The sequence below is a fragment of the Lepisma saccharinum genome, chromosome 21, assembly GCF_977018435.1.
Source record: "Lepisma saccharinum chromosome 21, izLepSacc3.1, whole genome shotgun sequence".
NCBI classification, from domain to species: domain Eukaryota; kingdom Metazoa; phylum Arthropoda; class Insecta; order Zygentoma; family Lepismatidae; genus Lepisma; species Lepisma saccharinum.
Genome location: NC_139249.1, coordinates 28,319,243 through 28,463,421, shown reverse-complemented (window position 1 = coordinate 28,463,421; position 144,179 = coordinate 28,319,243). Strand labels below are relative to the sequence as shown.

At 39.4% G+C, this 144,179-nt stretch overlaps 2 protein-coding genes and 1 long non-coding RNA gene across 4 annotated transcripts; 2 read left to right on the top strand and 1 right to left on the bottom strand.

The window, feature by feature from the left end:
- Positions 1-25,865: 25,865 nt before the first annotated feature.
- Positions 25,866-27,422, top strand: LOC146004294 (uncharacterized). Its single transcript, XR_014443909.1, has 2 exons — positions 25,866-26,002; positions 26,652-27,422. It is a non-coding gene; the product is annotated as an uncharacterized LOC146004294 (long non-coding RNA).
- A 6,714-nt stretch (positions 27,423-34,136) lies between these two features.
- On the top strand, positions 34,137-40,182 carry LOC146003988 (uncharacterized). Of its 2 annotated transcripts, none has more exons than XM_083142530.1 (2): positions 34,137-34,235; positions 39,332-40,182. In XM_083142530.1, exon 2 carries the CDS (start codon positions 39,356-39,358, stop codon positions 39,833-39,835), a length of 480 nt encoding a protein of 159 aa, XP_082998656.1. In that variant the 5' UTR covers positions 34,137-34,235; positions 39,332-39,355; the 3' UTR covers positions 39,836-40,182. The 2 variants fall into 2 exon arrangements, with proteins under 2 accessions (XP_082998656.1, XP_082998655.1); XM_083142529.1 differs by lacking the exon at positions 34,137-34,235 and adding an exon at positions 36,388-36,501.
- Positions 40,183-67,567: 27,385 nt separating this feature from the next.
- On the bottom strand, positions 67,568-105,388 carry LOC146004249 (uncharacterized). Its single transcript, XM_083142930.1, has 2 exons — positions 105,327-105,388; positions 67,568-71,345 (listed from the first exon to the last, which is right to left on the bottom strand). Exon 2 carries the CDS (start codon positions 71,343-71,345, stop codon positions 70,053-70,055), a length of 1,293 nt encoding a protein of 430 aa, XP_082999056.1. The 5' UTR covers positions 105,327-105,388; the 3' UTR covers positions 67,568-70,052.
- Positions 105,389-144,179: the final 38,791 nt, after the last annotated feature.

The window sequence follows — 144,179 nt, the reverse complement described above, 5'->3', positions numbered from 1 at the left end:
AATATTCGCACTGGCAGTTTCAGCCCACAATCATCTATTTCATATAAAACATCGAAGGAAATCTTTTTAAAGAACCTTTTTAAAATTACTAAGATCACGAGAAGTAATAAGTTGAAGAGAGGGTGAGAACCTATGTTGGTAGGCCATCTGCGATAAGGGTGTCAAATTTGTTCATGAAATATGCAAATTTCGAACACTTTTCTTATTCTGGAGACTTCAAACTCAAAACACGAAGATCTCAGCCAATGCTTTCTCCAGCAAATTACGATCAAAATCCAGCCACACAATTAGGAACATTTCTTCATACGTCGGATGGATGGTTGTAAGAACTAGTTATATACATCTTCACATCCAATCATTTTCGAACCTCTGATATTAACAGGAGATGACAAGGTAAGATTGAATACGTTAGATAAGGAGACCAGGGTAATCGCCCAGGGTGCCGGATGAGCACAAAGAGGAAAAGATAGAAAAGGGTAATTGTCGCGGCGTCCCATCGAAAAATTGGCGCTCTGTTTACTTATTTTCAGTTCGGAAAGAAATATATCTAGAATTTTTTCTATGGGGCACGAATCATGGGAGCAGAAATCTCTAGCTACGGCTCTGGATAAGAAACGCTTCACTTACCGGAAGTGGAAACGAGGACTGGTGCACCGAGCAGACCGGAAGCCACTGAAAAGAAACAGAAAAGAAAGGATTAATAACAATATACGTAAGAATTCATATCTGTGCTAGTTAGATGACTATTTATTTATTTATTTATTCCAAGTTTCAGATACAGCACTTTTAAGGCCATTTTACACTGAAAACTCTAACAAATAACAAGAACAAGTCAAGATGGTTTTAGGTAAAAACAAGAAAGGTTAAATATAGACATAAGACATAAACAAGGAAACAAACAAAGATTTACATATTCATTATTAGGGAAGATCGGAAAAATGCTTTCAGGGGCAAAAATGTCTATGTTTGTGGGTAGTTTATTGTAGAATTGGGGCAGCCTGTGGAATAGAGCACGCTGTATAAGGGAAAGCCTAGCGGGAGAGTTGTGGAACAATTCAGTGTTTCGGGTCGATCGAGAGGGAACTCTGAAGTTGAATTCTGTAAGTAGAAATTCAGATCTTAGTTTTCCATTGATGATTTTATAGAAATATATATAGAATTTCATATTGCGTCGGGTCTGCAGTAACTGGATGTTCAAAGTAGTCAGGATGTCAGGTTTCTGAAGATGCCGCAGAGAAGGAATTCTATGACGAACAATGGCGGTAAAGAAGCTGAGGACGGAATCCATGCTAGAAAGATTTGTATTGGAAGCCATGGCCCAGACTGGAGAACAGTATTCGAGAATCGGAGAAATGAATGACTTGAAAAACAGGCTAAGAGAAGTTGGAGTATCAATTTCAGTGAATCTGGAGAGGAGGCCTAAGAGGAGGCGCATTGCACTTTTAGTTGTAGTTGCGATGTGTTCCTTAAAGTTCAGTTTTTCATCTATGATAACATCTAGATCTTTTGGGGTTGCAAGTGCGGTAATATAATTGTTTTCAAGAACATAATGAGAATGTATTTTGTTCTTTTTTAAAGAGACTGTGAGGGATGAACATTTCTGCGGGTTAAGTTGTAGATTCCACTGCTTACACCATGTGACAAGTTCGGAAAGAGCATTCTGGGGCGGCGTCAAGGGTGTTCCACTCAATATCAGTCTCTCACTCGGCCAACATGTAATATGTAAAATTCGTGATAGAAACCGTAATGAACATATATGACTCAGGGGTGCCCAATTTTATTCACATTCAGAGCTAGTGAGCCAGATTGAAGTATTGGTCCTGGGCCTTATTATATTTTACTTACATTAAAGATAGCTCGCCGAAATATAATTTGAAGTTTTATAAATATGACGACGAGCCACATTAAAAAAAAAAAAAAAAAAAAAAAACTTGGCGGGACGTAGTCTGGGCGTACCTGATATAAATAATGATTAATAAGATTGGAAGCGTTTAAATATTCTAATCCAGTGTATCGGAAAGCACTCTACTAACCTTAGGGTTGCGGAAGTCTGTAGTATAATGGTATTTTTCCATTCTATTAATTAGTTCATAATTTTTATTATTACTATATCATGTTGTGAAATGTTTTCCGATTTAACACATTTTCAATGTAACATATGGTTTTGTATAATTTCTTATTACTTCAATATTTAAACTTTCTATTATTGGATAATAAATACTTGTTTGAATCATATCATATAGCAACATGAATATAGAAAAAAATAGAAAAGATGTTCCCCCTTCCCTCCAAAAAAACTTTGACAGACAGCCATTGATTGATTGATTTGCTTTATTTAACTTCGTTTTTTGTGCCACTTTTGGCTAATTTGCGAAGATGGGGATGAGTGATGACATGATGAAATTGATGAATGGACACTCACAAACATCCGTGCCCAGTTCGGGATTCAAACCCGGGACCCCTAGCGTCGTAGCGCGATGTGCTAACCATTCCGCCATTCAGCCAATGACCCATCCACACTTAAAAGTCTTTACCCGCCACTTGGCTAGCAGCAATGGTAATAAGCCAAGAAGTCAGTCAACCCCTGAGAAACTCCAAGGAATAGAAAGGTAATAATTCAGTAGATTGACGATCCTACGAAATACTACAGTAGCTGTTGACTGATCTGTCTTGTCCTCCAGTACAGTACAAGTCGCCAACCGATTATCGCGCATTCTGTCGATGTCCGACGTACGCAAACAACTGCAGAAATGCATGTTTGGATTTCAAAGATTTCTATAAGCAAAGCCACCACACGGATTACGCTAACAATATCTTAGAAACTGTGACGTTATTTGTATATAACAAGCACTTCACAATTCTATTAAATTATCTCGTTAATAACAGCAGTTAATGCAGTGGCAATTTTAGGACATGGACCGAGGACGAGCACACCAAAAATTCAGATAAAAATTATTATTTGCTCTCGCAATGTTAGCAGTCAGATTTATACTAATGCTTAATCTTATTATAAAGCAAATACCTATTATGTGGTAGTTTTCTATATATAGTTTAACATCTAGCTATTCTCAAGACACAAGACAGTTACATCGAGAATCATTTTGTCATTGATGAAGATTATATGAAACAATTGTCTTGTGGTATTATTGATTATTTTCTGGACATATGCGCACTTAACACTGTGTAAATCAAGTTCCGTTAGCCTATTTCGAAATGATTGATTGATTGATTTGGTTTTAAGTCCACTTTATGCACAGTTAGGCTAATTAGGACTGGAATCCACGGAGCATGCCGTAAAAGCAGTGTGCAAATTAACGGGAGAGGGGGTGCCGGGGATCCCCCCCCCCCCCTACACACACACACAAAATTGTTATCCAAGGCAAAGGAAATCTTTTTTATCCCTGCCTGGGATGTTTATATCCTCCTCAAAGAAAATAAGAGTAGAAAGCATACATGTAGCAAACACAATTGAAAAATCGTTCGTGTTCATTAATTGTCCACTCATCAAAGTTTTCCCTGCAGAAGAGTATGCAACCTTAGATTAAAGAATTGCCCCATTCTGCAACTGCCCAATCTCACCGACCCGAAACAATAACAGACTCTTTTCCACTTGAGTTTTCATGGCATAGTCAATAGATAATCCCTGGCATAGTGCTGATATTTTACATGTATTAAAATGTTCACAAGATACTTGTAGGCAAGGTAACTTAATATATGAGGTAGCGCCATTCGAAAATTGCCGATCATGCACGAGCGCGTGACGTCTTATGGGAGGATCGGTTATGCTCGGTGCCCCTTCGGTTATGTTCGTTCGGGGCTTGGCCGAAGCACGGCCACTATAATTTCTATGCGAGGTTCAGAGAGGGAAAGTGTTTTATTACTTTGCGTAAGGGGAATTATTAATTATCGAAACTTCGGGATGGTATTGAGGCATTCTTTTAATGATTATTAACATGACTGATTGATTGAGTTGGTGTTTCAACAAGTCCACTTTATGCACAGAAAGGCTAATCGGGACTGGATCTACAGTTTAAAGTGGGATCCGAACTACTATGTCCCTCCACCGGGTATGGAACCCGGGATTCCTTGATTACAAGGCAACGACGGTACCATTGGCCATCGGGGAGGCACTACTAGTAACATAATTGAAAACTCGCAAACGTATTGTGAAAATCTATACTTTTCAAACTTTCTGATCGATGTGTTACGAAGATAGTTGCGCATGTTCTCATTTACCTTGTCTTCATTCTATAATCATAGTATACTATAATTTTAACATGCTAAAGAAGAATTGCATGAATGAAAGAGTTAAAAAGGAAATGATCGTTTCATAGATTTATTTTGTTTATTTGTTTCACTCCGCATTTCTGCCACATTGGACTAATCGCGAAGACAATGTCACGTAATTGCCTTCTAACGACAGTAAAGGAAATTGCACTTCTTGAATAAAATGTATATTCCGGTTTTATAACATTATGTACACAATATTGAGCATTGTATGAAATGAATATAATGCCCATTAATGAAGTTTTACTACTTCGTTCAATTTAATATTTCACAAATATAATGTGGATGATTTTGTACCTTTCTACTCAGTGTAAACAATGGATGTCATACTCTCCTTTCGTGGAAAATTTTCTTTAAAACAGTAAGCTCTTTGTGGTGTAGTTGACGAACTATATACTTGTGCCACGAGCTCGGCATATAGAATAGTTTTTCCTGGTTATAGACGACTAAAATGTATTTGGAAATGTAATAGGAAAATCCAAGACAAAGTCCAAAAATGAAATTTTACTATTTAACAATTTATACCCTTGTACAGTCCTTCATTGTGATTTCTTGTAACTTATTTGCTATATTTTCATTTATGCTTCAGATATATTATCTTAACCTGTTCTAAATGTCACATGTACAAGGGAGAAATATAATTATCAACATTATTAACCTAATGTCAGTGAACATCAAGTTAAATCTAATTAATGATTATCAATTAAATGGACAGAGTTAATAGAAAAACTATTCTCTGAAGAATTAATTGCCCTTTGAATTCGTAATTTGGCCCAAGTTTAGATTGCAGGGTGATAATCTCTTCATTACACACAAAATCGCATGATAAGATTTCGGTACATGTGTACTATATGACAGTATGTATGCCAGAAGTAGATTGCCGTTGTCACGTTAGGGACTTCATGAAATTTCTACATCTCACGCCCTATCCTCAAAGGCATTATTACTGTTTGATTTTTACCATTACCTGGTTTGTTCACCGCAAAGGAATATAAATTATATGGAATTGAAAACAAAAAATGCAGTTATAGTGGCAACATTCTCCTGACTGTACGTGAGCTTACCGTGTTGTCTTTTGCATCTCGCTTTGGCTTTGCTTAATATTATCAATGAGGTAAATTTTCTGTGTGTTCGTAAATCCCTTCCTGTACGCTTGAATTAGTAGGTTAGGTGAATTAGGTTTGGTGTTCTTAGCATCCAGTTTAGAGTAGGTTCGGCTAGTTAAGGGTGTTGCATTCGTATTTGTACACTTTCGCTCTTCGCTTGCACGTACACGTATTATAGCTTTTAATACGCAAAACGATTTCACACAACTGTAACTTATCAGCACGGTAACTTGTACAACCTCACTTTGATATCGAAAATTAACATTTTATGGAAATTACAAACTGGACTTGCGTTTTCAAGGTTTGGGGTTTTATTTACAACAAAAATTTTGTAGCACGAAATGCCAATCTTATACTCTACTTCCTCATCCTCCTGTACGTAAAATTTCCGAAAATATGGAACTCAGAGACCCGAACATAATTAATACGAAATTAAATAAAACAAACTTTTAAACAAATTATTAGTGTAATGTGATTTACAATTAGAGAGAGTTCACACATATTTCATCAATTGCAAAACATAACCTAATATACCTGGCCGGCAACGAAATGAATTCGACACCCATCTTCTTAACGTAGAAAGTCCAGGTAAAGGTATACCAACTGTATTTCTCAAATAAACGTAACATTTTTTTGAAACGGCTCGAAGAGTCAACGCTTTGCTTATATCATCTTTAGTCCATAGGAATTTCGTTTTACCGTGTACTAAGTATTGTATTTGAGTGTCACTGAACACTTTCCCCAAGATATTCGTGAGTTTTCTTGTTACATTGTCGGTTAGGTTATGTTGAAGATTTTGAACTTGTTTAGTTTTTTTGGTTAAAGCAAGTTGCAAGAGCTTGTTCTTAATCTTTAACTTATTAATTTCTTTATGTAAACGTGTGTTGTTCTGTAAGCGATGAATAGTGTTTTCCAACAACGAAACATTGCTAGCTGTTTCTGTACCTACGTCTATTTTTCTTTTTTCGGCGACATAGTATTTAGCTTATTTAAGGAAAGTTTCCTTATTTCACACCTTTCGTAGCGTACATCTCCACAGTCTTTATCAGCACATCCTAAAAATGATTCATGTTTTGAAGAGGAAGGTTCAGGAGAATTTGCTACACCACATTCTCTTTGCACTGAAGTAATATTGGTAATATGGTGTAAAGTGTAAATCACCAACCCTGAGACCTTCTCTAAACAAACGGTCTCACCACAGGTCTCACCGATTCGATGTATCACTCCGGGTCAGCTGATTCATGACCGCAATCATCTGTTGTTACACTCATAGTTCGCCGCACCTATTCATTTTATATAAGAGCCTCTGAATGTGAGAACCCGCTCTCAAAACATCAGACGAATATGCAGCCGCATACATTGTTACTCTCCCGGTCATTCTCTCTTTCTTAACCCTTAAAACTGCAGACACTGACACACCACTGCACTGGGATACCAACTTAATCACTTCATTTACTGGTTTCTCAGGATACCACTGACAGAACGTTACATAAATATTGAGTAGAATCTGTTTCTCACCCCTTTTCAAAGGCTGTCCTTGCTGGTGTTTTGAAAACAAGGTCGGAGAACACGGAGACCTTCCCGAACGCATAGAACTCGGCATGTTATTTTTCTAAGGATAAGTCAGGCAATATTACTAAGTTGCACTACTTCCTTGCTGTTCACATGATTATTTTTAGAAAATAATCAATGTTATAAAATATCATTATATACACAAATCTCTAAGCTCATTGAAAGTTACAATGCATATTACTACAAAATGTTCACACTTATCTTGCCTTGCCATATCAACAAGTTATTTTACGAAGTGCACTATATTTGGCGGAACAAAAATCGTTATTAGGATGCTTGTCAAAGTTTCCAACCGCAATAAATTTACGAACTTTCTTTTTTTTTATATATAAATGTATATTTGGTTGTAGCTTTGCTGCTATGCACCAGTTACATTTGTTTTACATTTTATAATTTTACAATTTCATAATTTTACAATTTCATAATTTTACAATTTCATAATTTTACCATTTCATAATTTTATAATATAATATTTTCTCTTACAATATAGTTTTTAAGTACATATATTATTTTCTTCGTTGGGTTCCTCAAAAGTGCTGACAAGGCGTATGCGCCATTATATCCTGCTTCTTTTAGATCTCTTAAGAAATAATCACGCGTAGTTACATTAAGGCGACATTCAAATATAATGTGATCAGGTGTTCCTTCAGTTGCACCACACTGACAGATTGGGGATTGAACAATCTTCCTAGTATACAGGTCTTTAGGTGCTAGGGTGTAATTTAGCCGACATCTAAGAAGACTTGTTAAAGAGTTTCTTGAGAGGTTAATGTCTTGATACCAAGGTTCTTTAGGTATAAGTGGTTAAATTGAATAATATTTTTTTCCATTAGTCTTCCCTGTAATTGTCCATTGTTTCTGCCAACTTTTCAACAATTCTGTTTTAGCATGCGACTCGAGCGCTTTTGCAGAAAATTTGATCCGAAGCGATCGGTGACTTGATTCTTCAGCTGCGTACTTGGCTAATGTGTCTGCTATGTGGTTCCCTTCTATGGATGCATGCCCAGGAGTCCAGACAAAAGAAACTTTCTTTGTCTTGTTTTGATCATCATCATCAATATATTTAATGGACTTACAGCAATGCATATGGCTGTTTATGCCCATATATATTTTATTTACATAAGATACAATTTACATAAAATCTACAAACAAATTTCAAATACACTCCAATCTATATCAAACCTTAGAAATATACATTACCATGTTATATCATTTTGTCTAAAAAAAATGCAAGTAAAACATATTCAATTCACATGCAAGAATCTTCTTCTTCTTCTTTTTCTGACCCTATCAACTGGTAGTCGATTTTAGTCATCTTCCTGAGTTTTTTTTTTTTTTTTTTAAGTATTTAGTTCGCTATTCACTTATATTTCACAAGAATGAAAAAAAAACATCTATTGATATTTATTTATACTGTTTGTTAGATCGTCAAATTACATCTTCTTGCATATCCATAAAGAAGCCATATGGTGGGAGGAGTAGGGTCCGTGAGCAGGGCAGTAAGAGATGTAGGGAATGGAATTCTATTTCGACGCAAACCACTATATCATTTATCTCGTTCTCTGTCGAAATTGGGACATTGTAAAAAGAGATGTGTAGCATCTTGATTATCTTCTCCACATGCGCAGGCTTGTTTTGTTGTAATATGTAGTCGTGATAAATGATCATTAGTGCGAACATGACCTGTACGTAGACGTATTATAAAAGTAATAACTGATCTTGGAAAATTATATGGGTAGTACCAAGGTTTGTTTTGTGAATGTTCTGCAAACCATTTATATGTGTTGCCCGTGGATTGAAATTGTTCTATACACCACTGTTTCCATTTATCTTGAAGTTTATATTTAACTCTTGGAAGAAGGTCCGTGTATGGAAGTCTCGCAAGTGAGGTAGATTCCGATGATCGAGCGGCTTTGGCATATGTGTCCACACGTTCATTTCCCGTGTTCACTTGGTGAGCCTTTACGTAACTAAACTGGACGTTGATATTTCTTCCATTAGCATACTGAGTTTGTTGGATTATAAGTATGATGAATAAAGGATGTTTACAAATCTGAGGATATGAGGAACTCAGCGCCATTAATACGCTTAAAGCATCTGTTATGATGAGAATTTTTGTATAATTATTATGGATAGCGTATGTGAGAGCTTTATATATTGCATAACTTTCTGCAGTGAAAATAGAAGTGTCAGGTGGTAAACGGAATTGTTTGTTTATATTTTGATCTGGAATGAAATAAGCACAACCCACACCTAGGCGGTCTTTGGATCCATCAGTATATATGATTAGGTGTGTTGGCCATTTCTCTTTATACATGATATGTCTTCCTAAATCCCTGAAATGGATATTGCATTGGGTATATAAGGGTATGTCTAATTGATAAATTAAAGGATGTTGGAAGGTAAAAGACTTTGCACGTGATTCCAGGTCTATGTATTGGCAATATACAAAATAAACGAATGTGTGTTTAGGATCTATGGCTTTATTTTCTGTCCATTGTTTTTGTATTTCAAATAATTTATTGAATGGGTGCGTATGATTTTCCCAGGTTTTGAGCAGAAATTTTATTGTTAATTGGATCCGTCTATGTGTCAAACTAGTTTCTCTGCTTTCCATATATACACTGACATTAGGACAGGACTGCATGACACCTAAGCAGGTCCTCAAAGCTTTTCTCTGTAGTATGTCTATTTTGTCTAAGAGACTTAATTTTGCACCCCCATAACTAAAGGCTGCATACTCAAAGTTTGATCGAAAACAATTCCTATAAAATAGCAGTAAGATTTTGAGGTGGCCACCCCATTTAATTGTTGTGATACTACGGAGTATATTTATTATTTTACGGCCTTTATTGATTAAATGCGTGATGTGTGTATTCCATGTGAATCGCCTGTCAAAATGTATACCTAAATATTTATGTGTTTCTATTACTGGGATATTAGAAATGTGTGGTATATTGTTAGGATGAGTATCCAATCGTTTATTATTAAAACAAATAATTTTTGATTTTGTTTCGCTGATGGATAATCCTTCTTTGAAAAACCACGCTCTTATGATGGCGATTAAATTCTGCATTGCTATTATACCTTGAGTAGCATCATCTGTAATGTTATAGAAACAGAAATCATCTGCATACTGAAGGGGATGAAATGGTAGAATTGGTAATGCATGTATCTCATTCGTATAGATATTAAATAAGAGAGGGCTCAGAGGTGAGCCTTGAGGTATGCCGATTGAAGTGGAACGAGGATCGCTTAGTTTGTCGGCGAACCATCCGAATATAATCCTGTTGGAATATAGATTCCACACAATTGTTGAAAGTTTTGGGTGTATATGAAGATTCTCTAATTTATGACAAAGATTATTTAAATTTATAGAATCATAAGCTTTTTCAATATCTATAAACAAACTGAAACAGTAGGAACGTGTAATTTTACTATTTTGAATTGCTGCTGTTAGAGTGGCTATAGCATCTTGACTACTAAGATTAGTTCGAAATCCAAATTGTGTGGAATGAAAAAAATTTTCACGTTCTAATAACCAGGATAGTCTATTTTTCATTGTGCGCTCAAATATTTTTTCCAAAACTGAAATTAGTACTATTGGTCTGTATGAGGATGCATGGTCCGGAGATTTGTTTGCTTTTAAAATTGGAACAACTACATGATTTTTCCATTCTAACGGAACTATGCCGGTTTGATATATATTGTTGTAATGTGAAACAAGAATATCTGTTCCGGTATTCGGTAAATGTGTTATGGCCTGGTACGGAATACCATCAAGACCTGGTGCTGTGTTTCTCACAATTTTAAGAATTGTTGTTAATTCCTCTCGGGTTACAGGTGGAAAATCTTTTGTAAATTTTGAAGGGAGATTCTCGTTATTATCATAATGTAGGTGAACAGATGGTGGAGTTAATTGGGAGAGAAATTGATGTTGCCAACTGTCATCTATCGGTCTTTTTTGAGGAGAACGTGGTTTGCGTAAAGAATTGAATTTATGCCAAATATTTCGGGATGATTCCTGCATGTCTATCGAATTGCAGTAGTTAATCCATGCTTGTCGTTTGGTTTGTAAGTATATTTTTCGTGCATGAGCTACGGACTTTTTCCATGATATGAGGTTTTCAGGATTGGGACATGAGGCATATTGTTTTTCTCTGATTTTTCTATTTGATTTTGCCTCTTCACATTCTGTCGTCCACCAATGTATCTTTGGAAACATTGTTTCACAATGAGTATTTTTCCGCGAGGTTAGTATATCTAAAGCTTTAGTAATATATTGAAGTAGCAGTGAATAAGATATAGGCTGGGAGGAAGTAAGATGTTTTCTTAAAATAAAGGAATCTATTAATATTTTATATAATTCCCATTTTACATTGTTAGTTTTCCAGCGGAGAATTGGTAATTGGACGGGGGGAAAAAGTTGGCTTGGTAAAAATTGGGCACGAATATATATGGGAAAATGATCGCTACCATGGAGTTCATCCTCTATGAACCACTGAAATTGAGGGAATAATGAGTCCGATGTTATAGTTAGATCAATTGATGTTGGATTACTTCCATTTCGAGGTATATGTGTTGGTGATCCATCATTTAAAACGATGAAAGAGTTGTCGTCCATCCAATCCACTATACTAGTGCCAAGTCTATCTGCTGTATGCATACCTCAAGCATCGTGATGCCCATTAAAGTCCCCGACAATTAAATAAGGACTGGGTATGTTGAATGTTAAAGCTTGTAAATCAGTTTGTTTTATATTTTGAGAATTGTAATTGGAAGGAATGTACACATTGCTTATCGTAATTTTATATCCTGCTATGTAAATTTGGATTGCTCTTGCTTCTACTTTATAATTCTGGAATAGTTTTTTATGTTTATGTAAATGTATTTCCTGGTAGGCTACCTTTTCATGGACATATATACCAATTCCCCGTTCCGTATCTTTGTATGGAGGTCCTATACAATGATAATGGGAAATTCTATATATTTCTTGCTGACGACCCTTAGTTTCTTGTAAACATAGTATTAAAGGGTGTCTTTCCGTCACTAGTTTTAGTAGATCTGGTTTACGTGCAGAGAAACTATTGACATTCCATTGAAGTAATAATGTCATATTAGTCAACTTTTATATAATTGATTTATTATGAGGTGAGATTCTGTAAAACGGCCAGCAGGTTTGTAGATAGGGTATTAATATGTTGTAAAAGAAGTTTCTGTTGCTGTAATTCTTTTATTTGCACAAGAGTAGACCATAGAAGCGGTATTGTCTTTAATAATGAGGTGTAAACCTCTTGAATATTTTCAGATCGGAGATAAGAGGATGATTGTTCTAAGTTTTTATCTATTGAATTAGCATGCTGTACCCTTGAGGAGCTAGAATTAGAATAAGCATTTTGTGCTATATTTAAAGAGGTCTTGGGTTCTGACTCAGCAGAAGAAGTATCTGTAACTGATGGTGTGGAAGGGTTGGAATGAGTATGTATCCTTGGTTTCCTAGGATGTTTCCTTTTTTCTTTTGGTGTCACTCTGATATTTTTATGTACTTCTACCGTCTTCCCTGATGTATGTGGAATAGGATGATGAAACGTTAAAGCAACTGGAGTTAAATTTGTTCCAACAGAATGATTTTGCCATTTATTAATGTTGGGGCTGTGATTTGCAATTATGATAGGTTTAGATGTAAGGGTAGGTTGTGCATTATGATTTGGAATTTTTCAGCCTCTAGGTGAAGTATTTAGTCGGGCACGAAACTGAATAGGAGGAAAATCTGTTTTGTTTACAATGGGATTCAGAATTTCCTCTATAGATGGTGGTTGTATATATGTGCCTTCAATAATTTCTCTAACCTCACGGTAAGAGAGATTATCGTTCGCCATTCGCTCCTGTATTTGTTGTTCTCTTTGCCACATTGGACAATTTTTATCAAGAGCTGAATGAGCTCCTTGGCAATTAGAGCATTTTGCTGGTAGGTTACAGGAGGAACCATGCTTATTGTCTCCGCAGGTTGCGCATTTTGGTTGGGAACGGCACTGAGTTGCCGTGTGTGCATATCTGAAACATTGTCTGCACTGAAGAACAGCTTTTTGCCTTGGATTAACTTCATATATCATGCTATTTATGATTATTTTTTGGGGAATTATACGCCCCAAAAATGTCAGACATATAAGTTTTGTATCGCGTAGCAAAAATGTTCCATCATTTTTCCACAACTTCTTTTTCATGCGTTTGACTTCAATGACTGGGATAGGCGATTGAACGCCATCAAGTACATCCTGCTCGCTAACATCATATTCTATCCCGTAAACTAGTCCTTCTCGTTGAAGTAAAGATTGCGGTATACGAGATTTGATCGAGAGCTCAGCTTGAAATTTTGTATTTTTGACGAATTTGTTTGCCTCCAGAGCAGATTTAAACGTAATTCTAACTCTATTACGACCACATTGATCAATATGTTTCACTGGTATTTCTGCCTTCCTAAATTTATTTCCTAGGCTTCCCCAAGCTAGATTTCCAATATTTTTCCCTATACCCTCTATCAAGACAATGTATGGGCCAGAGCTGTTGAGTTCATATAAATTCTGATAGGAGATCCTTCTGTTCTGAGATTTGATACAATTTTCTGTGTTTTGAGACATTGATCCTTCTTGTGAATTATTACATTGATACTCCTCACTATTGATGTTATCCACTTCGATATATTGCGCCGGAGAAGGAGGAACATCGGGATCCACATAACTAACTTGAACACTAGCATTTTCATGCATTAATGCAGCATTGTGACAATCGTTTGAGTCTTCTTCCATTTGGACTCTGTTTGTAGACCTTAAACGGCCTTTTACTTTACTTCTTATTATATTCTTATATATCTCTCGAAGATCACACACGCTTAATTGACACAAATTAAACACACCTTCATCTACTTATGTCACCAACATTCATTTTTTATTATGCTGCCAATTATATACTCTTTATATTATATACTCTTTATTATACTCTTCTTCACATGCAAGAAAGAAGCCAAATTTATGGGAAATGATTACTGGTGCAAAGAGTTAACCATAAAGGTAAAGCAATAAGTAAAAAAAGAAAGAGCATTGGGTTTAAAGTGAGACGTCATTTGCGGCAGCGTATCCCATTCTTCTTCTTCTTCTTTTTCTGACCCTATCAACTGGTAGTCGATTTTAGTCATCTTCCTGAGTTGTTTGGAAGCCGACGACAAAGTTATGAATGTTGGTGACATAAGTAGATGAAGGTGTGTTTAATTTGTGTCAATTAAGCGTGTGTGATCTTCGAGAGATATATAAGAATATAATAAGAAGTAAAGTAAAAGGCCGTTTAAGGTCTACAAACAGAGTCCAAATGGAAGAAGACTCAAACGATTGTCACAATGCTGCATTAATGCATGAAAATGCTAGTGTTCAAGTTAGTTATGTGGATCCCGATGTTCCTCCTTCTCCGGCGCAATATATCGAAGTGGATAACATCAATAGTGAGGAGTATCAATGTAATAATTCACAAGAAGGATCAATGTCTCAAAACACAGAAAATTGTATCAAATCTCAGAACAGAAGGATCTCCTATCAGAATTTATATGAACTCAACAGCTCTGGCCCATACATTGTCTTGATAGAGGGTATAGGGAAAAATATTGGAAATCTAGCTTGGGGAAGCCTAGGAAATAAATTTAGGAAGGCAGAAATACCAGTGAAACATATTGATCAATGTGGTCGTAATAGAGTTAGAATTACGTTTAAATCTGCTCTGGAGGCAAACAAATTCGTCAAAAATACAAAATTTCAAGCTGAGCTCTCGATCAAATCTCGTATACCGCAATCTTTACTTCAACGAGAAGGACTAGTTTACGGGATAGAATATGATGTTAGCGAGCAGGATGTACTTGATGGCGTTCAATCGCCTATCCCAGTCATTGAAGTCAAACGCATGAAAAAGAAGTTGTGGAAAAATGATGGAACATTTTTGCTACGCGATACAAAACTTATATGTCTGACATTTTTGGGGCGTATAATTCCCCAAAAAATAATCATAAATAGCATGATATATGAAGTTAATCCAAGGCAAAAAGCTGTTCTTTAGTGCAGACAATGTTTCAGATATGCACACACGGCAACTCAGTGCCGTTCCCAACCAAAATGCGCAACCTGCGGAGACAATAAGCATGGTTCCTCCTGTAACCTACCAGCAAAATGCTCTAATTGCCAAGGAGCTCATTCAGCTCTTGATAAAAATTGTCCAATGTGGCAAAGAGAACAACAAATACAGGAGCGAATGGCGAACGATAATCTCTCTTACCGTGAGGTTAGAGAAATTATTGAAGGCACATATATACAACCACCATCTATAGAGGAAATTCTGAATCCCATTGTAAACAAAACAGATTTTCCTCCTATTCAGTTTCGTGCCCGACTAAATACTTCACCTAGAGGCTGAAAAATTCCAAATCATAATGCACAACCTACCCTTACATCTAAACCTATCATAATTGCAAATCACAGCCCCAACATTAATAAATGGCAAAATCATTCTGTTGGAACAAATTTAACTCCAGTTGCTTTAACGTTTCATCATCCTATTCCACATACATCAGGGAAGACGGTAGAAGTACATAAAAATATCAGAGTGACACCAAAAGAAAAAAGGAAACATCCTAGGAAACCAAGGATACATACTCATTCCAACCCTTCCACACCATCAGTTACAGATACTTCTTCTGCTGAGTCAGAACCCAAGACCTCTTTAAATATAGCACAAAATGCTTATTCTAATTCTAGCTCCTCAAGGGTACAGCATGCTAATTCAATAGATAAAAACTTAGAACAATCATCCTCTTATCTCCGATCTGAAAATATTCAAGAGGTTTACACCTCATTATTAAAGACAATACCGCTTCTATGGTCTACTCTTGTGCAAATAAAAGAATTACAGCAACAGAAACTTCTTTTACAACATATTAATACCCTATCTACAAACCTGCTGGCCGTTTTACAGAATCTCACCTCATAATAAATCAATTATATAAAAGTTGACTAATATGACATTATTACTTCAATGGAATGTCAATAGTTTCTCTGCACGTAAACCAGATCTACTAAAACTAGTGACGGAAAGACACCCTTTAATACTATGTTTACAAGAAACTAAGGGTCGTCAGCAAGAAATATATAGAATTTCCCATTATCATTGTATAGGACCTCCATACAAAGATACGGAACGGGGAATTGGTATATATGTCCATGAAAAGGTAGCCTACCAGGAAATACATTTACATAAACATAAAAAACTATTCCAGAATTATAAAGTAGAAGCAAGAGCAATCCAAATTTACATAGCAGGATATAAAATTACGATAAGCAATGTGTACATTCCTTCCAATTACAATTCTCAAAATATAAAACAAACTGATTTACAAGCTTTAACATTCAACATACCCAGTCCTTATTTAATTGTCGGGGACTTTAATGGGCATCACGATGCTTGAGGTATGCATACAGCAGATAGACTTGGCACTAGTATAGTGGATTGGATGGACGACAACTCTTTCATCGTTTTAAATGATGGATCACCAACACATATACCTCGAAATGGAAGTAATCCAACATCAATTGATCTAACTATAACATCGGACTCATTATTCCCTCAATTTCAGTGGTTCATAGAGGATGAACTCCATGGTAGCGATCATTTTCCCATATATATTCGTGCCCAATTTTTACCAAGCCAACTTTTTCCCCCCGTCCAATTACCAATTCTCCGCTGGAAAACTAACAATGTAAAATGGGAATTATATAAAATATTAATAGATTCCTTTATTTTAAGAAAACATCTTACTTCCTCCCAGCCTATATCTTATTCACTGCTACTTCAATATATTACTAAAGCTTTAGATATACTAACCTCGCGGAAAAATACTCATTGTGAAACAATGTTTCCAAAGATACATTGGTGGACGACAGAATGTGAAGAGGCAAAATCAAATAGAAAAATCAGAGAAAAACAATATGCCTCATGTCCCAATCCTGAAAACCTCATATCATGGAAAAAGTCCGTAGCTCATGCACGAAAAATATACTTACAAACCAAACGACAAGCATGGATTAACTACTGCAATTCGATAGACATGCAGGAATCATCCCGAAATATTTGGCATAAATTCAATTCTTTACGCAAACCACGTTCTCCTCAAAAAAGACCGATAGATGACAGTTGGCAACATCAATTTCTCTCCCAATTAACTCCACCATCTGTTCACCTACATTATGATAATAACGAGAATCTCCCTTCAAAATTTACAAAAGATTTTCCACCTGTAACCCGAGAGGAATTAACAACAATTCTTAAAATTGTGAGAAACACAGCACCAGGTCTTGATGGTATTCCGTACCAGGCCATAACACATTTACCGAATACCGGAACAGATATTTTTGTTTCACATTACAACAATATATATCAAACCGGCATAGTTCCGTTAGAATGGAAAAATCATGTAGTTGTTCCAATTTTAAAAGCAAACAAATCTCCGGACCATGCATCCTCATACAGACCAATAGTACTAATTTCAGTTTTGGAAAAAATATTTGAGCGCACAATGAAAAATAGACTATCCTGGTTATTAGAACGTGAAAATTTTTTTCATTCCACACAATTTGGATTTCGAACTAATCTTAGTAGTCAAGATGCTATAGCCACTCTAACAGCAGCAATTCAAAATAGTAAAATTACACGTTCCTACTGTTTCAGTTTGTTTATAGATATTGAAAAAGCTTATGATTCTATAAATTTAAATAATCTTTGTCATAAATTAGAGAATCTTCATATACACCCAAAACTTTCAACAATTGTGTGGAATCTATATTCCAACAGGATTATATTCGGATGGTTCGCCGACAAACTAAGCGATCCTCGTTCCACTTCAATCGGCATACCTCAAGGCTCACCTCTGAGCCCTCTCTTATTTAATATCTATACGAATGAGATACATGCATTACCAATTCTACCATTTCATCCCCTTCAGTATGCAGATGATTTCTGTTTCTATAACATTACAGATGATGCTACTCAAGGTATAATAGCAATGCAGAATTTAATCGCCATCATAAGAGCGTGGTTTTTCAAAGAAGGATTATCCATCAGCGAAACAAAATCAAAAATTATTTGTTTTAATAATAAACGATTGGATACTCATCCTAACAATATACCACACATTTCTAATATCCCAGTAATAGAAACACATAAATATTTAGGTATACATTTTGACAGGCGATTCACATGGAATACACACATCACGCATTTAATCAATAAAGGCCGTAAAATAATAAATATACTCCGTAGTATCACAACAATTAAATGGGGTGGCCACCTCAAAATCTTACTGCTATTTTATAGGAATTGTTTTCGATCAAACTTTGAGTATGCAGCCTTTAGTTATGGGGGTGCAAAATTAAGTCTCTTAGACAAAATAGACATACTACAGAGAAAAGCTTTGAGGACCTGCTTAGGTGTCATGCAGTCCTGTCCTAATGTCAGTGTATATATGGAAAGCAGAGAAACTAGTTTGACACATAGACGGATCCAATTAACAATAAAATTTCTGCTCAAAACCTGGGAAAATCATACGCACCCATTCAATAAATTATTTGAAATACAAAAACAATGGACAGAAAATAAAGCCATAGATCCTAAACACACATTCGTTTATTTTGTATATTGCCAATACATAGACCTGGAATCACGTGCAAAGTCTTTTACCTTCCAACATCCTTTAATTTATCAATTAGACATACCCTTATATACCCAATGCAATATCCATTTCAGGGATTTAGGAAGACATATCATGTATAAAGAGAAATGGCCAACACACCTAATCATATATACTGATGGATCCAAAGACCGCCTAGGTGTGGGTTGTGCTTATTTCATTCCAGATCAAAATATAAACAAACAATTCCGTTTACCACCTGACACTTCTATTTTCACTGCAGAAAGTTATGCAATATATAAAGCTCTCACATACGCTATCCATAATAATTATACAAAAATTCTCATCATAACAGATGCTTTAAGCGTATTAATGGCGCTGAGTTCCTCATATCCTCAGATTTGTAAACATCCTTTATTCATCATACTTATAATCCAACAAACTCAGTATGCTAATGGAAGAAATATCAACGTCCAGTTTAGTTACGTAAAGGCTCACCAAGTGAACACGGGAAATGAACGTGTGGACACATATGCCAAAGCCGCTCGATCATCGGAATCTACCTCACTTGCGAGACTTCCATACACGGACCTTCTTCCAAGAGTTAAATATAAACTTCAAGATAAATGGAAACAGTGGTGTATAGAACAATTTCAATCCACGGGCAACACATATAAATGGTTTGCAGAACATTCACAAAACAAACCTTGGTACTACCCATATAATTTTCCAAGATCAGTTATTACTTTTATAATACGTCTACGTACAGGTCATGTTCGCACTAATGATCATTTATCACGACTACATATTACAACAAAACAAGCCTGCGCATGTGGAGAAGATAATCAAGATGCTACACATCTCTTTTTACAATGTCCCAATTTCGACAGAGAACGAGATAAATGATATAGTGGTTTGCGTCGAAATAGAATTCCATTCCCTACATCTCTTACTGCCCTGCTCACGGACCCTACTCCTCCCACCATATGGCTTCTTTATGGATATGCAAGAAGATGTAATTTGACGATCTAACAAACAGTATAAATAAATATCAATAGATGTTTTTTTTTCATTCTTGTGAAATATAAGTGAATAGCGTATCCCATACTACAAATTGGTCATTGTTTTACCTTACGTAATGAATCCTGTAACAACGCTGGATTTTCGTGTGGATCATTTTACTTCTATGAGTTTGCAATGCTTTCTGCATGCAGGTGGTTTTGTTTACAGAAGGTCTCAGGGTTTGTGATTTGAACTTTAATTTTAGTGATGGCACTGCAGTTGGCTTCAGTACTTTCTTTGTTGGCAAACACAGAAGTTCTGCTCTTAGATCTCGCACATAGCCTTCTTTACAAAAATGGGCATTGCACACTCTCGCATTTTTAATATTAATATTATGTTCTCGATCACAAGCACGAATCCACTGTTTACTTACACGATTATCAGCTGGAAATCTATGATATTTTATATTACTTCCTTTAGTTTTTTGGTTATAATTCTCACAGCTTGTTACTGCACAATTAAGGCATGATTATAGGTGGAATGAACAAAACAATCTCATTTCAAGAGAAATAATACAATAAAAATATATCGAATGCGACAAAATCAATAACCTGCTTGTTCCGATTTTTGCGACGTGTTAGTAGCTAAATGTACCCTGCACCAAACTTACTGCACATAGCAACGAGCACCGTCAAACCCGATCCTCCCAGATGACGTAATGCATACGTACTTCACATAGAAACGAGCACCCCCTGACTTGTAGATAAGTTAGATGGAGATTAAGTTTAAACTTGGCAACAGAAATGTGGTCAAGTTTTCGGTGTTACTACAGTAGTTCGATAGCTCTTTTTGTGTATAAGTTTGGGTTTTCCTAGAATGTGAATATAAGTGTTTCTAAATTACATGTGAATTTTATCACAAGATTTAATGACCTAGGTTAGAACTAATGTACTCCTTAGAATCGCAAGGCAATAGTTTAGTTTACTGACTGGTAATTCATATACAAATTTGCATCCCCCCCAAAAAAAAAAACTACCACCCAAAATAAAATCACAAATGCGCCACTGAGTGAGCAAACTCAAAGCAAAAGCTTTAATCGCACAATGCGTAAAAGCACTGTATTGTTAGCGGGTTGCAATGTGTAGATTTCTGTAAAAGATATGCCACTAACCTCTGTGATGAGGAAGTGACACGGAATAATCACACAGAACTTAACATTCCTGAAAAACGTGCGCATTCCCTCGAACACACTTCCTCGTGATCTGAAATGAATCGTCCGTCTTTCCTTCCTGCCAGGAAGAACTCGAGAATTCCACGCATCCGATTTCTTTCGCATATCCATAAAACTCACATGAATAGTTTATCGTTCAAGATGGCGCTCCTGATGTGAAACCTGGCCTACATGTATATATAAGGACCCTTTCGAGTTCTTTAGGCATAAGTTTCATTCACATCATATTCCTGAGCATTCGTGAGTTTTCTTTTCGGAGCAGCGATGAAGTTGGTAAGTGCTGCCACTGTGATCCAACGGTGGTTACCTATACTACGAAACCCTTGCACAATTTGTATGTATGCAAGAGAAGTTTAAACCTCGGTTAGACATTGAGATTTTCCCAGCAATACGTATTATTATTTCTCATTAAAAGAACATAATCAGCAAAGCTCGAATAAAATAAAGCACAGGCCGTGTTCGTCCGTACGAAGTGTCTCAGAAACTAAGACACTGGAGTACCCAGAAGTTTTTTCGGGAGTGGATTGTACAGTGGGATCCATGAGTATTACTGTGCAAATTGTCCATGACTATTTTCATTAATTTTTCTCTTACATCCTATGTGTTTTAAGCTATGGATTTTTATGTATGCTGGTTCAGAAGTTGTCAATAGCTTGTTTCGAGTTTTCTTTTAATTCTTGAAGCTCTTATTGAGTCAAATAAAGTGCACGAACATGGTGATGGACAATTTGCACGATAATACTCATGGATCCCACTGCTTTTAGGGGGTGGCATACACAGTGATATTTCGTATTTTTAGAACTTCCCACTCTCAAAAATGTGAATCGTGGGTCATTTTAAGATAGGTATGCACTCTGGCTTTTCCTACTTCTTCGCTGCTTTTATTTGAAAATGTTGATTTTTCCAAATTTCGGAGGAGGCTGAAGCCCCATCAGCTCCACCCCCCTCTCTGCGTACGCCAGTGAACTAAGAAGCTGCAAAAAAATAATGTACTGTAAAAACAGTCAAAAGCTGCCTTTGAAGTTATTTCGGCTGTTCTTGGAAGCTACTAAAGTTTCATTTGCTGCATTAAAAGATATATATAAACCTCTAGGGGTCCCGGGTTCGATACCCGGTGGAGGCACATGGCACAGTGGTTCGGATCCCACTTTAAACTGTAGGTCCAGTCCCGATTAGCCTTACTGTGCTAAAGTGGACTTAAAACACCAAATCAATCACAATCTTTCTAAACCTCGATTAGTACAAATTCAATTATCTTGAGCACATGTCACAGTGGTTCGAATCCCACTTAAGCTGTAGGTCGAGTCCCGATTAGCCTTTCTGTGCATAAAGTGGACTTGAAACAATTCAATCAATCAATGATTGTGATTTGTTCAGTGATATTTTGTCCCAAATTTAGAATAAAACTGTTACCAAGCGTAACATTATCATATTAATGAGGAAACTATGATGTGTGGATTTCAGCCTTAAAAGGGATTTTTTCGTTACTTGGCGACGAAAAGTGAAAGATTTCATTTCCGGGAATGGACAGATAAACTGACAGCTTTGAATTGTACTTACCATAAACGTGATTCGGTATTTATTCCGTCCTTCCCTACGAACGAATAAGTTATTTACCTTTACTGGTTCCATAAAACATCAAACAGTCTCATTGACAAGCTGATAGTTTGATCCTTTATGGATACAAGAGATGTCACGATAAATGACCCCGATAGAGAGGTGTTCTAGTATTCTTGAAAGTGAGAAAAAGGGCCCGCAGCTCAGGATAAAGTAATAGTATTTGGTGCCGTAAGCGCAGCTCTAACGAAGCTTCGTGGGCGTCACGTTGACAGAATGTTGTCCTCGAAACCAAACGGCACAATATAAGATAAAGTAACCTTCACTTATTGCATCGAACTGTTCTCCTGCGTTCTGTAACTGTTCATCATGTCTCCATTGCATTGTAGCGGAAAATTCCTTCACATAATATTCGGTCATGCCTTTCTTACGCGGTGCAGGTTTTTCCGACCTTCGACCAAAGGCCAACAGGCGATTCGATGGCATTGGTAGTCGCTCGCCTACGGTCGGACACTTCCGAATGTCCTACGTGGTCTGCTGTCAATGGACATGTACGAAGGTGTGAATTCTTGGCATGGCTTGCAGACATCAGACAGTGGAGACAATTTACATGTAATTACCACAATCTGTCTGGCGAGAATGGAATGATACATTCTGAATAATCAAGTCATTAAAAAAATACACTGGTATCTCAAGAGCTGAAGTGTGATTTCTCAAGTTACAGCTACTAAGCCCAAAACTATTAGTACTCAGAAAGGAGTTTGAAATATTGACACGCGTTCATTATTGTTATTATGAATGAATATGTGGTTTCATCCATAGATTATTTCACCTATGGATAATATCAATACTATACAAGACTTTGCACATTCGGTCTCGTCACGATTTATAAACACCCGTCTCCTACTTCGCAAATATCGGTTTCGTCTGAAGTTTCGAACTATATAATATACACAGCATCGTGCAAAACTTTCATAGCGTATAAAGAATATTAAGGCAATCCACTTTTCTCAATAAACTTATTCTGCTTGACGTCTCGCTTCGACGCTACGAACATCAAGGCACGGACTTATAGGCTGAATATACGCAAAGTGTCGTAATCTGAAAGAAAAATCATATACAAGTGTTGCATCATTGAATGAATCATAATTAGATAGAACAGTCAAAAATGTACGTTTTATAATCAATACTTTTGTTTCTTTGAACATTAGTGTTTAATATAAAATGATTATGGTTACACGAAGAATCTGCAAAGAATCTATTCATATGATTAATGGCAGATAAATTCATTCCTACCACTACCTTTTGTCATATTCATTTACTTCATTTTACACAACACAATATCAAAGAATTGACACCTGTTTTTTAAAAAAGAAAACTGCATGTGCTAGCGTTACTAAAATTTCGGTGGGCGTGCACATAGCATGTTAAAGAACATTACTAGAAAAGTTTTGTAAATATCTTCATTGCTTGACTGTACTACACTCCACAACACTAGTGTTCCAGTTGAGTGCCCAGAAACTTCTTATCTTATTCCATCTTACTGGCCTGTCTGTGTATATCGTCTCCACGATATATATCGCCAAATGTCGTGACGATATATCACCGATACGATATATATCGCCAAATGTCGTGACGATATATCGCCGACACGATATATATCGTCAAAATATCGTGACGATATATCGCCGACACGATATATATCGCCAAATGTCGTGACGATATATCGCCGACACGATATATATCGTCAAAATATCGTGACGATATATCGCCGACACGATATATATCGCCAAATGTCGTGACGATATATCGCCGACACGATATATATCGTCAAAATATCGTGACGATATATCGCCGACACGATATACATCACCAAAATATCTTGACGATATGTTGTCTAGTTGATATCGCCTGGACAATATTTTTTCAATATTGCGATATATCGTCTGGACGATATGTCGCCCAACACTATTCCCAACCTTTGTGAGACCGCGGTCCGGTAAAACATTTTTTAAAAGTCCAGCTCTCAACAATTTTACTCATCAATACCTTTCCAATTTATTTAATTTGTACATTAATATGTACTGTTGAAATTAAATATTAATAAATAAATTATGGTATAGTCGTAAAGCGTAATAGGTCGATTATGTCCAGGCTTGTTCACAATTATTAAATTAGGTTTAAATTAGTTGACAAACAATGGATCCAATGATCTCACAGTATAATTAATGCCAGGGCCCGGTACTGGGGCGCGACACGGCGGTTCTATAACATTGATCTAGACCTCTAAAATAAAGTAATACATGGAAAGAAGAAAAATTATGCTTGGACAAGATTTGTTCTACATAATTATTTCAGTGTTCCTTACACACAATGTTTATCAACATCACAAGACTGGCGAAATATTGTTCTATGCTGTAATGTTTCAACCAAGAGAAATGCTTGGCACAAAATTTAAGGAGCCACTCCATCGTAAAAGGAGAATTAACTCAAACCTTACGAACTAAAGAAATAAAACGAAATCGGGACCTGAAAATACCACTTCACTCTCGAAATGGCTTCCCTTGAACTAGCAAAACCTGTCATATTAGCATTTTAATATGATGATACCCTCGCAACAGACGCAAAACAATAAGATAAAGTTATCTGCTTCGCTTGCTCACAAGACGGTCTTGGAGTGTCTTACAAAGTGGCGTTTAAATAGGCCTAATTGTCGTAAAAGCGAGCTGATGTCCCGTAATTTACGAACGCGGTACAATAACTGGCTTGCTAGAGGCCGACTTCGCCGTAATTACTACGCCGAAACGTTCCTACTTGATTTTATTTGCTCGGTTTAAATCAATTCCAATTCTGTTTTGGCTTTGACCTTGCACACTGTGTGTTCTACAAGGAGCTTCATTGTGAGTCAAGGTTTGCTTTTCGAATTATTTACGAGTTCAATTCCTACGCGTGTATCTTGAAGGGGAAGTTTGGAAGTGAGCTGTTGCAATATCTTCCCTGCTCAAAAGGTAAACAACATTTTTTTATTGCATGTAGAAAACTAACCTCCAGAACACAGAAATTCTTCTCGCGAAACGTTGAATAGGCCACACTGAATAAGTTCACTGAGTAAGTTTCTATTCACATGCAATCAACACACAACCACAATCCACAAACTGCCAGATAGTGGAACTGGGAATTGTGGGTAGTGAAAATTTGGTTTGTCTCACTCTATTGCGCAGCGTGCGTTCGACAGCGCCATGAACGAAGCATCATGAGATCATAAAAAATATGCTGATAGCACCACACAACCTTCCTAACGAACTAACGTGCATTGTTTTCACAATTGTAATTTTAATAATGCCTACGCTGTTAGTGTAGGAGCCAGATTTAGGGTTCTTAGCAACCATTTTTAGCGACGTGTTTCACGCTGCGTGTGCACGTAAACGGACCCGTGAACATTTCAACTTCCTGAAAACGTATTCAGGAGAGCTACATCACAGCGTGGTACACAAGTGACGTCACGTTGGCAAAGTCGAACAAAGCTTGAATGTGAGTGAATGGTGAAAGTTTTATTGATTGATTTGGTTATTATACGTCACTTTTCTTCCACTTTTGGCTAATCGCGATGATGATATGGTGAATTGATGGAGGTAGATTCGCAAAGAAAACCGACGACGGGATTCGAACCTTAGACCAAATGGTGAAAGCGTGAATTGTAATGACGTTATGATAATAGTTGAGGTTAATAAAACCCTTTACATAGGTTGAGTTGTTGTTTTACGTCCACTTTATATTCTGATAGGCTAATCAGGACTGAACCTATAGTTTAAAGTGCGATCCGAACCACTATATGCCCCCCACCCGGGACCCCTTGATTACAACACTCCATTGGGGAGGTCCCTTTTACATAAAGAACAAGAATAACGCCGGCTATAAAAAGTGGGACACCTAGATCCTGATATACTCGCTTCCTTACAAAGCGTTATGTGTGTTGTCTAACTATACGGCGGTGATAGAAGTTGATATTGAAATTTTGCTATTAAAATCCGCTTATCGCCTTAGAGTTAGGCAACACACTTAACGCCTTGCAGGGAAGGTTGTGTGTCCCAACTTTATTGCCGGTGACCGTACACTGAACGCTGGATAAAGTTTTCAACGTTCATCATCATAAATCCATTATTTTTCCTTTCTTTTGCAGGTCTTGTGCTTTGCTCTATTCACGCTGGCGTCTGCCATTCCGCCCGCACAGTACCCAGCAGGCGTCACACCTCAGCAGTGCCCAAACTACCCGTTCTGTGGCAGCGCGCCTGCACCAATAGGAAACCCTGGACAAGGAACCTACTACGGGAGTGCAGTAGCCGGCCAGGGAGGCTACCGTGCTGGACAAGGGGGCTACTACGCGGGGCCAGGAGGCTACAGCGCTGGTCAAGCGGCCTACCCTGCTGGACAGGCAAGCTACACCCCTGGTCAGGGTGCATACTACGCTGGTCAGAGCACATACAACACAGGGGCAGCAGGAATCGGCTCAGCACCTACCAGCAGCTTAGGAGGAGCTGGGTATGGCTTGTCAAGTGTTGCAGGACAGGGGAACGCCAACTACAACAGCCTGCACAGGGCCCAGACTCGGTATCCTGCGGGACTAAACCCGTCATCCTGTCCCAACTACCCTCTCTGCTGAACAACTTCTTGAGAACCTATCTCGAGCTGTCGTGTTCGTTTAGGACCGGGAACGTAACCATCAACCATCATGATGCCGATGACATGACAGCAGAAACACCTACTAAATTTATGGAAGAAATACAGGAAAATATATTATCGTGGAATGAAACTTCAGCACAGTTCATTGGAAATGCGACAGGAGATTGAAAAATCCACGATAACACTACAGTCTGAGTGTGTTACACTATTTTCTAACATGTTCCTTGCTGCGTGAACACAATGCAGCGACAATAAAGTTATTTTTACACAACATCGCCCTCGTTGATTTCCTTTACTTATAACTATAATAATCTACTAATACCTCGTTTATATAAATACATTTTGGCGAATCATAAAGCTGATTAACGTTTCCTATCTTGTAGAAGAATAAAGAGATCAGTTGCACGACATTTTCAACTACAAGCAGCAAATATAACAGTAGGCAAATTGTCCATCAGCATCTTCTTATACTTTATTTCAAAGCACAATAAAATATATCATTAAAACTTAGAACAACTTCTGATCAGACATCAGAACAATTCAATTTCCTAAAAACAAACACGTAATATAGAGAACAATAATATTGATGAACAATTTGCCTATTACTATCGTTGCGTCTGATTTACATTCCATGCTCTGCGATTATTGTATATAGAGAAACTCAACACGAGAATCAAAAGTGACCAAGTTGATATATTCAAGTGTTATTTACTCAGATTCTCAGCATCAACGGTTTGGCATTTCTTGTAATTTCAATATCACATCACAGTATGCTTACTGCTCCAAGTCGTAAAAAAATCAAGAGTTTTACGTGCAACCAACAGTGCTGACATAATGGGATATGTATTTCTTGCTGAGCATTACCACGGCAATACGTGGTAATGATAGTGGAACTGGACGTATACAGATGATTCTTGTAAAAGAACCAAATGCTGATTGGTCTATTTGAGTAACAAATTTCTACTCATATAGCTTTTGAGGTTGACTTTACTGTTAGCTCCAGCCATTACCAAGAAAATGAGTTTGTACATTGATTTAAAAAAAAACACTATATCACTAGTTAAAGCTTCTATTTTTATCTAATGTTGTTGTGTCGCAATATAACTACAAGAGGGACGTCAATATTTAATTGTGGATTTATTACACAGTACATTACACAGAGATTGTTCATTAAAAAGGGGAACACATACAGAAGACGTATGTGCTTCATTCTTTAATAGAAATATTTTCCTAAATAACAGAAAATTTAGTGTTTTGTTTTTTGGGCCCTTGCTCCCATTGACTCCCAGGTATGACTCGTGTTGTGTGCTGTCCTTGTTCTTTCATCCCATTTCTTTATCACCATCCATCCTCATCTTCGCGATTAGCCAAAAGTGGCAGAACAGCGAAGTAAAATAAATCAAGTCAAGGAAACAAGCAAACGTCAACTGAAATCACGAATCAGGATGTCTTCTCTTTGTATCGATAAACAATTCCTATCTCATTAATTATATTAAGAGATCGATTCATTTAGATTCGTAACCTTGAGAAATACGATCCAGAAAAATAACCAGATAACTAGCTTCCATAGAGATTTCTTCATAAACTGTACCAGTCCTGCAAACATCAAGGTTAATTGTGTCAGACAGTTTACGGTTGGTCAGTCCCATGCTGTTGGTCAGGTTGTTTTCTCAAATGACAAATTACACACTGGATCGTTTAAGTCAAATGGGAGTGATCTGCATAGGAATTAGCAAGCTGGCTTCCTTCGACAAATTCCAAACGCTTCAAAAGTGACAGCCTCAATTTAAAATTCAAGTTGTGTGGTTGAATCAGTTTCCTTTCCAATTTCCACCATCATTTTCTATTATAACAGTTTGCTGGGGTTAAAAATAATCATGATTCGTTTAGGCGGTGGCCAGTAACAGCAATACAAAAGGAACATGTAGTTTTCCAAACAATAGAAATTCAACGAAGGCATTACTTTTTAAAATTTGACTTCAAATGGTACCTTGGACAATCATTCTACTTTATTTTCCTTCTACTTAAATTTGAATATTCAAATATTTTCCTTGTAATCCTTTCCAGTATTTCTCATTTACTAGTGCATGTCGTCCAATTCTCTATATTTCCATGTCTACCTTTTATTTCCTTTCTTCTGCATACTCATTTCAGCTATTCTGTTCTGTGAACTTTACCTAACTCCTAACAATGTCAACATATTCTCTTGACTTGTATTTTAAATTTTGTTCATTCATAATTCACAGGAAAGCATATATCTGTGGGTTTGTGTCCCAAAATGATTTAACTCAACGTTACAATAAAATATGGCCACATACAAGAAATGGCCATGGGATGTGCGTGTATGTATATGTTTCGCAAATCAATCTGGCTCCTATTCCGTAGGGAATTAATTCAATAGTAACTGGCCTCTTCGACGGCGTAGTGGTATCGTCGTCGCATTGCAATCAAGGTGCCTCGGGTTCGACACCTGGTGGAGGCATATTGCACTATGGTTCGGATCCCACTTTAAACTGTAAGTCCAGTTCCTATTAGCCTCTATGTGCAATTCAATGGTAAAAAGCATCTCCTGTCAGGAATGAGTTTATGATTCAATATGGAATTCTCTGATCTAGCAATAATTATTGTTCTGGTTCCCTGAGCGCTAATAAACTTAGGCTACACAAAATTCTTCATTCCTGTATTCACCTAGCACATGACTCGTAGTCGAATATCTTCACCTGGCAACACTGAATCCGTGATTTCGTGTCAAATTCCCTGCTGGGTAGCACTGACTCGATGATTGTATGGCCTGGCAATACTGAGATAATGGTTCCATAGAAAATCCTCTGATCTGGCAACACTGAGCTCTTCATTCCATAGCAAATTTCCTGACCTGGCAACACCATCGCATATGCTGGGCATATGATTGCACATGAGAGGAGCAAGGTCGTCCACTAATACAGCTACGTCTTAATTGTAGCCAAAGAACAAAGAAACCTTTTTCAATGGAGGGGGAAGGGGGACACTTCAAATTCCTTCCTGTTGCCAGGGGCAGGAATTTATCCGATCCACATCAGCATCTATTGCTGTCACCAAGGCCATGGCTGAACGGTACATTGTAATTTGTGACCCTCGCGGGCAAAATCGCCTCGCATCGCCCCACGCGGACATGGACGTTCTTGCCATACGCAGAGAACCAGATTCTCCAGGAGTCTTCAAATGTGGAAATGTCCTTGGTGGACTCTGAGCGATCCCTCTCGATGGCCATTGCCACACCTTTCAGTCTAACGGAAGCAAAATAACATTTCCTCTCTGGATCATATACTTGTCCTTCCATCTTCTTATTTCTTGTCCAGTGAACAGTGGCGGGTTGCGATCTTATCTCGGAGAGGGGGGTCGATGAATTTGTTTAAGGCGAGGAGTGACAATTTCGCATTTATATCAATATCGTCGGAATGGGCACTGCTACTAAAGAAAATCCAAGCATAACTTGAGGGTATGAATTTCTCCCCACGTTGCAAGTGGAAGCTGTTTTTAAAGTTGATTATTAAGCTAGATACAGTGTTTGAAAAATATGATGAATAAGTATTTACAGAATCCAATGTACGGAGATATAACTTCAAATTCAAGTTACGGCTGAACAAATGGGAATTTCGACTCTTTCTAGCGCAAATATCATTTTCAATGGATCCTCTACCTGATCATATGTTTTTTCCCCATCGGAAGTTTGATACCCCCAAGAAAACTAATAAAATAATTCTTCCATAAGAGTAATGCATTTCTCCTTGCCTCCTACGGCCATCCTGACAGTGTTCCCAAACCTGATGCGCATAAAAGAACTAAATTTCGCCTTAAATTGAGCTAAAGTTGACTTTCAAGGAGCTAGATATACAAAGTCTGGATAAAGTGCCTCCCATGGCAATTTTAGTTGTGGATGGGGTGGGGGGGGTTGCTATTACCGGTAACTTTATAGTGATAACAATGTACTCTTAGTTTTCACCGTCTATATCTAACGGTATCACCCATCTCAATAATCCACCGATGGTCGTATGAAATCGAAAATAATGGATTACCGAATAACAATATTGTCATCATCACCTGAGCCAAGGCGCTGTATAAAAGTAGCTGGGGAGATAAGAGGGGGTGGGGTGATGTAGCCAATATAACAATATCACGTCACGTGCAAAATGTACACTCATGGCAAATGTTGGTCTATGTGGGCCGGGGCTAGTGATGACATCATAGTGTGGCAGGGGACGGGTACCACAGATCACAGCCAAACGAGTGAATAGAATAGAATATAGGTTTATTTCAGTATGAGCCTTTGCGACTGTACACACATTTCCATATATCAATGAAGATTTTTCCCCTTCTTCTTCTTCCCGTCCTACCGCCAAGCGAGTGCACGAAAGAGCCAGATCTGGCTCCAAGAGAGCTAAGTTGGCAACAGTGCTCCCCAGCTGCCTCAGAGACGGACCTAGGGTAAATTGTCCATCTCCCCCTTAACGCCATCTCTTACCCCGGCGAAGATATGAGCGTTTTTCATTTAAACTTACATCACCAATATCTCGAGAACCAGTCGACAAATTTTAACTGAACACTGAGCTTACATGGAAAATGCTCAAACGTTCGCCGGGGTAGGAGATCGCCTTAATTACTTCCCACTGTGTTTATTAAAGCTGCTTCACCTTATGTGAGTACTCGTATTACAGTAAACGACTTCTCCATGGAATTTCCCATGGGTAAGCTTCATGAGCTAAACAATGGACATATCCAGAAATTTTTGTAGCTGGGGTTAGGCCGTTGGTAAAAATTGAATAATAGAAATAATAACAATGAAAATAATAATGCTTGTGGTTATGATTGTCATTATATATAACTACTATAAACTGATAGAAACAAACCAACTTTATACCGAATTCATTATTATTATTATCATTATTATTATTATTATTATTATATCCCTGAGAAGTCTCTTCTACTCGATCTACCAGATGAGTGAAAAACTAGAGCAACTGTTTTTCATTATTTTCACAAATTTTAAACATTTGAAATAGAAATATCTGTTTATTATTCTCCAAATTAAATGATATAATGTGGAAATACGTATCATCTGGTTATGCATATCACACTGCATTTTTCGTGTAACATAGTCTTTACGTTGGTTATTTTGTTCGAATGCTAATTAGCTGAACCTTATTTTTGTTATTAACAATAACAAGTTTTCTTTTATTTTCCCTGTAACTGGAAATGAACTATGCCAATTACCAATGGAAGTCGACGGATCGGTTCGACCTACCCTTCCGTGGGCTAAGCCACGTGGCAGCCACATGGCAAAGTCCATGTCACCTTCCAGAGAGATGTCCAATTCTATTTTATATTTTGGGGAAGCAGTACGTGTAATAGCTCTGTCATTCTATTCACATCGTTTTCAAGGCTAAACATTGGGAACATAACCTCAACACGTAACCCCACTACCATCGATCTCCGTGGAGGAGCGGTTAGCACACTGCTCTGCCCCGCCAGCGGTTCCAGGTTCGAATCCCGGCGTGGGCATGGGTGTTAGCTGTGAGTGTACGTTCATCAATATCACCAAATCAACACTTAGTATGATTATCGTAATTAAATCCAGTCGAGGAAAGCCAGTTGCAATTACAATGTGGCCTATTCCTCAAAACAAGTCAAGCAGCCAGCCCGGCGCCCATGATTTCCATCCAGGTAGCCAGTTCAGCACCAACTAGGGCATTCCTACTGGAAATCCAGTTCCGCGTGATTCGGCCTTAAGTAGAGTTTCGGAATTCTGACTCGAAATATCATTCGATCAATATTTTGTCACCAATAAATTTGCGATATATCAAGAGCCTTTAAAGTTGCATACATTTGTGCCTGAGGTTGGAAAGGATGACGTTTGCCACAATATCTACCAGTGCGTGTGTGTGTATGATGATATAAATTCATCCTAACAGTTCAAGAAAAACATGTGAAAACATTGGTAAATTTGCTTGCTCAGTGCTCCTACAACTGTCTCAGAGAATAAAGGCAATTCACGATACAAAGACAATCACAAGAAACAACTCTGTGTTTATCCAAAAGTCGTAGAACACGAAGAAGAAATAGCGATGGAGAAGAAAAGGAAATTATATATTAAGAGAAAAGGTGGCAAAGAAGATAAACAAAACATGTAAAATGTACAGGAAAGAGCATAAAAAAATGTAGAAAATATTTGACATAACAATGAATAATGAAGAAAAAGGGAAACGAAATATGGTAGGAACGAAAAACTGTACAGCTGTACAGTGGAATCCATGAATATTACCGTGCAAATTGTCCATCACCATGTTCGTGCACTTTATTTTACCCAAAAAGAGCTTCAAGAAGTAAAAGAAACTCAAAACAAGCTGTTGATAACTTCTGCACCAGCATACATAAAAATCCATCGCTTAAAAACACATAGGATGTAATGAAAAACTTAATATGCTGACCAAGGCAGAAATTTATTTTATTATAAAACATAAACTAAACGTAACGTTTCAACCTTCTAGCAATGTTCTTCAGACTCTGTACCAAGTACAAATGTTTGTACAAATGTTTGTACTTGGTACAGAGTCTGAAGAAGGCCTTGCTAGAAGGTTAAAACGTTACGTTTAGTTTATGTTTTAAAATAAATTTCTGCCTTGGTCAGCATATTGAGTTTTTTGTATCATGGAAACAAGGCTTAATGGTGTTATAAATTGTAGAAACTTATGAAAATATAAAGTGAATAAAAAGGACAGAGACAATATGAAATGCAGAAAGAAGATAGAGTGTTATAGAAGAGTCGTTATATTTTCTTTCTTCCTGTCATGAATTCACATTTGAAAGGTTAGTGCATGTAAGTGTACTTATTGAATACAACTTTACAAAACCATTAAAATCAAGTTCAGCGTTTGAATTTTCCTATCTCTCTTTTCATTGTTAGACAACAATGAACACCGTTTCAATGTTACAGCTACTGAAAATGAATGCAGATTCTTGAACCAGGTCTTGCCTAGATATCATGCAGAAGTAAACTCGTCAAGTCAAGTGTCACTACAAAGAAGGTGATATTTGGTTTGAATCTCAGGTAAAGTATGAATTAGGTTAATAAGAATAGTCTAATGCACAAAAATAAGACGATTGATGATTTCTAGATCTCTTATTTATCGTATGAACATACTTGGTGAACTAAAAAGATCGGACGTTCCAGCTATGCACAGTTGTAATTCGCAAGCCAGTGAACTGCAGTTGTTGCAATACAACCGCATAGCTATAACATATGCGCAGACTTCATTCCACCAAGTCTTTTGAGTAAACTGAAAATTCTAGTGACGTCTTAATGCCATCATGTATAAAGTACATATAAAGTACGACGCAGAGTTTTATTCAGAATTTTCCATCTGGTGGATGTAAGTTAGTATTTAAAGGGGGGTTTAAGAACATATTTGGAGTCAAAATGACCATAAAAGAAATATAGGGGAAGTTGGGTGTGTTGCACGTGTGTGGATAAATCACTGGTACGATGTAAGTGTGAGAATCTATGCTGGCCTCCGTGGCTGAGTGGTGAGTAAAACCAGACATTCAGTTAAGACATAGATGTACGATTTATTTGACATCATTCAATGCATAACATTCTCATCGTCGCGATTAACACAAGAGGTAAAATGTGGCGTAAAATAACTGAATGAGAAAGAAAAGCTTAACAAAATCTATGGACAAATTATTCAATGTTTTATTGTATTTCGGAAGTTTATCTGTCCCATTAAATACTCTTAAAATAAATGGCATTCGTATGTAAAAAGAATAACTTTCTCTCTCTCTCGTCCGTCCAATAAAGTACTCAAACCTACTGTAAAGGAAAGATAACCGGCATAGACATCTGCAGGATTTTTCCAGAGAAACGAGTGGGGACCAACGAGGTATATTTTCTCCCACAATAGCGCTGTCTCCCTTCAAAAACACTCATTTAGTTTCAAGTTATCATGTTCCAGCAACACTTTCATAATAATTTCCATAAATTACGGTGACTGAAATGATTGATTGATTGATTTAGTTTATTTTACTTCGCGTTTTGTGCCTCTTGGCTAATTTGCGAAGATGGGGATGAGTGATGAAATGATGAAATTGATGAATGGACATTCACAAACAACCAAGCCCGAGCGGGATTCGAACCCAGGACCCTTAGGCGTCGTAGCGCGATGTGCTAACCACTTTTTCTTTTTTAAGGAAATACCCCCTACACGGAGTTATCCCCACCATTCACACTTTTTCTCACTTTTACACTTTTCAATTGTTACAGTTTCTCAGTTTCCTATCATCTGGACAAACACAAATACCCATGCCTTACCCGGGACTCGAACCCAGAACCTCTGCCGTTGTGGGGCGCTCTGCTAACCACTCCGCCACAGGGTCCAGGTGACTGAAATGTAATGTGTGTGAAATATTGAGGCTGACATTAATTTTCCAGGAGGGACACGGTCCCTCTTTGCTCCTGCCTTCCAGACGTCCATGACAATCAGTAAGGCTCACATGTTTCCTGGAATTCAAACGCAAGACTTTTGTTTCATCGCAGTGGTAAGTCATCGCCTTGTAATCAAAGGACCCTGGGTTCGATACCCGGTGGAAACACAAGTGGTTCGGGTCCAACATTAAACTGTAGGTCCAGTACCGATTAGCCAGTAACCTCCGTGGCGGAATGGTTAGTGCAGCGCGCTGTGCCAGGAGTCCCGGGTTCGAATCCCGGACTGGGGTTGGGTGTTATTTGTGAGTGTTCATTCTAACATCATTAATCATCCTCGTCGTCGCGATTAGCTAAAAGTGTCAGAAAACAGACGCTAAATAATAACAATCAAATCAAACGGATTAGACTTCCTGTGCATAAATCGGACTTAAAACCAAAGCTCAAACCCTAACCACTAAACCACAGAGGCCAGGAGGAACGAGAAAGCATGATAAGAAGCAAAAGGCCAGATTCATTATCTAGCGGTGGCTTTGCAGCGCTGCCCTGTGGCCTAACTGTCAAGAAGGAAGGTGCCCGACCAAAGAGGCGTACTCCAATCCCAGACACCTTGAAACGCAAAAATGCTCGGGAGCAACTCATGCCTTGAAAACCCGGAAGCCTGCCAATGCGAGTGCCAATCACCATGACACGCTTCTTTGTGTTGCTCTTCGGCTGGAAGCTGAGGTTCCAGAAGCTGGAAGCAGATTGAACAGAACGACCTTCAGTCCTTTTCTGTTCTTGACGTAAGCGGCAGGATGTATATAAGACCGGGTCTTGGTCGAGACGGCATCAATTTCTTCCTTTGCTTCTTCGCTGACTCTGCCTAACTCACTCTCACAGCATGTTGAAGCTGGTAAGTCTCTGTTCTGTCTTCTTTCTTTCTTATCTCTTTGGATCTTTTAACACGTTGCCTTTTCTATTCCTTTTCTTTCTTCTGTTCTGCGTCTGAGCTCTCTCTGTGTTAGCAAAAACAATGACAAGAAAATTAAATGAAGATTCATGGATTTCCAGTGGCGTACCCAACGTAGCTGTACTCGGGGGGTTTTCGTTCCTGAAATCCAGCGTTAAAGTTGTAGAAATCTTGAAGTACACTCAGAAATTTCTGCGTGAGAGCTTTGTGTTATTACACATTTACCGTTTGTTTTGTGGTCTGGCGGTCATGGATAGATCATAAAAATGTTAGCACATGTTTTGATTTCATAAAAAAGTATAAAATGATGTTTACCCAAAATGGAATTTACACTGGAAGGACAGTGGGGTATTTTCGTGTTCAGGAATTAGGAAGTGCGTAGACTGTAAAAACCATCACAAATTATCACAAAAAAATTCTAGATGTTTTCTTCTTCATTAAGGTTTTACAAGGATAATTCAACGTAAGTTTATGTCAGATGTGGGAAATTAATCGCATAAAACTGTTAAAATTATACTACTATTATTCTTTAGAAAGTGAAGTGGTTTTAAGTGACGTCATAGATTCGTCTCGAGTGAATATCCTTGACGGAATCACCAGTATAAATTCTCCTTTCAATTGTGAGATTACTGATTACTTTAAAAGTATTCATACAATACAATTAAATAAATAAATAGAGTGCAACTGAGTTTTAGAAGAAAGCTGAACTCAGTCTTACCCAGAACAATCGTTTGTCCGAGGCCAAATGCTAACAACCTTGACCGAATGTCTATTCATTTAATGTGGATTTTTTATATTAATTTGTTCCCTTATTTAGTATAACAATATTAGCAACATGTAGAAAACATTACATTTCTTGACTTCTAATGTTTTGAAAATCATCCTGTCGGTTTATATGATTGGTCGAGAGAATTTTTAGATAGGGTGTACAGATATTGTTTTGTTTAATTTTTATAGAAAATCGCGTTCTTTTTTTCTTCACGATTGGAAATTTAAAAGTCACCTGACGTTCCGCAGATGTCCGTGCCTATTGCAGTGTTGTAATTTGCTATTGTTGTTGTAGTTATGGGTTCGATGTAGCTATTGTTGAAATTATGTTACTAATGTTTTACGAATAAAATAAATTAATAGTTACAAACCTGATTCTGTGAAGTAGAATGGATCTTAAATAACCAGGTATGCAAGGCGATGTCAAAAAGCGCCAACGAAGTAATTCACACTCTCTGCATCTGCTACAGTACAGTAGGATGCACAAATATTGCTCGACAAATTGTCCATGACTATTTGCATTCATTTTTCTCGTGCATCCTACATGTTTTTAAGGACTAGGATTTTAAGTATGGCAAAGGTTGTCAATAGCTTGTTTGATATTTTGTTTTAATTCTTGATGTTCCCATTGCGTAAAACAAAGAGAATAAACATGGTGAAGGACAATTTGTTTGATAATAATTATGCATCCTACTGTACAATTCCATTCCTTGGAGAGAAAAAATATGGATGTAAGAGAAAATTAATGACCACAATGATGGGCAATTTGTCAGATATTATTTATGCATCACGCTACCATGATAAGTACATATTTTCCCCATGGAATTCGTTATATATATATATATATATATTCAATGTCCTTTGCTTGTTCATGCTGTCCGATGCTGTTAATGTAAGTGTATTTTATTTATTTAAAAAAGCGTGATATAATAAATATATCAATGCGTCCAATAAAATGTAGTCACCGATACTTCTGGGTTGCAATGATCAGATTAGCTTTCAATCGGATCCTTACAACCCAGAAGTGTTCATGATTGTACTATTCCACTAGATGTCATTAGTGCAGTCCCCTATTCACTATATACAGTTTCTGCTGAATGTATTTGTGTTATTTTAGTCATGCGTAACGAACATGCATAATTTGCATGGAATTTGAACAAGAATGAAATTATACCAAATGAAATCCTCCTATCTCCCCCTCCCTATAAAAACAATGGAATGAATCAGTATTTCCTGAATATATACGATCGCCATATTCATACTAATCGAAAACGTATGGCTGTCGTTCTTAGTTCTATACGAAATAATGAACAAAATATTTAACATAATTGCTTTTGCAATCTACAGTATCGCATTAATTATTTTACTATCCTCTTATTGATTTGTAGGAATGTCTTATTCCAAAATGACAACGAAGCAGTTTTTTTCTTTCATAAGAAGCTTAATCGAAATGACAGTAATTTTTTTAGAGCAAATAACGTATTCGTGTTACAATCAATGCTAAAAAACCAGAACATCTTGAATATTACAGAAAAAAGCATTTGAGATCGGTTGTGGTTGAAATAAAATTGTATTTATTATGCAAAACAAAATTCGAAATTTTTGTCATTCATTATTTATGCTTTAAACAAGAATATAATACAATGGTAAAAATCGTGTATGAAATGTTTTCACAAAATATCTTTTAACTACACCACTTCAAGAAGAGTGGAATAGAAACTATGATATTACATGTAGTGAATATAGGTCCTTTCCATGACGTTATCTGACAACGTTCCTTGAATATTTCGGACAGATCCACCCGTACACCTTCACATTCCTTCAGTCATATCTCACTAAAAGGGTTTATTAAGCCATGCAATGTGTCGCATTTTTAAAAACGTAGAATGGTATCCTCATACAATCACAGAACGATAGGCTCATTGCAGATCTGGCAACATTGCACGAGATCAATCACTGACCACGGTTTTTTATTAATTCTTTTCCGATTCGTGTTTGTTTCCAGGTTTTGGGCGCTGCTCTTCTAGCAATGGCCTCTGGCCAGGCTGATCGCTACCCAGCGGGAGTGAACCCTCACCTATGCCCGAACTACCCTCTCTGCGACAACAGCGTTCTTGCGGCAGGCAACTCGGGCGCATCCGTAGCACCTCAGTACCCTCAGGTGTACGGAGGAGGCAGAACTCTTCCCGCCGGCGTAAGCCCAGGAGCGTGCCCTAACTATCCATACTGCGGAGCCGGCCCACAGGCACAACAACCCGCCCACACACCTTACTACAGCCCTCAGCAAAACTACAATCCTCAACCAAACTACAACAGCGTTCAGCAGCCAAGCTACAACAGTTATCAGCAGCCAAGCTACAACAGTTATCAGCAGCCAGCCAATTTCAACAATTTCAACCCAGGATTCAACAACTACAATCCAGGTTTCAACAGCCAGCAGGCAAGTGGTCGACAGTATCCAGCTGGTGTTGATCCTAACACCTGTCCCAACTACCCATACTGCACGTAAGAAGAAATTGCATGGTGTGATGGCTCCTTATTTTACTTCTTCTGACACTCTACAATCTATGCTTCGCTAGTGTCGCTTTGGGTCCATCCTCTATTATATATCTTCTCACAAACATGGATTCCTATGCTCTGACTAACGTTTTCATAACATCTACTTCAAGGTTTCATTTAACCTTTCTCCTTCGGTATGTTTGCTGAAAGAAAGAACGTCTAGTCAGAACGAGTTTTAAAAGAGGCTCATTTCTTCTTCTTTTTTTATGCACGTGAATCATGTTTGTGTGAGTACAGCATAAGTGAGCGAGCAGTATGTATAAAGGAATGGATGAGTAAATTAAATAAACGCTGGAAGTGATAGTAAAATTGACTTGTTTTTAGTCCTCCTTTCTTTTCTGAATGTAGGTTAGTTCCTTTTGTACTTGTACCTGATGTGGAGTAATTTGACAAAGAATCGAGCAGAGGTTTGCTTAAGGTGAGCATTCTTTAGAATAAGTTGAATTGCCAACATTAGCAGCTTATTATAGTCAAGTTCAAAGAGAAGTTGATATCAAATTATCCATCACTGTATTCATTCAGTTTGTGTTTCCTGGTGCTCAAGAGTGGAAGCAAAGTAGTTAAAAAAAGATGTAGATGATACAGCCTCTAGCAAAATATCCCCATGTAAACATAAATGAAAATAGTCATGGGCAATTTGTGTCAACGTGGTGTATCTTTGAAATTAACCATACAAGGCAAATGGAATCAAGTATTGTGCAAAAGTGCTAACTTGACTATCTGCGAAACCTTTCAATGAATGAATGATTTGATTTCGTTTCTTCCACTTTTGGTTAATTGCACGGATCTGGTGAATTAGATGAAGGTACAGTGGGATCCATGAGTATCACCGTGCAAATTGTCCATCACCATGTTCGTACATCTTATTTGATCCAATAAGAGCTTTAAGAATTAAAAGAAAACTCAAAACAAGCTGGTGACAACTTCTGAACCAGCATACATAAAAATCCATCGCTTAAAAACACATAGGATGTAAGAGAAAAATCAATGAAAATAGTCATGGACAATTTGCAGGGTAATACTCATGGATCCCACTGTACAATCACAAAAACATATCGACAGCACACAAGTTCTACAGAGGATTTACCTTGGCTGCAGGTCAAGATGCCAGGGGCTAGTTAGTCTGTAAAATGCAGTCCAGGGTGGAAGAGTCCTTGACACGTTGAAGAGACACTTCTTAAACGTACGCAAAACTTTTGAAAATGTATGCATGTGATTGTATCAATGATATCCGTGTAAAATGTGTCCGGGTTAACTACTGGTATTTCTTGAACTACAGCAGCTAGAGAAAGAGATGCATAACGGACCACAGGGTAGAACCACAATGTAGAGACAATATTTATTTTATAGATTATCTACATCAATATGCCAGCCGTTAATCATCAATTGGCCAACGACGTGCTGATACAGGGGGTTTGGAATAAACATGAGAAATTACCTTTCTGCAAAGTTGTCAATTTCTTGCCTAAAGATGGAGTAAATAACTGTATTTGAACAGCTGGATGTTTTGTAAACTGCTTACTGCACTGTTCTATATTAAGAACTATCTTCAAATGTAAACTACATAAGTATGAAAAGTAAGTGAAAACTAAGTTAATTTGACCCTGCTAATGAAAAAAAACAAAGTGCCTCCACACATTCAAGTTTTTAGTAAATCATTATATAGATCTCAAATTGGACAATTTTCAATCCAGCCAGCCCCGTGACGGAGTGGTTAGCACATCGCGCTGCGACGCCAGGAGTACCAGTTTCGAATCCCGGCCTGGGCATGGATGTTTGTGAGTGTCCATTCATCAAATTCATCATGTCATCACTCATCCCCATCTTCGCAAATTAGCCAAAAAGCGTTACCCCCACACCCCCTATACGCCTTCATGGCGTGGTGCTATGCACAGGGGAACACTTTACCTTTTTTTTTTTTTTTTGTGTTACAAAAGCGAAATAAAGCAAATCCATCAATCAATTTTCAATCCACACTTTACCTGGGTATATTTGTCTTCAGCATCTCTTAGCTTACAAATAATATCAAGATCAGGATTCCTACTAAAACGTACAACAGTAGATATCATTTACTTCATTAATCCAATATGTTTCCTGTTTCAAAAACACGTGCATCACCGCTGTTTTATATGTATATGCCTAACACTGTTGAAATCCTATACCAATAATAGGCCTACGCACATACACATATCACATCACTAGAATTACCTCGTCGAAAGACACCTGAGCACGCCCCTGAACTATGCTTGGAGAAAATATATATTTCAAGTTGAATTGTATCCCCTAATCAACGTGTTTATTATTCAGTTCGTATAAATAGCAAATCGGTGTCGAACACTACTTTGTCTGGTTGCACACTATAGCTTGTCTACAGCTGTTACATCCTCATTGAAATGTTAGACATTTTAAAAGAGGACAGAGTAGGAACGAAAGTAACAATTATGTTCACATATGGAGGAAAATATTGCAATCTTCCTTTTGAAATTGCTAAAATCTTATGGCCTCTTTGTTAGTACTGACGGACCTATTTTAATTAATTTTACTTCGCCTTTTTACCACTTCTTTTGGCTAATAACGAAGATAGTAACTAGACAGTGACGTAATTCTGAGGGAGATTTCACACCGAAGCGACAATCTGCAGGCGACAAGCGACACGGGTCCCTTTAGTCTAAAGCAAAACATTCACTTCACATGCGCGAACTACAGACCGGAGCGACACGATGCACGGTATTGAGAATAGGGCCCAGTCCAATAGAGCATATTGACGTGTAGCTTCGGTTCGAAATGTCGCATTTATTTCTGAGGGTCGGATATATATAAAAAGGCAACGGTGTTATAGTCGACGCGCTAGCTACGTTAGCGCCCACCAGCTGCAACAATCACATTCAATGCAAAGTGTTGCCAGACATCTACTCTCCACATCTACTCTACGCCACCTTGTCCCTCCGCGCACAAGCACCTTCCCACGGTCTCCACATTGAAGTTGCAAAGTACGGCAACAGCGTATCCGCAGTCACGTGACAGACTCCACGTGGAGTAGACGAGCAGAATGGGCGCAGCTGTCATTGTGCTCGTCTACTCCATGTGGAGTCTATTGTTGGAGCTGGTGGGAGCGTTCCGTCGACTTCAAAGCCAGCCGGCCGTTAACGTAGCTAGAGCGTCGACTATACCACTATGCCATTGGGTCGCCTGCTCCAGAAATAACTGAGACAGGCTGTAAACGTAATGGCCAATATCTGCCTCTCGACTGCTACACTACTTAAAATTATTTAGCTAGTTCCAAAATATGGCATTAAGAACCTCTAAACTCACAATTGGCACTGCAAGTGAAATAGGTTAGCCAGCCCCCTTATGGCAAAAAAGACATAAAAGCCAAAATTTCAGTATTTTTCCCCAAAAAAAGTCTTTTTTAACTCTTTTCGTAATAGTTTACTTTAATCATGTAAATAATATAAATATCATCACAATGCTAAAGTGATATAATGTTAAAATTTCATCTGCATCTGTGAAAAAGAAACATGAGTTGATTGATTGATTGATCGATTGATTTGTGTAATATGTCCACTTCAACAAATAGGCTATTTCGGCCCGTCACGTTATACGGGGATAAACCTCTTCTTAACTGAATCAAAATGGAGGGCAGGCCCCCAAAAAGAAAAAAAATGTATCTTAAAAACTTCCTTACTCAATTTTTAAAACTCATTCATTCATTTCTAAACCAGGACTATAACTTTACTTTCTGCGAGGACTTAAATAACCTTACCTAGGTTAAAAGCTGAGACTCGGCACAGACAAGGACAAGCACACAGTCCGACAGTGGATTATACTGGCCGTGGGTCTAGACGCCAGATCCTCGTTGGCCTGCATGAAGCAGTCACCGGGGTGTACCACGTAGAAATTAGGTTACTTAAGAAACATGAAATTACGACAATTAGGATAAAATTGTCCACACAGACAAATGAAATAAATTAGTCTGCGCACGCCTATGCTGATCATTAATCCTCATCGTCGCGATTAGCCAAAATAGCAGAAAAGTGACCATGAAATTAAAATAGGTAAGAATTTACAATACCGGACCCTTCTGTAATGTCTATGCTACTGCTTATACTCACGAAATAATTAGTCGCGATGATTTATTTGAGGTTAACATGTTGGGGTGGGGCAGGGGCACACAAACTGTACTTTTGAATGGCAGAAAATGAATGATAAATGCATTCCGAAGATAGGTACATGCGTAACTTTCATGTGCAACATATGTTTTAGACATATGCAACACGGAGCGACATAAAATAAGAAAATACATATGCAACAAGCTAACACAAAATTGTATACGTATCGTATCAATCCATAAGATTATATTTTATTTAAAGCCTCTCTGATGCTTGATGTTGACCAGTGCATTAACTTGTTTACTTCAGTTGTCTCAACCTCCGTGGTATGTAAATAATGCACAGTGTTGTGCTATGCAAACTTCCTGATGTATTCAGGATATAGGAAGTTCCATCAGCCTATGGAGTCAGCTGTTTGCAATAAAGGCAGTAAAAATCATGATTCGGCATGGAGGAAGGTCTCCATGTCATGGGTGATAGAATGACACGATAGACTGAGAAGGGACTGACTTTTGATTTGGATTGAGGAAAGAGAAGAGCTTAGAAAAAGGAGTTGAGGAAGAGTGAGGCAAGTCCTGGTCAACCTGCAACGAAGCCTAGAGAGGACTTAGTTTATTTTATTCTTCGAAATTATCATCATTCATCAGTTAGGTAATTATCCTAACCCAGCCATGATTCAGGTTCAAAGGTTCATAAAACCCAATGAGTGACTATTGTCTTTTCTAGTTGTAAAGCTGTTTAGTTTTAGTTGTGCCTTTCGCACTGCCAAGCGTTTAACTTGTCATGTTAATGACGAGTGCTCTCATCATTGAGGATGACGGATGAATAAGTTACATCACCCATTGATTAATTGTGGAAGTGACTGGTTCTGATCCCCAATCATTCTGTAGAATGATACGTGGTGGAGGTGCGGGGCAAGTACAAAGTGCTCCTACTGGTGGTCCTGGAGGGCGTTTATTCTGCTGGCACGTTATGCATTCCCTTATTTTCCTTTGTATAAATAATTTCATATCGGAAAATAAATTCTTGGCAGTGCTAAGTTGTTGGTAAATCCAAGATGAGAGCCTCCAATGGGTGATGCGTGGAGTGTCTCAATCACAGAATCACGTAACGTCATTGGTATGCATAACAATTTCCTGGTAGTGGCTCCTAATTTCTCCTGCCTATATAATAAACCGTACGATATTCAAAGCTTATTCAATACAAATATGCAACACATATTATTTAAATACATTACATTACAGAAAAGAATCAGATTGCGAGCGAAACGAGCAAGAAAATCTTTAGATCCAATTTTTGCAATTGAAAACAATATTGATTTAATACGGCGCAAATAATTTCACTGGACGCCGTGGCATTCTCTCTGTTACAACTTTTTTTATTTAGATCATTCGGCGCCCATGGCCGACACCCGCCGCCCCTAGCTACAGCTGTGAACTTGGCGAAAACGAGAAAAGCAGATAATGCGAACGAAGCAAGCAAGAAAATTTTACAAAATGTATGTATTTTTATTTGCATAAAATTTGAAATTGAAGGGGTAATTGCTCCTCCCTGCAGGTGCCTTTGGCCGTTAATGTTTGGCCCCCCTCTCCCGATTTGCCCCTAATGAGGAGCAAATAATATCACAGAGCGCTAAGGCATTCTCTCTTTCACAACTTTTTTTCATTTAGATCATTCGGCGCCCATGGCCGACTCCCGCCGCCCCTAGCTACAGCTTGACGAAAACGAAAAAAGCAGATAATGCGAGCGAAGCAAGCAAGGAAAGTTTACAAAATGTATTTTTATTTGCATAAAATTTGAAATCGAAGGGGGTAATTGCTCCTTTGTGCCCCACTGCAGGTGACCTCGGCCATCAACGTTTGTCCCCCCTTGCCCCCTAGAATTGACTTCCGTCAAAGGTTTGGGGGACAATGACTTCCCTGCCCCCTGTGGTTGCGTCACTGTATAAAACAGACATATTTAAGCAATATGATACTTTAGATAGTTTAGGCTCACACCATTGTTAGTGAAACTTATTCTGCACAGTCTGTCTGCTCGACTAACCTTGTATTAATGCGAATACCACGACCCCGTCCATCCAAACCGATTCTAAAGGCATAAGATGTGGTGTTTCATTTCAACCCTATCGCCGCGATCACCCACAGGTAGGTAGAAAAACTATACATAATAACTAAAATTAAAAATCAATAACAAGTCAATCAAACGATATGACCCCCCCAATTTTTGTGTGAAGATATATAGAATTGGTATAAAATTCTGTCCCCCCCAGAAAATTTAACATGACGCAGGCAAGTCATGACCCCCCCCCCTGTTGGCACCCCTGGGGTGAGGTGTATAAATTGTTCATTAACGTGTAGAAGTTGTAAAAGAAGCTTTTCTATTCACGCAATGATTCTCCGTATACAAGTATGAAAACCATATTTTTTGATATGAACAACTGACGTTCGCAATTAGTTTCGCTGTCTACAGCGTTGCCACACTGTTGATTTCATACTTGGAGAGCGTGGATCGTATAAGAATGGGGGAAGAAAACAGTAAAAAACTTGTTGATTACAGGTAAGTTTGGCAACAATGCATCGATCGTAAAATTGCAGGATACGAAAATGGCGTCTTCAGTGAAGAACGTTTGCCGTTAAAGCGTTACGAAAATAAGTTGTTTTTTTATCGGTTAGTTATCACAATTAGCGCAAAACCATTCACGGATAGCCCCACTGACCATTCACGGTAAGATTAGGTTAAGTTAGGTTGGGCAAATATAGTTAAAATTTGGGGTCGTAAAACCACGCACAGATAGCCCCACGAACCATTCACGGTAAGGTTAGGTTAGGTTAGGCAAGCATAGTTAAAATTTGGGGTAGTAGTAATGTCAGTAATGTATATTTCGTTTTTTAAGTATTGGAAACACAAAATCTTCCGGTAAATAATGAGCAATCGTGCATGTCTGTTCCGATCACGGACCACTCAATTTCGCTTATTATGCAATTTCTACACGAGACCCCCAAATTTTAACTTCAAATTCGTTATTAGGAGACTCAATTAGTGAGTATGCGAAATATTACAAATATTGGGGAGGTGTCCGGTATTGTGAATTCGCTCCTTCAAGTACAATTCCTGATTATCCTATGAGCATAGAGTGAACTTAAACAGACACAAAGATCCTTCGTTCTTGAAATATCATGAAAAATATTGAAAATGTTCCGTGTCCGGATATTAATACGTATTATGAGGGCCTGTAATTAGTGGTTTCCTTGAGTTTAAGGTATGACTTAATATGACCGGACCCCTCTCCGATTTTCTTCATATTTGGCATACTTACTAATTGAGGCCTGCTAATTACGAATCTGTAGTTCAAATTTGTCGGAAACGTCTAGAAATTGCAAAATAATTGCGAATCATTGACGCTAGTCACACGAACCATTGGCGCTAGCCCCACGAACATTTGACGTGTGGTTAGGTTAGTTTCGGTTAGGTTAGGCAAACATAGTTAAAATTTCGTGTCGTGATAGTATCAGGATCTAGAAATTGCAAAATAATTGCGAACCATTGCCGCTAGCTCCACGAACCATTTGCACTAGCCCCACGAACCATTGACGTGTGGTTAGGTTAGTTTCGGTTAGGTTAGGCAAACATAGTTAAAATTTTGTGTCGTGATAGTATCAGGATCTAGAAATTGCAAAATAATTGCGAACCATTGACGCTAGCTCCACGAACCATTGGCGCTAGCCCCACGAACCATTGGCGCTAGCCCCACGAACCATTGACGTGTGGTTAGGTTAGTTTCGGTTAGGTTAGGCAAACATAGTTAAAATTTCGTGTCGTGATAGTATCAGGATCTAGAAATTGCAAAATAATTGCGAACCATTGACGCTAGCTCCACGAACCACTGGCGCTAGCCCCACGAACCATTGACGTGTGGGTAGGTTAGTTTCGGTTAGGTTAGGCAAACATAGTTAACATTTCGTGTCGTGATAGTATCAGGATCTAGAAATTGCAAAATAATTGCGAACCATTGACGCTAGCTCCACGAACCATTGGCGCTAGCCCCACGAATCATTGGCGCTAGCCCCACGAACCATTGGCGCTAGCCCCACGAACCATTGGAGTAGTGGTATTGATACTACGGACAGCGCCGGAAAGTACGAGCCCCCCTCAAGCAGCTTTGCTACACTTAAAACAGGCTTAACATGTCCATATGAGCTTTTTGAGCAAGTGTGGAGCTCTTGCATAATCCAAGATTTTTGTAAAAATGCCTTTCAGAAAGTACGAGCTCTTCAGATTGATTTGCACACACTTACAAAAGTTGCATCAGCCAGATTTTTGTCTATAAACTTGTCAATTTTTGACCATACCAGAAATTAAGCTTATCTGTCAAAATCCCAGGAATCTTGAATTGATATCTATTGGGTTCTGAGACCGAGTGGAGTGTGGTGTATTGCCTTGTAATCAAAAGGCTCGGGTTTGAGTCCTCATAAAATCTGATGGCAAAATGTTAATATTGTTGTTTTGTAAATACGGGGCTTTGGGTTCGAGTCCTGAGAGATGTGGTATTCCATACGTGAGATTTTGCTCTGTTGATAGCTCCCAGATCTTAAATTTGGTAAAAAATTCTCTATTCTCTATTAAGAATCGCCAGAGTTTTGTTATCTGGCTAACAACAATACGGGGCAAAACTGCATAATCAATACATTAGAATGGAGGTCAGGTAAACATTGCATGCTTTTTCTAATCTTTTGATCAATCCCATGTTTCGGCCAACAATAAATTATGCATGGCCGGGGGTTGTATGCCAACAGATATAATCTATACTGCGTCTTTTCAGAGAGTTATTTATTATTAAAGAGTAATTGCCTTCTTTCTGTATGCCTGAGTGATTATATCTGTTGATATTACCTCTATTGTGCCTTTTCCGAGGGAAATTACATGTCATTTGTCATGGAACTCAAAGAGAAATTCTTATCTATACTATGTACTCTTTCAGGGGCCATCCATCATATTGAGGAATTGTCTTCTGGATATTGTCATTGCAAACTGAATTGCATTTAGGCTTGGTCTTGTTGTACATAAGTCTGTAACTTATAGAATATTTCTGTATTTCTTTTGTATTTTGGATAGGTATCTGCTACGAACAGAGGTGGTATAAAATGGGTAGGTAAAGTATTGTTTTATATCCAAAGGGTTTCTGTGTTTAAATCGTGTTTCTAGTTCGAGTTGCTGTTTTAAGTCTATTTTATGCACAGTAAGACTAATCGGGACTGGCCCTACAGTTTTAAAGTGGGATCCAAACTACTTGTGCCTCTACCGGGTATCGAACCCGGGACCTCTTGATTACGAGGCATGGGGGAAGCCATGGGGGAAGCCCTGAATCGTGCTTCTAGAACTGCTCTGTGACTCTCTCATTTCTCACATCATAAATATATGATTTTTCACCTATGAGAATGACACTGCATATGGTGTCTTCAGGTAATGCCTCGTGGAATTCACAGATAATTTTAATGTTTGTTCTCTCATTAACCACAACTTGTTTTCTTTTTGAGGTGTTAATTACAAACATGGGTCTCTGTGTTTTGAATTCATCTGGTGTGTAGTACAGGTCAGTATTGCCAGTAGTGACGCGCTTGAAGGAAGAAAAAGCCTCATATAATTTGAGAAAATCATCCTTGGACATGTCTAAATTGTAATTTTCTCTAGGAAAAACCTCATTTCTACCATTTTTAAGATATATGTTCTTGATGTTGCAGTTATCAAATCTACTTGAATTTTTTTCCTGATTATTGTGTCTCCCGGTCTGAAACAGTACCACTACAAAATCGGGCATGTCAAATTGAATACTGGAGAATGAGTTTGTAGCATCAAATTCATAATAAGTGCCAGATGCAGGCTTCTGTACGCATTGATATGTGTAAAATTGCAGAGGAATCTGTGGATTTTTTACTATATCTGCTTTGTGTTTAAGAGCGTAACTGGCCTCATATTCAACAACAGGAATTCTTAGCTCCATAGTCTGAATAAGGCACTTGCCTGCATCAGGTAAGGTATTAGGCAAAGCTTCCCCTGTAGAATTTAATGTACTGTACCTCATCAAAGCATTATTATCATTTGCAGCTCTTCTAAATGTAATTCTTAACCCGCCTTTCCACATAATATCTTTGTAATCCGAGAAGAATCCTGGCAACAGGCGCATGGGGAACAGTACAGTGTGGCTCTTGGTTAATATCTTATCACCAGCCTCAAATCCACCTATTTTGTAGTATGGAGCCTCGGTTTTGGATAATTTTAATGTAGCCAAAGCTGTGGAGGTAATGCCGGGATAATCTATTCTGTTTATAACAACGCCATGCTTTCTGATCTCAATTTCAGAGAACAGATGTGGTACAAAATTGTCTACAAGTCTTATATTTGAATTTGCCGGATAATCTGTTCCATCGAGCTTTACAACATCAAATTTGATGTATAGATCTGCTCTGTGGGGGTGTATAAAGCCGTCCCCTACATCAAGATCAACCTCAATTTCTGTGTTGGGTTGATTTAAATTTGCAAATGTCCTCCTGTTTGGGGGGAATGATTGTAGCTCATAACTCTCAATATTTTCCATTGTATGTATTTTTATTTAAATGTTAATCTCTATGATAGCAGTTGTTGTGGCTCCAGCAAAATCAACTAATTCTTCTTTTTCATTAGTGACCATCAATTCAATGTAGTCTATTCTATTATGGCACACAGGAAAATATAATGTTGGGGATGGATTGTAGATGATGGGCTCCATGAATTCGGAATTAGGTTTGAATGTTGCAATGATGCCAGTTTGTTTGTGAGTGCCTATGCCATTTGATTTGGTGATCATACCCTCCGCCACATTACAGTGAATATTCAGAGTCTCTATGGCTAAGAATTTGGGTATATTCATAGCAGTGTGTTTGATGGCCGGTTCGAGTTTTGTGTTGTTCTCAAAGCCTAACAGTTCTCCTATAGTACCCAGATGCACTGTTTCTGTGGCAGATACAATCTCTACTCTGTGAGTGACAGAATTTTGACTTAACACTACACCTCTGGGTAATTGAGCATTTAGAGTGGACAGATTATACTGCCCTGGAGTGATGACAATTTTTTGATCCCCTACTGCAATTGTGTTGTTGTGGTGTGTAATATTAGGTATCAAGTACATGCCATAAAATGCTCTGAGAGCTATTGTTTTGGGATACACTATATCATCATGCAATTTGAGTTTCAATATTGAATTTTGGCTGGTGAGATGGAATACCCCCATGATGTTTTAAATACCACAAGGCCTTTTGAAAATTTTCAATTGATGGTTTATTTATTTGAGACATATATCTGAGAACAGATAAACACAAATGTCCGCAATTAACATCTTTGAAGTTTTGAAAACGGGCATTATTGTAATAAAGATTAGGTGATTTTAGATATTTTATTAAATTTTCAGGTGGAACACCTCCAAATGAATCAAACACAAATGCCTCATTTTTTAAATATTTAAGATAACAGATCCAGTGAGTACCCTGATTTTTGTACTCATCCAAATTAACAATGCCACACTCTTTGTTGAGTGGTTGTTCCGGTAAAGAATCAGACATGTACACACCCCTAAAATGTTTGATGCCCAGTGGCTTGATCAAAGCTTCAATATCTTGGTTTGTAAGCGGCTCTTGTTTTTTTTAAACTTACTCATGGCTCTCTTAACACCTTTGCCTTTTTTCTCCATGGCCAGGTTATGGCGCCTCTGCTCATCTAATTCTGCCCTATTCTTCTTGGCATCTATCACTGTTTTTGCTATGGCGGCTGACCCCCCCGCCAAGCTCCCAACAGCCCCCAGTGCAGCTAAGATGGCAGGGATAGTAAATATGAATCCCCCTGTATGCAATTTTTTTCTTGATTGCTGTAATTTTTTTAATTGGGGGGTACTAAGCAACAATTTCATACCATGTCCCTTTGCAAGACAAGAGCTTTTTTTCTTGCGCTGCTTTTTGGTTAAAAGACTATCAATAGTTTTAAGAGATTTGAGACCTGCATAAGGTATTTGATACATAACACCCTTGGCCTTCATTGTAGGTTTATTATTTACAACCCCCACCCCAGTTTTTGTTTGGTGCTCATAGCTATGGTGGTTCCCAATGCTGATATTCTCTCACTTAAAGAAGCATCTTTGCTTACAAATCTACCAAATGCAGCCTCTTCTAATTTCTTGTCTGCAACATGTCTCTTGTCAAGATCAGTATGTGTGTTGTATGCTATGTCATGGTCTCTACAAGCAGCATCTAAAGGATTAACACCAGGATCCCCTCTGTTTAATCTATGATCCAATTTTGTGCCTGGACCACAATACTGATAGCCTGGAATGTGTAGTTCAAATGGCAGCTTGTTTATAATGTCATTAACCAGGCCCCGACCCTCAGAAATATTCCAAAATTTAGGTGGTAGAGTATTAATAATTTTTATGAGATATCCAATCCCTTTAGGGTCATTCACTATAAAATTAGACAATTTGGTGCTTATCATGTCCATAATTCCAACCTTTTCATTGTAAAAATTGTGGTTCCCAGCATTTTCCTCCCCAGCTATCACCAATAACCTATCTACAAGTTTCCTGACATCATCAACCCACACAAATTCTTTAGGCAGGGTGTTGTATTGTTTGATTCCACTACCTGTCTTGATTTGTGACCATATGGGCTTGATTAAATTATTGTATTTTGCTCCACTGCTCGACTTGACTCTTTTTTGTGTGGGATCATTGTTCTGGTATAGAGCATCTGATTTTATTAATATTTCTTTGTAATCCTCATAATCTTGATCTGTATAGCTGCCAGGCCTTTTCCTAGTCATCAGTTCCCACAACCCAGGTGTTCCGGGGTACTTAACAAAACCACCTTTTTCTCCGAGACGAGATTCTGAATAAACAATTATATCATCCCCCATAAAAGTTACTCTGAAATTGCCAATTCTATGAATGATGCTCCCATCAAGCTCTGTGTCAGCATATAAGCCAAACACCTCATCTTTGTTGTCTTTAGGTGTGGTTAAATATTTTTGAGCAAGAAGACCCAATTCAATAGGATCCTGAGTAGCTTCAATTCTTCTAGGAGCAACAGGACTAGGTGTATGAATACTGGAAAGTGGGGTGAATGGATAATCTAATATGTTCCTTGCAGCTACAGGTACAAGCTCCGTGATCAAATCTTGATTTTGCTCTGTAACAGTTTTGATATTCTTACCTAAATTATTAATAGCATCAATGACAGGCTGTTCTGTTTGTTTGTGTTTTTCATAAATTCCACGGTTCTCTGATTTCCATCCCTTAAATCTTTTTACAAGATAATCTCTTAACTTAAGATCATCAATGATTGGCCTTTTCATGGTTATTTATATACGTCTCAACGTCTAGAAAATCGTTGATTTTATTTCTGTATTTGCCGCTACTGGGTGTTCTTGTCATATCAATTGTGACAAACCCATAACTGTCCTGGTTCCAGCACTTGCTGCAAAACTTGGAAAAATCATTGTACCTCAAGTCCCCACCTACATATTCATCATGTATGTGTTTGAGGTTGGTATGATCTTGATGAAACACACATATAAAATTGCTGTTGTCTCGGATCAGTTGCTTCGGTATTTTAGAAAAAGTCTGTGCCAGGTAGAAGCAATCAATGTTTTTGTGCCGCCCCTGTGTAAAGAAATTTCTAACCTTGTTTTGATTATCCAGTATAACATCATCAAACACAACAACAGAATTATCGAGACATTCATGAAGTGGCTTAACATCTGGTTCAAAAGTGGCTATATCCAATCCATCATATAGCTTCATCAGCTGCTGATATTTTAATTGTTCCAAGCTCTTAGAGAAAACATACAAGTGCCTGTTTTTCCAGTCTAACCAGTTGGGGGCCAATAAAAAATTATCAACTACTAGTGTAGTTTTGCCACAAGCAGATGGCCCAACAATAAGACACCTAATATTATCAGGCAGCAGCACTCCATTTCTCTTATTATGCTGTTCAGGTTCTGGCAGCCTTTTTATAACATCCCAGGTGCTCATATTATCACTTTGTCTGCATCGATCCAGCTGTTTTCCGGATGACCCAGCCATTTGACAAATAACTTGTTGCCTTTTCTGCGGATAATTTTTTCTATGAGATATGTGTCAGGCTGTTTAGTTTTGCTGAGTTCTTGTTCATAGAACCTGCCTTTGAGAATTTCTCCTCGGTGATCTTTTATTATATATGTGTTAAGGGTCCCGGGTTTAACTTGAACCACTGTAAATAATTCGGTGCTCCAGTTTCTTGTAAAGCCTCTTTTGAATAAGTGCTTATATTTGCTGATTCTTACTTGATCACCCACCCTGTATTTGGCCTTTCTTGTTGTTGGCTGGTATCTAGGATAATAAACAGTCCTGATCAAATTTTGCTCATCAGATGAAGTTACTTCAGAGGGCTTCATGTTGATTGTGGAATGGACAGAGTTGTTATATTTATGTAGAAGTTCTGGAAGAATATTAATCCATTTATAATTACCTTGAAGTGTAAATTGTTTATACATAAGATTTTTTAAGGTTCTGTTGAATCTCTCTACAATTGAGGCTTTGAGGTCACTGTAACTCGAATAATGTTTTATTGCCTGGCTTTTAATAAATTGTTGAAACACTGAATTATAAAATTCTTTGCCATTATCTGTTTGCAAATAGCGCGGTGATCTTCCTGAATGATTGATGATTGTCCTGAAGGCTTCTGTAACACATTTTCCAGTCTTGGATTTGAGTGGCAGAGCCCAGGCAAATTTTGAAAATGTATCTATCACAGTGAGTAGATACTTGTAGCCCTTGTTGATTTTGTCTAAGTTTTTCAATTGCCCACTTGACAATTCAATCAAGTCGCTCTGCCATAAATCATCTATGCCCTTTGTGACTACTGGGAGTCTCTTAAAATTATGCCTGGCTTGTCTGTGTAATTCATCAACTATAATTTGTCTAGACATAATATGTAAACAAGAATATTGCAACTATGGGGTGTTCAGCAGCTGAGACTGCAGGATTTTCTAAATATAATTTGTCCCCTATTTGTATTTTAAATTCCAGAGAGCCATCATCTTCAGCATAAGATGTTTCTAATGTGTTGGGATCTGTAAAATCCTCTAACTCTACACTGTTGATTTTCACTTTGTTCTCAGCATTTGTTATTGATAAGGTAGGGTAGTGGTGTGCCTGTGGTTGATGCCAATATTTGATCTTGATTGGTCTCAATGTGCCCCCAACAAAAAACTGATAATAAAATTGTGCAGGGGACAGCATATATATTTTGCCACCTGGTGTAAATGGTGAATCATATTCTTTGTTGGGGATGCTGTACAATTCAAGAATTACTGAATGTTTTGGATTCTCGATTATGCCTGTTATTTCTTTTTCTGCTGTAAGCAATCTGCTTGTTACAGATTCAAGGTGCTCATTGATGGTCCTAACAACATCATCGTGGCCTGGCTTGATCTTTATGTCGACAATAAGTTTCTTGTATTGTTGCACAATTTCTTGAAGCTGGGTGGCAAAAACAGACAGAGCATTTGCTTGATTGGATTCCATGGTCCCTAGCTGTTGCTTGATATTAGCTACAATTTGTTGCAAATTTTCAACAACTGCCAATTTTGAATTTTGAGCAGTAAGATCATGGACCTGTCTTCTGATATCCTCAAATAGGGCATGCAGTTCATTAATATGTTGATTGGTTGGAAGAGTGGCCACTGTCTGAGTGAGTTGTTTGATCTCTGCTTGGATATTCTTGATATCTTCTGATTTCAATATGCGATTCACTGCTCTCTTAATATTTTTAAGTTCCTGTGATGTGGGAAGATTTGATACTGTATTTTGCAAAGATTCAAGTGCCAATTTCACATTATTTAATTCAGATGCATCAGCCACATTTTGCATAGCATTTTGGAGCAGGGCTATATCTGCCTGAGTGGGTGTTGATTGTTGTAAAATTTCAAGTTTTGTTTGGATATCATCGATCAAGTGATGAAAATGTGATAGCTCAGATTCAGTGTTGAGGTTTTCAAGCTTTGTGATTTGTTGCTGGACACTGACAAGAGTATCTACAATCCCAGGCAGGCGAGTTTCTTGTACATTTGCCAAATCACTTTGCACTGCTGCTATTGTACCTTCAAGATGGGTTATGGTACTTTGAATTTTTCCAAAATCTTCATATGTTTCAAGTTGCAGCTTAATATTTGCTACACTCCGAGTTATTGCATTCAAAGCATCAGAAGATGGCAAATTGTTCATAAAATTTTCAAGTGTCTCAATTTTTTCTTTAACCTCGGCTATGGCATTGTGCAGAGGGTCCAGATTAGGTATCTGGAGTGACTGAATCTGTTTTTTTAGAGTGGAAATGACTAGATCAAAATCTTCTTCTGATTTTATGCTCTTGACAATTGTTTGGAGCTGTGTCTGGACATTATTTATTTGCTCTTCCAATTGCTGTTTCAATTGCTCGGAATTGGTGGCCTGGGTCTTAAATTTGGCTTGAAGAGCTGCTACAGCCTCTTCTAAACTTTGAAAATTGTCTAATGTGGCCAAATCAGTATATTTCTGAAGCAATAATTTGAGTTCAGAATCAATTTTAAGAAGAGGGTCCATGCATTGTGTTTGTAAATTTGTAATTTCTAGTTGAAGACTGGCATTCAGTGTGGTTTGTAAAGCTTGTAAATCACTTCTTAATTTCTTGACTCTGACATCAAGCATCAGAATCTCATCACTGTGATCTTCATGTCTTGTATGGCCAAATATATCATTAGGCATTTTGTTTTAGTGGTTATTTATTATAGAGTATCTGATTCTTAATTCTATAAAAAAGGGTATAAGTTTGTCATATGATCCAGGGACCTCAATATATAAGCAGTCACCAGCAGAAACAGTATATACAGTGCCAGAAATCATGTTTGAGTGCTTAATTCTATAAATATTTCTCCCTATTGAAATCTTGACATCACCCTCAGGGGTTGTAATAAATTGCAATTGCCCACCTACAGGTAATTGGTAATGATTTAAATTATTGTTAAATATGTACAATGTTTTGCCTGTTTCTTCATCAACATCTGTAAGTATGCTGTTCAGATGAATAATTAACAAGCCACTCAGTTTAGACATTACAGATTGTAAATCAGGAGAGGGTTGTGGTGTGGGCAGGTCCATAATAGCCTGTTTTTTGAACCCAAATAAGTTCATAGGCATGTTTATTTATTTCAAATCATGCTCTGTAATTGGGCATTGATTCCCATTTTTCAAATCACAATGCCCCCAAGGTAAAGTATGCATGCCGCATGATAAAATGCATCTCTTGTCATCATGTGGGTCCAGGGCCACTTTTGTTACAATATTTGAAGTCAATAAGTGATTCTCACTCTGAATTCTATTTTCTGATGTTCTGATTGAATTCTGTGATTTGATGCAATTTTTATAATCTTCAAATACAAGCTCTTTTTCCACAGTAACTCTGCCAATGCCCTTGGCTTTTTTGACAACAGCACTACATGTTTTAAAACTGTACATCTTGGCCCTTAACCCAGCAAATTCCACAATAACATCGCCAAGTGTCTCATCTTTTAACTTGCCAGGCACCTTTTTGTTGTGGTGTTGTTGAATCTTTGTATGTTCACTGGTATCAAAATATTGAAACAATTCAGGCTGTGACATATCTTGATAAACATCTTCTGTTTGAATTTCAAGAATAAAACTATCCGTGTCCATGTACAATAATTTTACACGATCACCATAAAAAGGTTTCAGCACATCATAATAAAATATTAACATATGTAATTTGGACGATTCCAATATCGCAGCCCCTTCATAAATAGGTTTATCAAACTTGATCTTTGTTTTCATCATGTTGAAAAGTGCCATGTGCTCATCATAAATTCTTCTGTAATTGAAGTTGGGCTTTGCAACCAATTTTTTGCTCCGGCTGGGGTCAGTAATTATTTTAACATCGGTATGTTTCCTGACATTTTCAATTGTTTTGCCATACACTGAATTCACCATCAATTTAAACAAGCTCTTATCAAATTGGCTTTTTGCAGATGTTCGAAGCTCGGTGTTTGTGTCAATGTATGGTTTCAACCATTCTGAGTGCCTGAACCTCAAAACTTTGCCAACTTTGGTCACTTGAACACCATGTTTCATCAGGAACTGGAGGTTTTTGTAATATATGACATAACCTTCTTTTGGCTCCAGGGTCATCATGAGCTTCTTCTGTTTAGAGCCAGGTGGGCACCTAACCTCGGGAATTGGGGGCAGATCAGAAAATTTGTTGTGCAAATGATCTGGAAATATCAGATCAGTCTCTAAGAAGAGGCCATATTCACTGTCATCAAAATTCTGAAGATCTTCAATTTTGAAATCTTCAACCCACTCAAGCTCTGCATATGGCAGTTTTTGCATCATGGCGTGACCATAGAGGCTGTTTGCATCCATATAAATTATATAATTTGATGGCCGTGCTGGATCATAATCAGGCATATGCTTGTTATTTGCTCTGGCATATCTCTGGGAACATTGCACCATCCCTCCTCTTATACATTCCTCCATAAACAGATACTTTTCTTGATCGTGGATCAGATCCAATGGCTTTTTGGTATTCAAAAACGTTGCGGCCCATGCTAGACCAGGGGCACTGTAAAAATACACTGGGTCCAGTCCATAATTTTGCATGGAAGATTTTCTGAATGTTTGCAATATATCAACTGAGAGAGTGACATCAAGTTTCAAATAAGCCATGTGATAATCACCAAATGTCTTGCATTTAAAACTTTTCCACATCAATTTGGCATGGTGATAATCTTCATCAGTAATTCCAGATCCTCTGATTTTGCTATAAAATGCTTCTTGTGGTGGCAGGGAACACTCATCAAATTTAGATAAATCTGTAACATAGTCGTATGGATATACACCCTTTCGCCTAATTAATTTCAGGTCCTGATCTGGAAACAAGGCACGTGTGATTTTCAAGTCATCATCAGATAATTGAGTGGCCAGTGTAGCCAGGCTAGCAGATAAAAATCTGTAAGAATCAAGAAATCTTAATTGAATAGAAACACCATCAACTTTAATTATCTTGCTAATAGATATATATTTTTCATCATTTTCAGCTAAAATATTTAAATTCTGCTTCTCAAACCCCTCGTACCTGATCAGATGATGGAAATCATAATTGGATGCTCCATGGCAAAATATGGGGATAAATCTTGGTCTCTTGATCTGAATATTACAGCTATTACACAGGGCCTGTTTATATCGACCATCTGTATGAGAATGGTGATGTACCTTGATATTTGTATCTGAAAATTCACAATCACATACCGGGCATTTTTCTGCATTGTTGAAATCCTCAATCTGTTTCTCTGTTAAAGGCAACATAGGCTTTGATTTTAATAAGATGTTAGATGCTATGTCACGGCACACATTTTCTATTCTATGTGCAAATATTTTGATGGCATTTGGTCCCTTGTATGAATATTCTTTAATAACAACACCATCCCGTAAAACCACAAAACAAAAACTGGAAGGTTCATGTAGCTGGTATGGTGTACTTGAAGATTCTTCTGGATCTGGGCTACAGAATGCAAGAGATTTGAGATTCGATTCAAAATCATAGACAATAAATGCTGGGTGTTCCAACAAGGCTTCAAACTTTTTGAATTTTGCTTTTTCACTTGGATTAGGCATCACCATATGAACAGGTTTATGGTTGCCACAGTATTTCAGATGCTCAATTAACTTGTTTTTAGCAATTTCTGCATTTTTTTCACGAACCCCATTTACCATTTTTTGACCATCAAATACAGTTAAACATCTTCTGCACAACTTGAATATTGTATGAGTTTTGTCTAGTTGTGTTCTCACTAAAGCTTCAAGATTATGTATTAGAGTGTAATGATTTGTGCCATCCTTTTCAATTAAGAGCAGATCAATCGGAATTGCAGCTTCATCATCAAGTATACTGATTCTGAGAGGTGCTATCGGGCAATTGCCAGTGGAACAAATAAATACATTAATAGATAATTGTTTGCCATTGATGTGCCTGGCCCTTTTTTCAAATTTATCAATATTCGGAATAGACATTGGATATTCTAAACCCTCCATTGCTTCGTCAAAAAGATGTTCATGGTGTTTGTAATAAGTTATTCTCTGAGGATCCCTTGAAACTGGATACAAAGCAGCTAATATACACCACAAAAAGCATTTCTGGTCGGCGTTTTTTATATTGACCACGGCTCTTTTGTTTTTGATATTAGCAGGCAATGGCACATAAGTGGATCCTTGTAATGGAGTGAATTCAGAAATATTAACATAGAGCTTGTGTGATGAACCGCACAGGCTCCATCCTGACTCTTTTGCCGCAAATTCAGAGTGTTTGATATTCAATTGATCTATCAAATTGCCTATTATTGTGTCTGAATTTGAATTTGAATATACAGGTACAGTTTCTGTTATGTGGGGCTGTGTAAATTTTGTGCCGTTTGGTTTCTTATATTGTACAAACAATTTGAGAGATAGCTTATAAGAGCCATTTTGTGCATTAAGAATTGCCTGCAGATCAGAATTTATACTATTCAAGAAATTCTCAATGCCACATCTTGGCTCTGATACAAACCGGTGATCTCTTAATTGGCCGTTAAAACTGCTACAGATAGGTTCATGGCGTAGCTGTTTTGCTGCTCTGGCATTAACAGGTGCTTCGTGCCTTCTTTTCAGACCAGATGTAGATGGTTGTACAGAGCAAGTATCTTTATGTGTATATGTGAAGTATTGCATGCTGTATTTTCTATTGCATTTGGGGCAAGTTATTGTGGGAGTTTTGTATTTGTCTGGATTACAAATTTTTTGATGCTTAGCCCAATTAGAGCTGGATATATTCTTATTGCACTTATTACAATATTTTTGATTCGGCATTTTTGTTGTTGTTTATTATATACAATTTCCTGGGCTTCAATTCAAAACTTTATACTGGATAAAAAATATCAGTTGGATTCAGCTGTGTGATTTGTATGTGTATATGTATATATGTATGTATACACTTAATATTTTTGGCTTTGGTATTTATATAAAATTTCCTGGGATTCAAATCTAATCTCTATGGATTAATATTATTAATATTAATCTTAAGACAGGTTGTAAAGCCAATAGCCCACAAGTGGAAAATCATTCACACTGACCCAGCGCAAATGCCTGCACGAACATGCATCTATAGAATGGCAATAACCTTGTTATATATAACAGGCTGGGACAAATATAAGCTTGACTCTAAATATGAGTGGATTACAACAAATAACAGATTTTATAATATTCAATATGAATTTAAACCAGTAAGTATGAGAAGCACTGTATCAACACGTCTGTTCCCCTCAGTCACTCTCACATAACTAGCTGATGCAATAATCGGGAATTTCTGTAAATACTGAGGAAAAAAATCAATACTACCGTCTCGGGAATTCCACACACTGACGCAGAGGAGAAACATGCAAACACGAAGCAATTCTAGAGGTAGGCTCTGCATATTACATTGTTTTAATATTAGATAAGCAAATTGAATAGTATCCAATTGAACTTAAACCTAAAGTAAATATGTATAGGTGGGTATGGATACAAGTTTATAGACTGGCTGATGCAATTTTGTAAATCTGCTTGAGGGGGGTTTGATCTCGAACCCAAAGCCCCGTATTTACAAAACAACAATATTAACATTTTGCCATCAGATTTTATGAGGACTCAAACCCGAGCCTTTTGATTACAAGGCAATACACCACACTCCACTCGGTCTCAGAACCCAATAGATATCAATTCAAGATTCCTGGGATTTTGACAGATAAGCTTAATTTCTGGTATGGTCAAAAATTGACAAGTTTATGAACAAAAATCTGGCTGATGCAACTTTTGTAAGTGTGTGCAAATCAATCTGAAGAGCTCGTACTTTCTGAAGGCCATTTTTACAAAAATCTTGGATTATGCAAGAGCTCCACACTTGCTCAAAAAGCTCATATGGACATGTTAAGCCTGTTTTAAGTGTAGCAAAGCTGCTTGAGGGGGGCTCGTACTTTCCGGCGCTGTCCGTAGTACAGGGGAGCTCTTTTTTCTCAGGGGAGCTCGTACTTTCTGAGGGGAGCTCGTACTTTCTGAAAAATTCCCGAGGGCATTTTTACAAAAATCTTGGATTATGCAAGAGCTCCACACTTGCTCAAAAAGCTCATATGGACATGTTAAGCCTGTTTTAAGTGTAGCAAAGCTGCTTGAGGGGGGCTCGTACTTTCCGGCGCTGTCCGTAGTATCAATACCACTACTCATTGGCGCTAGCTCCACGAACCATTGACGTGTGGTTAGGTTAGTTTCGGTTAGGTTAGGGACACATAGTTAAAATTTGGTGTAGTGGTAGTATCAGGAATATACAGAGCATTCCCTGACATTCGCTACGAGTCTCGGCGGCAAGCTGCCCGGCCCGGCGCTTGTCTTTCCCGGTGAACGGGTCAGCAACAGTCGCTAGAGTCGGCTATTAAAATTACAGTTTTCATATTGTGTACTATCCTTGACTACAGAATGTTTTGAAAATGATGCCCCTCTGCTGCGACACATTCTTGGCATCTCCCAAGGAAATTGGCATTTACACGCGCACGTTCGTCTACTGTAATTCTCCCGATTTTTCGTACAATACTCTCTTTTAACTCACGAATGGTGTGCGGATTGTCTTTGTATACTTTATTTCCCCATTTTTCTTTCCACTTTTATTCAGAACTGACCCTGTAACTCTTAAACTTTTTTACGAGGTTTAATATAAGCGACTGTCGCGGGCCCGTTCACCGGGAAAGACAAGCGCTGATGCCGAGCCGTTTGCGAATGTCAGGGAATGCTCTGTATATAATTTATTTGCTTGTGAAACAAAAAAAAATCGCGAAAATCGACGGTTTCCATTCCGAAAACTAACGCCTTATTTTAGCTTATTTTGCAATTTCTAGACGTTTCCGACAACTTTTAACTTCAGATTCGTGATTAGGAGGCCTCAATTAGTGAGTATGCCAAATATGAAGAAACTCGGAGAGGGGTCAGGTCATCTCAAGTCGTTCCGAGTTTAATTGAAGCATGCATTTTACGGAAGGTTAGGCTCTTTCGATGTTAAGGAATATCGCAAAGAGTTTACACTCAGGTCAGTAAAGCCAGTAATTCTTGTGTGTTCCAAGTAGCATTTCCTCTCACCACAAGCGGCAGTCTAATAAATAACGAATACTTGAACTGAAAAAATTTAGAGATTGTGCATTCATGACAAATCTTTCACTTCAACTCGAAAAACCGTACAATGGGGTGCAGTCAACTGTGAAGGCAGTTGCCCTGACCCCCCCCCCCCACTTTTTGCTACTTTTGCTCCCGCACTATGCTAAACCTTATCTACCAAAGGAAATTAACTGTCCTTGTGCCCCCCCCCCAGTTTTGGTACCCAATCGCCGCCACTGTGTATTTTGTCTCATAACACCGAGAATATTGCATGGAAATGAACATACTTGTCCAGATACATAGCTAGAACATTGTGCTACAAGAATAGAATACCGCGATCATGGCAACAATGGTATGTAAGGTACATACAGCAATTTACACAGAAGTTCCAAAGTTGGCAACTATCCCCAAGAGAGGTGTAAGTTGACGATACTAAGACGTGAAGAAGAGCAACACCCAGAGGAATGAAGAATGTAATATATTAAGAAGGTAATACACGATATGTGCTAATACTTGTACATGTAGTAGGCCCGAAATAATGAAAAGTCAAAAAGTTTCAAAGTAGAATGTCGGATCATATGATCACTGTCTACACACATATTGACGTAGAGCTCAAAATAAGTCACAAATGAATGAATCACCTTCGTACCCCGAACAGTGATCATGCCATCGTTAGTTGCAACGTGAATATTGTGTCTAGTCTTAATGCGTAATACAAATAAAGAGTTCGTCACTGTTCGTCATCTTACACCACAAAGCATATTTTCATTTATCGCCATATTGCAATTCATATATCAGGAGATTAAAACTTTCAAATAACCTAGTCTATACCGTGCTCTATTAGGTTCTACAGAGGTTGTTCGCTTTACATCCGACCATTGTCGATTCGGTGCTGCCACCTGGCGTATCATGCTGGAACTATGGGTCTGCTGACGGAAGCAGTGTTGTGTCTGACCTTGTAGGTGCGTGAGTGTTGGTAGTGAATGTTATCAAATGGCGCCGAAAATCAACCGGTATTGGGAGGGTTACGTAATGGCCCTTTTCCATGCTAAGTTTTCACACGTACGCATTGTGAAACAGTGTCGGGAGAATGGTTTAACACTCGGGGTGACTACTGCAAAAGCTATTGTGGCCCGTTACACACAACAGGCTCTCCTTGCGAAACATTCGCCCACGAAAACCACCAGGAGAAGGGCTGCAAGCAAAGTGTCACCCGTAGTGCGAAAGGGGATCCGTCGGTTGGCGTGCCAAGAAAATCCCCCGACTCAACGTGATATGGCCCACAGATTTCACCTCGCACCGTCAACTGTGAACAAAACAATTCGCAAGCGCCTCAGGTTGAATGTGTGGAAGGCCCGTGTACACCACCTTCTACCGCGTCACATTGCCGAACTGCAGGAAACTGTATTGAAAAGTACCTGGCGGGTTCCAAATGGAAGAAAGTTGTCACAATGGATGAATCGTATGTCCATCTCACTGCTGGTGGTCACATTCGGGCGATCACATACCGTGACATTGATGGCAAGGGGCGCAGCAACTTTGTTCGTCAGTGCAGGGAAAGTTTCCCTCGTGGCTTTATGGTTGTGACGGGATTCGGATATGAGGGGTAAGTTGATGATACGCAAGGTGGACAAAAACGTGAAGGTGAATGCCAGATACTTCCAAGACTCCATTCTGACACCTACCTATCGAAGAGACATCCCAAAATTGTATGGAATGGACGCGAACCAGGTGATGATCCATATGGACAAGGCTTCGAGTCATACCGCGAGAACATCACTACGTTTTTATCAGGAAATGGCAGAGGAATGAGGAATTCGTGTCATTCCGTTTGAAGACATTCCTGTGAAAAGCCTAGATGCCAGTCCAATGGATTTTTGCGCATTTGGACTGTTCAAACGACGTCTTCAACATAGCCGCCCGCGCACCCTGGATGGTCTATGGATAGCTTGCAGGAAGGAGTGGGACAGAATTTCCATGCCTGTCCTGCGCCGGAGCTTGCTTCAATGGAAACTGCGATGCCGGGCGATAGTCCACAATGCTGGGGGTCCAATAGAATATGATCGGTGCTGGCGGCGCGGTATCTCTTAAAGTGAGTACCCGTCAAACATGGTCGGATATAAAGCGAACAACCTTCTGTAGTTGCAAAATGTATTTATCTGATTTATTAGGGTAATATTTACGTTTCCAAAATGTTTTTATGTAGCCCGAAAAACGATCACGATTATGCACAATTTATATTTCCTTATCTACCAGAAATTGAGTATTTGGCGGAGCTTTCTTTCCCGACGATGGCCATGACAACTTTGCAATGTTGTCGTACGCAGCCACAGCAGACAATTGGCAAGGAAAATGGAACTCGTAATGTAGCCTCAAGTTCTTCTAGTATGTTACGTTTCAGTCCAAAAACTTGAGGTAACGGAGATCACAAAAATACTACTTAAGTCTAATGGAAGGTTTGTCATGAACATATTGTAAAGGAACTATTCAACTCTACGCTATACACTTGCAGTTGCACCTACCTGTCGATTGGAGGACGTAGCGTAATCACTGTTGCACTTACATTACACTTTCCTGAACATCTTGATACACTTTCTTCAATGGAACAAGTACTATTAAAAATAACACAACAATCAATGATTCGAGCACTGACATTTCACACGACACGAACTATGCGTACGAACACGAACAGCAGCTTTCAATCTGCCGCCCAACACTGAAGTGGCGCTGGCATCGAGAACAACAGACGATGCAGCTGGGAGCAGACGAAGATTGATTGTTAAATATTCCTTTTCGAAAAGGAGGGAGTGGGCCATAACCCATGAACTTTACTCCTGTCGAATTTATATCGTACAGAAAGGAATAATACATAAGGTGAAGTTAGCACATACGCAGGATTACTTAGCATCATCCGCCACGGCACGGTTGCAAGAACAGTAGCTTCTGCTGCGATTGTCACATTTTCTTTGCAGTTGAATCTAAACATTTCGCTCTTTACAATACGACCATGCTGGATCGTTGGTTGAGCGCAAGTGGTTGACTTTCGATATGGCCACCGACCGTGGGGGGCTTAATAAAACGTTATGAAAAAGAAATTATGATAGATTTCATAACTCAGAAAGACCGGCGACCAAAGTAAATAGGTAAACGAGACGAACGGGAATGTGGCATAAAAAGATAAACTGAACTATACTCTGTCCCAGTTATCTCTGGAGCAAGCGAAACAAAACAAGTCTCTGCGCAAGTAGTGACGTGAGATGGCTCCACTAATGAACACGTGAGAGGGAATGGTATTGTGTGGACGAGTAAAAAGAGACTGAAATTACCAGCCTTAGTAGCAGCGTTACTACATCCCTCTGCCCACTCGATATTCCCTCTTCTCTGCCGCTATGCACGGCCTTGCTCCAGAGATAGCCGCGAGAGACTATAAGTGCCCTGAAACAGGACTGCAACTTGAAGCAGACACTTCCTTGTAATCAAGGGGTCCCTGGTTCGATAAACAATGGAGTTCCAGTCCCGATTACGTTTCCTGTGCATAAAGTTGACTTAAAAGCAAATTAAGACTGCTGAACAGAGTGGTGCACAGATATTGCTTGGCATATTTACCATGACTATATTATATTAATATTTCTCTTGCACCATGCGTGTTTTAAAGGAGTGGACTTTTACGTATGTTGGTGTAGACTTGTCAGCAACTTGTTTGCCATTTTGACCTAACGTCAATTATCTTTATTCTCATCTTCGGGCATTGTGAGCTAACGTCACTCTCATCTTCTGGGATTGAGAGCCAATGTAACTCTCATCTTCGGGGATTTGGCGCTAACGTCACTCTCATCTTCGGGGATTGAGAGCCAATGTAACTCTCTCATCTTCTGGGATTGAGAGTCAATGTAACTCTCTCATCTTCTGGGATTGAGAGTCAATGTAACTCTGAACTTCGGGGATTGAGAGCTAATGTCACTCTCGTCTTCAGGGATTGAGAGCTAATGTCACTCTCATCTTCTGGGATTCAGAGCTAACGTCACTCTCATCTTCTGGGATTGAGAGCTACCATCACTCTCTTCTTCAGGGACTGATTTGCAGTGGCGTATGTAATATCAGTTTTTTAAGTATTCTGTGTGAGCGGAGTCCTGTCCGGAACTGACATGAAGGAGACAACATCTTCATCACTCACCACCGGAAAGATAAAAAACAATTATCAGTAATTCAAACAATATTTTACTTAATTTATAATTCATATACAGAAACAAAATGATAAACTTAAATTAATAATAGAAGAAAATAGATAAGCAAGAATATGATTGATACGTTGAAACGTGGGAGTGCTGTTTTTTTTACTGAATTATCTATTTTTTGACGTGTGTGTTCTGCTTTACCTTTTTCTTAATGATAACGGAATAAAACTTAAAATTATACACAAAACTCCATCATATAGTATGGAAAAAAGAAAATTTCTTTGGTATGGTACATGCCATCACATTTAAAATAAGGAACTTAAAATATTTGACTGAAACCAAAGTCTATAGTGTAACATTCCTCAAGCTTTGCCATGCGAATGTATCAGGGGAGTGTCCTTCATATCCATTTGCCCTTGCACTTGAACAAATATTCGCAAGAAAACTCACTAATGCAACTTCTTATGTCAGTAACTGTCCAAGGGTTTAAATCCCTTTCTTTCTCAAGATATAAATACAGTCTTAATTGTTCTTTATACATCAGCGTTACTTGACATTATGAAAATATATATAGACCTTTTGTTGTTCTTTTGGAAATTGTTCTTCTGACTGAGAACCTTCACCTTAATTCTTCTTTAATAATTTCTGACTTGTAAATTTCTTTGACCTTTCATTAATTCACATTCTTAAATGCTATTTTACGCTATCACAATCGGTGGGCATTTCTTCATTTGTTTCTATTATTTGTGTGTTAATTTATCAGTTGCTCTGACTAGCCATTTTAACATATCTTAACTCTTCTAAAATACATACATACATACAAGTGATATGAAAACATAAACTTCACAAAAATCAAGCCAAGGCAGATTTACAAGTCAGTATTGAGAAACTCACACTGATAATATACACATTACTGTGGTTTTACATTGCAAAAGTATGATCCTCATAACATTAAGCAGTCTCCCTAACATTCTCAAACTCTTCAAAATTAGTTATACATTTTCAACCATCACATCATCTAACGATTGTACTTTACTCAGATTTGAAATAGCTTATGTTCAATAGTTTAACTTGTACAAGTGGAATGAAATGCTAAATTATTAAACAATTAGTCATGAATAGAGCCTAAGAATTCTTGCTATCTTATGATAAGATAGTAATGTTAATAACCGATAAGTACTTTATGTGATATTGAGATAAATATGACCACTTTGGCAGTGACAATGGAAAGGTTTCTTTAAAAATATACTAACTTGTTTTATAAAAGTGTTGTCTACGGAAACCATCACGAGGACAAAGGGATGGAGATATAGCTGCGACAGTATAGTGTAGGATTTTTTTTCAAACAGGCGGACTAGAATGACAGTCTGTAAACAACTTTCAGTTTTGAAGGTATTAGCTACACGTACTGAAGCGTTAATAAGCAATAGATTTAGATGGAAATAACCAAGAAAGAGATGCAGTTCATCGCAGCTTACCATAGTTACTATACCTCAAATGAAAATCACATTATCGTAACTTGTTAACGTCGTCGCCTGGTAATCAAAAGGTTCCGGGTTAGATACTCGGTGGAGGCAAATAATGGTTCGCATCCCACTTTAAACTGTAAGTCCAGTTTCAATTAGCCTACATGTGGACTTAAACAAAAACTCACGATTGTCGTAATTTGTGAATAGCAATTTTAAAATGGGAAGTAAGAAATTGAAAGCAAGTTTAAATATTTTTCCATTTTACAGTAACTTCTAAATATAAAGAATACTTAAACGGCTTCTTAAAATGATACATTATTCTATTAAATGAGGAAATAGCATAAAGTATGTGGAAAGGCGCAATTAAAAGAACTATCAAACGAAGCACTTGTATCAATAAGATTATCAAGATATTGAAACATCACATTGAATATCCACTGTTTATTGTAAAGAATGTTTTTATAATGACATTAATGATGATAGCATTTTATATATGTATGATTTAAAACAACTGGAGCTGAAAAAATATTACGACCAGATTGCTAATTTACTTTACACATTTACATGTAGCGTAAAACAGGCAACTTGTAATTTAAATATTCCTTAATTCTTCTTTAAGATACCTTTTATGTTGTTTGAGTTTTGTGTTAAGTCCACTTTTAAGATAGGCTAATTGGGACTGAAACTACAGTTTAAAGTTTGATCCGAACCACTATATGCCTCCACCAGGTATCGAAAGCCTGTTTACAAGACGAAACGTTCTTGTAAACAATAACAATTAAAAAGAAGCAGACATTTTGGAAGAAATAATGAAAATAGACAACATGAGATTGAATATGCGGAATCAGTTGAGGAAATATTTTTGTAACTTTAAAGGTGTACAAAATGGAATTATCACAAGAACCTGTAGACTAAGAGCTATCGGGACACGCCGTAAAACTGACCAACCATCATGATAATCTTTGATGCTGTAAACAAGGTTTTATCAGGCCATTCTGACTATGAAATTTTAACTTTGAATGATTTGTACTGTACTACTCTTATGATCAGAAGAAAATAGTTGGTTCTTTCCAGACTGAGCAGGTTGTTTCAGGAAACTGGAAGGTGTGTAAGGGCATAAGGATTAGGAATTGTGACAATCAGCTCTATCGTGAAAGCATCATGAACTCGAATTCTTCGGCCAGCGTCCACAATCCACAATAGTTATCGTCTCCTTGGGATCATAAGGCTGCTGCTGAGTACCAAGGGATGCCATGTCGAACGCCACCTGGATACCTGAGACGACGGAACCAAAAGCCCGTCCGTAGAAGGTGTCGTTCTTGCACAGCCTGATCCTGAACGCCGATCCAACCTGCCACTTGTCGCTGTGCTTGTCCCTTGAAGGGCTGTCCATCACCACGGTTCCGCAGACAGGAGGGATGTTGGAGGGTGCGGAAGGTACGAAGAGTGACGACTGTTTCGGTAAACCGGTGGTTCTGCTGGGAGCGCATATGACGAATGTTTCCGGGCAACACTTGACGTTCTTGCTGCTCCTGTAGCCGGGCGATGTGTTGCAGAGAGCGGCGAACCTCTTGCACATATCCAGAGCTTCCTCCTTCTCAAGAGCTATCAGGATTCTCTTGATCACGTCCTTGAAGCAGAAGTCCAGATAGTAGATGATCTTCCCTTTCTCGAGAGCGTCTTCTAGTTTATTGTCTTTGCCGATGGAGTGAGACAGCGGGAGCTGGTCACCGTGTGACGCGAAGCTTCTGTAGGACTCTTCGTCGTTTGTCAAGGCGCAGGAGCTCAGGACAGTCGAGGCTGCGGGTTCGTCGGGATCATCCTCGATCAGAGAACTCATCAGCCAGTTGAGGACATGTCCAGCTGCTGCCCTCTCCACAGGCTTCTTGCTCTCAAGAGCAGACTTGAGGTTGAACTTCAGCAGTGGAGAATACCGTGTTTGTAGATTGAGGTTCTGCAAGGCCTCCGACAGATCTAGCGTCAGAGTGGAGTTCAGCAGAGCGTTGCGGACTTGAGCGTGAACGTCAATCGCAGATGCCGCCATCTTTGACTCCTCGTGCGGGGGTACCGAGGGCTGCGGACAAGAGCCGTCCGGTGCCTTCTCCTCGCTGATGCTCCGCTTCACGACGGACGAGAAGTCCATGCCGGACACGGACACGCTCCTTCCAGAGGGTCCCCAGATTGGGGTGCTCAACTCCCGCGCTTCCTTCTCCTCAAGACTAACCGCCAACTCGAAATCCATCCTCTGGAGTACCTCCGCGTCGTCCTGGATTTTGCCGACATCCACATCGTTGGTCATCAGACAGACGGAGCACTTGACCTTCCTCTTTCGTTTGTTCTTGCCTCCAGGTTTCAAGCAGGAAGAGCAGATCGAGTGCGTGCACAGGAGGTGCTTCGGTCGCCTCTCCTCCCAGTCGAAACTCTCCTTACAGGAAGGACATTGGACGGACATCTGGAAGGAAAAATTCTAGTTTTAGTAAAGTGACTTCATTTGGTTCTTGGCGTGTTCAGGATTTTTCGAAAGAGGGGGGGGGGTTACGTATACTTTCTTTAGTAGTCAGACTCACTTTGTCATCTTTTCCTATCTTTTGATGTTCATTTCTTTAGCAATACTGGACAAAATGGAGGGTTAAGACCCCACCAATTTTCCTTGGGCACGCCACTACATAGATAATGCTGCCACACGATTTTCACATCTTTTGAGAAAGTCAACTTAATAATCGCATCCTTACACTTCTGCACGAGTTTGTTTTCAGAAAAGGATCGTACGTAACAATTCTTTGTTCTAAAGTGTACTTTATGGTGCAGTATTATAACAACAGTAATAACACTTAGGGTAGACCGGGGCAAAGGTACGCAGAGGGCAAAGATCCTGCTAGCAATTTATCTGGTTCAGTACATATCGTGTGGTTCCGTGGGTGTTAGTTGCAGAGGTGTCATGGTGCAAAAGCTGCAGACGGAGTTTTGTCTTGCCTAGTTAATTCTTGTTTACAGAATGAGGTACGTAAGTTTGTTATTTTGCCTTTTTAATATATTAAATTTTCATATCATCCATGCTGTCTAAAATAACTTGTAGTTGTAATCTCATAAACAATGTCTCCTTCAGATAGAGAGCCACTGGGTACCCGTTAGCTGATTTGTCATTGTCACAAGAAGCCAGCACTAGTCAGACGCGATAGAAATGTCATTTGGGTAAAAGTAGAAAAGTAGTATTTCTATTCCTTTTGTTAAATGTTCAGTGTTAGTAAATTAAGCAAAATGTGAATATAAGAGAAATCGTCGAAAGGAGCTTCATAAGTTTCATCTTTTTCCTAATAGTAATATGAACGCTATGTTTTGGATCTCCTCCCCCCTCAAATTTGTAATATTAAGCCAAAAACCACCGTTTTTCCTCACAACAAGTCCCAAAACAGACTCTTTTCAGCTGTGACTACGAACCGAACTAGCCGTTTTTAGAAAATCGTGAGGCTCGTTTAATCCGTTTCTCACTTTCTTGTTTGCAAACGAGCATTTTCCTAGCTGTGATGCGAATTTGCGTAGCGTTCTTGATTTTTTTACCTTCGCTGGATCGGCGAGGGAACGCACCTGAACGAGATCCACGAAGGCATCGGAGACTCGAAGCAGATGGCTTGGCGGATGAACCCAAGTAGGGTCATAGGTAACTTATTTGCTAAAGGAATAAACACACACACATAGCTGGAGCAGTCGACAGCCTCGCCTGGTATATGGACCAGTTTATCACAGTGTGACCCAGAAAAATTGCAATAGCATAAATAAATACACACGTTCCGACGACATGGGATAACATGCTCATGAGAGTTAACTCTTTTGTAGTGTTCCGCAGTGGAAGAAACTTGACGAAATCTTCCCTAAGGAAAGCTACCAAATGCGCTATGGTGTTGAGTTGATGGAATGCGTGTATCCGATTTCTCCAGCAAGCGGCGGAATTCCAGTCGCTACATGAGCCGCGTACAATGGGCAAAATAGCAAAATGAAGGCCATGTATTTTTTTAAAAGGCCCTCGTTTCATGAAAACATATAAGAAATGCGTGTTCACTGGCACATGAGGGAAAATGGTATCGTTAAAGTTATGATTAGAGCCCGGAAGTTCAGGCATTTATTTTCGTTAAAATAGGCAGGCAAAAAGGCATTTATAATGAAAAAAAGGCAAAATAAACCGAAAAAAAGGCACATTTAGAAGTCGCTTACTTTTATCTATATTTTCTGGCAAAATGTTAAAATCTAAATTGGGAAGAGCATTCCATTTTTCTCCGTCTTGATTGCACATAACTACAAGGTGCTTTTTAAGTTCTAAACATTCATTGATAGTCGTCTGTCAGAGAGAATGTTTTTCATAATAGAAAATGATCTTTCTACTTCGACAGAAGTTATTGGAGCATACATATAACAAGCTAATGTAGCTGGACTCATTTTAGTAACAGCATTTTCACCTTTTAGAATATCACAAATTGGTTTCAATTGTTTCAAGTCCTCATTTGCACTCACTACCCGTTAGCACTTTTCCGCAACAGCTGACCCCTTTTCTCCTGGCACTTCCATCATCTGCTGCATAGATTCCTCGAAGATTTTCGTGGATGCTATAATTGTAATTGTCTCTGGCAATGCACCATAATGTGCAAAAGTAAACTTGAATAGCACAGGAGTTTTTTCACTTCACGAATTGAAGCCGCTTCATTTTCTGGAAGAGCATCGATCACCTCACTGATTTTTTGAAGGTTGTTAGCATAATATATAGCTGCTGATATCCAGGTTCCCTATCTCGTCAAGACTGGTTGTTGAGGTAAACTAAGCTCAATCGCAACTTCCTGAAACTTTCGTGTTCGAGAGGGAGATTTCAGAAATATTTTCTTTGTGTTCGAAATCAACCTGTCCACTTCAGCAGTCAATCATGCACAATAAATGTTAACCGAAAGGCAATATCCTGACTCAGCATGAAATACTTTTTTCTCACACTTTTCTCCTTCAGCAATGTTGAAACATGCGTGAGTTCAATATTACTTAAATAAGGCGAAAATTATTCACATAATAAACGGAAGAAAAATAAATGCCAACAACGTTTTTTGGGAGAAAAATAATTTATATACACATTTTTTTAAAAAAAAATGTCAAATTTCATTGAAAATGGCAAAAAAAGGCATTATAATTAAAAATAGGCAGTGGGGTCCTAAATAGGCAAAATAGGCAAAATGAAAAGGCTTCCAAAACATTCGAAACAACATAAGAAACGTATATCCGGAAAAATTTTATCAATATATGCAGTAGATAAAAAGAGGCATTTTGCCAAACTTCTGGGCTCTAGTTATGATTAATAATGTTGATGCCCATTAACGTTAAAGCAAATTTCGTGCTGGTGTGACAACAATCTTTTTGATAGTCAAGTCTTCCAAACGGCTTTACGCGTGATCAGTGCATCAAGCCCCGTCGGCGCTCTATTTATTTCTAGTAGATTCCAATTGACCTTGCGATTCGATAAAGGGTCAACATTCACTAGAGTCCAGTTAAACCTTCAGAACTGAAATTGTAAGTTTGTTAAAATCCATTAATCACTAATAGCATTAGTGGACGAATGAGTGCCTTTCAGTTGAATCTTGGACTGGCACATTCAAGGCTTTAGAGTTTGAGTTTGTTTTAAGTGCACTTGATACACAGAAAAGCTAATCGGGACTGGACCTACAGTTTGAAGTAGGATCGGAACCTCTATGTGCCTCCACCTGGTATCGAACCCGGAAGGGGGTGGCTTTTGAGACTGGAGCCCCATTCACCAAAATAGTATTTTAATGCATATGTGTGTGTATTTACGTAAATTAATTGATTTTTAAAAACTATATCAAGGACTACATTTGGCCACATGAAGCCTCGTCCCTCCTCCAAGAAGAAATCCTGTTGAAGTACACGGCAATATTTCCAATTTCGTCTTTCAGTTATTTATCAGAAATTCATATCAACCTGATGTTGTCTCCAGAAGATACTTCCTTGATTGGTGCCACTTTTTGGCATTCACTGGCCCTTGATTCCACACCAGTGGAGTAGAAGGCCACTCCAGCAAACAATGCAATGCAGGGGGAGGCTGTAGTGTAGGGTTCCTGTTCTCTCTGTGCTCCTGAAATTTTATACAATGATAGAAATTCAACAGATAGTGTCGCTTATAGAAAGAATTTCATCTCATTGCCTCCTTCACATACGCTAGTTGCAAAACTGTGTATTTCTTTTTTCTCTATGATTTTCGATTATATAAGTTTGTAACATTCCATATTCTGTCTATTTATAAACAATTAGCATAACTATACGTTAATTCATGTAGGGCAAAAAACTATTTTTTAAAGATACAGTGTAAAGTAAAATGCAAGGTTAGATGTAACCCTACTTCAAATAAGAAGAAGAAGAAGAAGATATGTGACTCAACAATGCCACGATTCGAACTCGAAGAAATTTGAAGAAGTCTTAATTAGAAACTACCAACAGAGGTGTCCTGTCACGCCTCTATGACAGTGCCGGATCTACAAGTGATCGCAGTGCGGGGGGGGTGGGGCGGAGAGAAGTAAGCCTTTAAGAGGCCCTCAGTCATTGAGGGTTCGTATATACGTATGTAAAAAAATAAACGTAGGTACTAGGGGTACAGACACGAATACAATATATGCAGGTAAAAGTTGAAGTTCCCTGTGCATATTATAGCACCTTGCCATTTAGATATATTTAGAGTATGTGGACTGTGGAGGTAGGGCTCCACATGTTCTCGATGTAGGCAATCTTGGATGTGATGTCATCAGCATCACGCTTCGGCAACCTTTATCCCCCGAGTACCATTTGATTTGAGACCATAGTGCCGCTCTATGCAGGGACAAAGCCAGAAAAATTCCGACCTTAGATCCCCCTTCCCGGGTTTCCCGCGTGGCAGTCAGACTAGATTTAAATCAGGCTACAATTTCACGAGAAATGCAGTGGTGAAGGTTTCTTCTACCTGTCCTTAATCAGGAAAACGTTATGGCAGCATGATTGCAACAAATGTATAATTTTCCAGGTGTGAGAAAACAATGTCATATATACATACACTGACGTACGTAGAGTGGGGCCTGATGGGGCTCCGAAATTTTGGGAACATCAAATAAGAAAAGTGAAGACCTCGGGGTAAAACAAAAACAGTGTAGTAAATTCAATGACCCCCGAATAGTATTTTTGAAAGTAGAAAACTCTTAAATATTCGAAATATCTTATTGTGCTTACTAGAAAGCAGCTTTGTACGTATATTCAAGCAAACTTACTATTTCAGTTTTGGGAGTGGGATTGGACCTCTAGGCTGTTGGTGCTGACCCAACACAACAAGGTCAATTGGAATCTGATAGAATAAAATAGCGTGGACTCCAGTTTTAAGGTATAATAAAGCGATGGTGAGATTCTATTCACTGAAAATGTGTTACTCAATGCAAAGCCTATGTAGGACTGGACTCCCAAAAGGTTGTTGCCACACGGATACAGTGTTTAATTTAATATTAGTGGACCTCAGTATTATAAATCGTAATTTAAACGATACCATTTCTTTTCGATATATCACCGACCATATACATATATGTCAGATTTTTTCCCATGAAACAGGTCCTGTTTTTTTAAATAGATCGTCAGTGCTCGAAAAGTGTGTGTGTGAGGGAGAGCAGGGGGATGCTATCCTCCCTGTTAAGAAATTTTTCATAGAGTATCCCCTTAACTAGGATAATTAGCGTAAGCATCCCCAAACCATAGAGTTATAGAATAGATATAGAATAGTTATTATACGCCCAAACCTAGTGCATTGTCTCCATGTTGATCCATACGAGGATTCTCCCGTCTATCTCCAAACACGACCAAGCATGCTCCCAGCTAGTATTTTCCACTATGATCAGTTTAGATCATAAAAAAATCATACTAACCCTACTACTGAAAGAAAAATCAACTACCTTCTGACAGCATTCCTAAATATCGAGAATAACGTGTAACACGTGTCCTCTTTAATTGAATATGAAAAGGCTTGGGACCCCACTTGAAAATATTTGCTGGTTACACTTTAAATATTGCACGTAAAACTAAGATTCGTGGTAAAAGTTCATGAATTAGGAAGTTTATTGTTTATTGTGTAGAAATAAGAGATCGACCGATTGAGCATATGAATCCTCCTACTGGAAACAAATTTTCCCCTAACGATGGCCATCTGCGAGCAAGTAAGTTTATTCTGTATTTCGGAGGGACCCCTCTATCTGAGCCAGTACACCCCTGTTTTAATGCTCTAACTAACTAACTAACTCTCTAGCCTTCTTAAACACGAAGGTTCATGGCTGCAGCAACACAGGCCTTCCATCTGTTCCTATCTTGAGCAAGTTCTATATACTCTTTTCCATCCCTACCGATTTCCTTTAGGTCCATCTCAACGTTGTCCCTCCATCTTCGTCTTGGTCTTCCTACAGGTCTCTTACCATCTGGTTTCCCAACAAGAATCCTGTAAACTCCTCTTTCCTCTCCCATTCGTGCCACATGGCCTGCCCACCTAAGTCTTCTTGATTTAATTATTCTAATAATATCTGGACATGAATACAAATTATGTAGTTCTAAATTATGTAACCTTGTCCACTCACCTGTCTCCTCATCCCTTTTAGGCCCAAATATTTTCCTAAGGATCTTATTTTCAAATGCTCTCAATTTATGTTCCTATTTCAATGTAAGGGACCAAGTTTCACATCTACAGGCAAAATTACGGTTTTGTATATTTTCACTATTAGTTTCTTAGACATTAAACGAGACGACAAAAGTTTATGAAGGGAAAAGTAACATGCATTTCCTGAATTAAGCCTGCTTTTTATTTCCTCTTTAATATCATTTTCATTTGTTAGTATTACTCCTAAGCAGTGGCGGCTGGCAGCTAGTATGATGGGTAGGTAGGGCCAACGTGGTCAAGAAATCGAAAAATTTTCGCTAGCATATGTCGTAGAAATCTAATGAAAGAGGTAATTTTTATGGAATTTTGTTTACTAAAATTGCAGACAAAAATTCAGAGTTCCTAAGATTGGTTTATTTTACTTCGCATTTGTACTACTATTTTTTTTCTAATCGCGAAGATAAGGATGAGTGAACACTCACAAAGAAAACCGATGCCCAGGCCGGGATTCGAACCAGTGATCCCTGGCGTCGTAGCATGCTGTGCGGAAATCGGCCAGAGCTTCTAGGAAATAAATGCGACTATTAAAATTTCGACGCCCTGTCACTTTTACCATTTTTTTAAATATTTTTAAATAGAATTGATATTTAAGTCTGGCGTGGGACAGCCAAGTTGTTTAACTTTTAATTTAATATCGTATAGTACCTCGGAAAACGGTGTATGTAATAATGCTCTAATCTGACTCATCTTTACTAACTACCCTTCCTTTCACACACCATCGGACACTTTCACTTCACTAAAAAGAAAAACACTAGACAATTAGAGACACCGAATCGATCACGGTATTCTCGCCTTGCTTTGTTTATAATTTGCAACCCCAGCACCGCAGACGGTACATCAACAATCGGTCGTACTAACAACTGAATGAAGTTTGCAACTATGTCAACACAATGCGAAAGCTCTCGCACGGGCACGGCTGGTTGTCTAATGGCTACCACTGGGCTACCACCTCCTCGCTCGTTAACTGCGGAGACTTTTTCATGCCTCCGCGCATGCCCTCTGCGCACAGGCCAAATTATGCTGGTCCAGAGCAAGTGAGAGAACAGCTTGGGATGCGGCGCAGGAATTGAGGCGGCCGTAAGCTCGAATCTCCTCGTTCGCAAACGAATATATAACGAATTTAATCGTGGCCGCCATTCGCTCACCGACGAGATTCACGAAGGTCGGCCCAAATCAGTTGTTGTTCAAGAAAACATTGATGCTGTGCAAAACCTAATACTGCAAGATCGTCATGTGACATACTGTGAGATTGAGGCAACCATAGGCATTAGTTCCACCCGCATATATAAAATATTACATGATCATTTAGCTGTGAGAAAGGTATGTTCTCGTTGGATCCCACACAATTTGACAAAAACGCAAATAGACGCTCGTGTCAATTGGTGCAAACAAATGCTCAATAAATATAATCGTGGTGCTTCAAAAGACGTATATAAGATTGTAACAGGTGACGAATCATGGATATATGCATATGAGCCGGAACGTAAACAGCAGTCGACTGTATGGGTGTTTCAAGATGAACCCAATCCAACAACATTTGTTCGCGCTCGAAGCTGGTCATGTGGCAACTGTGCCTTTAGAGGAACGTAGAACGGTCAACTCTGAATGGTACACAACAATTTGTTTGCCAGAGGTCTTCGGTCAAATACGGAAAACAAACAAACGCCGTCGGATCATTCTTCATCAAGACAATGCCAGCTGTCACACATCTCGTCTAACAACCGACTTTATGAACAGTCAAAAAATCGAATTGATGGGTTATCTGCCGTACAGTCCTGATTTGGCACCCAATGACTTCTTCTTGTTCCCGAATGTCAAGAATAAATTGCGTGGACAACGATTTTCGTCGGCGGAAGACGCCGTTGATGCGTTCAAAAACCATATTATGGAGGTGTCTCAAGAAGATTGGAAAAACTGCTTTGACAAATGGTTCGAACGAATGCAAAAGTGTATTGACCATAAAGGAGAATACTTCGAAAAACAATAAAGCAGTTTTCAATGCCAAATTCCTGTTTTTTTCATTGTTAGGCTCAAAATATAAATAGTGACCCTCGTATTTTACAGTCTGGAAGTGTGTGTCACTAGTGTGACAGTGTGAACATCCCGTGTCGCTTGTCCCATTGGTTTGAAAGTTTCCTTACACTCATGTCGATGGCACTAAAAAAGTTTTGTGGGGTTCCCTTTGTCGTTTCAAGGTATCATCATTATCATCATCGCCGCGATTAGTTTAAAGCGGAAGAAAAGAGACAGTAAATATCAAAGATACAAATGCTTCAGTGTGTATATCTTTAAAAGAAATGATGATGATCATAATAATAATGTACCTAATTCATACACAAAAATGTAGTTGCCAAGAGCATTCCAAGCGTATTTTTTCTCCCGTATTATTAACGAAAGTATGACGATAACAGGACGTGGTCGACTATCTAGAATGTTGGTTAATATCTTCGTGACCACTGTACCAAATATCATAGCAATTATCACATTCATAGAAATGCTTCATGTAAAAGAATCAGACGTTGCAGCGAAAACTCCATTTACTTCCATTATAAGCAGACGAATACGAAGCACTGGGTCGAACACCAGCGCCTCTAGCGGATCATTTTCGAGTGGAACCAGCCAGAGAGCGCAGAACCGTGCCGTTTTCCACACTACGTTATTCAAGGTGCTGTACTGTAGCTCTCTTTCTGGGTACTCAAGAAATAGAAGCCTGGCCATTCTAAAAGACTATGTAACAACACACAGTTCCGTTTGTGACTCATAGATGGCAGCACCTGTTACGTTCACACAGTACCTTTGTATACTACAATGAGCATATGTTACCGACACAGGACGGTCCCGTTTGCAACAGACATCTAACACTAATGCTACGTAAGAATATAAATCACCAAAAAACAATATCCTTGTTCTTTACTCACCTTCAGACACAGTTGTTTAATTAAAATACGCGTGCGGCTGAACAAAGCACGGAGCTCAATATTAACTGCCACAGGACGGTCGCCATAACTCTCACTAAGATTTCGGTAGTACCCGAACAGATGTCTCTTCAGTTGTCGAGGCACAGCAGTACGAAATATAATTTCCAGCCATTTTACAAGACTGGCCGTATTACAGGACTTGACCCTATATATACTGTACAGTCAACGGTAATATAAATGGTACACCTAGATCCTGAAATACTTGCAACCTGCAAGGCTTTATGTGTGTTACCTAAATCTACGGCGCTGGTAGAAGTTTCTATTGAAAATTTGCTATTAAAATCCACTTATTGCCTTAGAGTTAGGCAACATACATAACACCTTGCATGGAGGTGATCATTTCAGGATCTAGGTGTCCCATTTTTATTGCCTGTGTGTGTACATACACAAACATTCAAAATTGTTAAAAGGATAGTAAACACTCCTCTTTTGGATTTTGAGTTGAGTGAGACTTCAGATCCAAAAACCTTGGCTGTGCCAGTCCAATATTTAAGGAAAAAGTCGCTGAAATTCGCCTACTAAAACTATACTATAGCCTGACAAGTTAAGTTCCGATATGCGCAGATCGCTGCGGAGCACTTCCTATTACGTCATCCCACCCACCACACTTCTACGTACTGGTCTGGCCTTGAGATTACGAGTGGTGCCAACTCAGCAAAATTGAGCTAAACAAATATGACAAACTATTTTTACTGTGTGGATTGACGGTGCCGGCTCATATCAGTTTATCTTTGGTTTATTTGATTTAATCCAGTCTTTGAAAATGCGTGCGGTGCGCGGATCTTAAACTGTAGTATTACACACGCGCGTTAAGGTTTATAACGAAGAGAAACTACTGGGCGAATGACTTCATTTTCTGAATGCGACATCGAGCAGTGGCCTGGTTCTTTTTAAAGCCGAGTGGGATGGGAGTTCTTTTGTTTATCGTACAACAATCACTACGAGAAGGCAATCTGATATAACGCTTGCGTGTGTTCTTTTTTAAGCCATTGAAATGTTCTTGCTCTTTACTCTTGGCTGTAGATTTTTGAAATGCACAATTCAAATCATGCCGGGTCCAACGAAATCCACAATTTGTTCTGGAAAGCCCCTTAGAGGACAGGCCAAGTTTTAAAAGAAGGAAAAGGGTCGTTGGCGAAAGGTGAGCTGAATTTCTGTACTCCGACAGGTAGAAAACAGCCCAGGAAAAAGCGAATACAAATTTTGTTGGAAATCCTCAGACCATTCCGCTCCCTCCAGGTTGCAACACTGCGAACCAAAGTCGTTGCGGAGAATGGAGTGGGGAAATGTTGTGCGAGATGCGCAACAGCTATTTGCAGCGTCTTGTTTTTAAACTTGTCAAGTTATAATAGTGACTTATAGCATTCATTGCACATGAGGGTCGAAACAGCAAACGACACATTCATATGGCGTATTTGCATGCTACTTGATTTCTCGGTCGGAAAGAAGGGTGCTCAGCCCGAAGCGACGCGCTACAGGGGGAGTTTCCAACTAAGTGACAAGCGACAGCCTTGAAGTTGCACTTCAATCTATTAGCAAGCGTTTGCTGCTATTTATGCGAACACCAGATCTAGGCGACACGATAAGCCACACGTGTCGCTTTGTCGCTTGTGTGTCGCTCAAACTGGGTCATTTCCTCAATAGCTTGCAACGTGTTGCCGTGGTTTGTTGTTCGCGCATGCGCGATGCAATGAGTGTCTTGCTTTAGGGATATTGCGCACCAAAGCGGCACGCGACACTTATCGCCTGAGGATTTCACCAATCGAACGCTGGCCTGTGCTGCCCGTCATGCCTTTACAATGTGAAATGTTGCTCTTGATTGGCTCCTTTCCAAGCAACATGTGTCGCGTCTCGCTTCGGTATGAAAGTTGTCTTGGACCGACGGATCCGTGTCGCTTTGGTGTGAAATCCTCGTATCGTTTCTCGCGTGTCGCTTTGGTATAAAATCTCCTTGAGGAAACGGTGCAGTCAGAGCTTGTGTCCCTACGGTTCGAAAGGCTGCATTGATTACGGACTGCTCGCTTCGAAGCGACACTTGTGGATTGTCACCTCGGTATGAAACATCTCTCAGGATACTATTTATATTCTAATAACATAGAAAAATAAAACTCTAGTACACAATCCAACACCTGACGTCCGGAATCACTTTGCGATGTTTCTTCTTGTGTTACGCATGCTATTTATTTATTAATTTTATTTGACTTTTCTTTCCAAATTAATGTCATTTCGTGACTGCAAATCACTCCACAAATATAACTGTTTCCATCAATTCACTTACCGCCTTTCTAGACAAACAAATCTACAGAATATATTCCAAAAACTAACTAAGCCGCATTACTTTTATAACAAAATTAGCACCTGGTCCGATCGCACTGCCATCTATGTTTGTCATCCGTTTGGGGAACTAGTTTCTTGGGTCGTTTTCCACACTACGTTGTTCAAGGCGCTGTAGCTACAGCAAGATGCCAAAGAGCAGCAGTCCTGACGTCACCAGACCACATAAGGAAGATGTAGAAGAAGAAAGTGGATAAATTAAAGAAAAAGAGTAACAGACGTAGAGCTGACAACTCTGCACTGTAAAAAAACCATGTCAAGAATCAGCAATATAAGGCCATGGATGTTCCCAAGGTAAAATATTCCGGAGGTAAAATAGTCCCCCGTTCGGATCTCCGGGTAGGGACTACTTTGGGAGGTCCCTGGACTAAGGATAAGAACTACGTTAGGAATAAGGATATTAAATTAGGCACCTGGAATGTTCTGAGCCTTTACCGGCCTGGGGCAATTCAGTGTACAGTTAACGAGATAGTTAAGTATAAATTAGATGTAGTAGCTGTCCAGGAAGTTAGGTGGCCAGGAGAAGGGAATTGTAAAACTAAAAATTATACTTTTTTCTATGGTGGTACTGAAAATCATAATTTTGGAACAGGCTTTTTCATAAATAATAGAATTATCTCGGCCCTTAAAACAGTAGAATTTATTAATGATACGATATCATATGCAGTTTTACAGGGTAGGTGGTGTAAAATTATTTTAATAAACATACATGCACCAACGGAAGATAAAGATGATAATACTAAAGATGATTTTTATACAGAGTTAGAACAGGTCTTTGATAAATTTTCTCAGTATGATATGAAAATTCTGGTAGTTGACTGTAATGCACAGACTGGCAAAGAAGAGACATTTAAACCCACGGTTGGTAAAGAAAGTCCTCATGAATTAAGTAATGATAATGGTATAAGATTTATTACTTTTGCAACCTCAAAGAATTTAATTGTAAAAAGTACCACTTTTAAACATAAAGATATCCATAAATATACCTGGTCTTCTCCAGATGGTAAAACTCATAATCAGATAGATCATATTCTCATTGATAAGAGAAGGCATACTAGTATAATTGACGTTCGTACACATAGAGGTGCTGACTGTGCCAGTGACCATTATTTAGTAATTGCTAAATTAAGAGAAAGACTCTCAGTGATAAATCATAAGCAACAAAATCTAAAAGTTATAAAATTTGATACAGGAAAGTTTACTGATGAAAGAATTAAGAAAGATTACCAAATTAAACTGTCAAATAGATTTGATGTTTAGCAGGATTTAAATGATGATGAAAATATAAATGAAACAGACGTAAATAAGAATTGGGATCACATACGTAATGCAATAGAATCAGCAGCTAAAGAAAGTATAGGATACCATAAACCGAGAAAAAGTAAGCCATGGTTTGACAATGAATGCCATAATCTAATAGAAATAAGAAATCAGGCTAGACGTAGGTGGTTAAATAACTCTGATGATACAAATCTAAACAATTATAATAGATAAAGCGATAAGTTAACCACACGTTTAGAAGTAAAAAAAGAGATTACTTGAAAAGCAAAATTAACGAAATTGAAACAAACAGCAAAAATAAAAATATCAGAGATTTATATAAAGGTGTAAATGAGTTTAGAAAGGGGTGGCAACCTAAAGTAAACTTGATAAAAGATAAAGACGGTGATTTTCTTGCTGACCCAAGCGATATTCTAAATAGATGGAAGAACTACTTTAATGACCTTTTAAATGTCCGTGTAGGAGATAAATCAGAAGTGAATGAAGTACACACAGCAGAACCTTTAGTTCCAGAACCTAACTTGACTGAAGTTAAAGATGCTATTAAAAGGCTAAAGAATAACAAAGCACCTGGCATTGATTTAATACCAGCTGAGTTAATTAAATATGGTGGAAATTCATTAATATGTCAAATTCATAAATTAATTTGTTTAATATGGAATAAAGAAGAAATCCCTCAACAGTGGAAAGAATCCATAATTGTTCCTGTGTTTAAAAAAGGTGATAAAATGAACTGCAATAATTACCGTGGAATTTCTCTACTCTCAACAACATATAAAATATTATCTAACATTCTTTTAACAAGACTAACCCCATATGCTAATGAAATTATAGGTGATTATCAATGTGGATTTAAACGCAACAGATCAACTACAGATCAAATTTTTCACATCAGACAGACACTTGAAAAAAAGTGGGAATATAATCAAAATGTCCATCAGCTATTCATTGATTTCAAAAAAGCATATGATTCGGTGAAAAGAGATAAATTATATAATATATTAGTAGAGTTTGGAATACCTAAGAAGCTTGTTAGTATGATAAAAATATGCACCAGTGAAACAGAAAGTAAAATTCGTGTGGGTATTAATATGTCTGACAAATTTACAATTCATGATAGGTTAAAACAAGGAGATGCATTATCTCCATTGCTCTTTAATTTTGCCTTAGAATATGCTGTTAGGAAGGTAAAAGAAACTAAAGAAGGACTAAAATTAAATGGTGTGACTCAGTTGTTAGCATATGCAGATGATGTAGACTTACTGGGGGATGATGTGAATACAATTAAGAATAATGCTAAAATATTTTTCAAAACTGCTAAAGAGATAGGTTTGGAAGTTAACAAAGAGAAAACTAAATATATGCTTACAGGCCGAAACCAAGTGTTAGGTAATAATCAAAATCTAATTATTGATAACAACTCGTTTGAACCAGTTTCCAAATTCAAATACTTAGGAGTAATATTAACAAATGAAAATTATATTAAAGAGGAAATGAAAAGTTGGCTCAATTCAGGAAATGCATGTTACTTCTCTCTTCATAAACTTTTGTCTTCTCGTTTCATATCTAAGAAACTAAAAGTTAAAATATACAAAACCGTAATTTTGCCTGTAGTATTATATGGGTGTGAAACTTGGTCCCTTACATTGAAATAGGAACATAAATTCAGAGTATTTGAAAATAGGATCCTTAGGAAAATCTTTGGACCTAAAAGGGATGAGGAGACAGGTGAGTGGAGAAGGTTACATAATTTAGAACTACATAATTTGTATTCATGTCCAGATATTATTAGAATAATTAAATCAAGAAGACTTAGGTGGGCAGGCCATGTGGCACGAATGGGAGAGGAAAGAGGAGTTTACAGGATTCTTGTTGGGAAACCTGATGGTAAGAGACAAGTAGGAAGGCCAAGACGAAGATGGAGGGACAACGTCGAGATTGACCTAAGGGAAATCGGTAGGGATGGAAAAGAGTATATAGATCTTGCTCAAGATATTGACAGATGGAAGGCCTGTGTTGCTGCAGCCCTGAAACTTCGGGTTTAAGAAGACTAGAGAGTTAGTTAGTTAGTTAGTTAGTTAGTAACAGAATGCAGAAAGGGATCGAAAAGTTACCCAATAAAAATCAAAAGATGGAGATAACGATTCACAGTGCACTTACTGTAACAGGTTTTACAGCGATGGTCATGGAGGTGAAATATGGGTTTCTTGTATTCGCTGTGGGAACTGGTGTCACGAGGAATGTGCACATGCTGAAAATGTGGACATTTTCGTGTTTAAAGACTGTAGTACTCATTGAGAACATCACATGTAATACTCGTACCTTGGCCATATTGAAGGACTATCTTGTAAAATGGTCCATTTACTGTTTTTCTGAAATATTAATATTATTGTGTGTAGAAAATGTTCGACATAAACCATTTGTTCTGATTTATTGCTTACTGTATTGCCTTTCATATTAAACCTAAATTCAAGGAATTTCCTATTATAGTTTACCATGTATTTTGGAAAGAAAATTTACATGGCCGTATTACAGGATGATACGCACCCACTTATTGTATCATTTTAAGTGTTTAATATATTTAATATGTTAATTGTGTATGATGACGTAATTTGTTTTGTTCAATTTTTGTAGTCTGTTATGGTTATGGACTAACCTTAAAACATTTGATTGTAGGTTGTGAGGTGAGAGATATACAATCTGTGGATATACTTCTAATAACCTTGAGAGATATTATGAATGTTGCTGGATATTGGAAGTTTTGTATTTTGTTTTGTATTTTAGTTTTGGACCTATATATCAGTGTAGTAGCTTCTGGACATCAGGATAGCCTGAATCTCTGATAAATAACTTGAAGAAGTGGTCTAGTCGTTAGGGCGCCTGACTGCAACGTGGGAGACACGGGTTCGATTCCCGGTGTTGGTGATCTAAGGTCGGAATTTCTCCGGCCTTCTCCGCGCATAAAGCGGCTCTGGGGCTCATCCAGCCTCAAATCAATACCTTCCTGGCCTGGGGGAAACCCTGCAGGCTAATGGAAGCCGGAGCGTATTGCTGATCACATCACCTCCAAAGTGACCTAGATCGAGAATGTGTGGGGCCCCAAATGTGCCTCTATGCAACGATGCTATATGCACGGGGAACTTTACCTTCCCTGTACTTCAGCGTAAGTTGAGTTGAGTTGGTGTTTTAAGTCCATTTTATGCACAGTAAGGCTAATCGGGACTGGACCTACAGTTTATAGTGGAATCCGAACCACTGTGCAATGTGCCTCCCCGGGTATCGAACCCTTGATTAAAGTCCGCGCGTTCATTATATCCCCGGCGGTTAACAAAGGGAGCGGTACTCTTTGTTAAAGAAAACACCCAAGCTGGCGGTTTTCTTTTGAAGTACAAGCAACAAACTGGAGTAGGAAAGCGATGTTGCCAAATTGAAGAGATAAAGAGGAAAAGCAGAAGGAAATTGTAAGGAAAAAAGAAAAAGAAAGAGAAACAAGATTAAAGAATATGGAAAGAGAAAATAAATACAGATAAAGATTAAAAAGGTAGTGTTTAAGGGTATTATCGGAAAGGGGGGGGGGAGAAATATCCAACTCTGACATATTAGGCCTTAATTGACACCGGTGTTCTGGGGGATTCTGAATTAAACGTGTTAAATACTCAAATTGAGTTTTATAAACCCACTCAAAAATACTATTTATATGCATATTTACATATTTTAATTTACTACATTTAACCAATCAATGTGCTAGCTCTAAGTTTTTTTCGAAAATCGAACAATCAAAAAATATGGACAATGTAACATGGTATTTCATTCAAATAGACATCATCTATTACACATTCATCCAAATTATTTTCGGGGGATTATGAACGATTTTAGGGGTGGTCTTGAGTGATGGGCACCCCTTGTTCAGGTTTTAATCATTAATCAGTGTATTTTAGTGGGACTTGCAGCACGCCAGTGAAGCAGCTTGTAAATTTGGCAACACTGCCTCAAGACAGTCTCAGTCGGCAGCAGTGGAACATTCTACGAAGACGTGCGTGTGTGTTGCGGGAACACAATCTAGTTGTACTTGTTAGTTTGTGTATGTAATCATGTGTATTCTTGAAATATAGCATTTACAAGAAAAAACGTCTACTGCATCCGTACAAAAATCAGTGTGGTGAAACAGTTACGGCAATCGCAAACATTTATGGTCCTCCGTGCGGTCGGATGCCATTGTGGACGTCATCAAGTGCGTAGTTTGTGATGTGAAAAACAGTCATTGCAGTACAGTTATGTGCGTGTCGCTTCAAGAACACACTCGGTACATTCGGTTAGTGTATTACATACAGTGAACAGCAGCATTATTGTGTATTACATACATTGAACATAGCAGCATACGTATATTTCTCAGTACGGGAACTGAGAAAGTTACATGAACATTTCGGGCGTGGCACATTTCGCGCGCAGTTCATTTCGTCGCGGCCAGCAATTCTTCTCGTGTTGCAGCCACCATCAACAAGGGAGCTCCGAGCAGCCTTGTTGACGTCTGGGGTCAGGAGCAGCAATCAGCTGTACATAGGTCAGTCATTTCTGCTAACACAACACCCACACAAGCTCAATTCCTTCCCTCTTGTTTCCTTCCCTTCCTTTTACAATGAATCAAGAATCACGGAAGAAATTAACACGACAGCGCGGAGTTGTAAAGGGGCAACTTACACGTTTGTTAGAATTCATTCAAAACTTTGAGGAAACTCGAAATATTGAGGAGGTGAAATGCCGTGCTCTGTATTTATCAGATGTTTGGGCAAAATTCAATGAAGTGCAAACACAGCTGGAACTCGAAGACGACGCGTCAGAAGAACATGAAACTTACCGCATTGAAGTTGAAGAGTTGTACTTTCAAATAAAGGTTCAAATGCAAAACATAATTTCTAAACATGCTGCAATCAATAATCAGGGTCAAGAATCAGCTAATCAGAAATTTACAAATAAAGACAACCAGCTCAAGCTACCTTCGATTTCTCTTCCTACTTTTGATGGTAGTTACGACAAATGGTTAGGGTTTTCGGATACATTTGTAGCCTTGGTGCACAATAATGACACCTTATCTGCAATTCAAAAATTCCATTATTTGAAATCAGCTGTTAAGGGTCAGGCACTACGCTTAATCCAGAATTTGCCAATCACTGAAGGCAACTACACAATAGCTTGGGAACAGCTAGTTCAGCGCTATGAACACAAGAAGCTCATAGCGGCAACACACATAAAGGAACTCTTGCACATTCACCTCAGTTAGTAGGGAAAATGCGTCAGATTTGCGTCACTTCGCAAATACCATTACAAGCAATCTTTCGGCATTAAAGGCATTACAGTTGTCGCAACCTTTAGAGGATGTAGTATTATTGCAGCACTTCGTATCTCAATTAGACATGCAAACAAGACGTGATTGGGAATTAACTCACACTGAGCAAGATTTCCCACCACTATCAGAATTCTTTACGTTTCTCGAGCATAAATATCAAGCACTAGAAACTATCAAACCGCAAGTAAGCCAGACACCAAGGGATAATAAATTCAGTGACGCAAGGACCAAACAAAACAAAACTACACAGCAGTCCCATTCATATTTGGCTTCTTCATCAAATGCATGTTTGTATTGTAAACAACAGCCTTCTCATTTTCTGTATGCATGCCCAGGTTTTCTCAGTGCAAATGTACATCAAAGGAGACAGTGTGTGCGTGAAAACATGTTGTGTTGGAACTGTTTGAAGCCACATCGAAGCAGGGACTGTAAATCAGGCAATTGCAGAGCATGTTCACAGAAGCACAACACTTTGCTGCACGATGATCAACGAAAGCTCGGTGCTGTTCGAAGGGAAACACAGAACAGACACACCGACACCCAAGGCTCAGTGGCGGAGAGTGAGACTCGCAATCGGGAGAATACGCAAGCATCATACTGCAGTTTCAAGACCAGACACACATCGCATGTTCTACTTTCAACTGCTTTGGTACAAGTGAAGGATAAGGACGGAAGATTGGTCACATGTCGTGCCTTACTAGATAATGGAAGTCAATCAAACATCGTAACGGAGGAAACCGTACAAAGACTGCGTCTCAAGAAACAAAGGGCGTACATTCCAATTCATGGGATAAATAACTCAACGTCGGAATCTCGCTTCAGTGTGAATGTGAACATTTCATCACTCGCGAATGACTTCTCAACTACCATCTCTTGTTCAGTTCTGCACATAAACTACGATACATGGAATATTCCAACGGACATCGCACTGGCAGACCCCACATTCAATAAACCTGGCAAGATAGACATTCTTTTGGGCGCAGGGCTTTTCTACTCCATACTGAAGCCAGAACGTCTAAGTAGAGAAGGCAATTACCCTGTCCTGCAAGATTCGCAACTTGGATGGATACTGGGTGGATCCATGCCTCAAGATTGCAACTCATCAATCACTGTATGTTTTGTAAGAACAGATGACAGTTTGGAAATACAACTTGCACGCTTCTGGGAGTTGGAAGGAATAGTCACACCACACAGATCTAAGGAAGAAGAGCTATGTGAAGAGCACTTTAAATTAAATACAACGCGATCCGAATCAGGTCGTTTCATAGTACGTCTACCTAAACGCCCAAATCATCCACAATTAGGAGATTCAACTCAGCAAGCCATGAGTAGATTGGAACAACTGGAGAGAAGATTGAAGAGGCAGCCAGCTCTGAAAGAAGAACTTCATGAAGGAATACGAGAATTTAGGACACATGAGAAAGTTAGAATCAGACACAGTCAAGGATGACGCACAAGTATTCTACATGCCTCATCATCCAGTATTCAAGCCAGACAGCAGCACAACGAAGACAAGAGTTGTCTATGATGCCAGCGCCAAAACTACATCTGGAAACTCACTACTTCATGAAGTTCTTGTAATCTTCTTTCAGAGCTGGCTGCCTCTTCAATCTTCTCTCCAGTTGTTCCAATCTACTCATGGCTTGCTGAGTTGAATCTCCTAATTGTGGATGATTTGGGCGTTTAGGTAGACGTACTATGAAACGACCTGATTCGGATCGCGTTGTATTTAATTTAAAGTGCTCTTCACATAGCTCTTCTTCCTTAGATCTGTGTGGTGTGACTATTCCTTCCAACTCCCAGAAGCGTGCAAGTTGTATTTCCAAACTGTCATCTGTTCTTACAAAACATACAGTGATTGATGAGTTGCAATCTTGAGGCATGGATCCACCCAGTATCCATCCAAGTTGCGAATCTTGCAGGACAGGGTAATTGCCTTCTCTACTTAGACGTTCTGGCTTCAGTATGGAGTAGAAAAGCCCTGCGCCCAAAAGAATGTCTATCTTGCCAGGTTTATTGAATGTGGGGTCTGCCAGTGCGATGTCCGTTGGAATATTCCATGTATCGTAGTTTATGTGCAGAACTGAACAAGAGATGGTAGTTGAGAAGTCATTCGCGAGTGATGAAATGTTCACATTCACACTGAAGCGAGATTCCGACGTTGAGTTATTTATCCCATGAATTGGAATGTACGCCCTTTGTTTCTTGAGACGCAGTCTTTGTACGGTTTCCTCCGTTACGATGTTTGATTGACTTCCATTATCTAGTAAGGCACGACATGTGACCAATCTTCCGTCCTTATCCTTCACTTGTACCAAAGCAGTTGAAAGTAGAACATGCGATGTGTGTCTGGTCTTGAAACTGCAGTATGATGCTTGCGTATTCTCCCGATTGCGAGTCTCACTCTCCGCCACTGAGCCTTGGGTGTCGGTGTGTCTGTTCTGTGTTTCCCTTCGAACAGCACCGAGCTTTCGTTGATCATCGTGCAGCAAAGTGTTGTGCTTCTGTGAACATGCTCTGCAATTGCCTGATTTACAGTCCCTGCTTCGATGTGGCTTCAAACAGTTCCAACACAACATGTTTTCACGCACACACTGTCTCCTTTGATGTACATTTGCACTGAGAAAACCTGGGCATGCATACAGAAAATGAGAAGGCTGTTGTTTACAATACAAACATGCATTTGATGAAGAAGCCAAATATGAATGGGACTGCTGTGTAGTTTTGTTTTGTTTGGTCCTTGCGTCACTGAATTTATTATCCCTTGGTGTCTGGCTTACTTGCGGTTTGATAGTTTCTAGTGCTTGATATTTATGCTCGAGAAACGTAAAGAATTCTGATAGTGGTGGGAAATCTTGCTCAGTGTGAGTTAATTCCCAATCACGTCTTGTTTGCATGTCTAATTGAGATACGAAGTGCTGCAATAATACTACATCCTCTAAAGGTTGCGACAACTGTAATGCCTTTAATGCCGAAAGATTGCTTGTAATGGTATTTGCGAAGTGACGCAAATCTGACGCATTTTCCCTACTAACTGAGTGAATGTGCAAGAGTTCCTTTATGTGTGTTGCCGCTATGAGCTTCTTGTGTTCATAGCGCTGAACTAGCTGTTCCCAAGCTATTGTGTAGTTGCCTTCAGTGATTGGCAAATTCTGGATTAAGCGTAGTGCCTGACCCTTAACAGCTGATTTCAAATAATGGAATTTTTGAATTGCAGATAAGGTGTCATTATTGTGCACCAAGGCTACAAATGTATCCGAAAACCCTAACCATTTGTCGTAACTACCATCAAAAGTAGGAAGAGAAATCGAAGGTAGCTTGAGCTGGTTGTCTTTATTTGTAAATTTCTGATTAGCTGATTCTTGACCCTGATTATTGATTGCAGCATGTTTAGAAATTATGTTTTGCATTTGAACCTTTATTTGAAAGTACAACTCTTCAACTTCAATGCGGTAAGTTTCATGTTCTTCTGACGCGTCGTCTTCGAGTTCCAGCTGTGTTTGCACTTCATTGAATTTTGCCCAAACATCTGATAAATACAGAGCACGGCATTTCACCTCCTCAATATTTCGAGTTTCCTCAAAGTTTTGAATGAATTCTAACAAACGTGTAAGTTGCCCCTTTACAACTCCGCGCTGTCGTGTTAATTTCTTCCGTGATTCTTGATTCATTGTAAAAGGAAGGGAAGGAAACAAGAGGGAAGGAATTGAGCTTGTGTGGGTGTTGTGTTAGCAGAAATGACTGACCTATGTACAGCTGATTGCTGCTCCTGACCCCAGACGTCAACAAGGCTGCTCGGAGCTCCCTTGTTGATGGTGGCTGCAACACGAGAAGAATTGCTGGCCGCGACGAAATGAACTGCGCGCGAAATGTGCCACGCCCGAAATGTTCATGTAACTTTCTCAGTTCCCGTACTGAGAAATATACGTATGCTGCTATGTTCAATGTATGTAATACACAATAATGCTGCTGTTCACTGTATGTAATACACTAACCGAATGTACCGAGTGTGTTCTTGAAGCGACACGCACATAACTGTACTGCAATGACTGTTTTTCACATCACAAACTACGCACTTGATGACGTCCACAATGGCATCCGACCGCACGGAGGACCATAAATGTTTGCGATTGCCGTAACTGTTTCACCACACTGATTTTTGTACGGATGCAGTAGACGTTTTTTCTTGTAAATGCTATATTTCAAGAATACACATGATTACATACACAAACTAACAAGTACAACTAGATTGTGTTCCCGCAACACACACGCACGTCTTCGTAGAATGTTCCACTGCTGCCGACTGAGACTGTCTTGAGGCAGTGTTGCCAAATTTACAAGCTGCTTCACTGGCGTGCTGCAAGTCCCACTAAAATACACTGATTAATGATTAAAACCTGAACAAGGGGTGCCCATCACTCAAGACCACCCCTAAAATCGTTCATAATCCCCCGAAAATAATTTGGATGAATGTGTAATAGATGATGTCTATTTGAATGAAATACCATGTTACATTGTCCATATTTTTTGATTGTTCGATTTTCGAAAAAAACTTAGAGCTAGCACATTGATTGGTTAAATGTAGTAAATTAAAATATGTAAATATGCATATAAATAGTATTTTTGAGTGGGTTTATAAAACTCAATTTGAGTATTTAACACGTTTAATTCAGAATCCCCCCAGAACACCGGTGTCAATTAAGGCCTAATATGTCAGAGTTGGATATTTCTCCCCCCCCCTTTCCGATAATACCCTTAAACACTTCCTTTTTAATCTTTATCTGTATTTATTTTCTCTTTCCATATTCTTTAATCTTGTTTCTCTTTCTTTTTCTTTTTTCCTTACAATTTCCTTCTGCTTTTCCTCTTTATCTCTTCAATTTGGCAACATCGCTTTCCTACTCCAGTTTGTTGCTTGTACTTCAAAAGAAAACCGCCAGCTTGGGTGTTTTTTTTAACAAAGAGTACCGCTCCCTTTGTTAACCGCCGGGGATATAATGAACGCACGGACTTTAATCAAGGGTTCGATACCCGGGGAGGCACATTGCACAGTGGTTCGGATTCCACTATAAACTGTAGGTCCAGTCCCGATTAGCCTTACTGTGCATAAAATGGACTTAAAACACCAACTCAACTCAACTTACGCTGAAGTACAGGGAAGGTAAAGTTCCCCGTGCATATAGCATCGTTGCATAGAGGCACATTTGGGGCCCCACACATTCTCGATCTAGGTCACTTTGGAGGTGATGTGATCAGCAATACGCTCCGGCTTCCATTAGCCTGCAGGGTTTCCCCCAGGCCAGGAAGGTATTGATTTGAGGCTGGATGAGCCCCAGAGCCGCTTTATGCGCGGAGAAGGCCGGAGAAATTCCGACCTTAGATCACCAACACCGGGAATCGAACCCGTGTCTCCCACGTTGCAGTCAGGCGCCCTAACGACTAGACCACTTCTTCAAGTTATTTATCAGAGATTCAGGCTATCCTGATGTCCAGAAGCTTCTTCACTGATATATAGGTCCATAACGAAAATGGGATAACACGGTATTTTGAGCAAGTGGTATAGTCCGATCGAGCAAAGAATAAACTTCATAAAACCCAGACTTTTCGCCTCCAGTTGTGGGAGTTTCAAGGGTGTTTCTACACGCCTGATTTTTGTCCAGTCATTCACGACACTTTCTGCTGTCCACATGCACCCTTTCTTTCGCATTTCAGGGAGCGGCAGAGAATCGGAGACCCATTCGCTTACTACGCAGCGGCAACCATTAGGTTTCGCCGTTCTTGGCCTTGTTGAGGGCGTCACCTGTTTCCAAAACGACTCGAAAGGAAAAATTTGGCAACACAGAATACCACGAGAATTTCCCCTCACCACGGCAGGTGGACAAAGCAGATTGGTTCATCAGCGGTTCATGTGACCCTCCCTGGCTTTCGATGGAAATGACAAAAGCCGAACAGGCTATAATTTATTTTACAACTGATGGGGGGAGGGGAGACTAGCTAACTATTGTACGTCCGCTCGCCCCTGTGACATCATCAATGGTACGTAAATTACGTTTTAGTATTTTGGATATTTTTTTTCACTAAGGAGGCAACAGTGTTTCACTTGCCGGGGGGGGGGAGCACAAAAACTGCGCTACGCCACTGGTCCACGCACTGGGCACTAAAATTCGCTTCGACCTCAACTCTTTTCTGGATCTACCAGTGATCAATTGCAGTAACTGCTTTCCATTTTTCCCGCAAGGTGGCAGGCAACATCAGCTGTAAGTAGTCAGCGCCATTAACGGTAAACGTGAGTACTAAGTATAAGAGCATGGTTGCTGTTATGTTCTTGTATTGTAATGCTTTTTAAATGGTGGGCGGCATAGGCGTAACTTGTAGGGGGGTGGCAAGGGGGGCAGTCACCCCCAAAGTTTCAGGGGTTAAGTAAATTGCCACCTATAAAATGTCCGACACAGAACAGATCTCAGAACTCAATGTGTTGTCAGGGAATGTGAAAATACGTGTGTGTGAAAATAAGAACATGGAATGAGTTTCAAAACAGACCTTATTTTGTGTATATGTGTGAGGAACATCATTTCAGTGAATGTTTTCTAAATTTGAAGTCAATTGCTCAAAACATACTTGACAACCTCTGAGAGTTCTCATCCGTAGCTGCCTAATTTCCTCCCGATGGTGGGTGACCGCTGGTCCCATACACAGGCTGAAATGTCAGGACTCAGGAGAAAAGTTGTTACGACCCCCCCCCCCCCCACACACACACACACACACCAACCCAGGAGACTCGGACCAGTGTGCGCCCCGTAACCCGAGCCCAAAGCCTGATGGCTTAGACTGCACGGCTACGGTTTAGGACATTTATAGGAGATACAGGGACAAAAATGATATTAACAAAATAATTCAGAAGAAAAATAAAAGTTGCAAATCCCCCTACTCCCCACATCCACTTTCGGCGTAATCATGGATAAATGGTTGGGCTCTGATTCCATTTCTTAAAAAATAGCCAAAAATAAAAAGTGCCAACTAATGATTGATCCCTCTGACAGAGAAGACTCCAAGACGTCGAAAATAAAACTACTTTGTTTAAATGTCCAGGTTTTCAGGTCTTTGGAAATAGTATGTGGTTCTTATAAGGTATGGAGGGAGCCTGATGTTTACGGCCACCAGTAATGACATGGAACCGTCCTCGATATATGCGTGAGAAAATGTCCATAAAAATCCATATGTTTTTTTTTTTTTCAGCTGAAGTTCTGTGATGTCACAGTGTATGAAGACAAGACAATGAATCGGAAAGGTTTTACACTGTGTCATGTTTAGATTATGTTGGTGAGGTGTTGTTTTAAGTCCACTTTATGCACAGATAGCTTAATCGATGCTGGACCTAGAGTTTAAAGTGGGATCTGAACCGGTACGGGTCTCCACCGGGTATCGAACCCGGGACGCCTTGATTATTGTTTTAATTACCTGTGACAGCAATAGTATGTGTAAATTTCCAATTGAAATACTTTAAATACCTACAATATTTAATTGAATACTTAAATAAAGATATTTTTATATATCTATATATATTTATATATATATAAAAATGGATGTATGTGTGTGTGTGGGTGTGTGTGTGGATGTGAATATTTGTTTGTTCCGGCCTAACTCTCGAACGCCTGGAGCAATTTCAACCAAACTTGGTACACGTATCACTTACAATCTGGAAAGAAATACTGTAGGGGTAAGACACCCCTGGCACCCCTAGGGGTGGGGTGGGAAGGGGTGACATGTAAAAATAATGGAGAACCACCGATATTAATTTCCGCACAAACAGACATCCGTTACTCTATGCAATCCGCACAACGCTAGTGTTTCTCGGGTTTTCTAACATTCAGGCTGTGTTGCGAATGGAATCCATAGTTTTCGTGACACTCCCAATGCTGTTGAACTCCAAGTTCATCACCTATCGGCATGGGGAATGAGAGGGGGTGAAAAATAAAATGCCACAAATGCCCTAGATTAGTGTCGGATCCATAGTTTTCGGAGTCGCAAAGCTAATTGGTGACATTCACGATCACATTTAAAATTAGTTACATTTTACACTATAGTTAGAATTCATTATTTTCCTATCTAATACAAGAATGGGATAAATGAATACCCGGGCTACGCCGGGTAATGAGCTAGTATTAAATAATTCTGGCATCAGCGAATTCCGCTGATCGCCATCTATTCATCGTTGAAGCAGTGCGCTTTTCGCTCCTTCAATATTACAAAATCATAACTAGTAGAACTAAATACATGTAGCATCTACAGTAAAACAAGTATTTCCAGGCGGGGGAGGGTACGTTAATTATTTTGAGCAAATCCGGGATGGTACCGGCGTGCAAAATTAATATGTTGTTAAGAATCCTTCTAGGAAAATAATAAAATTTGTTCCAGCTTTCCGTGATTTATTTCCTTATTGGACTCCAAAATCATCTCTTGTTGACTGGCCTAATAGCATCCCCAAGGACTAGTATTTGCAAACAGAAAGAAGAATGCCGCTTTATCTCCTAAGTTTAAACAGCAAAAGTTCGCTCTGTGTTTAAAATTTATATATTCGGCTTGTTACTTTTCAAATAAATAATGTTTTTAAGTGTTTAATAAAAAAAATGTATGTTAAAATATTTGGGCCTAAAAGGGATGAGAAGACAGGTGAGTGGAGAAGGTTACATAATTAGAACTACATAATTTGTATTCATGTCCAGATATTATTAGAATAATTAAATCAAGAAGACTTAGGTGGGCAGGCCATGTGGCACGAAATGGGAGAGGAAAGAGGAGTTTGCAGGATTTTTGTTGGAAAGCCTGATGGTAAGAGACTAGTAGGAAGTCCAAGACGAAGATGGAGGAATAATGATGAGATGGACCTAAAAGAAATTGGTAGGGACGGAAAACAGTATATAGATCTTGCTCAGGATACGGACAGGTAGAAGGCCTGTGTTACTGCAGACATGAACTTTCGGGTTTATGAAAGCTAGAGAGTCAGTTACTTAATGTAACTTTATAATTTTTGTAATTTTGAAAATGTATAGCTGTTGTTTAGAAAAATTTTCGATCCCCCCCCCCCAAAAGTTAGGCCCCAAGTAACGCCTATGGTAGGCGGGGACGATGGAAGGGATGGTTCCCCCCCCCCTTAAACAGCAAGTTGTTTTTCTTTCAACACCCTCCAAACACTGCTTGAAGTTGAAAATGTGATATTCTTGCGACTAAGCTTTACCTGAGTTTCAAACATAGGCTATAATTCCCTATAATATAATAATAATAATGCGGTGTACAGTGGCATGGGTGTTCCATTGTGAGTATCACTTAATTTCATCATGTCATCACTCATCCTCATTTTCGCGATTAATCAAAAGTGAAGTAAAATAAACAAAATGAATGAATGAATCAAAAACAAACTCGAAGAAACGAACGCACTGATGGAAGAAGGGATTTATTGTTGTGAGATTGTACATTAAATGAATTAATTTCATAGTTTTTTAAAGGTTCCCATTTCTTAGAGAATATACCGGTGGGGGAACACAGCGGTTCGCATCCCACTTTAAAATGTATGCCCAGTCCCGATTAGCCTTTCTGTGCATAAAGTGGATTTACAAATAAACTCAAACTAATGGTGCAAAAAATAGTACAAAAAATATATAATCAGAAATTAGGTTTTGGCATTAATCAAGGAGGCGTTACGGTTCGGCGGTCGACCGTTCCTCTTTGAAACGACCCAAAATACACCAAGTTTAGTTGTCTAATAATGATCGTGTCCTCAACGCATGCGGTGCCTGCTGCGCATGCGTCAATTGTGAGAAAAAGGACAGCTTGCTCTGCGACGACATTAATGAGCATTTCTACATTCTAATGTATTCATATAGGAGAAGTATTTATTTTACACAAGAGCGCTCAACAAAACTTCTATTAAATTTCTTGGATCTGAAGTGAAAGAAAGTAATAATTCTTTTCCCACAATTGACGCATGCGTCACTTCAGATCCAAGAAATGTAATATAATCTTAGTTGAGCGCTCTCGTGTAAAATAAATTCTTCTTCTATATGAATAAATTAGAATGTAGAAATGCTCATTAATGTCGTCGCAGAGCAAGCTGTCCTTTTTCCCACAATTGACGCATGCGCAGCATGCACCGCATGCGTTCAGGAGACACCTCTCTATTTAGACTGTCTGAGCTATCCTGCCGTTGCGCTTTTAAATATTTTCTTAGCTTCGTAGGACGTTTTCGAGAACTTATGACTTCCTACATTACCTAAAGGTTTGTTACAAACGATTTTATTATCGATTTAATCGAGACTGTTCACTGCGAAAATCGTGATTGAATAGCACACAGCATCGCGCCTCGATATTAAGTTTATGGCAACCAAATGACGAACGACACAGCTATGCTGGCGCCGCCGCCGTAAAAGTTTGTCATTGAAAAGCTCCATTCCAACGAGTGAATGTAAAATTGCAAATTGGAAGATAAATCCTTCCACTTGCACCGAAAATATTTACCAAACTGCGATCTTATCTGAGGAACAAGTAGTGGAAAACAAGTCATCAGGGGTCTACTGAAGGAGTGGGATTATCTGGTGCTCGCGATACAGCTGCACAGTGTGGAGACAAAACAATTGATCGTACAGAAAGCAAGCTGTTGTGTCGTTCTATGAGAAACGTTTACAAAAGTTCAAAGGCCTCCCAGATGGTGCAGTGGTAGCGTCGTCGCCTTGTAATGAAGTGGTTCCTTCCAGTTTCCAGAAACTTGTTCCAAGTAGGATTGTGCAATATTTCGATATATCGATATCGAGTCGATATTTTAACGATATCGATATATGTAATATCGAACTTGATATGTCGATATCGATATTCGATATTCTATATGGGGATATTCGTTATGTCGGTATCGCCGTTCTTAAATTTACCGGTAAAATATACGCGTACATGTTGTCTGTACTAGGGATGGCCAAACGGATCCGGATCCGAAAAATCCGGATCCAAAAGTTACGGATCTGGATCCGGATCCGAAAATTCCGGATCCGGATCCGGATCCGGGTCTGAAAGTTTCGGATCTGGATCCGGATCCGAGAGTTTCGTATCTCAATCCCATTATAATATTACCACACCTTAAAAGGGATTATGATCTTATATTAGAAAGAAATTTTTCGTTAGTCCTAGAAGAATTTTTTTCAAGTGTTGTTCCTAAAATACTTTGCTACGCATCGGCTAACACACTCGTGCACAAATGTCAGAGGTGATTTTGTAAATGCCTTTGAAACGAATATGTATTCATTCGAATGTATTGGAAATGAAAACACACATAAATGTGAGACATTCCATTCCAGGATGAAACCTTTAACATATATAACAAGATAGAAATGTTATACAAAAATTATACAATTGTTCTACAGTTACAGTTTTACAAATTAAAATAAAACATTATAATATATGCAGTGTTAAATAATTACAAATTGTAAGACTAACACGGGAGGTTATCTAAGTGTCCCCCTCCGATTTCCATGAAATTTGGCAGTATAGTGGGGCCCAAAGGAAGAATTACGTGTTTTTTTATGTTTCAGCTAAAAACTGTTTTAGGGGGCAAAATCCCCTCAAATGTCAAGATGAGGACAAATTGAAGTGAGGATCTGCCCCCTGTTTCCCTCCGATTTCCATGATACTTGGCAGGTGTGTGTATAAACGGGCCCAAATGAAGAAATACGTGTTTCTATGTTTCAGCTAAAAAACGGTTTTATGGGGCAAAACCTGCCAAGTTTTTTTGTCAAGATGAGGACAAATTGAAGTGAGGATCTGACCCTGTGTCCCTCCGATTTCCATGAAACTTGCCAGGTGTATAGTGGGGCCCAATGGAAGAAATACGTGTTTTTTTGTTTCAGCTAAAAAAACTGTTTTAGGGGGCAAAACCCCTCAAATGTCAAGATGAGGACAAATTGAAGTAAGAATCGGACCCCTGTGTCCCCCTCCGATTTCCATGATATTGGCAGGTGTGCGTATAAACGGGCCCAAATGAAGATACACGTGGTTTTTTTTTTTTGTTTCAGCTAAAAAAAACTGTTTTAGGGGGCAACCTTCCCCCCCCCCACCATGTCAATATGAGGACAAATTTAAGTGTGCATTTGACTTATGTGTCCCCCTCCGATTTCCATGAAACTTGGCAGGTGTATAGTGGGGCCCAAAGGAAGAAATACGTGTTTTTCTTTGTTTCAGCTAAAAAACAGTTTTACAGGGCGAAACCCACTCAGTTGTCAAGATGAGGACAAATTGAAGTAGGGATCTGACCCCCTCCGATTTCCATGAAACTTGGCAGGTGTGTGTATAAACGGGCCCAAACGAAGAAATACGTGTTTCTTTGTTTCGGCAAAAAATTTGTTCTAGGGGGCAACCTCCTCTCAAATGTCAAGATGACAAATTGAAGTAAGGATCTGACCCCTGTGTCCCCCTTCGATTTTCATGAAACTTGGCAGGTGTATAGAGGGGCCAAAAGGAAGAAATATGTGTTTTTTTTGTTTCGGCTAAAAAACTGTTTTAGGGAGCAAAACCCGCCTCAAATGTCAAGATGACAAATTCACGTGGGGATCATCTGACCCCTGTGTCCCCTTCCGATTTCCATGAAATTTGGCAGGTGTATAGAGAGGCCCTATGCCCCCTGTTTCTTCCTATGCCATATTTACGTGGTTTCGGGGTCAGATCCCCACGTCAATTTCTCCTCATCTTGACATTTGAGGGGTGGGGCCTCTATACACCTGCCAAGTTTCATGGAAATCAGAGGGGGAGACTTAGACCTCCCTTGTAAGTGTATTAATTAGTTACAAATCGCGCACGCGCGCACACACACTATATATATATGTGTGTATGTATATTATATATATATAGGCCTATGTTATAAGCACATTCTTACTTTCCAAAGACGTGCATATGTGGATGGCAAAACAAATCCGGATTTCGGATCCGGATCTGAAAATTCCGGATCCGAAAAATTTTAGGATCCGGATCCTTAGGATCCGGAACCAACCGGATCCGGATTTCGGATCCGCTAGGATCCGGATCTGGCCATCCCTAGTCTGTACCTGCATTCTATTGCGCTTGACGGAACTTAGCAACAGCAAACAGTACAGGATTCACAGTCGCCCCTGCTCGGTTTCCCCGATCCTATTGGTCCGAACATCTCCATACTCACATTCACCAGGGAGTTGAGTCAGGATGGAAATTATAACCTTTTCCTTTGTGGAGCTTTCATAAGAAAAAAGAACGTTTGATAGATGGCAATGTGGAACTCTCTTCAGAAATCTGTGAGAAAGCCACTTATTGGTGGTGTATCACTATGTACAGTATTTCAGTTTGATACTGTATCCTTGTTTCTTAGGACTTGAACGTGGCAAATTCTTATCTTGCATTAACAACATAATAAATAATAATATGAAAGTTGAAATTCGCTATATTGTATTGAAATTTACAATTAATAAAGACTCGATGATGTTACGTTGTTTCGTTCCTTCCTTTTGTCAACCAAGATCTCCCCAGCTGTTCCTATACACACAGAAAAGTAAATGCATCATATCGATTGATGTACCAAAGTGTGTTTTATGTCTTCTTCAGAGAATCAGATTCACATTTGATGCATTTTTGTATGTCGTGAAAAAAACACCAAAGTGCATCATTTGATTCAAGTGAGGATTTCTTTCAGTCGAGATGCACATCAACTGATGCATTGAAGTGCATCTCGACTGAAACAAATCCTCACTTGAATCAAATGATGCACTTTGATTTTTCTTTCACGACATACAAAAATGCACCCAAATGCATCAAATGTGAATCTGATTCTCTGAAGAAGACATAAAACACATTTTAGTGCATCAATCGATGCATTCTGGTGCATCAATCGACATGATGCATTTAGTTTTCTGTGTGTATAGGCTACACGGTGTGAATGGCCGAAATGGCACATTTACGGAACTGTGGTCGTGAGGTAGTGCATATTTTAAGAAAGACGATACTAACAAACAAATTAAACAATGTTGAACCAGAAAGACAAAGAAAGTCATGTGGAAAGAAGCTTTTGAGAATGGTGCGATTGAAATAAGAAAAAGGAAAGGGCTTATTTAAAGGGAGCTGTCGGATTCGAACCACACTAAAATTTGTAAATACGACGTTATTGGAACAGAGGTTTTCTAGTGAAGTGAGACTGAACTGCGATGTATTCACTACTGTTCATAAATCCAGATGACAACATGCTCACACTCTTTGAGACGAGACGGAGAGTGAGGCAGGCCTCTGTAGTCTTCGGTATGACGTATGAAAATTTTACATCAACGAAATTCACTTTACTATGTTCTTCAGCTATAGCAAACGGATAGTGACCATTTAAAGATATGTTGCTTGGATGCATATACGAATATTCAAGGTTCAGTTGTGTTTTCCAAGGATTCATAGACATTGGCTAGGCTTGCCAGAATAACGAGTGGGGGGGGGCAAAGCGGCGGGAATATTTACTGGACGGGGGCAATTACGAGCAACAATTACGTTTAGAAAACTTCTAAACACCACACAACAATCCATCTTTAGGCTAATTTTCTTTGGTACTAATCTGACATTCCCCGGACAGATTTCTTCATTGTTACAGAAGAAACTACTTACTGTAATAAGTTCCTGTAGCATTGTCTAACATCTGGAAGGTGTTTTGTGTGATGTGGGAATGTTTCATAGCGGAAATTCAACCATTGACGCCTCGCCCCACGAACCATTTCCGGTAAGGTTAGGTTAGGTAGAGTCACGTATACGTTACAATAGTTAAAAATTGGTTTCGAAAAAAATTTGCGTAGCCCCTACACACCATTCTCGCATAGCCCCACGAACCATTCACACATAGCCCCACAAACCATTTGCGGAAACGTACGTTCTTCAGTTACAAAAACACTTTTTTTAAAAAAAAGAATTGCAATTACTTTGATCAAAAAAACGTGAATACATGTTACAGAATGTTCCGCGAAGCAGATAGGTAAGTACAAATGTAAAAAATTGACAAAACGAAGAAGTTATAGGTGTCCGGGGAATATCAGATTATTACCACTTTTACATATATTTTAACATATAAAACATTGAAAACATTGCTGCTTCTGAAAAATTCACAGCCATAACAACATCACCCCCATTCACACGCCTGTGCCTACCCTTCCTATAATACCACGTTTCGCCGATTTTCGAAAAAGCTGTTAGGTACACTTCTTTTTATTATCCAGCCCCTTTTTTGCCATATTTTCCTGCTTTTCGTGGTTTTTTTTCTTTGAATACTTGGCCAACAGAGGGGGTTGACCCCTACCATCAATCCCCCCTTGGACACGCCACTGCATGAAAGTGTAGAAAAATGGCGTTAAATAAGAAACAAAAGTAGGGATGTCTCCCTAAGTAACACTTCGATCGATGTGTTTTGTGGTTAAAGTTTGTGTTATTACCGTTTCCTGAAGTGTCAGGTTGCTCAAGTCAGCCCTCCCGCACTGTTTGCAGTAATTGCAATACAATTTTCCTACTTACTTTTCAAACCCGTATATGAAACATACAGCCTATGCTATTCTGAAGTAGACTGCAGCCCAAGCATGAGATTCTTGACAGAAACAGCTGACTGCAGCATTATCTCGTCCACTTTCACTGACACAACACAACACGTACGAGATCTTTCAGTTATCTTTCCTTGTAGTCAACATTTCACAACGTTAAACGAATATTCAGTTGGACGATTCGAAGTACCCGAACCGACAGTAATCACTGTAAAACAAAATAAGTACTTACATTTTTCAGCAACAGAATTATTCCACGATGAAACCAGCCACAACACAAAGGAACGTGTGACATCAATGATTTCTAATACCTAGTCTCAAGGTCATCGCTGGGACTTCCCCCTCTTAGCTACCAGCGCCATTTGCGGCAGAAGTGAGAAACACAGGTTGACGTTTACGTGAAACAGTTTATCTCTTACAAGAGCAAAATATCTTCAAAACATGAATCTACGATGTGTCATATGCTGTTTGATGATTTCTTGCAAACATGTCAGAGCTTTGAAAAAGCAGGAGTGATGAAAATTTTCGAAGTTTCGTAGACGCCGCTTGGCAGCCTTGCAGGGCCTCCCTCCCTCCGATCCTGGAGGAGTCGGGGGCGGCGACCCGTGAGTCCCGGTTGATGAGAAAGAATTGGCTTCGAATTTAGATATAGATGATCCAAAGATGGGCAAAACTGTACAGGGCCGAAATCGAAAGAAGAAGCAGTTTCAGTATGATGAAACTTTTTAAGATCCTCAAAAACAGTACAAAGTTGATTTCTATTACCAGGTCCTAAAAAAAAAAAAAAAAAGTCGTTTTCACGTTCAGAAGACAAACAGGCGCTTATGGAGAAACCGCACAGTGTTGCCAATACAGCGCTAGCTCATGTCGCCGGGAAATGATGAGCTTCCTTCACAATGAAGGTGTTACATATTTTGTGTATATATAATGACAATTATACGTAATTATTAATATTAATATTATACTGTGAACATTACAGTTCATTAGCATGTCATTTTCCCATTAGATTTAATTTAATACAGAGGCACATTTAATATTCATTCGCCTTTCTCTGAAATTATTTCATAGAATAACATTGAGATATGGTAATGTGTTACATATATATATAAATTCATTATTGTCTATGAATTTATGTGTACGTTGGAAACTGAAAGGTGATCTTCATTTCAGTATTAATGTCGACAGTAATATAAACAAAAACAACGTGTATTTGCGACAGCACTAATGTTGCTCACAACAGCAGCATTGGAAATAATTGTCAATTATTAAATTTAAGTAATTGCAATTCTATTATAACAAACTGCATGAAGTTAATATTTTTACTGAATGGAAATAAAATAACTCGAAAACGTGGTGGTGATTAGCCGGAATGCTGTGGTGAGTCAGCTCAAGATGGCCAGACAACGTCTCCTTACTTCACGTGCGGTTCGGGTTAAAAAGAAACTCCAAATGCATGGAATTAATATTTCTGGGAACCTTTGAGTGGTTATAAAAAATAATTTCATTATTTTCTCCACAACTGTGTCGCTGGAAGTTTTTACTTGGAATTACAGAACAAAAAATGGCCAGCGACGACATTTTCTACTGCACGAATATAAAAAATCTCCACATACTTTATTTGAATATTTTTTAATGCGAATATGCTTTAAAGTATTGATACATTCTGAGCACCATCATCACCTATGACAATTAGAAAACAGTGTCAATTTTTTTTATAATGAATGCTTAAATTTTACGGCATGTTTCAACGTTAGGAATGAAAACAATGTAAAAAGTTTGTTTTCACAGAAAATTTGCGTTTTTAATTTATCTAAAAATATGTAAGCAAGTTACCAGTTTCTTGTGCTCACCATCGTATTCTCTACAAAATTTCCTGCAAAACTGCAGGTACCGATTTTACGTAAGCTAAATTTGTAAATCGAGAAATTTCACAACAGCGCGCTAGTATTTTCCCATAAGAAAAGCATTGTCAGTTATAACTTAGGTTGGCATAATATCCTGCATTACTTTTACGAGATGAGACGAGACAAAACGAGACGAGACGAGACAGAACCCTTCGAGACGAGGCACGAGACGGGACAAACGAATATTTTCGAGACGAGACAGCATTTTCACGAGACGAGACGAGACAGACCACAGTCTCGTCTCGTCTCGTCTCGTGGGCAACACTATCGGTCAATCAGGTCTGAAACACGCTTGTTTCCATTTTATGCAAGATAGCATTATACGAAAAAGAATAGTACATGCAAAAGTGAAGGTAAGTTCCCCGTGCATATAGCATCATGTCATGAAGGCACATTTATGGGATGTGGGGGTAGGGCCACACACATTCTCGATCTCGGCCATTTTGGAGGTGATGTGATCAGCACAAGCTTCCGGCAGCCTTTACCTCCCAGGGTTGCCCCCAGGCACCCATTAATTTGAGGCTGGGTGAACCCCAGAGCAGGAAATAATTCAAAACTTAGATCACCCACGCGGGAATATTACATGTAATTCTTTTAAAAATCCAATCATATATCACAGACCTACAACGGTAAACATATGAAGTCAAGCCTTCATTTCTTTCCTAATAGTTGTTAATACATTTAAGAGAGAGAGAGATAGAGAGAGAGAGAAAGAGAGAGAGAGAGAGAGAGAGAGAGAGAGAGAGAGAGAGTTTTCATAAAATGTAATAATAATGTAAAATTAGTGTCGCATTTTTTAAAGTTTAACTGTGGTCGAGCGAGATATCCTTTTGTGATCAATAGTATTGAAATAGCGTAACAATTCTCTTAATTTATTTTATAGATTTTTTGTTTTACTTAGGAATATATTGATTTTCAATTTCCCGTTGCTGTGTATGACGGAAGGGGGGGGGGTCGAAAGGGAGCGTCATCAGCCGCCACCGCCCAGGGCGGCAAAATAACTAGCGCCGGCCCTGACTTAAGTAAACATTTATTTTATCCTTGTAGTTCATAAATATTTATGTATTTCCTCTTTTCAGCGTGAATCTGCTCTATTCACATTTCTGAAGAGTGTTTCATCAGGGAGCGGAATTTTATACGAAAAGTGTTAGATATGTAAATGTATATACTGTATTTAGCTATTTTATGGGCCTCCCCGATAGCGCAGTGGTAGCGTCGTCGCCCTGTAATCAAGGAGTCCCGGGTTCGATACCCTGTAGCGGCACATAGTGGTTCGGATCCCACTTTAAACTGTAGGTCCAACCCGAATTAGGCTTACTGTGCATAAAGTGGACTTAAAACACAAACTCAATCAATTAGTTATTTTAATTAAAATGTGGAGTGAAATATGGACTTACAATTGTGAAAATGGCAATTTTCAATAAACAAGCGGTAAACCTCCTAAATGAAATGTATAAGGCTTATATAGCATTAAACCTAATGCAAAATTCAGTTACAAAATGGGCTTAGTTTTCTGTTCCTAAAACAACCAAACCAGGCTTACGTGGCACGTTACCTTTAAAATCAAAACAATTCATTTACAAATCTGCTTTTATGTGCTGAAACGTTAATCTCCTCCTGTGAGTAAACTATGTTTCATGCCATATGATGTAATAGGAGCATATTTAAAATATGCAATGGATTTCACCGTGCTAGCGTGAGCTTCTTTATTGTAGACAAGAATGTTAGAATAACGGATGCACTGTCTATTGTCACGATTAAAAATAAACAGAGTGCAGATGGATAAAGGAAAACCTATGTTATTTGGCCAATCGCGACGGTGAGGATGAGTAAAGATATGATGAAATTGATGAAGGGACACTCACAATCATGCCCAAGGCGGGATTCGAACCCGGGACCTTTTGTGCCGTAGCCCTCTTCGCCGGTCCACTAAGAATGGAACATGTAATAATAACATGGAAATGGGTCGGAAAATGTTTAAATTACGTGTAAAACATATGTAAAAATATGGAAATTTGTATTTTCTGAGCTTACATACAAGAATTCGCAAAAATAAAGCAAAATAACATTGATTTTATTAATATACGAACATCCTAAAGCCGTTCCCTTGCTATTTTAAAATCTTAAAAAAGTTATTGAATCAAGTCTTGAAAGTTTCCTGGAAACGAATGATGAAAAGACTATCTCGGACTATCGACCAGGTGAGTTGTGGAAAAAATGCCAAGCTTTCGAGGGCTAACGTCACTCTCATTGAGATAATCTTTTTCTCAGTTATTGAATTATTCACCTGCGAAAACGAGAAAACTCAAAACTGATGTAGTGTTGTTATCCTTGGTACAATCCAGTGCTCAAAGAAGAAATTCCTGGCTGGAACGATGCTTGGTAGAATTTGGGGTTAAGGAGGGGATTTGATTATTGTTGTTTTAAGTTCATTTTGTGCACAGAAAGGCTAATCGGGACTGCACCTACAGTTTGTGTAACGTAGGATCCGAACCATTGTGCCTCCACCGGGTATCGAACCCAGGACCTCCTTGATTTCAAGGTGGCGGCGTTACCACTTCTCCATCGGGGAGGCAGGATCAATATGGAGACAATGCAGCAGGTGGGAGAATGCTTACGCAAATTATACTACTTCGGGGAGGGGAGGGGGGAAGGTGCTTTATGAAAATTTTCAGAACTGAGAGATAGCATCGTCTCGCGTCCTACCCCCCACCCCTCCCCCAACTTCGAGCACTGCTACTACCGAAATGTAATGCAGTGGCACTGGATGAAATATGTTGTCGCTGATATTTTAATATTTAACATTTCCTTCTTCCACCCGAAGAACTGTATCTGGGGATGACTACCGTGATAAAAACCTGTGCTCGTCTATCAGTGAAAATATTTAACGTTTCTACTATTGTTCAGAAACACAGACATGCAAATCTGCAGAATTTTTCCAAGGAGGGGCAAGAAAAGTATTTTTTCAGTGGGGAAAACTATAGACATATTCCCCCTATAATAGTGTTGCCCCTTCAAAAAACACGCATCATGCTGCTACAAAGCCCTTACAATATAATTAACAGAATTCAATGTAACTAAAATTAAATTGTATGTGTGAAATATATACTTTAAGGTTATTATTCGTTTTCCAGAGGGTACCAGGCTCCTCTTCCGGACGTCCGTGGTAACATTTATATTTTAGAAATATACATAATGTTCAATTTATATTTACGTGTCATCGGATAAGACATCATTTAGTAAACAGCAAGTAGTAGTGTCTAGTGAGTTACGAAGATAAGGATTCTAGGTTCGAATGCAGGGTAAAACGTTCCTATATCTTATCTTTGAGAAATATAGAAGACAATATCAACAGCGACGATGAAGATACAAAATTATAACAATATTCAAACATTTACAAGTAACAATGCAACGGTGCGTGACGTATGTCAAGTGGAAATCGCCACATATTAATAAATTATCAAATTATATCTCAGACGTTTGCACATCGTTAGCACATGAAAGCACAATATTTATTTTAATAAGCACACAAATATTAATCAAGTTATTAATGAGTTTATTGTGGCGATTCTGCCTTTATATCAAGATAAAATCGCCACAAATCAAAAAATTATTTTTGAGCAACCAAATTGTACTATCTTTTAGGCATTCGTTAGCATACGAAAGCACACTATTTATTTTAATTAAAACGTAAATATTAACCAAGATATTAATGAACTCCGGCATGATATGAAGATGAAATCGCTATAAGTTAAAAAAATAACTTTGGGCAATTAAATTGTATTATCTCTTAGGTATTCGTTAGCACATTAAGGCACACTATTTATTTTAATTAAAACGGCATGATATCAAGATAAAATCGCTGCAAGTCAAAAAATTACTTTTGAGCAAGAAATTGTACTTTATTTTAGGCATTCGTTAGTACATAAAAGCACATTATTCATTTAAATTGAAACACAAATAGTGTTCAACATCTTTGGCATTAATACCTGAATCTTCATGATTTTGGCTTGATATCAAGGTAAATTTGCTGCAAATCAAATTTTTTTTGAGCAACAAAACTATAAATATAGAAATTTTACCTATTTGATAAAATCTACCAATAACGACAATTCTTTTCTAGCACTGGAAATATAACGTATGGTGAACACTGATCTAAATTAATGCAACGGTACTCGGATATGCTAATCGACACTGGACCTGCAGTTAAAAGTGGAAACAACCCACCTACAGTGAGTTTTTAACTGACAACAAACCTGGTACCTTTTTATAACTAAGCCACAGTGTTGCGACCATAACATTCGGTACGGGTTCTTTTGCTAGGTACAGTAGGATGCACAAGTATTTCTATGCAAATTTTCATAATTCTCCTATGGCATCCAACTTGATTTTAAAAATTTGATTTCTACTTATGTTGCTCTATAGGCACATAGATCAAGATAAGAACAAAACACAGCTTGTTTTGAATTTTTTACAATACATGAGGCTCGCATTCTATTAAACAAGTAGAACAAACATTGTGATGGACAACATTTGCTGGGTAATACTTATTCATCCCACTTATCAAGCCTGCACAAGAGTTTCTCAATTTTATTAAATATGAAGAAAAACAAACGCACAGGAAAAAAGCTACTAAATTAAAAGGTAAAGTGTTCCCCTGTGCATAGCACCACGCCATGAAGGCGTATAGGGGGTGTGGGGGTAACGCCCCACACTTTCTTGATCCGGTCGTGAGTGGGGGTGATGTGATCAGCATCACGCCCCTGACCGCCTTTACCCCCCAGGGTTTCCCCCAGGTACCCATGTTATTCGACGCTGGTAAGACTACCGGGTAGGCTCTTCCCGCGGACGACTTTCGTTCTTTTCAGTGCATGACGTCATCTGGTGAGCAAATGTCGCAGCCAGAGGGTAGGAAATACACAACGGGGTTCATTTTCTGTTAAATAAAGTTTTTCGGGGAAGGTTTGAAAACCTTATTTACGGCTTCAATGGACTGGCAGTCCTTTGTCCACAAAGTCAGTAAATGAGGGAATGAAAAAAGACGTAGGTATGTGAGTGGATGGCGTGGCATAAAACCTGTAGCTAATTTATGCCACGCCATCCACTCACATACCTACGTCTTTTTTCATTCCCTCATTTACTGACTTTGTGGACAAAGGACTGCCAGTCCATTGAAGCCGTAAATAAGGTTTTCAAACCTTCCCCGAAAAACTTTATTTAACAGAAAATGAACCCCGTTGTGTATTTCCTACCCTCTGGCTGCGACATTTGCTCACCAGATGACGTCATGCACTGAAAAGAACGAAAGTCGTCCGCGGGAAGAGCCTACCCGGTAGTCTTTGTATCATGGTTTTTCTTATCAAACCTAACAGATTTGATGTCAGTGTCCTTCTTATCATGCTAACGCACTCCCAAGTGTATTTTCTATTGTCTGATTATCTTACTTAAATTCTTCAATTAACTCATTCTTTCCATATTTATTTCCAGACTAAGGATAATTGAACTACAGTTTAGGTAGTAAATATGTCGAAAGATTAGATTATATATTATGAGAGATAATATTACATACATTAATGTGCTAATGTGCATTATCATAAAGGGCTATCAATAGGCTATACTTACACACAGAAAACTAAATACATCATATCGATTGATGCACTAAAGTGTGTTTTATGGTTTCTTCAAAGAATCAGATTCACATTTGATGCATTTGGGTGCATTTTTGTATGTCGTGAAAGAAACACCAAAGTGCATGATATGATTCAAGTGAGGATTTATTTCAGTCGAGATGAACTTGAATGCATCAGTTGATGTTCCTTGATGCACCTTCCTGCATCTTTTTGGATGATGCACTTCAAAGTTTGGTGTGACCTACAGAGTTTATGTAGCTCAGACGAAACGTTTAAGTGCATCAACGAAAAAGATGCATTCTGATGCATCAAAATGCATCAAGGTGCATCAAAACGCATCAACTGATGCATTGAAGTGCATTTCGACTGAAATAAATCCTCACTTTCATCAAATTATGCACTTTGGTGTTTCTTTCACGACATACAAAAATGCACCCAAATGCATCAAATGAAAATATGGTTCTTTGAAGAAGCCATAAAACACACTTTCATGCATCAATCGATGCATTCTGGTGGATCAATCGATATGATGCATTTAGTTTTATGTGTGTAGTTGACGAAAAGTACAGTTCCTGGTATAATATTTCATGCACATTATTACAAGTAGTAATAAATCTTACATAAGTCATGTTTGGCACTATCATTCAAAATCATATGACCCTAATATAATCCTTGCCTTCCAATAAGTTCGGCGGAAAGAAATAACCCTTGAGTATATAAACAACAAGTATATTATATATATATTTTTTAATTTTAGTTATTTTATTATTTCACTATTTTCATTATTTAATACTTAGTAAGTCTTTCGAAGGTGGTTCGCCCCCCCTCCCCCTGGAGCCCCCTAAATACGTCCTTGTACGTACTAACAGTGTTCGAATGTAAATTCCGTTCCTCGAAGTAAAGAACATCCTCGTTTCTCAGTTCGAGGCAAGTGTGGTTACCGTAATGTAGTGGCGGTCTCTTTTCCTTTGGTACGTGTGCAGTATACTAAGTGATAGGTTCATTCTGAACGTCTTCAAGGAAGCCACGTTGCCATCCCAACGGTAGTCAGGTTGCAAACTTATAAAAATTCAGGTTGCCTACTCCTAAGAATTCAGGATGCCAATTTTAAGAATTCAGGTTGCCAACTCCTAAGAAATCAGGTTGCCACCTTCGGATATCGCCATTGTCTTCTTTTTGAAATCAGGTTAATTAACAGTTTCTAATAGATATTTCTTCAGTACTTTACTTTCTAGACTTCAGGTTTCGAAGATACCCTAATTAACCTGGGATATACGTTCCTGTTTACAAGTGTTAATTATGCGGAACATGTAATTAGTGGAAGTGAAATATCATGATAACAAAACTGTTAATAATAATAATGATGATGATGATGATGATGATAACAATGATGTCGGCAGAGCCCAAACGATAGTCTAGTGGTCAACATTTTATCAATCTCTCCCTCCCTGTCTTTGATATGCACGTCATCCCTCAATCAGGGGGAATTCACCAAGAACAATTATTTAATAAATTATGTCTTACTGATATCAATAAAAGTGCTACGACGCCAGGAGCCCCGGATTCGAATCCCGGCCTGGACATCGATGCTCTTTGCGAGTGTCCATTCATCAATTTCATTCATTCTAATCTTCGCGATAAGCCAGAAGTGTCAGAAAAGTGAAGTTAAATAAACCAAATCAATCAATATCGGTAACTGTCTAGTGAAGGTGAAGAAAGGGAAAAAAGATTCGTGACTATGGGCTCGAAATAAACGAAAAAGGGCAACCAGAATAGTGCTTAATAATATTGGAATGCGCACACATGGTCACCTTTATTGCCTCACCACAACCCTCCTCCGCATGGTGTTCTCACTAAAAATGTTTTCATGAAACGCTACCCCTGACACCGCAGCAGAGGCGTGAACGTGAACGCATGCGTCAATTATGGGGAAAAGGTCAGCTTGCTCTGCGACGACATTCATGAGCATTTATACATTCTAATTTCTTCATATATGAGAAGTAATTATTTTACACGAGAGCGCTGAACTAAGCTTATATTACAATTCCTGGATCTGAAGTGACGCATGCGTCAATTGAGGGAAAGAATTATTACTTTCTTTCACTTCAGTTCCAAGAAATTTAATATAAGCTTAGTTGAGCGCTCTCGTGTAAAATAAATGGCCGAGTCTGCTGCCACGCACGTGTCAGCAGTAAGAATAAGAGTCAAATTTGCTCCTGCCACGTAATTCGTCTGCTAAGAGGATGTTACAAATCTTAAGAACAGCTTAAAACGAGAGAAATGAAAGTTTATGATTAGTGGGAATGAATGTACAGGTAATTTAGAACTTTTTTTTTATTTAGAAAGCATTTAGCATATTATTTGAAGGCTAACAGAACCTAACCTAACTACGAGAGCATTTAGGTTTATTATTAGAAGAATGCTAAGGGACCTAATCTTAAAACATTTTTGTCTAAGTAATCGTTAAAACTTAACAGTATGTGTTACAGACGTAATTGCATACATAGCATGATGAAATCACGATAAAACAAAGACCGAGTCTGCTGCCACGCGCATCTCTTTTGAGGTTCCAGCAGAAAAAGAACGTGGCAGCAGACACTGCCAAAATAAATACTTCTCCTATATGAAGAAATTAGAATGTAGAAATGCTCATTAATGTCGTCGCAGAGCAAACTGTCTTTTTTTCCCACAATTGACGCATGCGCAGCATAAACCGCATGCGTTCACGAGACGCCTCAGGTCACGGTCAGGTGAAGGTGTTATTGAATCACTCTTACACAAAAGCACACCTAGGGCTCAGGTCAACGTCCCTCCCGACAACGGTCCGGTCACAATCGATTGAGAAACACTATTTGCTAGGAGACTGCAGGGAGCGAACCGCGTAGACAGGTGTATAATTACGACAATCATGTATTAATTGTTCGTTGTTCTATTCCTTATCTGTGAATTTGTGATAATTTTGGAAAGCAAAAGTAGTTCCTTTGATAATTTCATCACTTTCAAGTTATTTGTAAACTTCACAGATATTTTCGTTTTATTACTTTGCATGATTCAAGAATAGTAAAAAAAAACAAGCATTATCTGGCCTAATTGAATTTTTCTTATCTTAGACATACTACGAGCTTTTCCCTAGGAGAAATGGCCGCACCGAATTTCGTGTTATTATTATAATTATTATCATCATCATCAATAAAAGCTCAATTTCTTTCGGTATGCTTTCAAAAATTTGCTAATGGCATTCGAAAATTCTTCAAAAACATTATGTCGTTGTCCACAGGGTACACGCAGTGCTTGCGTCCTCGCCTTGTAATCAAGGGGTCCCGGGTTCGATACCCGGTGGAGGCACAAGTGGTTCGGATCCCACTTTAAACTGTAGGTCCGGTCCCGATTAGCCTTACTGTGCATAAAGTGGACTTAAAACACCAAATCAATCAATCGATCAAATCCACAGGGTACAAAATTCGCCTTCTGTTTTGCATCTTGCACTAATTTAACGGGCCCAAAGCCGTTTCCGGTTTCGTAACTATAATAACCTATGGCTCGACAGTCCTCGAAAGGGCCTGGGCCTATCTCCCGGCTGCCAGTCTCCCTCCCATAATCCTACATAGAGGTGTGGAGTTCTTAAACCGGTAATGGGGTGACGTGGGGTCAGCACGTCGAACCCCAGCCGTTGTAGGAGATTTCCGAGACCGGGTTACGCTAGTCACTCGTAGCTCCCCAATTTCTCACGATGGTGGTTCTAAATTTCATCTAACGCCAATGCTATAACAGCCAAATCCGCAGGCCCGTATCCAGGCAGGGGCCAGGGGGGCTCAGCCCCCCCCCCCTGGAACTACCGGCAGCCCCCCTGGCACTGAGGTCAGCTCCCTTGACATTAGGTAAAACTATTTTGTGTAATTTGTTTGCAGTGAAGAGCGAAAATGTAGACCGTATTTTGCTCACATATTTGATGAAGGATAAATTCACGGAGCATGAACAGGAACTATTACATTCGTTCATCTTATTTATAAGAAGATGTCTAAGTAGCGGCAAGTATTTAGGAGATTCTCTTCTCTAGACTTCAGAAAGTTTCTTCACAGGGGAGCTTCTTTATCTGTACCTTCGTTGCCCCTGTTGCGATCTCTCATTTATACAGAAATATGTGAATTTTATGTCATTATGCAAATTCCCTCCGCATCTGCGTCAAAGGTTAACAACTCCAAAGTTTTGGGAACGAAAGGGAGTTTTATTGTTTCGGCCGGGGAGTGGAATGTACGCTAGGCACTGTGATTGAATATGTCAATCTTTTCTTGGGTGATATAAATATCTGTATCATCAAACGTAGTATGGAGTTGTAGTAAGGGATGATCAGTAGCAGCAAATTAACACTTCAAGCGATATTTTAAAAGATATAGACAAAATGTAGTATTTGTGTGATATTTCTAAACTTTATGTAACTTAATGACCTCCATCCCCCCCCCCAAAAAAATTACCTTCATTTAACACTGTTAAACTTTTGAAAAATGATTTGATTTACGAAGCCCCCTGATAACCCGTGAACCCCCCTAGAGATCAATTCTGGCCATGGCCGTAGGCAGGAAAAGATTTCAGGGGGGGTTCACTCATAATTGTTCCCATGCGCATCGCAAGAAATTTGAATAATAGAAATAATAACAATAATAATTATTAATTAATACTAATTAAAATTTCATTATAAATAACTAATTGATACAAACGTATTATTATTATTATTATTATTGCTGTCCTTATATCCTTGAGGAGACTTTTGTACTCTATCCATCCGAAGTGTGAATATGCAGCACAACTGTTTATATTTAATTATTTTGCGTTTCATGCAGTGTATTCCGAAATGCACAGTTATTATATTTTGTTATTAAGTTTTAGGTACCTCAAGAAAAAGCTTTAAAAGTAAGATAAATTTTAGTCATAAAGTTTATGTTGTTCGACCATTCACATAAAACTTAATTTTTTGATTTTTGAAAACTGTGGAACCAGTTATTCTTTGGATTAAATGGTAAAACATAACATGTTGCCTGTATTGTAACCTCAATTTTTCGATCTAACGTCATTTTTCTTTGGTTATTCTGTTCGAGTACTAACTGGACATTATTTTCGTTATTAATAATAAAACTAACAAACGTTCTGCTATTTTGTAACTTGCAATAAACGATGTCAATTCGGGTTGAGGGGGTTCTATGGACCAGTTCGATCCCACTTTCCGACGCTCATATTGTTCCTATATTTACCAAACAACATTATATACAACCACTACACACTATACAAGTATGTCCCTTATAGGACTGCATATAGGTTAAATGTATGTACTATATCGACCGCTGGGTGAAGAGTAGTGAATGTAATGCGCTACGAAGCTGGATATCCTAGGTTTGAACTCTTATAAAGGGGTTTTTAAACCCTTATCGAACAGGGAATTTAAAAGTTGGAACGGGAATTTTGGGACAATCACAAGGGAACTTTCAGTCTGATATAGGAACAGCACTGGAAAGAGGACAACAGAAGTGAAAATGAAGGGGTCGCGGGTGGGCTGCGATTCTGAGAATTAAACCCGTTTCGCTCAAATTGAAGAATTCAAAATGTTTGAAAATTCTAGCTCGATCATTTCAGAATTGTCTCGCTGTTGTATTTTTGTGAAACTGCAAATATTTTTTTGAAAATGTGTCAAATTTTGGTTTCTAAGCTTCCATTAATCCAATATGCCAGAAGTTTCGGTGGTGGGTTTGAACCCTAACCCCCCCCTCTAAATACGGCCATGATTCTGGCTATGGGCCTGCAAATCCGTCGTTGAAAATCTCTTAAACATTGTTCTTAGAACAATCGCCAGGAGCTTTATTCCAGAGAAATCAGTATATACTGTCAAGCACAGTGGCGTACCCAAGATTTTTGAAAGGAGAGGGTACGTATATTTTTCTTTTTAGTATTCAGTCGTCATTGTGTCACCTTTTCCTGCCTTTGACGTTCTTTGTTTTAGGAATACTGGGCCAAAGGGAGGGTGTTATGACCTCCACCAACCCCTCTTCGGCACGCCCCTGGCCAAGCATCCAACACCAGACTGACGATGACCGCACCTTTGCCGGAGGGAAATCTGAACGCCAGTGTGGATATCCTCTGACCGTGAGCGGACAATGGTCTGAGCGTTCGTTGCTTGAGTGTAGATGAGAATCAAGTGTACAGAAGCTAAAGTCCTATTCGATTTACATGATCCCAGGTCGCAGGTTCGTTACCCTGTGAAGGTACTTGGTGGTTGGGATCCCATTTTAGCCTTCCTTTGCATAAAGTGGACTTAAAACACCAAATCAATAAATCAATCAATCCCACTTTTAAACTGTAGGTCCAGTCCGATTCTTTATTTGAAGCGAACTAAATAACAAACAAAAACATATAGATCGATTGGTATGTGCTAACTGCGTTATCATAGAAGAGAAAATCCTTTTTGAGAGTTTGATAATAATCAATAAATGCATTGTGATAACGCACTGTCGTTTTCGATTTGAAGTGACGTCAAACCAATGTGAAAAATCTTCCACCCGATTGACGTTTGCAGTACGATCCGACAGCCATCTATGAGTGTTACGCGTAACTACGACCGTCTTCAAGAGCTGTAACTTTCTGCCATCTTACGACAAAACGCAGAACTTAGTGGAGCAATGTTGTTCTAGCTCTTTATCGATCTGATTTCGCGATGATACACTGTATCAGGCATATGCCATGTTCAATTATGGCAAGAATTACAAACGGCTAAACAGCACTAAGTTATGTGTGGCAATATTGCATTTACTCGTGGTGAAATACGGAGAAAAGAGGTCGAAATCGTAAGTAACTGCAAATCAAGCGTTATGTACACCACAATTCGCAAAAGATAAGTGGAATAACATAAAAAATCCAATCACTCCCGGATTGTGAAAAATCAACAGCTCTAAAACGGTACATTTTACGGGGGAAAATAAGACCAAAATTGAAAACGAAAAAAAAATTGTAATCGCCGGCAATAAACATGGGACACTTAGTTCCTGAAATTCCTGCTCGGAAACATTTGGGGTAAGAACGTGGATATTTTCAAAACCAGCATATTTATCATGTTGGGTTGATTCCAGGCTTCTTGGGAAAGGGATGAATGTCACTGTGGGGAGGGAGGGTTGTGGATTCCTACCCTTCTGTGCGACTGCTGGCCGATATCGAAACTGCAGCAACTTGTTTCTATTGCAAATGACAGAGAATAATGGACAGCAGGCCAAATGAGCATTATTATTATTATTATTATTGTTGTTGTTTTTGTTTCTTTCCGGTTTAATATGACTTTTGCTGTGCTGGAAATTTCAAATAATTAAACTTTTAAAAATGTATTTGTATGTATTTTTATGGCGTTTTCCTTCCCTCTCCAAATGACAAGAACGTTGTTTACATGAAAAGAAGCAGGGACACTTGTAATAGTCCATCGATATTTCGGTGTAACTGCAACACTTTAAAAAGGCTCGCAACATTTCAAAAACTTTTTTCTTTTTTTTCTTATTGCATCATCTGGGTCTAGAAAGAAGTTCACATAAAATGTGACGAGACATTTTAAAGTGCGATAATGCTGCATGAGAATAATTTGGGAGCTATTTTTTTTTTTTAATAGAATGTGATGTGATAGGTTGTTAGTAACTAGCGAATCAGTAGCCTTTGTTATTTTAAACTGCAATTATACAAGTTTCGGCAGTGGCGTGTACTGAGTCCAAGAGGTGGGCTATCTCACTATGTCACGTGGTCCTAGGCTATGAATAGAAATAAATTTACCAACTCCTAAGAAATCAGGTTGCCAACTCATAAGAAATCAGGTTGCCAACTCATAGGAAATCAGGTTGTCAACTCATAGGAAATCATGTTGCCAACCCATAGGAAATCAGGGTTGCCAACTCATAAGAAATCAGGTTGCCAACTCATAGGAAATCAGGTTGCCAACTCATAGGAAATCAGGTTGCCAACTCTCAGGAAATCAGGTTGCCAACTCATAGGAAATCATGTTGCCAACTCATAAGAAATCAGGTTGCCAACTCATAAGAAATCAGGTTGCCAACTCATAAGAAATCAGGTTGCCAACTCATAGGAAATCAGGTTGTCAACTCATAAGAAATCAGGTTGCCAACCCATAGGAAATCAGGTTGCCAACTCATAAGAAATCAGGTTGCCAACTCCAGAATCACCATCATCATCATCTCACTCATATGAATAATATTATTTACAATTTCCGATCAATTTTTCTCCTGTATTTTATTCTCTAGAGTTCAGGCTTCGCAGATTGCCTAGCCAACTCAGAATATAAGCTCCTGAGTTTCGGTATCGGCATTGTCGGTTGGAATCGGTCAGGGTATCGGCTCAGCCCTAATACGTATATTTATATACAGGGTGTCATTTTAATGGCGCCCACGGACCATGGAAACGTATAGAGGACATCAAAACAAACAACTTTTCTCAGTAACATTTTTCTCGTTGGTGCATCGTTTCGGCGCTACAGTCGTTCAAAAAAAGCTCGTTTTGTCGCCTGAATGCTGGCAACCACACACAACATTTGATTGCATTTGTGACGTCATATCCCGTCGTGAAGCGATGCATTCCAGGGTTGCCAGGAACACACATATTCTGTGAAAAATGACATAGCTACAATCAGCCACATTATGTATCGTAAAACAAAACGAGAAAGCACGTTCTGTAACCTAACAGGAAGTAAACAAACGATACGAAAAATGGTAGAAAGAAAATAGAATTTAAGTGGAAGTAGTCGTATCGAATTTTGTCTTAGCTTACATACCAAATATTTGCAAATCTAGTTACCAAGTTGGCATCTACAATTTAGTCTATCCACTTCGTCCTTCTGATACTAGTTGTCTGTAACACACTGAACAGATGACAAAATAGAAATGAAAGAACTCAAAATTCCAAAGGTAAGCAACACATAATATAATGTATATTCCGGGCATTATGAGGCAAGTGACAAAAATGGTTGAAAATACAGGGACAAAAATAGTAGTAAAACAAACTCTTCGACGACTGTGTTTATCTTTGAACCGGATACACATGTAATACTCGTAGTTTGCAACTCTGAACAGGGCAGTATATTCGCTACTGAATTATTATTAGATTGTCACTGTGGTTGTACGCGTTTTAGCCGTAATGTAACAACGTTAACCTCAGATAGTTCCGTTATCAGCACAAAAGTACCACAAGGCACCTGGACACAAACCTGTAGATATCAACCTTGCAACGAGATTTTCAAATTGAAATATAATTGACATGTAGCTGGGAGTAAACAGCCACATGTAAGTTGTAAGTGCAATTGTAGGTACAATAAAATTTATTGTTGTTGATATTTCACATGTAGGCTGAGACAAAATCCGATAATGACACTTCATTTTCAATACGTTTTTCACCATTTCTCATATCGTTGGTTCACTTCCCCCTTCCCCTGAGATGACTGCCAATTCTGGCTGGTAGGCTATGATGTTCGGTTAACTGGACGCGTTTCTCGCTTCGTTTTACAGCTAATAATGTGGTTGGTAGTTTGTCATTTTTCACAAAATTTGTGTGTTCCTTGCAACAGTGCCGTGCGCTGTTTCGCCACAGGAAATGACGTCACAGATACGATCAAATGTTGTGTTGGGTTGCCAGCATCCAGGCGGCAAAACGGTCTTATTTGAACGGCTGTAGCGTCGAATTGACGCGCCAACGAGAAAAATGTTACTGAGAAAAGTTGTTTGTTTTGATGTCCTCTACACGAATCTGTTGTCCGTGGGCGCCATTAAAATGACACCCTGTGTGTATATATAAAGTCTAATAACTATAAAGCCCCAATCCCACCACTGACTGACTGACTCACTGACATAAATGTTCTCCATGAAGGAAGCCCCGGAGGCGAAAAATGCCCGATTACGACCCCCCAAGAAATCGTCCCAAAAGGCAGAGAAAATTCAAAAATCGCTCAATTAGCCCTATTTTAAGGATGAAAATGCCCTTTTCACGTTCCTGGCAACCGTTTCCACGGGTATTTCTTTTGCACACACTGTTTCATTCAATTCTTAATTGTCAAGCTACATTATATTTCTCACAGATCACACACAGATGAATCAACTCCTGGTTTTAAAAAGGTGCCTCAAACAAGAGTAACATCTACATAATAAGGAGTTTCAGTCCAGATACAATTACGTATATATGGGTAAACTAAATGCCAAAATATTTACATCGTGGTTGTTTTAACTAAATGTTTAGAGGTATAATAACAAACAATTATTTAGAGTTTGGCGTGCTTGTTGTCGACCATGGAAACGGACGATGCTAGGGAACTTAAAGAATGTTTATTTTCACGCCGAAAACTACTGTTAAGTTAATTAATTACACTAGACTTTTCGCATTTCAAAATATGAGCCTCATAATTTATTACAGAGAAGAGGTAGGAATTTGAGGGGAACAACGGAAAACAATTATTTTTCAATTACGTTTAAAAATGTGAAAATGACAAAAGACGCATATACTGCTTTTCCAATATAGTGTCGCTATTCAATTTGTCTATATGAAATATATAACTATTTTGAAACGGACAATATTTACCCAGTTTATTATTATGAAATTAGACAATAATGTGTTGAATATTTGTACAATATTAGAGAGTACACACACAAAATTATTTCTAAACTTTTCAAATTAGCGAACTTATACACTTGTTCCCCTTCATCCAATACAACATGCAGACATTTTCAAAGTCATTAAGATCATTGAGGAACCCCATCTATAAAGTGATTGCGTCCACAACGTGGCCGAAGGTCACACATCCGAGCCAAAGGCCACGTTAAAAGTACGCGAGTATTTATATATACAGTATATGGAGCATTGCATTCCATTGTCATTGCGGACTACATTTTTTGTATTAAAGTAACTATTCTACTGATAGTTGAACAACATTTTCCTTACAGTTTCTGTGCAATGAATTATGAAACTTAACACTGTTGATTAATCATACACAGAAAAAACTGGTTTGTTTGGAATTACCAAAAAAGTTTGGTTGAGCTGTTTGGTTATGCTTTTTGTTTCCGATAACCAAATGTTGCTTGTAATTACTAAATAATTTTGTTTAAGAATACCAAAAAATTTGGTCAGACAAAATATAGTACTCGTAAACAAAATGATGCATATGTAAGTAAAGAAAAACAAAACGTTTGTTTAAATTTACTATATGGGCGTGAGCGTGCTTTCGAATTTGAAATAACGATTGTCCAGTTTCGTCGAGTGTAGTATGAAAGAAAATCTTTTGTCGAAAATTGAAACTCATGTATATAGATAATTACTCGAAGCGAGTCTTTATGTTGCTGTGTAACCTAATATTCTGAAAAAAAGCTCAGAATATACTTACTTTATAATGAGTTTCCTACACCGGCCTCTAGATGGTTCTGTCAAAATGTGTACAAGAAACATAAGTTTTTGTACAACAAATAATGGTACGTTTGATTGTAATCATAATGAAAAATTGTGCTTTAACATTCTTCGAAAGATATGTGAACATCAAAGCTACAAATTAAGAAGAAAATGTACTGCAGTGAATAAAAGTGAATCTCCCATGAGCAACCTTTTGATTCTGGACTATATAAGTAGAAGGTAAGGGTGCCGCAGACATCAAGGTATAGGTAATCGTAAGTCGGTCTCTCTTGTGTCACGCATCGTGGGCAAATTATTCCAGGTGGAAGCCGTAAGTCTGGAACGGACAAACGGTACCAATTGTGCCTATACGGTGGTTAGGTGATTGCGAGGAACCTTTTTGGTTGAACACGTTGAGTGGAGCAGACATACGACTTGCACTATTTTTTGAAACTGTTTTCCCTTACTACCTTCATCCTTCCTCTTCTTTTGTCTTGGGCTCTACAATTAGTTTGGAATTTGGATTCGCTTCTTTGGATTGAGTTGCCGGTTGGTTTGAGTTTGTGCGCTTTCCCACAGGATTTTCGTTTGTTCCATTGGATCATATAACAACTCACGGTTGTGGTCTTCTGATATGCATCATGGTCTTCCTGCAACGCTGCTACGACAGCGAGAAGGGGGTGAAAACCTTCACCGGAGGTACTAAACGGACGGACGGTCCAAACTCCGAGACGATGCTCGATTCACGAAGTACCAATGATCCAATGCAAACGTCCAGCTATTCCACAAAACACCGACGTCGCAATTCCTATGAAGGATTACCTCTACCTCAACGTCAACGATCTAGATCACCAATTAAACGAGATACAGGAAATACAGCTCATGCAACCCAACTAAAATCCAAACAACAGGATAATAGCTTATACAACTTCCTGCTCACCAATTACGACACCAAATTCAATACAGCAAAACATGTGTTCCAACAAACATCTAAGTATGTACCAAGGGCACAAATTGCACAAATACTGTTCACCCGTAATGGCATCATATTGAAATCACCAGATCCAGACTTTGCAAAACTAATTAGAAACAAAGCTTCTTTTGAAATTTATGGAGCCAAAGCAAACATCCAAACACTGAATGCTTCCACTCAAAAACAACCACCACCACCACATAAATCCCCACTACTATCAGTAGTCATCAGGGGTGTAGAACCTGTCTTAACAGACGAGGAGATCTTTGAGGAACTGCAATGCGAAGGTGTACAAATCCGCAAATGTATCCGTATTCGCAATAACAACGGACCCACATACATGGTGCGGGTCCTAACAGACTCACAAAATGCTGTAGACACACTACTACACAGTGGAGCATACATATACAGACGCAGGTACAAAGTTGAACCATCCCGTTCTCAACAACCTCTTCCATTGCGGTGCGAAAAATGCCAACAGTATAACAAGCACACTACCGCTGCATGTCCAAACCGAGATAAATGCGGATACTGTTCAGGACCCCATTCAACCAAAGAATGTCAAAACCAAACTGCTCCACCAAAATGTGTCACATGTACGGAAAACCATCCTACATACAGCTACAAATGCAAAGCCAAGCCTGAAGCAATACCTGAACACCCCGACCTAACAGTCCCCCTGCGCACCAATGACACTGCTACGGAACCTGACAACTCACTACGACATCCTGTAACAGTGGAAGATCTAATACGTTTCTTCACACTGACTCTCCAAAATGTGCACCCATTTTTAAGAACGCACATATTAACCCAAGTAACGGCATCGGCAAAAACCATTTTCAACTTGCAACTCCATGCAACATACTCTGGTCCTCACGTGCATTTCCACATATCCCACTTGGAAACTGCGGTTTAAGGTTTTGAATATGGCAGTACGGAATATGTATAATTTTCTATTTTTAAATATCCGATCCGTTTCTAAACGAAAAGCTTTATTGCAACACCTGCTCTTGGAAGAATCTGTTCACTGCTTTGCGCTAAACGAAACCTATCTTGCTCCAAAAATGATCTGTCATATTCCACCATACAACATCTTACGCCACGATGGTCCGCCGGGCTTAAGAGTAAACGGCGGCACAGCAATTGGAGTAGATAGAAAATTACCATATCGAACAGTTACCTTCCCACCACACTTCCACTTGCCAGAACATACTGCTAGTACCATCTACTTTCCATCCCGGGTCGTTACATTTGCTACCATCTATGTAAGACCAGGGGAGACTATTCCATACCAATTCTTTCAACATATCCAAACCCTTAGCAAACATTATATCATAGCAGCGGACATCAATTATCATAGTCGAACCATGCAAGACAAAACAAACTTTTTACAATTTCTGGACCAAAACACTACAGCAGAATTCCATGTACTGCCCAGAGCCACACGTCCCATAAGTAACACCACCCCTGACGTTGTTATAACATCAACATCTCTAAGTGCCTGCTTGAACATATCTGTGCTGGATTCCATCGGCAGTGACCATGACCCAGTGAAAATTACCTTAAATCTTGGTAACCGCAATACGAGCAGTACAATACAACCTCGAAAAATCTGGTGTTACAACAAAGCGAACTGGGAGGCATATAGTGAAAAGCTACAGAATGCTTTTTCTCACCCGCATCCAGAACCAAACAATTCAGAGGAACTCGATACGGCGGTGGAACATCTTACTGCTCAGATCACCAGTGCGGCAACCACTAACATACCTACGACCACTCTCAATAGTTACAAACCAAAGCTACCTCCGCAATATCTTCACCTAATCACAGCATCACGACGAGCATACAGGGACTATCTCCAGACCAGAAATCCTGAATCCCTTAACTTACACCGTCAATGGCTGCGTACAGTTCATAACTATATAAAAGCTTATAAACAACGTCGATGGATTGAAACGTGCAACCAATTGAGTGACGAAAGCCATCCCACAAAATACTGGAAACGTTTCAAGGTGCTCACTGGACAATCCAGTAAGTAGGTGGAACAGGCGATTCTGGACACGTCCTTTGACCTACTTTCTCGCCTTAATGGATTTTTCTCGTAAGGCATGAGCAGTGTTGCCAACTCCTCACTTGAAAAATCACCAAGGTTTTTGTTTTACGCACTAAACTAACCTACAATGAGAGAAAAATGGACAGAAAAAAGCTCTGGCATCACTTTTTAAGCTATTTTTTATGCTAACTCGTCCTTTGACCTACTTTTCGTAGTAGGTGGAATGCTTCGTTCTGGCTGGGTCCTTTGACCTACTTTTCGCGCGCAGTGTTGCCAGCTCCTCACTCGAAAAAATCACCAAGGTTTTTGTTTTTGGATCTAACCTAACCTAAAGCAAGGAGTTGGCAACCTTGCTTGAGGTATTTTCTTGCAGTGTTGCCAACTCCTCACTCGAAAAAATCACCAAGGTTTTTTTTTGGGTCTAACCTAGCCTAAAGCAAGGAGCTGACAACCTTGCTTGAGGCTTGCCTTAAAGTGCATAAAGCAAGGTTGCCAACCCTCTGGTACTTTTGCCATAGCCTTTTACAAGAAAAAAAAGAGAAAGGGAAGAGTTAAACAACCGACGGCTTACCCACAGCCTTTTTTGCTCTAACCTAACCTAAAGCAATGAGCTGGCAACTTTGCTTGTGCAATCAACCCGGTTGACCGCCCTCAAGTAAAAATCAGCGTTGCCATCTCCTCACTCGAAAAAAAATCACCAAGATTTTTTTTGGTCTAACCTAACCTAAAGCAAGGAGCTGGCAATTTTGCTTGTGCAATCAACCCGGTTGACTGCCCTCAAGTAAAAATCAGCGTTGCCAACTCCTCACTCGAAAAATAATCACCAAGGTTTTTTTTGGTCTAACCTAACCTAACCTAAAGCAAGGAGCTGGCAACTTTGCTTGAGGCTTGCCTTACAGCGCATAAAGCAATTTTTGCCAACCTGCACACACTGGGCAAGGAGAGCCGGCACTGCTGTAAAAGAGAGAGAGAGATGGGTGGATGGCAACGCAGTATGTGTGTGCGTGTGTGTGCGTGTAATATGTAGCATTATTAACTAGAGTGTGTTGGCAATTTACTTACAACTAAAAAAAAATAGAGATGCCAACGTTGGTGTAAGATGAAGAGAGAGAGAGAGAGAGACCCGTGGCTGGCAACAGTAATAAGCGAATGCGCCATATCGTAATTTTCCAACTCCGTATATCGTGACCTTTGTAAACCTCTCTCGGGGGAACGATGTGCCACACACACGCGCGCACACACCTGTATTGTGACGCAAGCAAACAAACAAAATAATAATTGTTGTCTTTTAGGATACCTGGCCCCTATAACCTCGCGAGGGTGCGTGGTGCCCAACACACTTCTAATGGCCACGGCTAACAAAGTCATGCCTCTGTAGAGTTTCACGTGTTTTTTTTTTTAACCCCCCCCCATAACTCCCTACAGAGGACCTCCGTAATGCATGCAACGTGTACTAACGACTCTAGTGTTATTTGATGCTGTGATATTTTTGGATATAGAGTTTTATTGTGAGATATAGATAAAAATAATTATGTTTATTATAATATTTTCTTGATGAAGATGGAGAATATGTGTGTGTTACAAATAAAGTTGCATGCTTTTTTTTCTAGTGTGTGTATGTGTTTTTGATGTTTCGACAGCATCTGAAACGATAAAAAAAAATTTTAATGTTAATTTTCACGTGTAAAAACAACAACAAATTTTGTGCAAATTCTGATTGTCTTGTGTTATAGTGCAAAAAAAAGATATTGTAACTGATAACTAATGAAATTGACATTTGTAACTGATCTGAACTAGTGAAATTTCTATTGTGCTATTGTAACTGATTGTGCTAGTCCAAAAAATTACTTATTGTGCAAGAAAAGATGTAAAAAACTTGTTAAAACTGCTCTGTGACCCTCTCGTTCTTCACGTCGTAGGCGAAGGACTTCTCTGCAATCAGGATGACACTGCATAGGGTATCCTCGGGCAAGGCATCGTGGAACTCGCAGACGACCTTGATGTTGGTTCGATCGTTGACCACAACCTTCTTCCTCTTAGATGTGTTGATGACGAACATCGGCCTGCGGATTTTGAATTCGCTGGGGGTGTAGTACATGTCCACACTTCCCTCGGTCACGCGTTTGTAAGCCGTGTAAGCTTCGTAAAGTTTGAGGTAATCATCTTTGGTTATGTCCAGGTTGTAATTTTCGCGCGGGAACACTTCGTTGCGTCCGTTCTTCAGATAAACGTTCTTGATCTTGCAGTCGTCGAACTTGCTGGAATCTTTTTCCTGATTCTTGTCCCTCCCGGTCTGAAAAAGCACCACGACGAAATCTGGCATGTCGAACTGTATGTTGTTGAACTGAGTCGTCACGTCGAATTCCATGTGACTTCCCGATGCCACCTTCTGCACGCACTGGTAACCGTGAAAGTGAATCGGCACCTGCGGACTTTTCAAGATCTCCGCTTTGTACTTGAGGGCGTAGTTCGTTTCGTATTCCACCACCGGCATTCTCAATTCCATGCTCCGGATGACGCACTTGGCTGCTTCGGGTAAAGTGTTGGCTATCGGTGTGGTGCCGTCCGGACCCAAAGTAGCGTATCGCATCAGTACGTCGTTGTCGTTGGCCGCTCTTCGAAATGTGACCCTCAGTCCTCCCTTCCACATGATCTCCTTGTAGTCCGAGAAGAAACCCGGCAGCAGACGCATGGGAAAGAGCACCGTGTGACTTCTCGTCGATATTTTGGTCCCGGCTTCGAATCCCCCGGCCTGGTAGTACGCTGCGTCCGTTTTGGATAATTTCAACGTTCCCACTGCCGTCGACGTGATGCCTGGATAATCTATTCTGTCTATGACGGTGTTGTGTTTCCTCACCTCCACCTGCGAGAACAGGTGAGGCACGAAGTTGTCCACGAGTATCAAGTTTGCTGCTGCGGGAAACGCGTCTCCGCTTTCCTTCTTCACCACGTCGAATTGAAGGTAGAGGTCCGCTCTGTGAGGATGAACGAACCCATCGCCTACGTCCACGTCGTATTCGATCTCCCTGTTTGCCTCGTTGAGATTGGCGAACGTGCGACGGTTGGGAGGGAAAGATTGCAATTCGTAACTTTCGATTTGCTCCATTTTACATGTATGGTTATTTATTATACGTTGATCTCCACGATGGCAGTCGTAGTGGCACCTGCGAAATCCACCACGTCTCCTTTCTCGTTCGTCACCACCAACTCTATGTCGTCTATGCGGTTGCGACATACTGGAAAATAGATCGGCGAAGAGGGTGTGTAGATGATCGGTTCCATGAACTCGGAACTTGGTTTGAACGTGGCTATGATTCCCGTCTGCTTGTGACTTCCTAACAATCCGTCCGAAGATTTCGTGATCATGCCTTCCGCCACGTTACAGTGTACGTTCAGAGTTTCAATGGCTAGAAATTTAGGAATATTGACTGCCGTGTGCTTGATGCCAGCTTCGAGTTTGGTGTCGTTCTCGAAACCTAAAAGTTCTCCCATGGTGCCCAGGTCCACGGTCTCCGTCGCGGATAGGATTTCCACTCTGTGCGTGACCGAATTTTGAGAAAGGTATGTGCCTTTGGGTAACTGAGCTTGCAAAGTGGAAAGATTGTATTGGCCTGGCGTGACGACGATGTGTTCGCTTCCGACGCTAATTTTGTTGTTGTGCTGCGTAACATTAGGTATGAGGTACATGCTGTAGAATGCACGCAGAGCCACGGATTTAGGATAGACGATGTCGTCGTGCAGCGTGAGTTTCAAGATCGAAGATTCGCTCGTGAGATGGAACACGCCCATTGTTGTGATGCTGTTTGAGGTTCCACAATGCTTTCTGGAAATCTTCGACCGTAGGGTTATTTATTTTAGAGAGAAACGCGAGCACGGAGAGGCAGAGATGACCGCAGTTCACGTCTCCGAAATCTTGAATGCGTTCGTCGTTGTAGTATATAGAGGTTTTGTTTGTTTTCAGATAATGAATTAAATTTGTAGGTGGAACACCTCCGAAAGAATCGAAAACGAATGCTTTGTTATTGTCATCGTTTTTGTGGTAACATATCCAATGCGTGCCTGGATTTTTTTGATTGTCCAAGTTGACTACTCCACATTCTCTTTTTTTGACGGTTGAAGGTAACGAGTCGGACATGAAAACTCCTCTGAAGTGTTTGATTCGTAACGGTTCGATCAGAGATTCAATGTCTCGGTTGGTGAGTGCTTCTGTTTCTTTTTTTAAACTTCTTCATCACGCCCTTCCCTTTCTTCTCCATGGCCAGGTTGTGACGTTTCTGTTCTTCCAATTCCGCCTTGTTCTTCTTCGAGTCGATGACGGTTTTCGCGATGGCGGCACTTCCGCCGGCCAAACTTCCAACGGCCCCCAATGCTGCCAGGATGGCCGGGATGCTGAATATGAAACCTCCGATTTTTTGCTGTTTCCGCGAACGCTGCAATCTTTTCAATTGAGGTGTGCTGAGCAGCAATTTCATTCCGTGTCCTTTCGACATGCAAGAACGTTTCTTCTCGCGTTGTTTCTTGGTGAGTAACCCATCGAGGGTACCTAGATTTTTTAGATTGGAGTATGGTATCTGGTACACGACACCCTTGGGCTTCATGTTGATGCTCTATGTGTTATTTTCACGGTATGTTATTTATATATATATTCTGAGATTTTTTCTTGTGTAGTTTTTTTACGGTATGTTATTTATATATTTTCAAGGCCTCGCAGTCGTTACACAAATTCTATTACGTGCTTCGTTTTCTTGCCAAGAAGTTCCTTTGTCCCCTTGTACACAATTCGAGTTTTGTTCTCGATTAAAATAGATAGCTTCTCGTCAGATAACATGTTAGCGTATCGATCTGGTAAAAATAGACTGTATTGTGCGTTGAGCAACAGGCGTACCTTGGGACCATACTGGGTAGAAACGATTGAACCGGAACTTATCGTGTAAGGTTTGTCGACTTCCAATTCCTGAATTTTTACATACTCGACTGACAAATTTAGCATTTGTTTTAATGCTTGGAGATCACTTATTTTTTCAGTCGTCATATCAAAAAAAATTTCAGAGTGTTAGAGAGAAATTTAATTGTTTTTTCACGATGTGTGTTATTTATATATACCAAAGATTATTTTTTTTCACGGTGTGTGTTATTTATATATCAAGTTTTTTTTGACACGTATATATATTATTATTTTTAACAGAGGAAGAAAGTCCGTGCTTCGGAAAACGCGATGATGTGCGTAATGATATCTTCCGTCTCCTGCATAGACTTGCGCCAATCATCAGTATATCGTCTTCTTCCCTGCCTTGCCTCGTGCAATTCATCTAACCTCTCGTTTAATTTTTCCCCTGCAGCCGAAAACAGAATGTTGAGATCACCACACCTCAGGCCGCTGATCTCCCGAAGATGGTCCTTGAGAACCATTTCACAAGGGATGCGAAATTCGGGCGTTGTTTTTGCCATGATCACAAGTTTATTAACATCTCCGTTAACTACCTTTTTGAATATTTTTGATAGTAGCTCGGGTGGCAAATCAGTTATACGAGACATGTTGTTATTATTATTATTTTTTACTCTATGTTATTTATATACCCCACCCCAATTTTTGTTTCGTGTTCATGGCGATGGTGGTACCCAGTGCGGCGACCCGTTCACCCAGCGATGCGTCTCTGCTGACGAACCTTTCGAAAGCTGCGTGCTCTAACTTTCTGTCTGCTTCGTGACGTGCGTCCAGATCCGTCTGCGTGGTGTTGTAGGCGATGTCGTGATCTTTGCATGCCGCGTCCAACGGATTCACACCCTTGTCTCCTCTCTCCAATCTTTTCTCGAGTTTGGTACCCGGCCCGCAGTACTGGTAGCCAGGTAAATGCATCTCGAAAGGTAACTTGTTGATGATGTCGTTCACGAGTCCCTTTCCTTCGGCCACGTTCCAAAATTTCGGAGGCAGCGTGTTGATGATTTTGATCAGGTAACCTATGCCCTTGTCGTCGTTCACGATGAAGTTGGAAAGTTTCGTGCTGATCATGTCCACGATGCCAACCTTCTCGTTGTAGAAATTACGATTGCCTGCATTCTCTTCGCCGGCTATCACCAACAATCGGTCCACGAGTTTCCTAACGTCGTCCACCCAAACGAATTCTTTGGGTAACGTGTTGTAGCGTTTGACGCCGCTGCCCGTTTTGACCTGGTTCCAAATCGGTTTGATGAGATTCCTGTACTTCTCGCCGCTGCTCGATTTCACCCTATTCTGCGAGGCGTCGTTGTTCTGGTACAAGGCATCCGTCATGATCAGAATTTCCTTGTAACTCTGGTAATCTTCGTCGGTGTAATCTTTCGGCTGCTTTTTGGCAACGAGTTCCCACAGTCCCACCGTACCCGGATACCTGTTCCAACTATCCTTGTCGCCTAAATTGACTTTAATGTCGTTGCCTTCGAAGGTCACCTTCGATTTCCCAATCTACGACACCACACCGCCGCCTTCGCTGGTTTCCATGCTGGGATACAATCCGAACACTTCATCCTTGTCGAATTTCCCCGTGCTCAGGTAGTCTCGTGCCAAAGGTCCCAACTCGATTTTATCCGAAGACGACGTGCTACCAATGGCTCGACGTCGTGCAGGTGCATCCTTCAGATCGAACGGCGTCGAAGGAATGCTTGAAATGGGCGTGGGTACGGCGTAACTTTTAGCTGCGAGCGGCACGAGTTCGTTGATCAAATTTTTATTTTGTTCCGTGACACTTTTAATTTCTTTACCTAGACCGCTGATGGCATCGATCACAGGTTGATCCTGACGTTTCTTCTCTTCGTAGAATCCGCGATTCTCGGATTTCCAACCTTTGAAGCGTTTCGCGAGGTAATCGCGAAGCTTGAGATTTTCGTCTTCGATTTTTCGTTTCGTCATGACGTTATTTATACACGTCGTTTCTCACAACGTTGCAACGTTTAGAAAATCGTTGATTTTGTTTCTGTATTTTCCGTCGTTGGGTTTCCTCGTCATGTCGATCGTCGCGAATCCGAAATCGTCACCGTTCCAGCAAGTAGAGCAGCAGCCTTCCGAAAATTGATTGTAGTTCATGTCTCCGCCTACGTAGTCATCGTACGCGTGCTTGAGGTTGGTGTGATCTTGACGAAACAAACATATGAAATTGGCGTTGTCGCGTACTAACTGTTTTGGAATTTTGGAAAACGTTTGAGCTAGGTAAAAACAATCCATTCCTTTGTGACGACCTTGCGTGAAAAAGTTGCGAATTTCATTTTGATTTTCCAGGATGGCGTCGTCGAACACAACGACTGAATTTTCACGACAATCGTCGAGTGGTTTTATTTCCGAGGCGAACGTTGCAATGTCCAGACCATCGTACAGTTTCATCAGTTGCTGGTATTTGGATTGCTCCAAACTTTTCGAGAACACGTACAGGTGCCTGTTCTTCCAATCTAACCAATTCGGTGCGAGGAGAAAATTGTCCACGAGCAGTGTCGTTTTCCCACACCCCGAAGGACCTACGATCAGACAGCGGATGCTGTCGGGAAGCAACTCGCCGTTCTTTTTCTTCGTTTGACTTTCCGGATCCGGTAGACGCTTCACCACGTTCCACGTACTCACAAGATCACTTCGTTCGCATCGATCCAACTCTTTTCCGGAAGTCCCAGCCATTTGACAAACAGTTTGTCACCTTTCCTACGCAATACTTTCTCGATGAGGTACGTGTCGGGGTGTTTTGTTTTAGAGAGTTCCTCTTCGTAAAATCTTCCTTTCAAAATCTCGCCGCTACTATCTTTTATTATATACGTGTGTCGGTTTCCCGGTAAAACTCGAACCACCGTAAAGAGTTCCATGCTCCAATTTTTTGTGAAACCCCTGTCGAACGTTCGCTTCAATTTACTGACCCTCACCTGGTCTCCAATTTTGTATTTAGCTTTCTTTGTCGTGGGTGTGTACTTTGGACAGTAAACGCTAGAAATTAAACGCTGCTCGTCAGATTTCGTAACGTCGGCTGGCTTCATGCCTATCGTTCTGTGCACCGTATCATTATAGGTGTCGACGAGTTCCGGCAGGATGTCGACCCATTTGTAATTTCCCCGAAGCGTGAATCGTTTCCACATGTGTGTTTTCAAGGTTCGATTGAATCTTTCCACGATGGTGGCTTTGATGTGACTGAAGGTCGAATAATGTCGAATCTTGTGTTTTTGAATAAACTTTTGGAATACGGAGTTGTAAAATTCTTTACCGTTGTCCGTTTGCAGAAACCGTGGTTGTCTGCCGCCGCTTTCGCGAAAAATTAATTTGAATGCTTCCGTGACGCACGTTCCCGTTTTCGCCTTCAAAGGCAGAGCCCATGCGAATTTCGAAAACGTGTCTATGACGGTGAGAAGGTACTTGTTGCCCTTGTTCAATTTATGTACGTTTTTCAAGTTGCCGCTACTCATCTCCACGAGGTCGCTTTGCCAGAGGTCGTCGATGCCCTTGGTTACCACAGCCAAACGTTCGTAGTTACGGCGTGCAGGTTTATGCAATTCTTCGACGATGGCTTGCCTAGACATTTTTTTTAGAGATTACGTTTCAAGAGAAGCACAAGCGTGATGGGATTCAAAGAGGGTGGCACTTCGCTCGTGTTTTGAATGATCAGCTTATCGCCGGCACTCACGTCGAAAACGGTGAGATCTTCGTCTTCGTGTATTTCATATATGTTGCGCGTTTCGTTCCAACGTGCCAGAGGAATGTTTCCTGCTTTCTGGACACCACGATTCGATATCAAAGTCATGGTGGGAACGCTAGCTTTTCTACCGTGAGACCAGTACGAAAATTCGTTTATCTGAATCGTGCCATCGAGGAGAAACTTGTAGTACGGATGATAAGGATGCAACATGTACAGTTTGTTACCTTCGACGAACGTGGAGATTCTCTGTTGATTGGGTACGCTGTTGATTTCGATGGCTTGCAGAGAATGCAGTTTAGCGAATTTAGTGTCGACGCCGAGCAGATTACTGTGAACTTGTCCGAGTTTATTTTCGATGGGCAGCAAATGCTCGATTATGGTATCCGTTACGGCAGAAAACGACGGTTTGATTTTCACTTCCACGTTCAACTGCTTGTAGTTTTCGTTGAGTTCTTGCAACTTGGCACCGAAAGAGGCCAGCGTCGATTCCTGCGTGGATTCCGCACTCCAACTTGATCTCTGATGTTGACGACAATACTCTGAAGGTTCTCGACTTGATTCAATTTCAAACTTTTCTCGGTAAGATCGTTCACGATGCTTCGCATCTCGGTAAACTGCATGTGAAGATCGGCGACGCTCTGCGAAGTGGGCAGCGTCGACACCAGCGAAGCAAGTTCATCTCGAATCTGTTCCACGTTCGCCGTTTCCGTTTCCAATCGTTTCAGCATACGTGATATGTTCCTTTTCAAAGCATGCAATTCTTTGGAGGTGGGGAGATTGGCCACTTTACTCTCGAGATCGCTCAACGAACTTTTGATGTCGCTCGATTCGGATAGTGCCGTCACCGCCGTTTTCAATTTTTCCAAATCTTCGCTCGAAGGTACGCTCGTCCGTAACGATTCCAAATCACCCTGTATGTTGTCGAGTACGTGATGAAAATGAGCAAGATTCGTTTCGACGTTCAAATTTTCTAAATATTCGATCTTCTGCTGAACCGTGATTAACGTGTCCTGAATGCTCGTCAACGCGCTCGCTTCAGCGTGAATATTTTTAATTTCTTCGTTGATCAACTCCAGAGACGCCTGAAGCGTAGCGATGGTGGTTTGAATGTGTTCGAAATCTTGATAAGCCTCCAATTGAATTTTTATGTTCGCAACGCTCTTGCCGATGACCTGCAGTTCGTCTGACGATGGTAGGTTCGTCATGGTATCTTCCAAAGTCTGTAACTTGGATTTAATTTCTTCCAACGTGCTGGCGAATTCTTCTTGTAATTTGGAAACGACGACGTGCAAGCGTTCTACATCAATATCCTTCAAGACGGTTTGAAGTTCAGAGAAATTTTTTTCGATTGCGGAAGTTCGTTCTTCGATTTCGAGTTTCAATTTTTCCAAATCTTCATTTTTCGATTGAAATTGCTGTAATTTGGCCAAATCATTTTGAAGCGAATCCACGCTCAACTGTATATTTTGAACGCTGTCGTAAGAAGGTACGTCGACATAATTTTTTATGAGCGTTTTCAGTTCGGAATCGATTTTCAGAATGGGGTCGAGACATTGCGTTTGGAGCGTAGCGATTTCCGACTCTAAACTTTTGTTTAAGGTCTCCTGCAAAGCAATCAAATCGGTCCTCAACTTTTTAATTCGGACGTCCAACATGAGAATCTCTTCTGCGTGGTCTACACGCTTGGTGTTGCCGAAAATGTCGTTAGGCATTTTTGGTTAACGGTTATTTATAATAGGATAGACGATACGTAATTCTACGAAGAGAGGAATGAGTTTATCGTAATCTCCGAGGAGTTCCATGTAAAGGTAATCTCCTGCAGAAACATCGTACGTAATGTTAGAAAGCATTTTGTCGTGCTTGATTCGAAAAATGTTCTTGCCGCTAGATATTTTGATTTCGCCTACGTTCTCCGGATTCACGGTGATTTGAAGTTTCCCACCGATCGGAATTTCGTAGAAATGTAAATTGTTATTAAAAACATAAAATATCTTGCCCACGTCCTCATCCAGTTTCGTCCAAATGCTGTTGAGGTGAATGATCAACAGACCGTTGAGTTTAGTTAATACGGAAGGTAGAAATTCATGATCTGTCGTCGTGCGGTGTACAGTCTCCATGTTGGTTTGCTTTCGGAAACCAAAGAGATTCATGTTGGTTATTTAAGAAAAAATTGAGAACGTATCTAATATAAATAACACCACAAAAAAATGTGCAATTTTTAGTAACCATCTTTTTTTTTCTTAGCAAAAAATGGAGAAGAAGGAAGCGAAACGTGCATGCGACCAATGTGGGATATATATATCTATTTCTAACTTGAGTAGACATCGGAAGAATGTGCATGGCGAAGGATCAAGTAAGAGAGAGCTCGATGTTGACGATCAAGCGCCACGAAAAAAGCAGAAAAGTGCTGGCGAAAATATTAGAAATATTTTAACCAAGGAGACTTTCCAATCTGAAGAAACATCTGATCTAAACAACTTTTTTCATTCGGTCAAAACCAAGTTAATTTCGTCTATCACCGAAGCTTTGTTGCAATGCTCGTTGAAAATCCACCTCATCGTTTCCGTCATTTACGAAAACGTAAAAAAAGAGCGAGAAACTTTCCATCATTACACTGGTGTAAAGAGTCTCCACGCCGCCGACGTCGATGAGGTGGATGCCATTTGCAACCAGATGTTTGACGCTTTGTTGAACAAGCACGAGACTTTCGAACAACGTGGATCGGGTTGGACACTTTGCGGTTCGCCTCACACTTTAACTTTGAAGGTGGCACGATACAACCCGATGGGAGCATCCAGCTACATCAAATTGCCCCCGGAAATAGCCAGTAAGAAAGCCATCATCAACATTCAAAATGAGGATAACAGATGCTTTTTGTGGTGCATCATTGCCGATCATCACCCAGCCAATAATGACAAACATCGTTTATACCACTACAACAAGCCAGAATATCTCTCAGAATTTGAAAAACCTATGGCTGGTATTAATTACCCTGTAAATCTACGAGACATTAGTAAATTTGAGGCACAGTACAAGAGAGATAAAAACGAAAATATAGCAGTACACATCTTCGGATTAGACAAAAACAACACCATCTACGTTCTCAGACATAGCAACATTAAAAGTAATCGTGTCATCAGATTACTTCTGATCGAAGATGATGATAATTATCATTACTGTCTAATTCAGAATCTTCCAAAATTAATAAGAAGTCAAATTACCACAAATCACCATAAAATTCGAGTATGCGACAGATGCCTGAGTATATTCTACGGTCAAGGAAAAAAAATGCTGATGAAGAACTCCGAGATCATCATGAAATGTGCAGTAAACATTCGGCTACGACTATCAAAATGCCCTCTCGAGACATGACATTTTCCAACTACAAGGCGTTACTCTGGCATCCCGTGGTGATATGCGCCGACTTTGAAAGTTTCCAACTTCCACTCGCCACATGCGAACAGAATCCCAGCGTATCGAGCACCACCGAAATTCTACATCACGAAGCCTGCGCTTTTGGATTGATGGTCAACAACACAGGCAATGTTATTTTATATCACGGCAATGATGCTCCACAAAAATTTGTTCAAACCTTGAAGCAGATGGCCATACAATTCGCTCCTCTACTAAGAGAACACAAAGCAATGGAGCCTCTTACCCAGGAAGAGAAGAAAGCATACGACCTTGCCTCTCAGTGTGGTGTGTGCGAATGTAACTTCACCCTCGAAAATGTCAAAGTTCGCCACCACAATCATCACACGGGAAAATATGTGGCCCCCCTGTGTAACAACTGTAATCTACAAATCAAGAAACCAAATTTTATTCCAGTATTCATTCACAATTTGGAGGGCTACGACGCCAAAATCTTCATAAAGGAGATGGGATGCGACGCTCAACCCATTAGCGTCATAGCTCGCACCAACGAGAAATTCATTTCATTCAGCAAGAAGGTCGACGTTGGAAATAGCAATCACGTAGAAATTCGCTTCTTGGACTCCTACAACTTTCTGTCTTCGAGTTTGGCGACACTCGCGTCTCAACTCACCGACGATGATTTGGTCGCCACCAGGAAATGTTTCGGCGACCAACATTTAGCACTGTTGAGACGCAAGGGTGTTTACCCCTACGAATACATGACGGATGCTTCCAAATTCTCAGAAACATCGTTACCACCGAGAGAAGCATTCTACAGTCGTCTTAGCGACACCTGTTGCACCGAAGAGGACTACCATCATGCTCACCTCGTCTGGTCTACATTCTCTTGTCAAACCATGGCCGACTATCACGATCTGTATCTGAAACTGGATGTTACGCTATTGAGCGACCGTTTTCATCTCCATCGCTCGAGAGGAATGGCAGCATATGGTTTGGACCCCGCTTTCAGCTACACCACACCGGGTTATTCTTGGCAGGCGATGTTAAAATCCACGAAGGTGGAGATAGAACTCATCAAGGACGTCAATCAATTTTTGTTTATCGAAAAGGCAAAACGTGGTGGAATCGTCCAGTGTCCCCTTCGATACATCAAAGCCAACAATCTATATGTCGGCGATTTCGATGCAGGGAAACCGACAAACTTCTTGGCATACTGGGACATGAACAACCTGTATGGTTATGCCATGTCCGAACCTCTGCCCATCGGAGAATACGAATGGATGAGCGAGCAGGAACTTCAAGATTGTTTGGAATGGAGCGAAGATCATGAAAATGGATGTTTCCTGAAAGTAGATTTGGAATATCCTGCATCGCTTCATCGAGAACACCATGGATTTGCGATGGCACCTGTAATGGAAACGGCTCCGGAGAAAAAGCTGATGCTCACCTTCAAGAGCAAAAAGAATTACGTGGTGCATTATCGTCTCCTACAATTCTACCTCCAGCATGGATTGGTTTTGAAGCGCGTGCACTCGGGATTGAAGTTTAGACAGACCAGGTGGCTAGCACCCTATATCAAGGGCAACACTCAACGTCGAGCATCAGCTTCTTCTTCCGCAGACAAAGACCTATACAAATTAATGAACAACAGCATCTACGGCAAGAGCATGGAAGATGCCAGGAAAAGAAGAAATATCAACTTGGTCTCCGACCCGAAGAAAATAAACAAGCTCGTCGCTCAGCCCACGTACAAGAACTTCACGATACTGAGCGACACGTTGGTATTGATCAAACGTGCTCTCCGCCACATAACATTCGACAAACCAATCGCCGTGGGAGTCGCGATCCTCGAGTTGTCGAAGCTGGCCATGTACAAGTTTCACTACGACATCATGAAACCACGCTATGGAGAGGCGATCGAGGTGGCGTACACCGACACGGACAGCTTCGTGTACAACATCCGCACCGATGATCTATACGAAGATCTCAAAAGCATGAGCCAGCATTTCGACTTCTCTAATTATCCGAAAGATCACGCTCTCTTCGACGACAGCCAGAAAATGACGATCGGGAAGATGAAGGATGAAGTCAACGGCCGCATCATCGCAGAGTTTGCTGGTCTTCGAGCGAAAATGTATACCGTGAAAATCCAGGACGAGACCGAAATAAAAAAAGCAAAAGGGGTGGGGCGTTCGAGCACAAACAAACTAACCGTAGAAGATTACAAGTCGTGCTTGTTCGACAAAAAAATCAAACGCATGACCGAACATCGGATCACGAGCACCATCGACCAGTTGCGTACATCCACGATCAACAAAGTGGCGCTTGATCCCCACGACACCAAATTGAGGCTACTCGACTGCAACATCCACACCCGAGAATGGGGATGTCATGACGAGGAAGAAACCTGCTCCCACCATTAGACTTCTTCATCAAAAAAAGTATGTATTATTTCTTGCACCACTTTTTTTTAAAAAAAAAAACAATCATTCACACTAATTTTTGCATTCACATTTTTTTTATATTTTTCTATCATATTATGTACACTATTTTGAGGATATTTTTTTTCTTTCAGATGCAGCACCCTACGGAAACTTTTTTACTTTTTACACTTTCTATTCTTAACCAAAATTTTTTCTTCTCTTCAATCATAAAACACACACATTACACACGGAGGTCCTCTGTAGAGTTTCATAGAAGTTTGAGAAAAAAAAACACGTGAAACTCTACAGAGGCATGACTTTGTTAGCCGTGGCCATTAGAAGTGTGTTGGGCACCACGCACCCTCGCGAGGTTATAGGGGCCAGGTATCCTAAAAGACAACAATTATTATTTTGTTTGTTTGCTTGCGTCACAATACAGGCGCGCGCGCGCGTGTGTGTGGCACATCGTTCCCCCGAGAGAGGTTTACAAAGGTCACGATATACGGAGTTGGAAAATTACGATATGGCGCATTCGCTTATTACTGTTGCCAGCCATAAATCTCTCTCTCTCTCTCTCTTCATCTTACACCAACGTTGGCATCTCTATTTTTTTTTAGTTGTAAGTAAATTGCCAACACACTCTAGTTAATAATGCTACATATTACACGCACACACACGCACACACATACTGCGTTGCCATCCACCCATCTCTCTCTCTTTTACACCAGTGCCGGCTCTCCTTGCCCAGTGTGTGCAGGTTGGCAAAAATTGTTTTATGCGCTGTAAGGCAAGCCTCAAGCAAAGTTGCCACCTCCTTGCTTTAGGTTAGGTTAGACCAAAAAAAACCTTGGTGATTTTTTTTCGAGTGAGGAGTTGGCAACGCTGATTTTTACTTGAGGGCGGTCAACCGGGTTGATTGCACAAGCAAAATTGCCACCTCCTTGCTTTAGGTTAGGTTAGAGCAAAAAAAATCTTGGTGATATTTTCGAGTGAGGAGTTGGCAACGCTGATTTTTACTTGAGGGGGGTCAACCGGGTTGATTGCACAAGCAAAGTTGCCAGCTCCTTGCTTTAGGTTAGGTTAGAGCAAAAAAGGCTGTGGGTAAGCTGTCGGTTGTTTAACTCTTCCCTTTCTCTTTTTTTTTCTTGTAAAAGGCTATGGCAAAAGTACCAGTGGGTTGGCAACCTTGCTTTATGCACTGTAAGGCAAGCCTCAAGCAAGGTTGTCAGCTCCTTGCTTTAGGCTAGGTTAGACCCAAAAAAAAAACCTTGGTGATTTTTTCGAGTGAGGAGTTGGCAACACTGCGAGAAAATACCTCAAGCAAGGTTGCCATCTCCTTGCTTTAGGTTAGGTTAGACCCAAAAACAAAAACCTTGGTGATTTTTTCGAGTGAGGAGCTGGCAACACTGCGCGCGAAAAGTAGGTCAAAGGACCCAGCCAGAACGAAGCATTCCACCTACTACGAAAAGTAGGTCAAAGGACGAGTTAGCATAAGAGCAAAATTTGCAGGAGGTAAAAAATAGCTTAAAAAGTGATGCCAGAGCTTTTTCTGTCCATTTTTCTCTCATTGTAGGTTAGTTTAGTGCGTAAAACAAAAACCTTGGTGATTTTTCGAGTGAGGAGTTGGCAACACTGCTCATGCCTTACGAGAAAAATCCATTAAGGCGAGAAAGTAGGTCAAAGGACGTCGCCAGAACGTACGGTTCCACCTACTCCAGTAGTACTCCTTATCCCATAACAATCAAGGACGCAGCTCTAAACACAGACACTGAAAAAGCTTATGCCTTCGCAAATGCCTTGCAAGACACTTTCACTCCGACACCGCAACTAGCTCCAAATCTCCGCCTCCAGACCAAAATTGACAGAGTCACAAACCCCAATAACAGGCAACTGCAACCCAGTAATACGCACACTATTGATCCTACAAATGCTCTAACTGTTCCTATCACAACAGACGATATTATCAATACTGTGCGTAGGAAGAGAAACACTGCTCCCGGATTGGACAATATCACATACGTATTGATTAAACAGGCCCCGCTTGCATTGCTGTCCTTTCTGGCCATTATCTACAATTTTATCCTCCGCACAGGACACTACCCGACAGACTGGAAGATTTCAAAGGTTCTAATGTTCCCAAAACCAAACAAAGATAGTACCAACCCAACAAACTATCGACCAATTCAGCTCACATCAACCTTTAGCAAAATATTCGAACGCATCATTGTTCGACGCATACACATGCACTTACAAGCACACAGTTTACTTCCGTCGCACCAAGCAGGCTTTAGACCTCAACACAGTGTCCTTGATAATTTATTAAAACTAACGACTCGCATCACAAATCATTTCAACACATCCAAACCATCCTGCCTAGTACTATTCGACCTGGAGAAAGCATTTGACAAAGTATGGCATACTGGGCTCATCTACAAGCTCCATAAATTCCACCTACCGCTTTCCTATGTCAGATTAGTACACAGCTTCCTAACAAATAGGGTCGCCTATGTCACTGTAAATGGAGCAATGTCATACCCCATTTTCCCTTACTCTGGCGTTCCACAGGGTGCTGCTTTATCACCATTACTCTACATACTATACGTTGCCGATATGCCAAAACCCCCACAAGTTTCTATCTACCAATTCGCTGACGACACCGCATTTCTCGCCTGTTGTTCAACCATC

Bases quoted from the DNA above. Each gene is read 5' to 3' on its own strand.
- LOC146004249 (XM_083142930.1), bottom strand. From the start codon at position 71,345: ATGTCCGTCCAATGTCCTTCCTGTAAGGAGAGTTTCGACTGGGAGGAG.